The 144,179-nt window shown below is 46.5% G+C and overlaps 5 protein-coding genes across 6 annotated transcripts; 3 read left to right on the top strand and 2 right to left on the bottom strand.

Annotated features, from left to right (window-relative positions):
- Positions 1 to 87: 87 nt before the first annotated feature.
- LOC142656133 (X-ray repair cross-complementing protein 5-like) lies at positions 88 to 3,753 on the bottom strand. The gene is made up of 5 exons (XM_075831025.1): positions 3,693 to 3,753; positions 2,298 to 2,411; positions 1,115 to 1,298; positions 586 to 634; positions 88 to 295 (listed from the first exon to the last, which is right to left on the bottom strand). Exons 1-5 carry the CDS (start codon positions 3,708 to 3,710, stop codon positions 88 to 90), a joined length of 573 nt encoding a protein of 190 aa, XP_075687140.1. The 5' UTR covers positions 3,711 to 3,753.
- A 19,833-nt stretch (positions 3,754 to 23,586) lies between these two features.
- TMEM169 (transmembrane protein 169) lies at positions 23,587 to 37,468 on the bottom strand. The gene is made up of 3 exons (XM_075829080.1): positions 37,274 to 37,468; positions 26,275 to 26,649; positions 23,587 to 26,173 (listed from the first exon to the last, which is right to left on the bottom strand). Exons 2-3 carry the CDS (start codon positions 26,582 to 26,584, stop codon positions 25,551 to 25,553), a joined length of 933 nt encoding a protein of 310 aa, XP_075685195.1. The 5' UTR covers positions 26,585 to 26,649; positions 37,274 to 37,468; the 3' UTR covers positions 23,587 to 25,550.
- Positions 37,469 to 51,974: 14,506 nt separating this feature from the next.
- PECR (peroxisomal trans-2-enoyl-CoA reductase) lies at positions 51,975 to 66,860 on the top strand. Of its 2 annotated transcripts, none has more exons than XM_075829078.1 (8): positions 51,975 to 52,113; positions 54,556 to 54,689; positions 55,698 to 55,863; positions 57,846 to 57,927; positions 59,653 to 59,749; positions 60,881 to 60,991; positions 62,793 to 62,904; positions 65,219 to 66,860. In XM_075829078.1, the coding sequence occupies exons 1-8, from the start codon at positions 52,002 to 52,004 to the stop codon at positions 65,305 to 65,307; spliced, it is 903 nt and encodes a 300-aa protein (XP_075685193.1). In that variant the 5' UTR covers positions 51,975 to 52,001; the 3' UTR covers positions 65,308 to 66,860. The 2 variants fall into 2 exon arrangements, with proteins under 2 accessions (XP_075685193.1, XP_075685194.1); XM_075829079.1 differs by lacking the exon at positions 51,975 to 52,113 and adding an exon at positions 52,376 to 53,040.
- A 4,620-nt stretch (positions 66,861 to 71,480) lies between these two features.
- On the top strand, positions 71,481 to 101,428 carry MAP3K2 (mitogen-activated protein kinase kinase kinase 2). The gene is made up of 17 exons (XM_075829077.1): positions 71,481 to 71,891; positions 76,441 to 76,512; positions 77,364 to 77,482; positions 78,003 to 78,043; positions 81,701 to 81,800; positions 84,278 to 84,391; positions 84,780 to 84,879; positions 84,973 to 85,103; positions 87,252 to 87,331; positions 87,611 to 87,678; positions 89,330 to 89,422; positions 90,212 to 90,418; positions 90,694 to 90,842; positions 92,670 to 92,801; positions 92,873 to 93,002; positions 93,373 to 93,550; positions 94,599 to 101,428. Exons 2-17 carry the CDS (start codon positions 76,509 to 76,511, stop codon positions 94,822 to 94,824), a joined length of 1,872 nt encoding a protein of 623 aa, XP_075685192.1. The 5' UTR covers positions 71,481 to 71,891; positions 76,441 to 76,508; the 3' UTR covers positions 94,825 to 101,428.
- Positions 101,429 to 118,353: 16,925 nt separating this feature from the next.
- ERCC3 (ERCC excision repair 3, TFIIH core complex helicase subunit) lies at positions 118,354 to 143,410 on the top strand. The gene is made up of 15 exons (XM_075829076.1): positions 118,354 to 118,495; positions 120,031 to 120,233; positions 120,699 to 120,935; positions 121,696 to 121,745; positions 125,985 to 126,120; positions 126,757 to 126,921; positions 127,055 to 127,259; positions 128,368 to 128,682; positions 129,502 to 129,686; positions 133,706 to 133,908; positions 136,483 to 136,579; positions 137,512 to 137,629; positions 141,366 to 141,484; positions 141,856 to 142,011; positions 142,885 to 143,410. Exons 1-15 carry the CDS (start codon positions 118,468 to 118,470, stop codon positions 143,017 to 143,019), a joined length of 2,352 nt encoding a protein of 783 aa, XP_075685191.1. The 5' UTR covers positions 118,354 to 118,467; the 3' UTR covers positions 143,020 to 143,410.
- The last annotated feature ends 769 nt before the right edge of the window (positions 143,411 to 144,179 follow it).

Below are 144,179 nucleotides of genomic sequence, written 5' to 3'. Positions count from 1 at the left end.
AGCAAGCAAGGAAATATAAACAACACGTATTACAAAGTTGTAGAACTTTTTATTATACGTTTATTTACATAAAACCTGGAAACTCCTTTAACCACTTATGTGTGGAATGCCTTGCTGGGAGTTGTAGTTCCCCCAGCGTATGGCAGGTTCCCCCGCTCTTTGGGTTACGTACAAGAACTGCAGGGTGATGCCGGCTTTCCTGAGGTTGGCGACGATGATCTCCAGCTGGTCCTCGGTGAAGGAGCTGCTCAGGTCTGATAACACCGCGATGTGCAGCTTCTCATATTTCTTCCCTCTGAGATAAAGGAGACGGACGACAGGCGGTGAGCGCTCTCATAAGGGTCACCCCTCCCCCGACGTTACATTTCTATTCAGTTATAACTGGGAAAGACTGATGACCGGCACGGCCGCCACTACAGCTCCTGCAGGACTGGTCACTCAGCTTTCCCAGGCTCCTGATGGGAACGTTCACATGATTGTGGTGACGGGATGTTATACATACAGGACATGATTATAAAGCCGTGTACAGTCTGTGTCACTATTATATGACGGCTCAGGAAGAACAATCATCTACCGGGCACTTACAGGGTCTCCTTCTGGAGAACATCCATGCAGACGATCAAAGCGTCCAGGACTGCGGCAGTTAAGGAGAAGAGGGCGGCATGATGGAAACCAGGGGGGAGACCCAGAGGGAGGGGGGAAAGACCATACAAAGGACCACAGGGGAGGGGGGACCCGCATTGGAGAAGACCCACAGGGGGAGACCAGCAAAGAACCAGGGGAGGGGAGACCTGCATTGGAGAAGACCCACAGAGGGAGACCTGCAGAAGACCCGGGGTGGGGGAGACCATACAAAGGACCACAGGGAAGGGGGAACCCGCATTGGACAAGACCCACAGGGGGAGACCAGAAAAGGACCCGCAGAGGACCCTGAGGGACGGAGGGGGGGTAGCCCACTTTGGACCCCGGTGGGGGAGAACCCGCAGAGGACCACGGGGAGGGAGGATCCCGCTGGGGAGACCCGCACAGGCCCAGGAGATTAGTTTCATGTTGTCAGTCACAGTGAGGGGGCGTCCATGGCTTGTTTACCCCCCCCGGGCAGTGGGAAGGATACAGTCGGCCTGCTCGGCACCGGGCTGGATAACGTCCTGAATCTCCTCCAGCAGCTGGAAGTCCGGGAGCATGAGATGCCGCTGCACGGTGATGTTCTGGTACTGGTCCCGGGCAGCCAGGGCGTTGTCTGTGCCATCAGTGCCAAACAGAACCACCGCAATCTCATCCTTGGTTTCTGCAAACACCTGAAACATCAGAACGTCGTGTTACAGATTCACACAGACCCTCCGCCACCTCACAGCTGCATAGAAAGAATCCGTCATCATCGAATAAGGTCAAGTTCTAAAACTTCCTAATGTATATGTTTTGTCTCGCTTTCCCACCATTTTCGAGATTTCTGCTTGCTGTAAGGGAATGGAAACATTATTATTTACATCCGGAGGCTGAATACCTGAAAAGACCTAATACTTTTCTCAGCTGAGGGTTTGTTACAATACATCTAGTCTAGACAATCCTCTGTGAGGTAAACACATCAACAGCTCTCTCCTGTCCTGATCGTTTGTTACAATGTAAATTTATATCACAGCAGGGGTCAGCAACCTTCGGCACTCCAGCTGCTGTAAAACTACAACTCCCAGCATGCAAAGTCTTTATTTTTGCAGCAAAAAGGCTGTCAGGGCATGCTGGGTGTTGTAGTTTTAGATCAGCTGGAGTGCCGAAGGTTGCTGACCTGTCGCAAATCCTAATGAAAATATCAAAAGGCAGAAGACTGATACAGGCCTAATACTTCTCACAGCTGAGGGTTTGTTACAACTGTATCCAGTCTAGACAAGACTGGATACAATTGTAACAAACTCTCAGCTGTGAGAAGTATTAGGCCTGTATCAGTCTTCTGCCTCTGGATGTTTTTATTAAAAATTGCGAAGAACAGAGAAATAATATTAGAAAGTTGCAGAACATTTTATTAGAACAAACTAAAGACTCCTGTGCAGTCACTACTTCTTCTCCTTCTTGTGCTCCGGATCTCCTAGCCTCAGTTTCTAGGACAGGAAGTAGCTGTATTTTTCTTTTATAGACTTCCTGTCAGCCATATTAGCTACCTTCACTGTCACCCAGTCAACCAATGGCTGCTCTCTCTTAGCTCTGCCTGGCAGTCAGGGACGGCTCCCCTTCCTCTCACTAAGCAGTGACGTGTGATCGAGTCTCTGTCTATAGAGCGTGAGACATTAGACAAACTACAAGACCTGTCGCTGCACAAACAACGTCATGACTTTCTTGGCCTGTTCGAATGGCGTCTCCTCCCCCTGATTGGAGTGACTCATGGCCAGTCCCACGTCCATACACAGCACGATGGCGGTCTGCAGAGACAACAAGAGGACACGTTACAACAATATCATTATATCAATGTACGTAATTCCGAGCCTGGATCATTATATACTCTGATCTGACCGAAAGCTCTTAAAGGAGCCATCACAGTGATCAGCAGCGGAAACGTAGTATTACATAGCGTCCATTCAAATGAATATCCATCCAGTAATACATAAGGCTGCTGCCACTAGGGTCATCATCCAGCTTTCTATAGTCTTGAGTGGTAAAGTCACCTAGTAAGGATCTGTTAGGCCTCATGCACACGACCGTGTTTTTGCGTCCGCAATTCCCCCGCAAATCCACGGGAGAATTGCGGACCCATTCTTTTCTATGGGGCCGTGCACACGACCGTAGTTTTTGCGGTCCGTGCACGGCCCGGGAACCCGGACCGCAGAAAGTACGGACATGTCCTATTATGGTCCGGAGTTGCGGTCCGGGCTCATTGAAAACAATGGCCCGGCCATGTGCATGTGCGGGCGGCTTGCGGCTGACAGTCCGCTGACAGTCCGCAGCCGGCCGACACGAAAATCACGGGCGTGCACACGGCTACGGTCGGGCTACGGTCGTGTGCATGAGGCCTTAATACTTGTTAATTTTTATAATTGATGCCGAAAGCAGATTGGAAACAATTGGCAACGTGGATTCCGTTGATTTCCACATAAAAAACTATGGAACAAGTACAAATTATTTGTGAACAACGCCATTCAGTGACGAGAGCAGAGGGCGTTACTGCATGACTAGGTTCATTTACTGCTTTGGAATAGTTAGGTGACAAACCCTATGGCAGCGGTAATGTCGGTCGTGTTAGCTACCACCCAGCTTTCCCAGGTAAAGACAACTAAGAAATGTATAGAAATGTCGGCTCCATCTAGTGGACAGAAGCAGGAGCTGCATGGACACCCCTTCTAGTGGAAATCAGCAGAACAGTGCAGACACTCCATCTAGTGGAGAAAAGCAGGAACTGCACACACTGGGAGCTGCCTGGACTTGTACATGTCATTCATTCTGACACAGAAGTGTTATTTACCCAAAATGCCTCTGTCAACTATAGAGCATAATAAGAATTGTAACAAATGTACAAGGACATTATATATGTGGGCGAGTCCATTTATAAACCCGAACGTATTAACCGTATAGTAATAACACATGATACATTGAGCTTTATTATTGTATTGCGGGCAGTTATCAGTAGATCCGGGCTGTGTATAGGAAGCAGCACCCACAGCTCTGACACCTCTGTAACGACCGGCTAATATTACCGCCTTTCATACCTTTGCTGCCCGCGCCATCTTTCTTCAATTTTATTTTTCCGGTTGTGTCCCGTATTATCCTCTCCCCGTCTACAAAGACGGGAATTTAGGTTCCGAGTCTATGAAATGCGGAGCGACAGCGGCCCCTAGTGGCCAGTCCGGGGATCTGTAGGTTTATAAAATTCAGTATTTTGGATACTCATTTTTTTCTGGATTCAGCAATAAATTTAGTCCCAGCACTAGAAGATCCAGACTGACAGCACTCATCTATGGGACACACGTTTCTGCAGTCATCCTCTCAGACTGGAGAGCTAGGAATACTGACAGTGGTCACCACCACACTGCTGTCATATGTGAATTGCACCTTCCACTACTGTAGGATATTTATTGAGGATACAATGCAGCAAAAGGGATGTATTTGTCTATGTTACAAGTAACCTAACAAGCATTTCCCCCAAAACCTGCAGATAATTTGCTTTGATATCCTGTACTAGTCTAGAATTACAGGTAATATACTCCAATCACATCCAGAGCTGCATTCAGCATTCTACACTCTACCACATTGCCTTCTTGTTAGGTGTCTGCACACAGTAACTCTGCTGATTTGCATTAAAGAAAGTGTTGTCTTTACACAAATAAATGAATATTCCCCTGCGTTATAGGAGCAGAGCATAGCTGTAAAGGGTATGTGCACACACACTAATTACGCCCGTAATTGACGGACGTATTTCGGCCGCAAGTCCCGGACCGAACACAGTGCAGGGAGCCGGGCTCCTAGCATCATACTTATGTACGATGCTAGGAGTCCCTGCCTCGCTGCAGGACAACTGTCCCGTACTGTAATCATGTTTTCAGTACGGGACAGTAGTTCCACGGAGAGGCAGGGACTCTTAGCATCGTACATAAGTATGATGCTAGGAGCCCGGCTCCCTGCAGTGTGTTCGGTCCACTACTTGCGGCCGAAATACGTCCGTCAATTACGGATGTAATTAGTGTGTGTGCACATACCCTTAGAGGGAGTCTGTCAGAAGGCTTGCTGACTGTTTCCAGTAAAAACCAGCAGAATGACGAGTGCAGCTCTGGAGTAAATTACAGGATGTAAATCAATATCAGTACAGGATAAGTAATGTAATGTATGTACTCAGTGCATTCTGGGAGCTGTCACATGTCTGACAGAAAACGTGTAAATAAACTACTGTCTAGAGAAAGCAGCTCTGGATGTGACTGGAGTATGAGACATCACCACAATAAGTAAAGCAAAGAATGTAGTCATGTATCATACTCCAGAGCTCAGTACAGGATAAGTGATGTAATGTATGTACGTACGTACGTACGTACGTACGTACGTACGTACGTATGTACGACGTACGTGGTGACTCCACCAGCAGAATAGTGAATGCAGCTCTGGAGTATAATACAGGATGTAACTCAGGATCAGTACAGGATAAGTAATGTAATGTATGTACACAGTGACTCCACCAGCAGAATAGTGAGTGCAGCTCTGGGGTATAATACAGGATGTAACTCAGGATCAGTACAGGATAAGTAATGTATGTACACAGTGACTCCACCAGTAGAATAGTGAGTGCAGCTCTGGAGTATTATACAGGATGTAACTCAGGATCAGTACAGGATAAGTAATGTAATGTATGTACACAGTGACTCCACCAGCAGAATAGTGAGTGCAGCTCTGGAGTATAATACAGGATGTAACTCAGGATCAGTACAGGATAAGTAATGTAATGTATGTACACAGTGACTCCACCAGCAGAATAGTGAGTGCAGCTCTGGAGTATAATACAGGATGTAACTCAGGATCAGTGCAGGATAAGTAATGTAATGTACACAGTGACTCCACCAGCAGAATAGTGAGTGCAGCTCTGGAGTATAATACAGGATATAACTCAGGATCAGTCCAGGATAAGTAATGTAATGTATGTACACAGTGACTACACCAGCAGAATAGTGAGTGCAGCTCTGGAGTATAATACAGGATGTAACTCAGGATCAGTACAGGATAAGTAATGTAATGTATGTACACAGTGACTCCACCAGCAGAATAGTGAGTGTAGCTCTGGAGTATAATACAGGATTTAACTCAGGCTCAGTACAGGATAAGTAATGTAATGTATGTACACAGTGACTCCACCAGCAGAATAGAGAGTGCAGCTCTGGGGTATAATACAAGATATAACTCAGGATCAGTACAGGATAAGTAATGTAATGTATGTACACAGTGACTCCTCCAGCAGAATAGTGAGTGCAGCTCTGGAGGATAATACAGGATGTAACTCAGGATCAGTACAGGATAAGTAATGTAATGTATGTACACAGAGACTCCACCAGCAGAATAGTGAGTGCAGCTCTGGAGTATAATACAAGATGTAACTCAGGATCAGTCCAGGATAAGTAATGTAATGTATGTACACAGTGACTTTACCAGCAGAATAGTGAGTGCAGCTCTGGAGTATAATACAGGATGTAACTCAGGATCAGTACAGGATAAGTAATGTAATGTATGTACAGAGTGACTCCACCAGCAGAATAGTGAGTGCAGCTCTGGAGTATAATACAGGATGTAACTCCGGATCAGTGTAGGATAAGTAATGTAATGTATGTATACAGTGACTCCACCAGCAGAATAGTGAGTGCAACTCTGGAGTATTATACAGGATGTAACTCCGGATCAGTGTAGGATAAGTAATGTAATGTATGTACACAGTGACTCCACCAGCAGAATAGTGAGTGCAGCTCTGGAGTATAATACAGGATGTAACTCAGGATCAGTACAGGATAAGTTATGTAATGTATGTACACAGTGACTCCACCAGCAGAATAGTGAGTGCAGCTCTGGAGTATAATACAGAATGTAACTCAGGATCAGTACAGGATAAGTAATGTAATGTATGTACACAGTGACTCCACCAGCAGAATAGTGAGTGCAGCTCTGGAGTATAATACTGGATGTAACTCAGGATCAGTACAGGATAAGTAATGTAATGTATGTACACAGTGACTCCACCAGCAGAATAGTGAGTGTAGCTCTGGAGTATAATACAGGATTTAACTCAGGCTCAGTACAGGATAAGTAATGTAATGTATGTACACAGTGACTCCACCAGCAGAATAGAGAGTGCAGCTCTGGGGTATAATACAAGATATAACTCAGGATCAGTACAGGATAAGTAATGTAATGTATGTACACAGTGACTCCTCCAGCAGAATAGTGAGTGCAGCTCTGGAGGATAATACAGGATGTAACTCAGGATCAGTACAGGATAAGTAATGTAATGTATGTACACAGAGACTCCACCAGCAGAATAGTGAGTGCAGCTCTGGAGTATAATACAAGATGTAACTCAGGATCAGTCCAGGATAAGTAATGTAATGTATGTACACAGTGACTTTACCAGCAGAATAGTGAGTGCAGCTCTGGAGTATAATACAGGATGTAACTCAGGATCAGTACAGGATAAGTAATGTAATGTATGTACAGAGTGACTCCACCAGCAGAATAGTGAGTGCAACTCTGGAGTATTATACAGGATGTAACTCCGGATCAGTGTAGGATAAGTAATGTAATGTATGTACACAGTGACTCCACCAGCAGAATAGTGAGTGCAGCTCTGGAGTATAATACAGGATGTAACTCAGGATCAGTACAGGATAAGTTATGTAATGTATGTACACAGTGACTCCACCAGCAGAATAGTGAGTGCAGCTCTGGAGTATAATACAGAATGTAACTCAGGATCAGTACAGGATAAGTAATGTAATGTATGTACACAGTGACTCCACCAGCAGAATAGTGAGTGCAGCTCTGGAGTATAATACTGGATGTAACTCAGGATCAGTACAGGATAAGTAATGTAATGTATGTACACAGTGACTCCACCAGCAGAATAGTGAGTGCAGCTCTGGAGTATAATACAGAATGTAACTCAGGATCAGTACAGGATAAGTAATGTAATGTATGTACACAGTGACTCCACCAGCAGAATAGTGAGTGCAGCTCTGGAGTATAATACAGGATTTAACTCAGGCTCAGTACAGGATAAGTAATGTAATGTATGTACACAGTGACTCCACCAGCAGAATAGAGAGTGCAGCTCTGGGGTATAATACAAGATATAACTCAGGATCAGTACAGGATAAGTAATGTAATGTATGTACACAGTGACTCCTGCAGCAGAATAGTGAGTGCAGCTCTGGAGGATAATACAGGATGTAACTCAGGATCAGTGTAGGATAAGTAATGTAATGTATGTACACAGTGACTCCACCAGCAGAATAGTGAGTGCAGCTCTGGAGTATAATACAGGATAAATAATATAAAGTATGTAACACTAAACTGACTAAACTTTTTCTGTAGATTACATGTATATTTGCAGTTTATATCATCTGTAGTGGACTTACCCTTTCAATCTTTGATATTCTGACTAGTTAAGTTCCTGTGTTATTTTTCAGTCTGATCACGGATGATTTACATTTATTATTACACTTTGACGACCCCCAGATACATCACTGAGCCCATCTGGAACATTCTCTTTCCATCAATCATTTATAAGCTGCAGTTTCCTTGGGTTCTCGACACTCCGCATGAAGCGACTTTTCTACATTGTGTCAGATTTGAAATATTTAAAGTGAAGCTTCGCCTTATTATTAACCCTGTACAGTCTAGTATCTGTGTATCTTATGTATATAACAATATATGAACTTTTTCACAGTTTTCACTTATTCTCAAATTCTTGTTACTCTGTGCAATGTAAAAAAATATTATTTCACTACCTGGTAAGGGCGGATTTACACAAACGTGATTTGCGTCCGTGCAACCCTCGTGAATTTCACACGGGTCGCACGGACCTATGCAAGTCTATGGGGCAGTGCAGACTGTCCGTGATTTTTGCGCAGCGTGAAACTCACGACAGGTAGTATATTTCTGCGTTTTTCACACATCACGCACCCATTGAAGTCAATCGATGCGTGAAAATCACGCGTACCACACGGAAGCACTTCCATGGGACGCGCGTGATTCGTGCAACAGCAGTAAAAGGATGAATGAAAACAGAAAAGCACCACATGCTACAAACATCCAAACAGAGTGTCATAATGATGGCGGCATATCCTATGGTGATGACACACGGAGCTGTTAAGTGCCTTTTGCGCAGGCAAAACGCACACGCTCGTGTAAATCCGCCCTAACAGTCAGTAAGCTGCTGCTAACGGAGGTTTTTTAGTCCCTGTTTATTAGCTTGAGTGTATAATAGCGTTCTGCTGTTGGTCTGGTCACGTGTTACCTCATGTGGGCGGCCGGGTGCGTCACTTACCTGGGGAGGAGATGGCACCAGGATGCATTATGGGAAAAAGAGGAGCCGGCGGGGGCAGGGTGATGATCTGGACAATGTTCTGCTGGGAAACCTTGTGTCCTGACATTCATGTGGATGTGACACGTACCCCCGACCTAAACATTGCTGCAGACAAGTGCCCCCGTCATGGCAGTGGTGTTCACTAATGGCAGTGCCCCCTGTCAGCAGGATAATGCCCCGCCACACTGCAGGATAATGCCCCCTGTCAGCAGGATAATGCCCCGCCACACTGCAGGATAATGCCCCCTGTCAGCAGGATAATGCCCCGCCACACTGCAGGATAATGCCCCCTGTCAGCAGGATAATGCCCCCGCCACACTGCAGGATAATGCCCCCTGTCAGCAGGATAATGCCCCCGCCATACTGCAGGATAATGCCCCCACCACACTGCAGGATAATGCCCCCGCCACACTGCAGGATAATGCCTCCGCCACACTGCAGGATAATGCCCCCGCCACACTGCAGGATAACGCCCCCGCCACACTGCAGGATAATGCCCCCGCCACCCTGCAGGATAATGCCCCCGCCACCCTGCAGGATAATGCCCCCGCCACACTGCAGGATAATGCCCCCGCCACCCTGCAGGATAATGCCCCCGCCACCCTGCAGGATAATGCCCCCGCCACACTGCACTATAATGCCCCCGCCACACTGCAGGATAACGCCCCCGCCAAACTGCAGGATAATGCCCCCGCCAAACTGCAGGATAATGCCCCCGCCACACTGCAGGATAATGCCCCCGCCACACTGCAGGATAATGCTCCCGCCACACTGCAGGATAATGCCCCCCGCCACACTGCAGGATAATGCCCCCGCCACAATGCAGGATAATGCCCCCGCCACACTGCAGGATAATGCCCCCGCCACACTGCAGGATAATGCTCCCGCCACACTGCAGGATAATGCCCCCCGCCACACTGCAGGATAATGCTCCCGCCACACTGCAGGATAATGCCCCCCGCCACACTGCAGGATAATGCCCCCGCCACAATGCAGGATAATGCCCCCGCCACACTGCAGGATAATGCCCCCGCCACACTGCAGGATAATGCTCCCGCCACACTGCAGGATAATGCCCCCGCCACACTGCAGGATAATGCCCCCGCCACAATGCAGGATAATGCCCCCCGCCACACTGCAGGATAATGCCCCCGCCACACTGCAGGATAACGCCCCCGCCACACTGCAGGATAATGCCCCCGCCACACTGCAGGATAATGCCCCCGCCACACTGCAGAATAATGCCCCCGCCACACTGCAGGATAATGCCCCCGCCACACTGCATGATAATGCCCCCACGACACAGCAGGATAATGCCCCCGCCACACTGCAGGATAATGCCACCGCCACACTGCAGGATAATGCCCCCGCCACACTGCAGAATAACGCCCCCGCCACACTGCAGGATAACGCCCCCGCCACACTGCAGGATAACGCCCCCGCCACACTGCAGGATAACGCCCCCGCCACACTGCAGGATAATGCCCCCGCCACACTGCAGAATAATGCCCCCGCCACACTGCAGAATAACGCCCCCGCCACACTGCAGGATAACGCCCCCGCCACACTGCAGGATAATACCCCCGCCACACTGCAGGATAATGCTCCCGCCACACTGCAGGATAATGCCCCCGCCACACTGCAGGATAATGCCCCCCGCCACACTGCAGGATAATGCCCCCCGCCACACTGCAGGATAATGCCCCCCGCCACACTGCAGGATAATGCCCCCCGCCACACTGCAGGATAATGCCCCCCGCCACACTGCAGGATAATGCCCCCGCCACACTGCAGGATAATGCCCCCGCCACACTGCAGGATAACGCCCCCGCCACACTGCAGGATAACGCCTCCGCCACACTGCAGGATAATGCCCCCGCCACACTGCAGGATAATGCCCCCGCCACACTGCAGGATAATGCCACCGCCACACTGCAGGATAATGCCCCCGCCACACTGAAGGATAATACCCCCGCCACACTGCAGGATAACGCCCCCGCCACACTGCAGGATAATGCCCCCGCCACCCTGCAGGATAATGCCCCCGCCACCCTGCAGGATAATGCCCCCGCCACACTGCAGGATAATGCCCCCGCCACCCTGCAGGATAATGCCCCCGCCACCCTGCAGGATAATGCCCCCGCCACACTGCACTATAATGCCCCCGCCACACTGCAGGATAACGCCCCCGCCAAACTGCAGGATAATGCCCCCGCCAAACTGCAGGATAATGCCCCCGCCACACTGCAGGATAATGCCCCCGCCACACTGCAGGATAATGCTCCCGCCACACTGCAGGATAATGCCCCCCGCCACACTGCAGGATAATGCCCCCGCCACAATGCAGGATAATGCCCCCGCCACACTGCAGGATAATGCCCCCGCCACAATGCAGGATAATGCTCCCGCCACACTGCAGGATAATGCTCCCGCCACACTGCAGGATAATGCCCCCCGCCACACTGCAGGATAATGCTCCCGCCACACTGCAGGATAATGCCCCCCGCCACACTGCAGGATAATGCCCCCGCCACAATGCAGGATAATGCCCCCGCCACACTGCAGGATAATGCCCCCGCCACACTGCAGGATAATGCTCCCGCCACACTGCAGGATAATGCCCCCGCCACACTGCAGGATAATGCCCCCGCCACAATGCAGGATAATGCCACCGCCACACTGCAGGATAATGCCCCCCGCCACACTGCAGGATAATGCCCCCGCCACACTGCAGGATAACGCCCCCGCCACACTGCAGGATAATGCCCCCGCCACACTGCAGGATAATGCCCCCGCCACACTGCAGGATAATGCCCCCGCCACACTGCAGGATAATGCCCCCGCCACACTGCATGATAATGCCCCCACGACACAGCAGGATAATGCCCCCGCCACACTGCAGGATAATGCCACCGCCACACTGCAGGATAATGCCCCCGCCACACTGCAGAATAACGCCCCCGCCACACTGCAGGATAACGCCCCCGCCACACTGCAGGATAACGCCCCCGCCACACTGCAGGATAATGCCCCCGCCACACTGCAGAATAATGCCCCCGCCACACTGCAGAATAACGCCCCCGCCACACTGCAGGATAACGCCCCCGCCACACTGCAGGATAACGCCCCCCGCCACACTGCAGGATAACGCGCCCGCCACACTGCAGGATAATACCCCCGCCACACTGCAGGATAATGCTCCCGCCACACTGCAGGATAATGCCCCCGCCACACTGCAGGATAATGCCCCCCGCCACACTGCAGGATAATGCCCCCCGCCACACTGCAGGATAATGCCCCCCGCCACACTGCAGGATAATGCCCCCCGCCACACTGCAGGATAATGCCCCCCGCCACACTGCAGGATAATGCCCCCCGCCACACTGCAGGATAATGCCCCCCGCCACACTGCAGGATAATGCCCCCCGCCACACTGCAGGATAATGCCCCCGCCACACTGCAGGATAATGCCCCCGCCACACTGCAGGATAACGCCCCCGCCACACTGCAGGATAACGCCTCCGCCACACTGCAGGATAATGCCCCCGCCACACTGCAGGATAATGCCCCCGCCACACTGCAGGATAATGCCACCGCCACACTGCAGGATAATGCCCCCGCCACACTGAAGGATAATACCCCCGCCACACTGCAGGATAACGCCCCCGCCACACTGTAGGATAATGCCCCCGCCACACTGCAGGATAATGCCCCCGCCACACTGCAGGATAATGCCCCCGCCACACTGCAGGATAATGCCCCCGCCACACTGCAGGATAATGCCCCCGCCACACTGCAGGATAATGCCCCCGCCACACTGCAGGATAATGCCCCCGCCACACTGCAGGATAATGCCCCCGCCACACTGCAGGATAACGCCCCTGCCACACTGTAGGATAACGCCCCCGCCACCCTGCAGGATAATGCCCCCGCCACACTGCAGGATAATGCCCCCGCCACACTGCAGGATAATGCCCCCGCCACACTGCAGGATAATGCCCCCGCCACACTGCAGGATAACGCCCCCGCCACACTGTAGGATAACGCCCCCGCCACCCTGCAGGATAACGCCCCCGCCACCCTGCAGGATAACGCTCCCGCCACCCTGCAGGATAATGCTCCCGCCACACTGTAGGATAACGCCCCCGCCACACTGCATGATAATGCCCCCGCCACACTGCAGGATAACGCCCCCGCCACACTGCAGGATAACGCCCCCGCCACACTGCAGGATAACGCCTCCGCCACACTGCAGGATAATGCCCCCGCCACACTGCAGGATAATGCCCCCGCCACACTGCAGGATAATGCCACCGCCACACTGCAGGATAATGCCCCCGCCACACTGCAGGATAATACCCCCGCCACACTGCAGGATAACGCCCCCGCCACACTGTAGGATAATGCCCCCGCCACACTGCAGGATAACGCCCCCGCCACACTGCAGGATAACGCCTCCGCCACACTGCAGGATAATGCCCCCGCCACACTGCAGGATAATGCCCCCGCCACACTGCAGGATAATGCCACCGCCACACTGCAGGATAATGCCACCGCCACACTGCAGGATAATGCCCCCGCCACACTGCAGGATAATACCCCCGCCACACTGCAGGATAACGCCCCCGCCACACTGTAGGATAATGCCCCCGCCACACTGCAGGATAACGCCCCCGCCACACTGCAGGATAACGCCTCCGCCACACTGCAGGATAATGCCCCCGCCACACTGCAGGATAATGCCCCCGCCACACTGCAGGATAATGCCACCGCCACACTGCAGGATAATGCCCCCGCCACACTGCAGGATAATACCCCCGCCACACTGCAGGATAACGCCCCCGCCACACTGTAGGATAATGCCCCCGCCACACTGCAGGATAATGCCCAGTGGCGGATTAAGAAGACCATGGGCCCTGGGCTGTTACCCAAACTTGGGCCCCCCTTCTCCACCACCACCCTGCCGCGCCGTAACTATTGCTAACACTACCTAAACACTAGTACACAAAGTAGGCACATTATGCACAAAGTAGGCACATTATGCACAAAGTACGCACATTATGCACAAAGTACGCACATTATGCACAAAGTACACACAGTACACAAAGTAGGCACATTATGCACAAAGTACGCACATTATGCACAAAGTACGCACAGTACACAAAGTACCACATTATGCACAAAGTACACAAAGTAGGCACATTATGCACAAAGTACGCAAATTATGCACAAAGTACGCACATTATGCACAAAGTACACAAAGTACGCACATTATGCACAAAGTACGCACATTATGCACAAAGTACGCACATTATGCACAAAGTACGCACATTATGCACAAAGTACACAAAGTACCACATTATGCACAAAGTACACAAAGTAGGCACATTATGCACAAAGTACACAAAGTACCACATTATGCACAAAGTACACAAAGTAGGCACATTATGCACAAAGTACGCACAGTACACAAAGTACCATATTATGCACAAAGTACGCACATTATGCACAAAGTAAGGACATTATGCACAAAGTACGCACATTATGCACAAAGTACACAAAGTATGCACATTATGCACAAAGTACGCACATTATGCACAAAGTATGCACAGTACACAAAGTACCACATTATGCACAAAGTACGCACATTATGCACAAAGTAGGCACATTATGCACAAAGTACGCACATTATGCACAAAGTAGGCACATTATGCACAAAGTACGCACATTATGCACAAAGTACGCACATTATGCACAAAGTACGCACATTATGCACAAAGTACGCACATTATGCACAAAGTAGGCACATTATGCACAAAGTACGCACATTATGCACAAAGTACGCACATTATGCACAAAGTAGGCACATTATGCACAAAGTATGCACAGTACACAAAGTACCACATTATGCACAAAGTACGCACATTATGCACAAAGTACGCACATTATGCACAAAGTACACAAAGTACGCACATTATGCACAAAGTAGGCACATTATGCACAAAGTACGCACATTATGCACAAAGTACACAAAGTACGCACATTATGCACAAAGTATGCACAGTACACAAAGTACCACATTATGCACAAAGTACGCACATTATGCACAAAGTAGGCACATTATGCACAAAGTACGCACATTATGCACAAAGTACGCACATTATGCACAAAGTACGCACATTATGCACAAAGTAGGCACATTATGCACAAAGTACGCACAAAGTACGCACATTATGCACAAAGTAGGCACATTATGCACAAAGTACGCACAAAGTACGCACATTATGCACAAAGTACGCACAAAGTACGCACATTATGCACAAAGTACGCACAGTACAAAGTACGCACATTATGCACAAAGTACGCACAGTACACAAAGTACACACATTATGCACAAAGTACACAAAGTAGGCACATTATACACAAAGTATGCATAGTACACAAAGTACACACGAGTATGCACATTATACACTAAGTAGGCACATTATACACGAGTATGCACATTATACACAAAGTACACCTTGTAAACACATGAATATGGACATTAAACACACATGAATATGGACATTAAACACACATGAATATGGATATTAAACACACATGCACTTACCTTTTATGTCTTCACTGCAGCTCTTCTCCTGCTCACAGCACAGAGCCCGCCGACAGTCTCCCCTCCCCCATGTCCCGACAGCTAGCAGCAGAGATGTTTAGAGCAGGGAAGGGGGGCTGGAGGGGGAGCTTCTAAAGCAGCACAGACCACGGCTGCTAAGTAGAAGCAAAGCTCCCCTCGCCTGACAGGTGCGGTCCTGGCACCGGGGCTCCCTCCGGTGCTAGCGACGCCACTGGGCATGAGGGGGTTCGGGCGGTCATAGGCTCGCTGGGCCCCCTGGCAGTCTTGGGCCCCGGGCGACCGCCCGAAACGCCCTAATGATAATCCGCCACTGATAATGCCCCCGCCACACTGCAGGATAATGCCCCCGCCACACTGCAGGATAATGCCCCCGCCACACTGCAGGATAATGCCCCCGCCACACTGCAGGATAATGCCCCCGCCACACTGCAGGATAACGCCCCCGCCACACTGTAGGATAACGCCCCCGCCACCCTGCAGGATAACGCCCCCGCCACACTGCAGGATAACGCCCCCGCCACACTGCAGGATAACGCCCCCGCCACACTGCAGGATAACGCCCCCGCCACACTGTAGGATAACGCCCCCGCCACCCTGCAGGATAACGCCCCCGCCACCCTGCAGGATAACGCTCCCGCCACCCTGCAGGATAACGCTCCCGCCACCCTGCAGGATAATGCTCCCGCCACACTGTAGGATAACGCCCCCGCCACACTGCATGATAATGCCCCCGCCACACTGCAGGATAAATCCCCCGCCACAGTGCAGGATAAAGCCCCCGCCACAGTGCAGGATAACGCCCCCGCCACACTGCAGGATAACGCCCCCACCACACTGCAGGATAATGCCCCCGCCACACTGCAGGATAATGCCCCCGCCACACTGCAGGATAATGCCCCCGCCACACTGCAGGATAATGCCCCCGCCACACTGCAGGGTATTGCCCCAGCCACACTGCAGGATAATGCCTCCACCACACTGCAGGATAATGCCCCCGCCACACTGCAGGATAATGCCCCCGCCACACTGCAGGGTATTGCCCCAGCCGCAGTGCAGGATAATGCCCCCGCCACACTGCAGGATAACGCCCCCGCCACACTGCAGGATAACGCCCCCGCCACACTGCAGGATAATGCCCCCGCCACACTGCAGGATAATGCCCCCGCCACACTGCAGGATAATGCCCCCGCCACACTGCAGGGTATTGCCCCAGCCACACTGCAGGATAATGCCCCCGCCACACTGCAGGGTATTGCCCCAGCCACACTGCAGGATAATGCCCCCGCCACACTGCAGGATAACGCCCCCGCCACACTGCAGGATAATGCCCCCGCCACACTGCAGGATAATGCCCCCACCACACTGCAGGATAATGCACCCCGCCACACTGCAGGATAATGCCCCCGCCACACTGCAGGATAATGCCCCCGCCACACTGCAGGATAATGCCCCCGCCACACTGCAGGATAATGCCCCCGCCACACTGCAGGATAATGCCCCCGCCACACTGTAGGATAATGCACCCCGCCACACTGCAGGATAATGCCCCCGCCACACTGCAGGATAATGCCCCCACCACACTGCAGGATAATGCCCCCGCCACACTGCAGGATAATGCCCCCGCCACACTGCAGGATAATGCCCCCGCCACACTGCAAGATAAAGGATATTATGGGGAGGGTGACGTTTTTTTCTGGATCAGGAATCAGGATACTCTATAGGGCTTACTCCGCAGCAGAACATTCTCAGTACTGACCAGCAGAGGGCAGCAGGGAGATTAGAGGTCCTGCACCTGGAGAGCTACCAGAAAACCAATACAAATCAATGCAGCTTTGGATGTGAGTGGAGTATGAAGAAATGCCACTCAGTATAAAAAAAAGTATCTGCACACGTGCTCATCATTTTATACAGATGTCGATTGCATTTATGTTGGAAATCAGAGCTATCATTTAGAGACTGTTTTGGAGTGGCGGCCGAGTCGGGGTAATATCTTTTGTGAGATTATTATAAGGTTTCCCTGGATTAGTAATAGGATCCTCAGCCCCGGACTCTTTCCCCCATTCTTCTGTATTTTCCTCTCTGAGACACAGGGGACGACTATGTGCAGAACAAGGAGACATTCACGAGGAGCCAGACAGCTCTGCATCAGTGCGGACGTGGTGTCATCAGTCTGCAGCGCTCACAGCAGGATATGTGGTTTGCATTGCTGTGTGCTGAATACAACCTATTGTTCCCTGTTATCAGCCATTTGCACACAAACAAGGCAACAATTGCATGGTTATAAGCAGGGGATCAGTTGGGGCCCCATAGCAAAAGCCGGATTGTGTCCCCGCTGGCGTTAGTTCATCGTACCCCACCATCCTGGGTTAGGAGGACCCAGAACATCTTATGTCACATCCCTTGTAAGAAATTAGGCCTCATGCACACGACCGCAGAGGAGTGCACGGTGATTACGGCACAGACGGGCCGCGGAGCGTCATCCGCAGTCACAGACCGCGCACACACAAGATGTGCATTGACTTCATGGAGCCCAGACCGCAATTGCGGACCGTATAATGACATGTCCTATTTTTTTGTGCTCCGGGCAATGCACGGACCAAGGAAACCACAGTCATGTGCACCGACCCATAGGATAACATGCATTTTATAATATCCGCAATTGCAGATAGTTGGCGGCCACAAATGCACGGTCGTGTACATGACGCCTTAGGGTGTCATGACTCTGACTGCTCTGGGGCCCTTGTAGAGAGGGGGCCCCAGCCTTGGTTGGTCCCATTTTATGGCGAGAACCTGTGCAGGACTCCAGAGGAACCGACTGTTGGAAAGCAAGGAGGGTGAGAAATTGGCACAAGGGTCATGGAAATGGGAAAATAAAATTCTGGACCCTTCTGGCAGCATAAAGGGGCGCTCAATGTAATCTTTATGACGCCCCCTCTTCTATGAGCGCCACTGTTGCTGCAGTTGTGGAGGGAGGGGGGTGTCCTGTGCAGCCCATAGGAATGAGCCGGGCCCCTCCTCTCAGGAGCCCCATAGCTGCTGCCTGGGCGACCTTTAGGCCCTTGTTATTTTTTATTGCTCTCACCATTTTCATGTCTGTGAATGGAAGGCTTAGACTGTGAGCCCCATATGGGATATTAGAGGGGTGACCCGTGCATTATTAGGGTCCCCTATAATTAAATATGGTCTCAGAATTTACCGCCAGTCTTCGATGTCTGCAGGGGGAATTCTTTATCTTCGGACAATGTGCGGCGGCTGAGGGAAGGTTTATGTTTAATTCATGTCCAGAAAGCTCATCAGTTCAGTGAACAGAAAATAAAGAAGAACCCCAACTCACTGGACGCAAGGAAAGGTCGGTCCTCACAGAGAAGAGCACGAGGCCGCCCAACCCCCGTCCTACATTAACATGGGGCATCTTATATGATCTAGATGTATTCTGCAGACTATCGCTCCCTGTAGTAAAGAGCTCTGCAGAGCATTCCCCTGTGCTATACATGCGGTTATGAATGCTTTGTCCATTTGCACAGTGATTTTGGCGGTCAGGATGCGCTCGATGATTTCCCCTGGATCCTGCACCTCCCAGATTAGTGATTACAGTAATCTCCAGCGCTGTGACAGGGAATGGCGCTCAGTCTGACCTACTTCCATGGAAAGTGATTTAACCCCTGGATATAAGCAGTGCCCTTACTAACATGATCAAATAATCCACAGGGAGAATGTATCTAAGCTTGTGTGCAATACTGTAGGCTAGCTGGTGTATCTAATCCTATCATGCGTGATACCGTCTGCTGAGCTGTGTATCTCAGCCTATCCTGCGTGATACAATCTTCTGAGCCGCTGTATCTAATCCTATCATGTGTGATACTGTCTGCTGAGCTGGTGTATCTAATCCTATCATGTGTGATACGGTCTGCTAAGCTGGTGTATCTAAGCCTATCCTGCACGATACTATCTATTGAGCCACTGTATCTAGTCCTATCATTTGTGATACTGTCTGCTGAGGTGTGTATCTAAGCCTATCCTGTGTGATACTGTCTGATGAGCTGGTGTATCTAAGCAGATCATGTGTGATACGGTCTGCTGTGCTGATGTATCGAAGTCTATCATGTGTGATAGTCTGCTGAGCAGTGTATCTAATCTTATCATTTGTGATTCTGTCTGCTGAGCTGTGTATCTGAGCAGATCATGTGTGATACTGTCTCTTGAGTCACTGTATCTAAGCTTATTTGTGATACTGTCTGCTGAGCTTCTGTTTCTAAGACTCATGTGTGATACTATCTTCAGTGTTGGTGTACCTAAGCTTATCAAGTGTGATACTGTCTGCTGCACCAGTGTATCTAAGCCTCTCACGCATTCTGTTGGGTTGTTATGACATGCACCAGTAGGGGGCACCCTCTGCTCTATAGGCACCACAAGGGGTAAATGAACGACTTCCATCACGTCCAGGTTATCACCTTCCTAGGACATGAATATAAATCAATTTGTAGCAATTCATAACTTATAAATTGTATTTTAGGTGACAAATATATAAAGAAATAAAAACTGGATTAATATTTAAATAGACTTGGAATTTAATTTCCCTCGTACAGAATGAGAGGCCCCTGATATGTGCCGACCCCCCGCAGGAATACCTGGACGGAGCTTCATCCTCGGGGTAATATGTTTATTTGTGGCTGCGCCTGGAATAACTCCGCACCCCCACAAATACCAGAACAGCCGGAGGAGGACGCAGAGACGGCCAGAGTCAGAGAACTTAAAGAAGTCCTCCGGCCGGGTCACAGCGCACTTATTACAAGAGTCACTTTGGTCTATGAAAAACGGCTCCAAAAACGTCCCAAGAAGTGACATGCACTTCTTTATCGCGGGCGTCTTTTTACGTGCCGTTTTTGGAAAACGAGGCGTAAAAAACCGCCTCGTCGGAACAGAAAGCTGTATTTCCCATTGAAATGAATGGGCAGATGTTTAGAGGCGTTCAGCGTCCGATTTTCAGCCGTTTTTCGGGGCGTTTAAGGCCCAAAAAATGGCTGAAAACACTGCGTGTGAACATACCCTTAAAGTAATAATATTTTTTTTCCTGGATCAGCCTGGACCTCTAAATAGCTTCTTTACTTCTAAAAATACATCCTGAATGAGAGACGATCTCCACGCCACGCGGCGCCGACTACTGGGCAGTGACCCAATACCGGGCATGTCCAAAATGGAACAAATTCTGGTACCACCATGCCTATCGGATTATACACCCTGCGGGCAGGCACCCGGGTCCACGGCAGGAATGTCCGCACTTTCCCGGTGATTCACCCAACGCTTTATTAACCCCTACAGAGCCATGGAATAAAAAGCCACACACGGTCTCCTTTATATATAGTCATGTTCTCTTTATTTTTTTACCCTGCAGTCCTATATTGTTCTCGCACCAGAGCAGCGGGTGATAAGAACGTTACGCGTCAGCAGCTTCCGCCGCGCTCGTGATTACTTTGCATTAGAATATTTCAAAAGTGAAAAAAAAAAAGCCTGTCCGGTCTGTGCTCAATAATGTAAAGAAATATACAGCGTCTCCGGCTTCGTCTTGTGAGCGGTGGTCTGGAGGATTTTATAACCGCGCCAGCGACAAAACGATCAGGTGTCAATCACAGAGACGATAAAACCAGCGCCAATAAACCGTCACACGCTGCAGCTTCTGCGAGGGGGAATCCAGTGTACGGGAAAGAGAAAAATAGATAGAGAACCAAGAAAATCCGGGACACCACAGGAACCGGATGGATGAGAAATGTTAAAGGGAGACTTTTTTTTCCAAGTCACATATTAACAACCTACATGTGACCATGAAATGTAATGTGATTGGCTGCAGCGGTCACCTCCGAAGGTCGTCACAGAAGGTTGGGTGCGCAGAGACGAGACGGGGAGCAGGGAAGTTCCGCAACAGGAGCGTCAAGAGGGCGGCAGATCAGCAGCAAAATCTGCAGGAATTGGCATTTGTTGACTTCTCTATTGAACCCAATAAGGAAAATCTGCGGCACAAGGGTTAAACCTTTAGGGCAAGCACACACGTGGCGGATTTCCTCCGCAGCTGTCCGCATCAATGCCGCACAGAATCTGCGTTGCAGATTCTGCGGCGGATCTGCCCAAAATGTGCAGTAAATTGATGCGGACTGGCCGCTGCGGACTGCAGGAAAAGTGCTTCCCTTCTCTCTATCAGTGCAGGATAGAGAGAAGGGACAGCACTTTCCCTAGTGAAAGTAAACGAATTTCATACTTAGCGGCCGTTGTCTTGGTGACGCGTCCCTCTTTCGGCATCCAGCCCGACCTCCCTGGATGACGCGCCAGTCCATGTGACCGCTGCAGCCTGTGCTTGGCCTGTGATTGGCTGCAGCCTGTGATTGGCCTGTGATTGGCTGCAGCCTGTGATTGGCCTGTGATTGGCTGCAGCCTGTGATTGGCCTGTGATTGGCTGCAGCCGTCACTGAGACTGAAACGTCATCCTGGGAGGCCGGACTGGAGACAGAAGCAGGGAGTTCTCGGTAAGTATGAACTTATATTTTTTTACAGGTTGCTGTATATTCTGATCGGTAGTCACTGTCCAGGGGGCAGAAACAGTTACTGCCGATCGCTTAACTCTTTCAGCACCCTGGACAGTGACTATTTACTGACGTCTCCTAGCAACGCTCCAGTAATTCCGGGAGCCCCATTGACTTCCTCAGTCTGGCTGTAGACCTAGAAATACACATAGGTCCAGCCAGAATGAAGAAATGTCATGTTAAAAAAGCAAGACGGATCCGCAGCACACATAACATGTGCATGACAGCTGCGGACTTCATTGCGGAATTTAGAATCTCCATTGAAGTCAATGGAGAAATTCCGCCATGAGTCCGCAACCAGTCCGCCACTGGTCCGCAACATCCATTGTATGCTGCGGACACCAAATTCCGCACCGCAGCCTATGCTCCGCAGCGGAATTTTCAGCCACATCTAAACGAAGCCTACTAAAAAGAAGTGGAAGGCAATGGAGAAACGGCTCCGCTGCGGATTAACGCTGCGGAGTGTCCGCAGCGGAATTCAAGAGCAATTCCGCCACGTGTGGCTTTGCCCTTAGGGTATGTTCACACGCCCTATTTATGGACGTAATTCAGGCGTTTTACGCCTCCAATTACGGCCAAAAAAACGGCTCCAAACATCTGCCCATTGAATTCAATGGGTCTTACGATGTTCTGTGCAGACGGGCTTTTTATATTATGCACCGCTGTCAAAAGACGCCCACCTCAAAGAAGTGCCTGTCACTTCTTGGGACGTAATTTAGCCGTTTTTCATTGACTCCAATGAAAACCAGCTCCAATTACATCCGTAAAAGACGCCGCGAAAAACGCGTGCACTTGTCAAAACGTCTGAAATTCAGGAGCTGTTTTCGCCTGAAAACCGCTCCGTAATTTCAGACGTAATTGGCGTTGCCGTGTGAACATACCCTTAGCAGTCTTCAAGAGAAAAGAGCTCCTGATTTTCAGATGTTTTTTATGCCACTCGCGATTTTCGCTGCGTTTTTTACGGTCGTTTTTGGAGCTTTTTTCAAAATAGTCTATGGAAAACAGCTCCAAAAACGTCCCAAGAAGTGTCCTGCACTTCTATTTTGCGGCCGTTTTTTTCCGTGTAAAAAAACGCAGCGAAAAATGCTCCGTCTAAACAAAACGCCGTTTTCCCATTGAAATCAATGGGCAGATGTTTGGAGGCGTACTGCTTCCGATTCTTCGGCCGTTTTTCAGGCGTTTACGGCCCGAAAAATAGGCCGTGTGAACATACCCTTACAACCGAGCAGTTTTTAACCACATCGTGTGAATAGGACCTCTAAAAATCCAAATCACTACCTTATAAAATCTTTTCACTGCAATTTTTTCTGCAGGTAAAATCATTAAATAACGAAAAGTTCTACAACTTTCTAATAAACTTTGGTGGGAATTTATTAAAACGTTTACGCTATTTTAATAGCGCAGAAAAGTCTCACGTTTCGGCACACATCATATTTGTACTATAATTTGCGACTTTTCACACCTTTCGCCATTTTTCAAAAGGGTTTGGAAAAGTAGGCGGGGTTAAGCGAGAGGGGACGAGCCTCCGCCTACAGACAGATCTACCATAACTTACACCAGAAAATCTAGATGTCAAATTCTGGCAAACAGACAGCCGAAGATGCGCCAAATTTATTAAGAGGGCACTTTAGTTAAAGACTGGCGTATGGAAAGTTAGTCTTAGTAAATTCGCCCTTTGTGTTTCAATGCTTCACGAAAGATTTTCAAAATGTGTTTGCTGTCAGTGAATGGAAATATACTTCTTTACATTCAGTGGCAGAAAAAATGTCCTGACCTAGTCCTGCTGACACAGCAGCAACAGACCTCAGTATGCCTGGTCACCTACAGCACACAGAGCAGTGGAGAGGGCTGTTGCGTAAACTCCCGCCTTACAGCCAGAGGAGGGAGATACCATTTTTCTTTATAAACTTTCACAGTTTTGATTGCAATTTGGGACGCGGTAGAGAAGAATGATATGGAGGAATGACTGGGGATATTGTACATTGCTACAAGCCCATCCGCTGTGTGAGCAGGACTAGATAAGGACAAGTTTTCTGCCTCTAAATGTTAAAGAAAAAAAAATTAATTGTGTATGAGTTGTGCCATTTTTCAATATACTGTATGTATTAATTTCTCATGATTTTCAAGAACTCTGCTTGCCTTCACTTAAAGGGAATCTTCACTATTTACTTCCAAATGATAAAAAATCTGTCCTGGTCATGCGATGCGATGTACACACAAGTCCGTTACAATACAGTTATCAGAGCTCTGTCTCGTAACAAGCCCTGCCTCGTGTGTCTGCCTCATGACCGTTATCCAATAAGTAAACAATGAAGATTTCCATTAAATTAAGCAAGCAGAGGTCTTGATATTAGTAAGGAATTGATACAGAACGTATATTGGAGACATTTTATCAAGAAAAGCACAACTTTTGTTCACTAAAACCGTAATACCCCTTTATCAAGAATGTTTCTATTCACTGATAGCAAGCAATGATCTTGAAAGTGAATTTAAACACAAAATAGATTAGAAAGATGCAGAACTTAATTATACAATTATTTATCTTTATTTACGTAAAACCGCACCATCCAGGGGTTTTATGGCACGGGTTTTCCAGGAATCTAATAAAAACGAATAATAATCGTCTCAACCTTTAGAATTCCTCGCCATTCCTTCACTACCTCTATTCAAGACAAATCAATAATTATCCGTTTACAGTGGCGAAATAAAAAAAACAATTATAAAAACAGGGATAAATGTGAATCTTTCATTAGTTCCAAACAACCCGTTAAGTTACATAGCAGAGCCCGCTGCGTAGTTGGTGCAGTGATAAACTGTGTACAATCAAAATATATTTAAAGGGAACTTGTCACTATATTTTGGACACAATTCTACCCACTAATTAGCCCACAAATGTAGCAGCCAATCAGCAGAGCTAAAATGGATCATGTGACACTTCCCTGCAGAAAGAGGAAGGGTCCTGTGTCTAATGAGTCTAGTGGGTAGAGCTTACTTCTCCTACATGTCTGGCTGACATCTCGAAGGGCTATTTAGTGAGCGCAATTTTGTCCAGTAGACGGACTAGGAGATCGAACAAACGTCCTGATCGAACGGCAGAAAGTCCTGGTAACAAGTCCCAAGTTTAAGATGAACTTGGAAAGGTCTCATGTTGTATTATCTCAGGTCAGTCTTAATTCTGGAGTCTAGACATGCAATAGGCGGTGGCGCAGGTTCCCGAATCCCCAGCATTATCCATATGGCACGGGACGTTCCATAGAGCAGCATTCCAGAGAATGGATAAGAAACTAAGGAAGTCTTCTAGATCACGGCGTCACACCGCCGAGGTCTCCACACCCTGCGCGGAGCCTTTCACCGACAAACTACCAGATATATTGTCCGAGTCCAGTAATTCTACGGTGCTGTAGGGGGAACAGTCTTCTAGACCGAGCTTGCTGCAAAGCCACCCACAGAAACCCTTCTCCATGTCCTTCACTGAATGCCACCACTCACCGAACGACCAGGAGATCTGAGTCACGGCCGTGTACGTGGCCAGAGACAGCGACAACGCCACTATGATGATGGGGTAAAAAATGATTAAAAAGGGGCAGAAGGTGATCTTGTGCCAAAAAGTCCTTTCCTCGTTGTAAACCAAGAAGATGCTGTACCAGGTAATGGTCCCGTAATAGAACGAGAGCACGAACGAGAGAACGAAAACCACCGGCAGGCAAAGAACGCTCCACAGGAGGACGTGCGGACCTCTATCCGGCCCGACAGAACAAGTCTTCCTCCCTTCCAGTGGCTCGTCCTGCAGAGGCTCCTTAGATCGTGTCAGTTCTTGAAGTTCCTTTTCCGTTAACGTGACATGGATGTCCACCATCTGACCCTTTTTCTTTCCGCGGGTGATGGTTCCGGTTAAAGTGACATAGCGGCTATCTGGATTAACGTTCCACCCACCTGTCAGAAACAACAATTGTTTAATGTCCCTCCGAGCACTGGAAGTTCAGTAGGAATACATTTTTTTTTTTTTAATGATACAATGAAGAGAAGTCGCTCACCATCACTCAGCGGAGTCCCCAGAAATCTGGATCCTTCCTCGGCGCCTCTCTCTCTGGCCTCCTGATTGGTCGACTCATCCTCCAGGACCTTCTCATTGTCGGAACGATAGACAATGATGGATTCCGGGCGATGCTCCTTCTTTTTTCTCTTCTTCCGCTCTATAGTCGCCTCTCCTGTTACCCCCTCGAAGGACACAGCAGCCGCGGCTCTCCGCAGGGTGTCCCTTAAAGGGCTATGCGGGGCGCTCTTATTTGGCTTTGGAGGAGTTTCCTCGATCTCGGCGTCACAGAGAATGACCGCGCTCTGCATCTCGTGGAGCTTCCGGAGACTCTCGATAGATCAATCATCCGTGACATCAATCAACGGCGATCACCCTAAGAAAATAGAAAAGATATATAGAAGTTTACAGAAACACGACATGCAGGACAGTATGATCATTGCATATAGCTAGAGTTCCTCCAAAGCATCGACCACCCTAAATACTTGTCCTCAGATGCTGCCGCTATGTAACGCGTCAAATAGAAGCCGCCACTCTGGGAAAAGGTTCCTGTTTACATTCACACATAATTTAATTGACTTACCTTATACTGATCTTGATCTACTCCAGTCACTTCCAGAGCTGCATATACAGTTCTGCCGATTTCTATTTATCAGACTTGAGAGCATTGCAGGAGTATAGATAATGGTTGAAGCGGTTTTCTAACATGATTGATAGTAAGGGAAACTAGCAGAATTCTGGATGCAGATCTTGATATGACCGGAGGATAAACCAAAGTTTTAGGCTTCGTTCACATCTGCGTCAAGGATCTGTTCAGGGGTTCTGTCTGAGCTTTCCGTCAGGGGAACCAATGAACGGAACTCTAAATGAAACAAACGGAAACCATGGGTTTCCATTTGCATGACCATTGATTTCAATGGTGACGGATCCGGTGAAAATTGTTTCCGTTTGTCACCGTTGTGTAAGAGTTCCGTCGTTTTGACGGAATCAATACCACTACACTGCGCTATTCACCGTCAAAACGATGGAACCCTTACACAACGGGGACAGACGGAAAACATTTGCACCGGATCGGTCACCATTGAAATCAATGGTGATGTAAATGGAAACCTATGGATTCCGTTTGTCTCAATCAGGGTTACGTTCATGAGTTCCCCCGGCGGAAAGCTCAGATAGAACCCATGAACGGAGCAATGACGCAGATGTGAACGAAGCCTTAACTCAACATTAGAGGATGATATTTATATTGTACAAATCATTGTATAAAAGGTGGAGTTACACTTTAAAAGTAGTTTTATAGAGCAAAAATACAAGGGGCCGGAATGGAGACGTGCCGCTGTACGGTGTCTCTATATGGCGCTATAAGTCCAAGGTAATCCCCCTAGAAGAAATGTTTCCAATGGTAAAGACATGATTTTGTTAGGCTGCATATGAATCCGAGAGTAAAAACCTCTGTGTGCCTCCGTATTGAATTGGAGGTGCACGGTGGTACAATAGGGGACGTAGACTTCTATAAGCAGCGTAATATGGCTCTGCACAACTCATACGAAGCCTTAAAGAGGCTCTGTCACCACATTATAAGTGTCCTGTCTCCTACATAATGTGATCGGCGCTGGAATGTAAATAACCGTGGTTTTTATTTTGAAAAACGATCATTTTTGAGCAAGTTATGATCTAGTTTAGATTTATGCTAATTAGTTTCTTAATAGACAACTGCACGTGTTTTTACTTTTTACCAACTGGGCGTTGTACAGAGAAGTGTATGATGCTGACCAATCAGTGACCAATCAGCGTCATACTCTTCTCTCCATTCATGTCCATTTGTACTCAGCACAGCGTGATCTCGCGAGATCACGCTGCGCTGTCACATACACCCACATTAACTTTACTGAAGTGCCTTGAGAATTGACTTCACCTCCAGCCAGGAAGCGATGTCTATTCACACTCCCGACACTTCTGTAAAGTTTGTGTGGGACTTAATCGCTGCACAGCGTGATATCGCGAAGAATGACAGAAGTAGCGTGATCTCGCGAGATCACGCTGTGCTGTGATTAAGTCCCACACAAACTTTACCGAAGTGTTGGGAGTGTGAATAGACATAGCTTCCTGGCTGGAGGTGATGTCCATTCTCAAGACACTTCAGTAAAGTTAATGTGGGCGTATGTGACAGCGCAGCGTGATCTCGCGAGATCACGCTGTGCGGAGTACAAATGGACATGAATGGAGAGGAGTGCATGATGCTGAATGGTCACTGATTGGTCAGCGTCATACACTCCTCTGTACAACGCCCACTTGGTCAAAAGTTAAAAAACACTGCGCCGATCATATTATGTAGGAGACAGGGCACTTATAATGTGGTGACAGAGCCTCTTTAATATGGCCGTGTGCATGAGATCTTCATCTGACACTGTAACCTTGTTAAAAACTTTTCGTGTTGTTGCTTTGTATCAGCGATGTCATCTAGACACAGACCGTCGCCATTACACTATAAGGCGGGCACTCAGAGACGTTCATGCCCAAACCCCAATCCCTCATGAACTGATAGGAGGTGAAGGGCAGCGCGGCTAGACTAAAATGCCCTGATAAACCGGCCTTATCCACACGGATCTCACACGGCCGGCGCATCCATTTCCTGCCGGCAAACACTAAATGAATTAAAATCCTTGTAAATGGACTTGGGTCGGATGATACACTGGACGCATTAGGGGATTCGGTTCCATCACTTCACACAGCGCTTCATAAAATGCAATGTTAGGAACCACACAGCCCATTAGTATATCAACTAGTTAACCCTTTATATACTCCTTCAATGGAACAGGAAAGGCAGTCCAGACCAAAAGCCGCGATGGGACAAACCAAAAACAATACTTATCTGCTGGAACCGGAATATTCCTTTAAGCCGGCCATAGATATGGGGTAAATGTCAGACAAAATGGCAATTACGACCTGTTTTCCCCGATTGTTGGCCATTCACGGGACACTTTCCAGCGTGCAGACGACCAATAACCAACAATCTGTTATTTTGTCGACAGCAACGCAATAGGACCGCCGTATAATGCCTCCATATTGCCCCGTATTAGGGAGAAGAAATTCTATGAATACTTCCGTAATACGGCGTCCGATGGACCATGTCGCAATTTAAAGGAATCCGGAGATACAGAAGGGCGCCATGCATGTAGCCTAAGGGTACGTTCACACGCTTAATAAAAAAACGTCTGAAAATACGGAGCTTCCAGGGAAAACAGCTCCTGATTTTCAGCCGCTTTTTTTAGCAACTCGTGTTTTTCACGCCGTTTTCGGAGCTGTTTTTCTATGGAGTCAATGAAAAAACGCTCATGAAATGACCTGCACTTAAAAAAAAACAAAAACGTCTCGTTGGAACAGAACGCAGTTTTTCCCATTGAAATGAATGGGCAGATGTTTGGAGGCGTTCTGCTCCAAATGTTTCGGCCGTTTACGGCCCGAAAATAAGCCGTATGAACATACCCTGAATCTTTGGCCGTATTAGTGGGGGAGGGAGCCCTTCATTATAATACAATCGCAGCGGATTTCCTGCCTTTCATCACGCAGCGAGCTCACGGGGAACAATACACAGCTGCAGGGGAAGATGTGGTGGTTTTGTCCGTCCTCTTCATCGGCACCGGTTTCCTGAGGACAGTTAAAAAGTTTATAGAAGTGACCGTAGTAGTCGCCCAGATTTACACAGACCCTATTATAAATTTTTTCTTACTACGCAGAGACCAAACCCCCCCCCCCCCCCCCGCTCTGCCTGGGGAAGCACCAGTCCGATCATGAACCAGGAATCGCAGGATGAACAGTGATAGGTCCCCACCCAGACAGGGGAAATCTGCATTGCAGTAAATTCTGGGAGGACAAGGTAGTGAATATATTCTGTGAGTTGTCATCACAGCGCACATTGGTGCAGATATTTACATCCTATGCCATATTTAGCGCCGACCAGACACGACGATGGTGCTGGGAATAAGATGATGGAATACGATCATTATTACTAGTTCCAACAGAAGACCAGGACTAGAGATTACGGGCACGTTCACACGTGGCAGAATATTTCAGCTGCAAATGTTGGTGCAGATTTGGGGCAATTACGCAACGAATCTGCAGCAACATTTGCATATTTGACAGGTAATTCAGACGCTGCAGATATCACAGCGGACTTGCCACAGATTTCAGTTTTTGCATTGCAAAGGCTGAAATCCGCAGTGAAATTCCGCTTCTTCTCCGCAACAGACAGTGCATGCTGGGAGGGAAAATTCTGCACTGCAGCCTGATTTCCACACAGTTATTTTCCGCAACGTCTGAGCTAAGTTTCCTAAAAATGTATAGAAACAAGTGTAAAAAACAGCCGCTGCAGAATTCCACTGCGGACTGTCCGCCATGTCTGAACGTGGCCGAAGTGTCAGCTGCTTTGGTCCTGACTGGAGCAGTTTATCCTCAGCCCCTTGTTGTATGGAATCAAAACGACGGACATTACGCCGGAAGAATCATAATGGGGATTTCTCAGACAGGCGATGACATTGATGTGGCAGGAGGAAGAGGCGCGGGGTAAGTAGTCACGATCGACCTAGATATCAGACGATGATGAGCGGTCACTGTTTAGGGGCACAGGAAGGATTTTGTTTTTTTGGGTGGGGGAATAAATTGCAGCCATATCAAGAGCTCCCAGCTTATCATGGAATAAGTCTCTACTGCTTGCATAAGTCAGTACACCCTGCATCTTTCTGATAGGTAGGTATAGAGTGCCAGAGTAATCCAATAACCTTTTAACATGCACGATGCCCCCATGACAGTGCCAACCAAGGCAAGCTGCTGATATCAGTCACACATATAATGTAATGTCTCTGGAGGATATAATAGTGCTGGAGTGATATAAGAGGAGCGGCTGATATCAGTCACATATGATGTAATGTCTCTGGAGGATATAATAGTGCTGGAGTGATATAAGAGGAGCGGCTGATATCAGTCACATATGATGTAATGCCTCTGGAGGATATAATAGTACTGGAGTGTTATAAGAGGAGCGGCTGATATCAGTCACATATGATGTAATGTCTCTGGAGGATATAATAGTGCTGGTGTGTTATAAGAGGAGCGGCTGATATCAGTCACATATGATGTAATGTCTCTGGAGGATATAATAGTACTGGAGTGATATAAGAGGAGCTGCTGATATCAGTCACACATATGATGTAATGTCTCTGGAGGATATAATAGTGCTGGAGTGATATAAGAGGAGCGGCTGATATCAGTCACATATGATGTAATGTCTCTGGAGGATATAATAGTGCTGGAGTGATATAAGAGGAGCGGCTGATATCAGTCACACATGATGTAATGTCTCTGGAGGATATAATAGTACTGGAGTGATATAAGAGGAGCGGCTGATATCAGTCACATATATGATGTAATGTCTCTGGAGGATATAATAGTACTGGAGTGATATAAGAGGAGCGGCTGATATCAGTCACACATATGATGTAATGTCTCTGGAGGATATAATAGTACTGGAGTGATATAAGAGGAGTGGCTGATATCAGTCACATATATGATGTAATGTCCCTGGAGGATATAATAGTGCTGGAGTGATATAAGAGGAGCGGCTGATATCAGTCACACATGATGTAATGTCTCTGGAGGATATAATAGTACTGGAGTGATATAAGAGGAGCGGCTGATATCAGTCACATATATGATGTAATGTCTCTGGAGGATATAATAGTGCTGGTGTGTTATAAGAGGAGCGGCTGATATCAGTCACATATGATGTAATGTCTCTGGAGGATATAATAGTACTGGAGTGATATAAGAGGAGCGGCTGATATCAGTCACATATGATGTAATGTCTCTGGAGGATATAATAGTACTGGAGTGTTATAAGAGGAGCGGCTGATATCAGTCACATATGATGTAATGTCTCTGGAGGATATAATAGTACTGGAGTTATATAAGAGGAGCGGCTGATATCAGTCACATATGATGTAATGTCTCTGGAGGATATAATAGTGCTGGAGTGATACAAGAGGAGCGGCTGATATCAGTCACATATGATGTAATGTCTCTGGAGGATATAATAGTACTGGAGTGATATAAGAGGAGCGGCTGATATCAGTCACACATATGATGTAATGTCTCTGGAGGATATAATAGTACTGGAGCATTATAAGAGGAGCGGCTGATATCAGTCACACATATGATGTAATGTCTCTGGAGGATATAATAGTACTGGAGTGATACAAGAGGAGCGGCTGATATCAGTCACACATATGATGTAATGTCTGGAGGATATAATAGTGCTGGAGTGTTATAAGAGGGGCGGCTGATATCAGTCACATATGATGTAATGTCTCTGGAGGATATAATAGTGCTGGAGTGTTATAAGAGGAGCGGCTGATATCAGTCACATATGATGTAATGTCTCTGGAGGATATAATAGTACTGGAGTGTTATAAGAGGAGCGGCTGATATCAGTCACATATATGATGTAATGTCTCTGGAGGATATAATAGTACTGGAGTGATACAAGAGGAGCGGCTGATATCAGTCACACATATGATGTAATGTCTGGAGGATATAATAGTGCTGGAGTGTTATAAGAGGGGCGGCTGATATCAGTCACATATGATGTAATGTCTCTGGAGGATATAATAGTGCTGGAGTGTTATAAGAGGAGCGGCTGATATCAGTCACATATGATGTAATGTCTCTGGAGGATATAATAGTACTGGAGTGTTATAAGAGGAGCGGCTGATATCAGTCACATATATGATGTAATGTCTCTGGAGGATATAATAGTGCTGGAGTGATATAAGAGGAGCAGCTGATATCAGTCACATATGATGTAATGTCTCTGGAGGATATAATAGTGCTGGAGTGTTATAAGAGGAGCGGCTGATATCAGTCACATATGATGTAATGTCTCTGGAGGATATAATAGTACTGGAGTTATATAAGAGGAGCGGCTGATATCAGTCACATATGATGTAATGTCTCTGGAGGATATAATAGTACTGGAGTTATATAAGAGGAGCGGCTGATATCAGTCACATATGATGTAATGTCTCTGGAGGATATAATAGTGCTGGAGTGATACAAGAGGAGCGGCTGATATCAGTCACATATGATGTAATGTCTCTGGAGGATATAATAGTACTGGAGCATTATAAGAGGAGCGGCTGATATCAGTCACACATATGATGTAATGTCTCTGGAGGATATAATAGTACTGGAGCATTATAAGAGGGGTGGCTGATATCAGTCACATATGATGTAATGTCTCTGGAGGATATAATAGTGCTGGAGTGTTATAAGAGGAGCGGCTGATATCAGTCACATATGATGTAATGTCTCTGGAGGATATAATAGTGCTGGAGTGATATAAGAGGAGCGGCTGATATCAGTCACACATATGATGTAATGTCTCTGGAGGATATAATAGTACTGGAGTGATATAAGAGGAGCGGCTGATATCAGTCACACATGATGTAATGTCTCTGGGGATATAATAGTGCTGGAGTGTTATAAGAGGAGCGGCTGATATCAGTCACACATATGATGTAATGTCTCTGGAGGATATAATAGTACTGGAGTGATATAAGAGGAGCGGCTGATATCAGTCACATATAATGTAATGTCTCTGGAGGATATAATAGTACTGGAGTGATATAAGAGGAGCGGCTGATATCGGTCACATATGATGTAATGTCTCTGGAGGATATAATAGTACTGGAGTGATATAAGAGGAGCGGCTGAGATCAGTCACACATATGATGTAATGTTTCTGGAGGATATAATAGTACTGGAGTGATATAAGAGGAGCGGCTGATATCAGTGACACATAATATTTAAATGTTTTGTGTATTTTGCTTGTGCATGTAAACAAAAATCGAACTATCCTCATAGAAGGACCAACACTAGAAACATTATAAGTGATTCCTATCCATTATAAGTGACATCCCTTGTATCTTGGATGTGACTGCTTTACTATCTATGGACAATGATGAATGTAACTCCCGGGAATTTGCATTAATTTCCACAACAGAAGATGTGACCATCACAGACCCAGCTGAGACCCCCGGGGCCACTTCTTCAGTCCTTGAATCTCAGGGCAGCCGGCTGATTTTCACTGGAGTAGGGGGGGAGGGGAGGGGGTATTAATGAATGGGACAGTTCTGGTCATGGAGATGATAAGGGAGCACAGTATGAGACCGGTCCACACCTTCTATTTAGATTCAATGAGAAGGAAGTTCTTTTCAAGACTCATGCAAAAGAGACATTTAAAGGGCATTTCCAGAAAAGGATGGACTTGATTGAATGAAGGAAAAGTAAAGCCGTCTGTAAATAGAAGTCCAAGTATCGTCCTCTACTGTCAAGATTTTTAAAATTCTACTAATGCGTTTCTTAGATTTTTTTCTGTTTTAGGGAAAGTGGAGTGAAAACCAATATGGCTGCAATTACAGTTCACACATGGGTTGTCACTCAGTTTTTCCAGACTTTTAAAGTCACAGCTGCCTAGTAATGCAGTGGTACAAATCCTGCACCTGTTTGGCTGTATAACTATTAGGTTGGGTTCACACGTAGCGGTCACAGCGCAGACGAGGTGCGGGAGCGATGCCTCAGAAGATGCGTAAACTGTTTACCGCTTATTGGCCTGGTCTTCAAACTGTTTGAGGGTAAAGCTGCTGTGCACCTGCAAAACCTCAGACAGGAAGAAGGAGACAAAGGACTTGACGAAATTATTTGCATATACGGACGTGTGTGATCCGTTCAATGTACAGAAAGGGAAAAATGCGGCAAAAGATGGAAAGATTTACATAAACGATCAGTCCCTGACGGCTCCTTCCTTCCCACACAAGAAATTAGCTCAGCGCTTTCCCAAAGACAGGATATCCAGAGAGTGAGAGGAATCTGCAGAGGCGGGGAGACGCAGGGAGCTTCTATATGGCCACGTTCACACGTGGACTCCAATACCACAGGCTTTTAGTGTCCAAAGCCAGGACCTCCCACTGTACCACAGGGTTCCATCGTGTTGTATATTCGGTTCATTCGGCTGCGTTCACACTGGTGCTTTCCTCTACGTTACGTGAAACGCTTACGTTGATGACCTCATTGAGTTGACTAATACCATCAGTTGGCATAATTTCGCCTCCGTTCCATAAGAATTTTTTTTTTTTTAACTTGAATAAACGCTGATTTACAATGTTTGGCTATAGGACGGCCACACAAGGAAGAAGTCCCTGGTAAAGTCCTTGAGTCCGTCCTCTTCTGTGACATTGAAAAATTATATTCAGCCGCTATTACTGCTCCCAAAGGAGTTGTCACCAAACTTTATATCACCGCACAGGTAAACTTGTCATTCAAGTGCCCGGGAAAGCTGGGTGACGACCCTTTGGAGCTGTAATAGCGATAACTAAGGCACAAGTACAATAAATGAGTTAGTAACAAGGTGAAGCTGCTGAAGATTCCAGAGAACAGATCTATAAATCTGGCAATAAGTGCAGCAGTAATTTGACAGATAGAAATGATTATTAGTGCTCCGATCGATAACCGCGGTGTCCACGGTGACGAGATGAGCAACTTCCACCAATGGAAACCTGGTCTACTGGTCAGATCCTTCTCTGGGGAGGATTTCATTTTTGGGCTCCTACTCTTTATCAATATAGTATTTAGGGAAATGCACATTTTTATTGTACAGATTTTTGCAAAAATATCCCCTGTCCAGTCCAAGCAAGATATCGGTGCCCCTTCAAAAGGACCAATCAAAATATAAAACAAAATATTGGAACAGTGATTTTAATGGGGGGATGAGTCTGCAGCCTGGAGTTGGGGGGAGGGGTGAGAGCTACTGTAGGGCTATATATAACACTAGATAGGAAGTTCCCTCACTGGGAGCCAGAACAGAGACCTCAGATGGGTGCTCTGGCAGAAGACAGTCAACTCCCTATTCTGGTCAATAAAATAATATTTATTTTTGGGGTAGAATGATTTCAAGTAAATTGGGATAATAGAAAAATCAGCGGAAATATAAATAATCAACCCTGATACATTGTATCATACACATTCTATACCTACACTGATACATTGTATCATTCACATTCTATATCTACACTGATACATTGTATCATTCACATTCTATATCTACACTGATACATTGTATCATTCACATTCTATATCTACACTGATACATTGTACCAGTCACATGCTATACCTACACTGATACATTGTATCATTCACATGCTATATCTACACTGATACATTGTACCAGTCACATGCTATATCTACACTGATACATTGTATCATTCACATTCTATATCTACACTGATACATTGTATCATTCACATTCTATATCTACACTGATACATTGTACCAGTCACATGCTCCATCTACACTGATACATTGTACCAGTCACATGCTACATCTACACTGATACATTGTACCAGTCACATGCTATATCTACACTGATACATTGTACCAGTCACATGCTATATCTACACTGATACATTGTACCAGTCACATTCTATTTCTACACTGATACATTGTATTATTTACAAGATTTATGAAATAACCCCATTACCTAATATGATTCACATTCTACACTGATACATTGTATCATTCATGTCATATCAACATTTATTGTGCTGTGATATATAAATATATTACCCGACACATCATAACTAAGAAACCTTATATATTGTGAATATCTCAACATAATGACAATACTGGATCATCTGTTGTATCACAGCCTTTAATGATTACAGGGTAATGTATAAACATATTAACCTCTTCCTCCCAGCATTATACACTCCTGCCAGTTAATACTAATATCCTCAGCAATTAATGAGGCAGATATTTAATTAGCTCATTATAAAAGCCTCCTATCCCTCATGCTGCTGATATATAGTCAGTGCAGATCCAGTGGGTGCAGTGATCTGCGGCAGGGCTTCTATATAGGAGACATATAGTAAATGCTCAGATTTGCTGCTCACCTGAGATCATGTGCAGGTGGAGGGGTCTTTGCTGCTCTTCACTAGGTGATGGTGGGGAGGGGGCCCTCCAGATATGAGGTAGATCAGGTTGTTACTATGTCCATCCCGGGACTGCTGCTCCCTGCACAAAGACCAGAGTGTAGACCCTCTTCAGTCATAGCCACGCCCATCTGGCACATCCCTGGGCGGGGCCTGAGCTCTTACAGATGACGTCATTCAGGCACAGATGAAAGCTACTTGTCTCTCTGTGTCATTAACTGTTTAGGTGAAGTAAAGATGGAGGGAGACCCGCAGAATGTAATATACAAAGTGTAATGGTCCGAGTGTAAGATACAGAATATAATATCCAGAGTGTTATATCCACTGCGGCCATCTGCAGCTGACACTGTTATGGGGACATCTGCAGCTGACACTGTTATGGGGACATCTGCAGCTGACACTGTTATGGGGACATCTGCAGCTGACACACTGTTATGGGGACATCTGCAGCTGACACACTGTTATGGGGACATCTGCAGCTGACACACTGTTATGGGGACATCTGCAGCTGACACTGTTATGGGGACATCTGCAGCTGACACTGTTATGGGGACATCTGCAGCTGACACACTGTTATGGGGACATCTGCAGCTGACACACTGTTATGGGGACATCTGCAGCTGACACACTGTTATGAGAACATCTGTGGATGATACACTGTTATGGGGACATCTGTGGATGATACACTGTTATGGGGACGTCTGTGGATGATACACTGTTATGGGGACGTCTGTGGATGATACACTGTTATGGGGACATCTGCAGCTGACACATTGTTATGGGGACATCTGCAGCTGACACACTGTTATGGGGACATCTGCAGCTGACACACTGTTATGGGGACATCTGTGGGTGATGCACTGTTATGGGGACATCTGTGGGTGATGCACTGTTATGGGGACATCTGCAGCTGACACTGTTATGGGGACATCTGTGGGTGATGCACTGTTATGGGGACATCTGTGGATGATACACTGTTATGGGGACATCTGTGGGTGATGCACTGTTATGGGGACATCTGTGGATGATACACTGTTATGGGGACATCTGTAAATGACACACCGTTATGGGGGAATCTGTGGATGACACACTGTTATGGGGGAATCTGTGGATGATACACTGTTATGGGGACATCTGTGGATGATACACTGTTATGAGGACATCTGTGGATGATACACTGTTATGGAGACATTTGTGGATGGTACACTGTTATGGGGAAATCTGTAGCTGACACACTGTTATGGGGACATCTGTGGATGATACATTGTTATGGGGACATCTATGGGTGATACACTGTTATGGGGACATCTGTGGGTGATACGCTGTTATGGGGACATCTGTGGAGGATACACTGTTATGGGGGAATCTGTGGATGACACTGTTAGGGCTTATTCAGACAAACGTATACTACATCCGTGCTACGCGCATGATTTTCACGCGCGTTGCACGGAGCTATGTTAGTCAATGGGGCCGTTCAGACTGTCAGTGATTTTCACGCAGCGTATGTCCGCTGCGTAAAACTCACGACATGTCCGATATTTGCCCGTTTTTCGCGCATCACGCACCCATTGAAGTCAATGGGTGTGTGAAAACCGTGCACGGCACACGGACGCACTTCTGTGTGCCGCGCATGATGCGTGCTACAGTAGTCAAAACTATGAATGAAAACAGAAAAGCACCACGTACTTTTCTGTTTACAAACATAAAAACAGAGTGTCATAATGATGGCGGCTGCGCGAAAATAACTCAGCCACGCATCATACGCTGCTGACACACGGAGCTGTTATGGACCTTTTGAGCAAAACGCACACGCTCGTGTGAATCCGGCCTTATGGGGACATCTGTGGATGATACACTGTTATGGGGACATCTGTGGATGATACACTGTTATGGGGACATCTGTGGGTGATACACTGTTATGGGGACATCTGTGGGTGATACACTGTTATGGGGACATCTGTGGATGATACACTGTTATGGGGACATCTGTGGAGGATACACTGTTATGGGGACATCTGTGGGTGATACACTGTTATGGGGACATCTGTGGGTGATACACTGTTATGGGGACATCTGTGGGTGATACACTGTTATGGGGACATCTGTGGATGATACACTGTTATGGGGACATCTGTGGGTGATACACTGTTATGGGGACATCTGTGGATGACACACTGTTATGGGGACATCTGTGGGTGATACACTGTTATGGGGACATCTGTGGGTGATACACTGTTATGGGGACATCTGTGGGTGATACACTGTTATGGGGACATCTGTGGGTGATACACTGTTATGGAGACATCTGTGGATGATACACTGTTATGGGGACATCTGTGGGTGATACACTGTTATGGGGACATCTGTGGGTGATACACTGTTATGGGGACATCTTTGGAGGATACACTGTTATGGGGACATCTGTGGATGATACACTGTTATGGGGACATCTGTGGGTGATACACTGTTATGGGGACATCTGTGGGTGATACACTGTTATGGGGACATCTGTGGGTGATACACTGTTATGGGGACATCTGTGGGTGATACACTGTTATGGGGACATCTGTGGAGGATACACTGTTATGGGGACATCTGTGGATGATACACTGTTATGGGGACATCTGTGGATGATACGCTGTTATGGGGACATCTGCAGCTGACACATTGTTATGGGGACATCTGCATCTGACACACTGTTATGGGGACATCTGCAGCTGACACACTGTTATGGGGACATCTGCAGCTGACACACTGTTATGGGGACATCTGTGGGTGATGCACTGTTATGGGGACATCTGTGGGTGATGCACTGTTATGGGGACATCTGCAGCTGACACTGTTATGGGGACATCTGTAAATGACACACCGTTATGGGGACATCTGCAGCTGACACACTGTTATGGGGGAATCTGTGGATGATACACTGTTATGGGGACATCTGTGGATGATGCACTGTTATGGGGACATCTGTGGATGATACACTGTTATGGGGACATCTGCGGGTGATACACTGTTATGGGGACATCTGTGGGTGATACACTGTTATGGGGACATCTGTGGGTGATACACTGTTATGGGGACATCTGTGGGTGATACACTGTTATGGAGACATCTGTGGATGATACACTGTTATGGGGACATCTGTGGGTGATACACTGTTATGGGGACATCTGTGGGTGATACACTGTTATGGGGACATCTGTGGAGGATACACTGTTATGGGGACATCTGTGGGTGATACACTGTTATGGGGACATCTGTGGATGACACACTGTTATGGGGACATCTGTGGGTGATACACTGTTATGGGGACATCTGTGGGTGATACACTGTTATGGGGACATCTGTGGGTGATACACTGTTATGGAGACATCTGTGGATGATACACTGTTATGGGGACATCTGTGGGTGATACACTGTTATGGGGACATCTGTGGGTGATACACTGTTATGGGGACATCTGTGGGTGATACACTGTTATGGGGACATCTGTGGAGGATACAATGTTATGGGGACATCTGTGGATGATACACTGTTATGGGGACATCTGTGGGTGATACACTGTTATTGGGACATCTGTGGGTGATACACTGTTATGGGGACATCTGTGGGTGATACACTGTTATGGGGACATCTGTGGAGGATACACTGTTATGGGGACATCTGTGGATGATACACTGTTATGGGGACATCTGTGGATGATACGCTGTTATGGGGACATCTGCAGCTGACACATTGTTATGGGGACATCTGCAGCTGACACACTGTTATGGGGACATCTGCAGCTGACACACTGTTATGGGGACATCTGTGGGTGATGCACTGTTATGGGGACATCTGTGGGTGATGCACTGTTATGGGGACATCTGCAGCTGACACTGTTATGGGGACATCTGTAAATGACACACCGTTATGGGGACATCTGCAGCTGACACACTGTTATGGGGGAATCTGTGGATGATACACTGTTATGGGGACATCTGTGGATGATGCACTGTTATGGGGACATCTGTGGGTGATGCACTGTTATGGGGACATCTGCAGCTGACACTGTTATGGGGACATCTGTAAATGACACACCGTTATGGGGGAATCTGTGGATGATACACTGTTATGGGGACATCTGTGGATGATGCACTGTTATGGGGACATCTGTGGATGATACACTGTTATGGGGACATCTGCGGGTGATACACTGTTATGGGGACATCTGTGGGTGATACACTGTTATGGGGACATCTGTGGGTGATACACTGTTATGGGGACATCTGTGGGTGATACACTGTTATGGGGACATCTGTGGATGATACACTGTTATGGGGACATCTGTGGGTGATACACTGTTATGGGGACATCTGTGGGTGATACACTGTTATGGGGACATCTGTGGGTGATACACTGTTATGGGGACATCTGTGGGTGATACACTGTTATGGGGACATCTGTGGAGGATACACTGTTATGGGGACATCTGTGGGTGATACACTGTTATGGGGACATCTGTGGATGACACACTGTTATGGGGACATCTGTGGGTGATACACTGTTATGGGGACATCTGTGGGTGATACACTGTTATGGGGACATCTGTGGGTGATACACTGTTATGGGGACATCTGTGGGTGATACACTGTTATGGAGACATCTGTGGATGATACACTGTTATGGGGACATCTGTGGGTGATACACTGTTATGGGGACATCTGTGGGTGATACACTGTTATGGGGACATCTTTGGAGGATACACTGTTATGGGGACATCTGTGGATGATACACTGTTATGGGGACATCTGTGGGTGATACACTGTTATGGGGACATCTGTGGGTGATACACTGTTATGGGGACATCTGTGGGTGATACACTGTTATGGGGACATCTGTGGGTGATACACTGTTATGGGGACATCTGTGGAGGATACACTGTTATGGGGACATCTGTGGATGATACACTGTTATGGGGACATCTGTGGATGATACGCTGTTATGGGGACATCTGCAGCTGACACATTGTTATGGGGACATCTGCATCTGACACACTGTTATGGGGACATCTGCAGCTGACACACTGTTATGGGGACATCTGCAGCTGACACACTGTTATGGGGACATCTGTGGGTGATGCACTGTTATGGGGACATCTGTGGGTGATGCACTGTTATGGGGACATCTGCAGCTGACACTGTTATGGGGACATCTGTAAATGACACACCGTTATGGGGACATCTGCAGCTGACACACTGTTATGGGGGAATCTGTGGATGATACACTGTTATGGGGACATCTGTGGATGATGCACTGTTATGGGGACATCTGTGGATGATACACTGTTATGGGGACATCTGCGGGTGATACACTGTTATGGGGACATCTGTGGGTGATACACTGTTATGGGGACATCTGTGGGTGATACACTGTTATGGGGACATCTGTGGGTGATACACTGTTATGGAGACATCTGTGGATGATACACTGTTATGGGGACATCTGTGGGTGATACACTGTTATGGGGACATCTGTGGGTGATACACTGTTATGGGGACATCTGTGGAGGATACACTGTTATGGGGACATCTGTGGGTGATACACTGTTATGGGGACATCTGTGGATGACACACTGTTATGGGGACATCTGTGGGTGATACACTGTTATGGGGACATCTGTGGGTGATACACTGTTATGGGGACATCTGTGGGTGATACACTGTTATGGAGACATCTGTGGATGATACACTGTTATGGGGACATCTGTGGGTGATACACTGTTATGGGGACATCTGTGGGTGATACACTGTTATGGGGACATCTGTGGGTGATACACTGTTATGGGGACATCTGTGGAGGATACAATGTTATGGGGACATCTGTGGATGATACACTGTTATGGGGACATCTGTGGGTGATACACTGTTATTGGGACATCTGTGGGTGATACACTGTTATGGGGACATCTGTGGGTGATACACTGTTATGGGGACATCTGTGGAGGATACACTGTTATGGGGACATCTGTGGATGATACACTGTTATGGGGACATCTGTGGATGATACGCTGTTATGGGGACATCTGCAGCTGACACATTGTTATGGGGACATCTGCAGCTGACACACTGTTATGGGGACATCTGCAGCTGACACACTGTTATGGGGACATCTGTGGGTGATGCACTGTTATGGGGACATCTGTGGGTGATGCACTGTTATGGGGACATCTGCAGCTGACACTGTTATGGGGACATCTGTAAATGACACACCGTTATGGGGACATCTGCAGCTGACACACTGTTATGGGGGAATCTGTGGATGATACACTGTTATGGGGACATCTGTGGATGATGCACTGTTATGGGGACATCTGTGGGTGATGCACTGTTATGGGGACATCTGCAGCTGACACTGTTATGGGGACATCTGTAAATGACACACCGTTATGGGGGAATCTGTGGATGATACACTGTTATGGGGACATCTGTGGATGATGCACTGTTATGGGGACATCTGTGGATGATACACTGTTATGGGGACATCTGCGGGTGATACACTGTTATGGGGACATCTGTGGGTGATACACTGTTATGGGGACATCTGTGGGTGATACACTGTTATGGGGACATCTGTGGGTGATACACTGTTATGGGGACATCTGTGGATGATACACTGTTATGGGGACATCTGTGGGTGATACACTGTTATGGGGACATCTGTGGGTGATACACTGTTATGGGGACATCTGTGGGTGATACACTGTTATGGGGACATCTGTGGGTGATACACTGTTATGGGGACATCTGTGGAGGATACACTGTTATGGGGACATCTGTGGGTGATACACTGTTATGGGGACATCTGTGGATGACACACTGTTATGGGGACATCTGTGGGTGATACACTGTTATGGGGACATCTGTGGGTGATACACTGTTATGGGGACATCTGTGGGTGATACACTGTTATGGGGACATCTGTGGGTGATACACTGTTATGGAGACATCTGTGGATGATACACTGTTATGGGGACATCTGTGGGTGATACACTGTTATGGGGACATCTGTGGGTGATACACTGTTATGGGGACATCTTTGGAGGATACACTGTTATGGGGACATCTGTGGATGATACACTGTTATGGGGACATCTGTGGGTGATACACTGTTATGGGGACATCTGTGGGTGATACACTGTTATGGGGACATCTGTGGGTGATACACTGTTATGGGGACATCTGTGGGTGATACACTGTTATGGGGACATCTGTGGAGGATACACTGTTATGGGGACATCTGTGGATGATACACTGTTATGGGGACATCTGTGGATGATACGCTGTTATGGGGACATCTGCAGCTGACACATTGTTATGGGGACATCTGCATCTGACACACTGTTATGGGGACATCTGCAGCTGACACACTGTTATGGGGACATCTGCAGCTGACACACTGTTATGGGGACATCTGTGGGTGATGCACTGTTATGGGGACATCTGTGGGTGATGCACTGTTATGGGGACATCTGCAGCTGACACTGTTATGGGGACATCTGTAAATGACACACCGTTATGGGGACATCTGCAGCTGACACACTGTTATGGGGGAATCTGTGGATGATACACTGTTATGGGGACATCTGTGGATGATGCACTGTTATGGGGACATCTGTGGATGATACACTGTTATGGGGACATCTGCGGGTGATACACTGTTATGGGGACATCTGTGGGTGATACACTGTTATGGGGACATCTGTGGGTGATACACTGTTATGGGGACATCTGTGGGTGATACACTGTTATGGAGACATCTGTGGATGATACACTGTTATGGGGACATCTGTGGGTGATACACTGTTATGGGGACATCTGTGGGTGATACACTGTTATGGGGACATCTGTGGAGGATACACTGTTATGGGGACATCTGTGGGTGATACACTGTTATGGGGACATCTGTGGATGACACACTGTTATGGGGACATCTGTGGGTGATACACTGTTATGGGGACATCTGTGGGTGATACACTGTTATGGGGACATCTGTGGGTGATACACTGTTATGGAGACATCTGTGGATGATACACTGTTATGGGGACATCTGTGGGTGATACACTGTTATGGGGACATCTGTGGGTGATACACTGTTATGGGGACATCTGTGGGTGATACACTGTTATGGGGACATCTGTGGAGGATACAATGTTATGGGGACATCTGTGGATGATACACTGTTATGGGGACATCTGTGGGTGATACACTGTTATTGGGACATCTGTGGGTGATACACTGTTATGGGGACATCTGTGGGTGATACACTGTTATGGGGACATCTGTGGAGGATACACTGTTATGGGGACATCTGTGGATGATACACTGTTATGGGGACATCTGTGGATGATACGCTGTTATGGGGACATCTGCAGCTGACACATTGTTATGGGGACATCTGCAGCTGACACACTGTTATGGGGACATCTGCAGCTGACACACTGTTATGGGGACATCTGTGGGTGATGCACTGTTATGGGGACATCTGTGGGTGATGCACTGTTATGGGGACATCTGCAGCTGACACTGTTATGGGGACATCTGTAAATGACACACCGTTATGGGGACATCTGCAGCTGACACACTGTTATGGGGGAATCTGTGGATGATACACTGTTATGGGGACATCTGTGGATGATGCACTGTTATGGGGACATCTGTGGGTGATGCACTGTTATGGGGACATCTGCAGCTGACACTGTTATGGGGACATCTGTAAATGACACACCGTTATGGGGGAATCTGTGGATGATACACTGTTATGGGGACATCTGTGGATGATGCACTGTTATGGGGACATCTGTGGATGATACACTGTTATGGGGACATCTGCGGGTGATACACTGTTATGGGGACATCTGTGGGTGATACACTGTTATGGGGACATCTGTGGGTGATACACTGTTATGGGGACATCTGTGGGTGATACACTGTTATGGGGACATCTGTGGGTGATACACTGTTATGGGGACATCTGTGGGTGATACACTGTTATGGGGACATCTGTGGAGGATACACTGTTATGGGGACATCTGTGGGTGATACACTGTTATGGGGACATCTGTGGATGACACACTGTTATGGGGACATCTGTGGGTGATACACTGTTATGGGGACATCTGTGGGTGATACACTGTTATGGGGACATCTGTGGGTGATACACTGTTATGGGGACATCTGTGGGTGATACACTGTTATGGAGACATCTGTGGATGATACACTGTTATGGGGACATCTGTGGGTGATACACTGTTATGGGGACATCTGTGGGTGATACACTGTTATGGGGACATCTGTGGGTGATACACTGTTATGGGGACATCTGTGGGTGATACACTGTTATGGAGACATCTGTGGATGATACACTGTTATGGGGACATCTGTGGGTGATACACTGTTATGGGGACATCTGTGGGTGATACACTGTTATGGGGACATCTGTGGGTGATACACTGTTATGGGGACATCTGTTGAGGATACACTGTTATGGGGACATCTGTGGATGATACACTGTTATGGGGACATCTGTGGGTGATACACTGTTATTGGGACATCTGTGGGTGATACACTGTTATGGGGACATCTGTGGGTGATACACTGTTATGGGGACATCTGTGGGTGATACACTGTTATGGGGACATCTGTGGAGGATACACTGTTATGGGGACATCTGTGGATGATGCACTGTTATGGGGACATCTGTGGATGATACGCTGTTATGGGGACATCTGCAGCTGACACATTGTTATGGGGACATCTGCAGCTGACACACTGTTATGGGGACATCTGCAGCTGACACACTGTTATGGGGACATCTGCAGCTGACACACTGTTATGGGGACATCTGCAGCTGACACACTGTTATGGGGACATCTGTGGGTGATGCACTGTTATGGGGACATCTGTGGGTGATGCACTGTTATGGGGACATCTGCAGCTGACACTGTTATGGGGACATCTGTAAATGACACACCGTTATGGGGACATCTGCAGCTGACACACTGTTATGGGGGAATCTGTGGATGATACACTGTTATGGGGACATCTGTGGATGATGCACTGTTATGGGGACATCTGCGGGTGATGCACTGTTATGGGGACATCTGCAGCTGACACTGTTATGGGGACATCTGTAAATGACACACCGTTATGGGGGAATCTGTGGATGATACACTGTTATGGGGGAATCTGTGTATGATACACTGTTATGGGGACATCTGTGGATGATACACTGTTATGGGGACATCTGTGGATGATACACTGTTATGGAGACATTTGTGGATGGTGCACTGTTGTGGGGAAATCTGTAGCTGACACACTGTTATGGGGACATCTGTGGATGATACACTGTTATGGGGACATCTATGGGTGATACACTGTTATGGGGACATCTGTGGGTGATACGCTGTTATGGGGACATCTGTGGAGGATACACTGTTATGGGGGAATCTGTGGATGACACTGTTAGGGCTTATTCAGACAAACGTATACTACATCCGTGCTACGCGCATGATTTTCACGCGCGTTGCACGGAGCTATGTTAGTCAATTGGGCCGTTCAGACTGTCAGTGATTTTCACGCAGCGTATGTCCGCTGCGTAAAACTCACGACATGTCCGATATTTGCCCGTTTTTCGCGCATCACGCACCCATTGAAGTTAATGGGTGTGTGAAAACCGTGCACGGCACACGGACGCACTTCTGTGTGCCGCGCATGATGCGTGCTACAGTAGTCAAAACTATGAATGAAAACAGAAAAGCACCACGTACTTTTCTGTTTACAAACATAAAAACAGAGTGTCATAATGATGGCGGCTGCGCGAAAATAACTCAGCCACGCATCATACGCTGCTGACACACGGAGCTGTTATGGACCTTTTGAGCAAAACGCACACGCTCGTGTGAATCCGGCCTTATGGGGACATCTGTGGATGATACACTGTTATGGGGACATCTGTGGGTGACACACTGTTATGGGGACATCTGTGGGTGATACACTGTTATGGGGACATCTGTGGAGGATACGCTGTTATGGGGACATCTGTGGGTGATACACTGTTATGGGGACATCTGTGGATGATACACTGTTATGGGGACATCTGTGGGTGATACACTGTTATGCGGACATCTGTGGGTGATACACTGTTATGGAGACATCTGTGGGTGATACACTGTTATGGGGACATCTGTGGGTGATACACTGTTATGGGGACATCTGTGGATGATACACTGTTATGGGGACATCTGTGGGTGATACACTGTTATGGGGACATCTGTGGAGGATACACTGTTATGCGGACATCTGTGGGTGATACACTGTTATGGGGACATCTGTGGGTGATACACTGTTATGGGGACATCTGTGGGTGATACACTGTTATGGGGACATCTGTGGATGATACACTGTTATGGGGACATCTGTGGATGATACACTGTTATGGGGACATCTGTGGATGATACAATGTTATGGGGACATCTGTGGATGATACACTGTTATGGGGACATCTGTGGGTGATACACTGTTATGGGGACATCTGTGGGTGATACACTGTTATGGGGACATCTGTGGATGAGACACTGTTATGGGGACATCTGTAGGTGATACATTGTTATGGGGACATCTGTGGATGATACACTGTTATGGGGACATCTGTGGGTGATACACTGTTATGGGGACATCTGTGGATTATACACTGTTATGGGGACATCTGTGGATTATACACTGTTATGGGGACATCTGTGGATGACACACTGTTATGGGGACATCTGGGGATGATACACTGTTATGGGGACATCTGTGGATGATACACTGTTATGGGGACATCTGTGGGTGATACACTGTTATGGGGACATCTGTGGGTGATACACTGTTATGGGGACATCTGTGGGTGATACACTGTTATGGGGACATCTGTGGGTGATACACTGTTATGGGGACATCTGTGGATGATACACTGTTATGGGGACATCTGTGGGTGATACACTGTTATGGGGACATCTGTGGGTGATACACTGTTATGGGGACATCTGTGGGTGATACACTGTTATGGGGACATCTGTGGATGATACACTGTTATGGGGACATCTGTGGATGATACACTGTTATGGGGACATCTGTGGGTGATACACTGTTATGGGGACATCTGTGGGTGATACAGTGTTATGGGGACATCTGTGGGTGATACACTGTTATGGGGACATCTGTGGGTGATACACTGTTATGGAGACATCTGTGGATGATACACTGTTATGGGGACATCTGTGGGTGATACACTGTTATGGGGACATCTGTGGGTGATACACTGTTATGGGGACATCTGTGGGTGATACACTGTTATGGTGACATCTGTGGAGGATACACTGTTATGGGGACATCTGTGGATGATACACTGTTATGGGGACATCTGTGGATGATACACTGTTATGGGGACATCTGTGGATGATACGCTGTTATGGGGACATCTGTGGGTGATACACTGTTATGGGGACATCTGTGGGTGATACACTGTTATGGGGACATCTGTGGGTGATACACTGTTATGGGGACATCTGTGGGTGATACACTGTTATGGGGACATCTGTGGATGATACACTGTTATGGGGACATCTGTGGATGATACGCTGTTATGGGGACATCTGCAGCTGACACATTGTTATGGGGACATCTGCAGCTGACACACTGTTATGGGGACATCTGCAGCTGACACACTGTTATGGGGACATCTGCAGCTGACACACTGTTATGGGGACATCTGTGGGTGATGCACTGTTATGGGGACATCTGTGGGTGATACACTGTTATGGGGACATCTGTGGATGATACACTGTTATGGGGACATCTGTGGATGATACACTGTTATGGGGACATCTGTGGATGATACGCTGTTATGGGGACATCTGTGGGTGATACACTGTTATGGGGACATCTGTGGGTGATACACTGTTATGGGGACATCTATGGGTGATACACTGTTATGGGGACATCTGTGGATGATACACTGTTATGGGGACATCTGTGGATGATACGCTGTTATGGGGACATCTGCAGCTGACACATTGTTATGGGGACATCTGCAGCTGACACACTGTTATGGGGACATCTGCAGCTGACACACTGTTATGGGGACATCTGCAGCTGACACACTGTTATGGGGACATCTGTGGGTGATGCACTGTTATGGGGACATCTGCAGCTGACACTGTTATGGGGACATCTGTAAATGACACACCGTTATGGGGACATCTGCAGCTGACACACTGTTATGGGGGAATCTGTGGGTGATACACTGTTATGGGGACATCTGTGGGTGATACACTGTTATGGGGACATCTGTGGATGATACACTGTTATGGGGACATCTGTGGATGATACACTGTTATGGGGACATCTGTGGGTGATACACTGTTATGGGGACATCTGCGGGTGATACACTGTTATGGGGACATCTGCGGGTGATACACTGTTATGGGGACATCTGCGGATGATACACTGTTATGGGGACATCTGCGGGTGATACACTGTTATGGGGACATCTGTGGATGATACACTGTTATGGGGACATCTGTGGATGATACACTGTTATGGGGACATCTGTGGATGATACACTGTTATGGGGACATCTGTGGGTGATACACTGTTATGGGGACATCTGTGGATGATACACTGTTATGGGGACATCTGTGGATGATACACTGTTATGGGGACATCTGTGGATGATATACTGTTAGGGTATGTCCACACGGCAGCCTCCGTTACGTCTGAAATTACGGAGCTGTTTTCAGGAGAAAATTACGGCTCAAATTACGTCCCAAGAAGTGTCCTGCACTTCTTTGACGAGGCTGTTATTTTATGCACCGTCTTTTGACAGCGACGCGTAAATTACTGGTCGTCTGCACAATACGTCGGCAAACCCATTGAAATGAATGGGCAGATGTTTGCCGACGTATTGTAGCCCTATTTTCAGGCGTAAATCGAGGCATAATACGCCTCGTTTACGCCTGAAAATAGGTCGTGTGAACCCAGCCTTATAGGGAAATCTGTGAATGATACACTGTTATGGGGACATCTGTGGGTGATACACTGTTATGGAGACATCTGTGGATGATACACTGTTATGGGGTGTATATATAGGTCTGCCATTGTTATGGGGGTATATATAGGGCTGCCATTGTTATGAGGGTATATATAGGGCTGCCATTGTTACAGGGGTATATATAGGGCTGCCATTGTTATGGGGGTGTATATATAGGGCTGCCATTGTTATGAGGGTATATATAGGGCTGCCATTGTTACGGGGGTATATATAGGGCTGCCATTGTTATGGGGGTATATATAGGGCGGCCATTGTTATGGGGGAATATATAGGGCGGCCATTGTTATGAGGGTATATATAGGGCTGCCATTGTTATGGGGGAATATATATGGCTGCCATTGTTATGGGGGTATATATAGGGCGGCCATTGTTATGAGGGTATATATAGGGCTGCCATTGTTATGGGGGAATATATATGGCTGCCATTGTTATGGGGGTATATATAGGGCTGCCATTGTTACAAGGGTATATAGTTACAAGGCCTGCCCTGGTAACCATGGTAACATAGACGCGCCTCCTGATCCCGGAAGTGTCACGTGTTCTCTCTACAGTAATCATGGCGGCGTGCAGTGTGTTCGTTCCCGGACTGTTCAGGAACAAAGTCGCCATTGTGACCGGAGGGGGCACCGGTATCGGGAAAGCCATAGCGGCCGAGCTGCTGGGACTAGGTCAGAGGTCAGGTGTCGGGGCGGGTGTGCTCCCCGGGACCTCTTAACGCTTTCATTGCCGCCCTCTCTGTGACTCCTGTGCTGCTCGGTCCGCTGTAGAACTGCTTACATAAGACTAGAGCCACCTCCCAAGAGAACTATAAGTCCCAGCATGCAGTGCAGGCCACAGGATGGGAATAGTGTATATAGATGTTGGCGCGGCATGCTGGGACTTGTAGTTCTTTATCTACTGGCCAGGTATAGGAGCTTCCTTCCATCCTGCAGCATAAATAGTTTTACAGACTAGACTAGGGGTGACATTGAATCCACCACAAGGTCATTCTGTGATCTTAAAGGACATGTCCACTTCATGGCTCTCCTGCTGTGTGACAATACCAGACACCCCCGGTTTATGTATTTGATACGCAGACTCCTCTTATAAAAATGTTATTTTAAATCAAACCGGATTTCACTTCATTCTATTGCAGCCGTCTGTGCTGCTTGTTTTATTTGCAATGAGTCCTGTCTTATGTAAGCTCGGTATTCTGACCAGATATTTATACTATAAAATACGCCATAAATGTCTCATAGGACCCCCATCTTATCAGAGGATAGGGTACCGTTACCCCTGTTAGGGCAGTAGGGCCGTTCCCCTGGAGGTCTCAGTACTCGAATTTCCGACATGTCATTCGTTTTTTCTTAAATTCTAGTTACTCTTTAATGTTCACGTGTTCAGGAATTGATGAGGATTTATGTGCAGATTCCATCTTTAAATTCTGATGAAATGCGCGAACGTTTCGCATCCATTGCAAGTGAACAGAGTGTGTTCAGCTCAATCGTTGGCAGCAGGGAAATGAATAATGAGCCGCAGAAATCTCACATAAGCCCCTTCAGGCGACATGCACACGTTGCAGAATTCGGTGCAGAAAAATTGCATTAAAACCGCAGGTAATTCCGCATATAAAGTCTGCGTTTTTCGGTGCGTTTTTTACATCTTGATGTGGAAAACGGTTTGTTTTTTATGTTGCAGATTTTAGTGCGTTTTTGTTTTTTAAAATAAAACTAATCAGATGTCATTTGTAAGCGGAAACGCAAGATAAATTGACGCACCGCAGGTCAATTTACGTGCAGAAAAAAATCAGCATTTACTTTGCTGGTACTGTATTACGCTGTGGATTTACTGCACGAAAATACATGCGGCAAATCCGCACGTAACGCGCATCGTGTGCATTTGGCCTAAGGGCTAATCTTCGTACGGATTCGCCAGCACATCCATGGTGGAAATTCGAGTGTCCACCTTCGATTTCTTCTACGGATTCCTTGTATCATACACGCCAGGATTTGCCATAGGCGGATCCTGAATGTGTGTACACAAAGGGTTACATTCAGATGACTGGAAGGCTGGGTTCACACACCCTATTTACGGACGTAATTTGGGCATTTTAGCCCCGAATTACGTCCGAAAATATGGCACCAATGCGCCGGCAAACGTCTGCCCATTCATTTGAATGGGTCTTACGATGTTCTGTGCCGACGGTCATTTTTTTTACGCGCCGCTGTCAAAAGACGGCGCGTAAAAAAGACCCCGCGTCAAAGAAGTGCATGTCACTTCTTCGGACGTAAATGGAGCCGTTTTCCATGGAAAAACGGCTCCAATTACGTCCGTAATGGACGCAGCGAAAAACGCCTGCACATGCCGTTACGGCTGAAATTCAGGAGCTGTTTTCTACTGAAAACCGCTCCGTAATTTCAGCCGTAACGGAGGCTGCCGTGTGAACATACCCTAAGATGTATCGGTCTGGAGTTCAGAATCTGTAGCTCACAGAGAATTGTCTAGAATGGATACAATTGTAACAAACTCATCTGAATGTTTTCATTTTCCGACAGCAAGCAGAGATCTGGTAAGGAATTAAAAATAAATTGCACAAACATGAAGCAGTTGCCCTTACTTACCATCCGGTCGCTGCTTACGTTTTTTTAAAGGGCGGCTGACTATTTACTGACATTAGTGTTAAAAAATCTTCCCCAAAGTATCTAGAAAATTGCATAACTTTTTTTTCATCACACAATAATAAAGGGGCCGTCTTATCCGAACAATCCCCTTCTATGTGTCCTATTGGGGTATGTGGATGTCATAGAAGAGAGGTCCACTGCTTGGGGTGCCCCCTCTATTAGCTTGTTGGGTGGGGGGCTGTTTTTTATGATCGGGACAGGCTGCAGTGCCAGACCCTGCTGCTTCTATGGATGATCCGCTCTGCCTGTTTAAACAATGAGGGGAAGCGACGCTCATTGTGGTCCCTTCATTGCGCTGATCGGCAGGGGTTCCAGAGGTCGGACCCTCCACTAAGGCTAGGCCATCAATGTTATAGTGTCGGAGAGCCCCTTTTAGGAAGAATGAGACCTCATGGTCTTCGCTTCTACTATCCATACTTACCCTCTACTTGTTCTGTTTGGTGGTCACAGGTTGCAGTGTGGTTATTGCATCACGGAAACTTGACCGGTTGAAAGAAGCCGCCAAGGAGCTCGTGTCCCAGATCTCTCCCGCGAACCCCTCCATGGTGACAGCGCTCCAGTGTAACATACGTAAGGAGGAGGAGGTGAGCGGGCGCAGAACGGATTATTGTGGATCGAGCTGTTTAACGATTGACCTCACTTTCCTTTGTGTCCTGAAACAACAATCCTGTATACCGTCCTATATCGTAACTACTTATATGTGGTGGGAGAGAAGCTCAGGCCGACCCCTGCGGATTACTACTTTATCAGGGCTGAATTATGGAGTGGAATTGTGCAACTGATGATGTCAGTAAGGGCAGGACTGTATGTGAGACGGATGGAGTGATGGCCTCAGCAGCACAGAGTATATCAGGAGAGGAGGGTGCTGATCGTGTGGAAGGTCACAGATTGAGAGTTACATTGTGGAAGGAGCAAAATCCCCAGCAGCACAGGGTATTTCAGGACTTTTGGGGGGGCAGTGACATGTCCACTCATGTGATGTCAGTGAGGACAAGACTGTATGTGACAACTACAGACTACATTCTGCTGCCCTGTAACACTGTGACTTATCGGTGAATGTTTTTTGTTTCCTTTCTTGATTTAGTTTAATACGTTAATCTCTGCTCACATCTACGTCATGGTTTTAGTTTATAACAGAAACCACGACCGTGCCGAGTCTGTCATACCACGGATAACACCGGCACCTCTTGGACCCCATTGACTTCTAATTGGGTTTCTTAGATTCTGTTGCAGCCCGGTGGTTGGCGGCCCGGTAGTTGGCGGCTCGGTGGTTAGCACTGTTTAGGAGCGCTGGAGTCCTGGGTCTGAATCAGACAAAGGACGACACCTGAATGGAGTTTTTATGTTCTCCCCGTGTTTGCGTTGGTTTCCTCCGAGGTTCTGCGGTCTCCTCCCACACTTTGATATAACATACTGATAGGTTAATTGGCTACCCATTAAATTTGGAATTATGAAGTTAGATTGGGAATGATGACAATATCTGTACAGCGCTCTGGAATATGTTGGTTCTTTGCTGTGATTTATTGAGCAGATATCCGGATAGACCCCCCCACATTCCTGGCCCTATGACCGCTTCTTGTCTCTGATCACAGGTTGAATCGCTGGTTAAATCCACCCTGAACCAGTACGGTCGTATTGACTTCTTAGTCAACAATGGAGGAGGTCAGTTCCCGAGTGTGAGCGAAGCAATTACCTCCAAGGGATGGAACGCGGTGGTGGAGACCAACCTCACCGGCACCTTCTACTGCTGCAAAGCAGGTACGTCCCTAATACTGGAGATCTATGTGTTCCCAACAACCCCATAGACTTTAAATGGAATGGAACTGCGCGTGCCCGACTGCTGCTCCATTAAACTCCTCCTAGCCACCATCTTGGGGGAAGTGGAGACCCCCACTGATCTAGCATTTATTACCTATCCAGTGAAAAATGCTTTGGACTTGAATACCCCCTTAATAACTGAGCAGATTTATTATGTAAGGTTGTGTAAGCGGTCGTGCAGGATTTATCAGATAATGGAAAGTTCTATAAATTTCAAATTTCCTTTTTCATACATTCCACATCCTTATAAACCGGACTAATAAGAGGCTAGGAAATCTGAGTAACTATTTTGTAGAAGCCACAATAATAATTCGGTGAGAAAGCACCCCCAGTGTGCCTACGTGTGAAAATCGCATAGACTAAGACGGGGGGGGGGGGTGAAGATGAGCAGATCCTGGATGTACACAGAATAGAGAAGCCGAGCCCCCAACTAATATCTTCACCTATAAGCTCAATTTTACAGATTTCACATAGAAAATAATTTATGTAAACATTCACATTGTAAATCCATCACTTATTCTGAATTACATCCTGTAGTATCCTCCAGAGCTGCACTCACTATTCTGCTGGTGGAGTCACTGTGTACATACATTACTTATCCTGTACTGATCCTGTATTATTCTCCGGAGCTGCACTCACTATTCTATAGGCTTCAGAGCTGAAATCTCTCAACATTCCCTTCTTATTCAGTGTCTGCACAGAGTTTTCTCTAGGGATATGCATTCTAGGAAGTTTCATCTTTATACCAGACAGTCACTGTGCAGAAACTGCCCTCACTGCATTAAAGGAGCTAAACAGTACAGCTCTATAGTATAATACATGATGTAACTCAGAATCAGTACAGGATAAGTAATGTATGTACACAGTGACTCCACCAGCAGAATAGTGAGTGCAGCTCTGGAGTATAATACAGGATGTAACTCAGGATCAGTACAGGATAAGTAATGTAATGTATGTACACAGTGACTCCACCAGCAGAATAGTGATTGCAGCTCTATAGTATAATACATGATGTAACTCAGGATCAGTACAGGATAAGTAATGTATGTATACAGTGACTCCACCAGCAGAATAGTGAGTGCAGCTCTGGAGTATAATACAGGATGTAACTCAGGATCAGTACAGGATAAGTAATGTAATGTATGTACACAGTGACTCCACCAGCAGAATAGTGAGTGCAGCTCTGAAGTATAATACAGGATGTAACTCAGGATCAGTGCAGGATAAGTAATATATGTACACAGTGACTACCAGCAGAATAGTGAGTGCAGCTCTGGTATATAATACAGGATGTAACTCAGGATCAGTACAGGATAAGTAATGTAATGTATGTACACAGTGACTCCACCAGCAGAATAGTAAGTGCAGCTCTGGAGTATAATACAGGATGTATCTCAGGATCAGTACAGGATAAGTAATGTAATGTATGTGCACAGTGACTCCACCAGCAGAATAGTCAGTGCAGCTCTGGAGTATAACACAGGATGTAACTCAGGATCAGTGCAGGATAAGTAATGTAATGTATGTACACAGTGACTCCACCAGCAGAATAGTGAGTGCAGCTCTGGAGTATAATACAGGATGTAACTCAGGATCAGTACAGGATAAGTAATGTATGTACACAGTGACTCCACCAGTAGAATAGTGAGTGCAGCTCTGGAGTATAATACAGGATGTAACTCAGGATCAGTGCAGGATAAGTAATATATGTACACAGTGACTACCAGCAGAATAGTGAGTGCAGCTCTGGTATATAATACAGGATGTAACTCAGGATCAGTACAGGATAAGTAATGTAATGTATGTACACAGTGACAAAAATATCTTTAAATAAGAAGCCACCATATAGTTGCCCTTTGTTCAACCCGTTGGGGGTAGATTTGTCTGATCATTGACCATGACATTTGTCCTTCTCTATTAAGTGTACAATGCCTGGATGAAAGAGCACGGCGGCGCCATAGTGAATATCGTGGCATCCGTGTGTAAAGGATTTCCCGGCATGGCGTAAGTTTTGATTTGTAGATTCCTTTCTACTGTAATCTGATTTCGGAAGAACTAGCTGCCCCACCTGCATTATATGAGCTCCACTACGCTGTTTGAGTGGTGTCTGATGACAAGCTTGTTGACTGTGTCCAATAACAACCAGCAAAATAGTGAGTGCAGCTCTGGAGTATAATACAGGATGTAACTCAGGATCAGTACAGGATAAGTAATGTAATGTATGTACACAGTGACTCCACCAGCAGAATAGTGAGTGCAGCTCTGGAGTATAATACAGGATGTAACTCAGGATCAGTACAGAATAAGTAATGTATGTACACAGTGACTCCACCAGCAGAATAGTGAGTGCAGCTCTGGAGTATAATACAGGATGTAACTCAGGATCAGTACAGGATAAGTAATGTAATGTATACACACAGTGACTCCAGCAGCAGAATAGTGAGTGCAGCTCTGGAGTATAATACCGGATGTAACTCAGGATCAGTACAGGATAAGTAATGTAATGTATGTACACAGTGACTCCACCAGCAGAATAGTGAGTGCAGCTCTGGAGTATAATACAGGATATAACTCAGGATCAGTACAGGATAAGTAATGTAATATATTTACACAGTGACTCCACCAGCAGAATAGTGAGTGCAGCTCTGGAGTATAATACAGGATGTAACTCAGGATCAGTACAGGATAAGTAATGTATGTACACAGTGACTCCACCAGCAGAATAGTGAGTGCAGCTCTGGAGTATAATACAGGATGTAACTCAGGATCAGTACAGGATAAGTAATGTAATGTATTTACACAGTGACTCCACCAGTAGAATAGTGAGTGCAGCTCTGGAGTATAATACAGGATGTAACTCAGGATCAGTACAGGATAAGTAATGTAATGTATGTACACAGTGACTCCACCAGCAGAATAGTGAGTGCAGCTCTGGAGTATAATACAGGATATAACTCAGTATCAGTACAGGATAAGTAATGTAATGTATTTACACAGTGACTCCACCAGTAGAATAGTGAGTGCAGCTCTGGAGTATAATACAGGATGTAACTCAGGATCAGTACAGGATAAGTAATGTAATGTATGTACACAGTGACTCCACCAGCAGAATAGTGAGTGCAGCTCTGGAGTATAATACAGGATATAACTCAGTATCAGTACAGGATAAGTAATGTAATGTATGTACACAGTGACTCCACCTGCAGAATAGTGAGTGCAGCTCTGGAGTATAATACAGGATGTAACTCAGGATCAGTACAGGACAAGTAATGTATGTACACAGTGACTCCACCAGCAGAATAGTGAGTGCAGCTCTGGAGTATAATACAGGATATAACTCAGGATCAGTACAGGATAAGTAATGTAATGTATGTACACAGTGACTCCACCAGCAGAATAGTGAGTGCAGCTCTGGAGTATAATACAGGATATAACTCAGGATCAGTACAGGATAAGTAATGTAATGTATTTACACAGTGACTCCACCAGTAGAATAGTGAGTGCAGCTCTGGAGTATAATACAGGATGTAACTCAGGATCAGTACAGGATAAGTAATGTAATGTATGTACACAGTGACTCCACCAGCAGAATAGTGAGTGCAGCTCTGGAGTATAATACAGGATGTAACTCAGGATCAGTACAGGATAAGTAATGTAAAGCTGGACAGGAGCAGGTATGGGATCTCTATGTTCTGCGCTTCCATTCACAGCTGTGTTTTCTGTTGATAGGCACACAGCAGCAGCACGAGCGGGGGTGGACAACCTGACAAAAAGCCTCGCTATTGAATGGGCGCACACTGGTGTCCGGATCAATTCTGTCGCTCCTGTAAGTTTTAAGACGTTTGCTATCTTCTTTATAATAAGGTCTCATTAACTTAGTGCAGTGAGTTATGGTTGCTGAGCTGAAAGGGGGTTTGTCTGTCAGCACACTGCTGACAGATTCCAAGTGGCAGCCAGAAGACTTATTAAAGCAGATCTGGATGTTACTAGAGTATAAAATATAATGTAGCACAAGATAATTTTGAGATCAGTAAGAATCCTTTAATTTGACATTTTATGGCTCAGAAATGCTGCTAATCTGGAAAGCAACAAAAATAGTCCCAAACCAGATCCACAGGAATTTATCTGATTTTCCTGCACTTGAAGAGTCATCAGGGGCCCATTTTGGTCTCGACGACTGTACTGCAGCTCCTGAAGATCGCGGTGAAGTCCCTGAGGCGCGCGCTGGCTTTTATGGGCACGCTGCTCTGCCATAGTGTGATGCCAGGGATTCACTACTTCTGCATATAAAGTATTAGCACCCTACCAGATGTGTTTTTAACGCCGCGTATTGCCAACCAAAGTCAACGTGGAATGAAAGTTTTTTTTAATCTGACAAACTTTACCTGATAGGTGCCTGATTATCAGATATTCTGGATTATCAAATATTCTGTATTATCAGATTGTCTTAAAAAAAACAAACAGTCTTATTCTGATTTCATGAAATTGCGCAATATATTTGGGTTACGTTCTGGATTATTAAATGCTGAATGAAAGGAATTTCACGTTAATTTTGCAAACCAAGGGAATCTGCTAAATAAGGGCGTCCCAAACCCCCCTCTGGTTCTCCTTACTGCACCCCCTGAAGTAGGACATTGAATAGAGCGGCGGTCGAGCATGCGCGCTGCCGCTCTAATCACGGTCTATGGGACTGATGGAAAAATACGAATGCTGTATTCTGCGGTTTCCGTCGTTCCCACAGACTGTGAATGGAGCGGTAGCGCGCTCGACCGCCCTGCCATTTAATGTTGCGCTCGCTGCGGTCAAGCATTGAGAAGGAACAGGGGTTCGGGACCGCTGTTTTTGCGATGAGTGGGGGTCCCAGCGATCAGATGATTTTGTCTTTTTTTTCCCTGTGGATCGGTGATGATTCTTTGGCAGCGCCTTTATCTGTATTTCTACCTCCCATATTTTGCAGGGAACCATCTTTTCTAAGACCGCTGTTGAGAATTATAAGGACATAGGGCCTGCAATGTTTCATAACTTCATCCCCATGATTCCTGCCAAGAGACTCGGACTCCCTGAGGAGGTAAGATGTTCCCCTGGAGGTCTGCTGACCCCACGTCACCCGTACAATGGCCGCTAGGCTGGAGGGGGCTGTTATGCGGCTTCTGTACAGCAAAAATGAATGGGGATTGATGAATTCCTCTTCATACAGGGCAATGTTTAACCCTTGCTGCTGCTCGTTTTTCACCCACAGCCGGCTGTTTTTTGGGGCATTTTCCCCAATAAAGGAGTGTTCTGGGTTTATGTAAATAAAACGTTGTATAATGAAGAGTTCTGCAACTTTGTAATCTACTTTTTGTTTCAATTGCTCTTCTTTTTTTTTTTAACGACCTCTGCTTGCTGTCAGTGAATGACAACATATCCAGAGGCTTAAAATCTGTACAGTCCTAATTAGGGTTGTCCCGATACCACAATTTGGACCTCGATACCTATACTTTGTGTAGTATTGCGATTCTCGATACCAAAATGATACTTTGCCAATAATAATAAAAAAAGTTCTTCCGTTTCCTGATATGAGACGCGAGGTGTGATGAATTCTTAACCTCCATGTACCTCTTTCTCACTTTCATAATGGACAACATTGGGTTAATGTGTGCGGTACATGATGGGGTTAAATATTATTAATGTGAGGCACATGGCAGTTCAAAATTCATTACACCTCGTGCCTCACATTAATAAGGCCCCATGCACACGACCGTAAAAATCGTCCGTAATTGCGGAACGCAATTACAGACATATTAACTTCTATTGCCCGCGGACACCTTCCCGTTCATTCACAGGAAGTTGTCCGGGCCGTAGAAGTACATGTCCTATCTTTTGCTTTTTACTGTTCGTGCTCCCACACGAGCACAGCCCGAAAATGCGGACGGCTGTCAGCGGCCGTCCGTGCCTGCAATCGCGGCCCGTGACTGTGGGTACGGCCATGTGCATGAGGCCTAAGTGAAAGAAAGCCGTTTCTATTATTTTTTTTTTTCCCGCGTACACATCATAAATGACGCTATAAATTGGTAGTGCAGGTTATTACGGCTGCGAAGATACCGAATATGTATATTTTATGTATTAAGACTTTTTATTGGCGTTGTACAGAGGAGTGTATGACGCTGACCAATCAGTGACCAATCGGTGACCAATCAGCGTCATACACTTCTCATTGTTCCAGTGTGATTGTGCAGTGAAAGAAGCTGGGCTGGAACAATAAGAAGTGTATGACGCTGATTGGTCCCTGATTGGTCCCTGATTAGTCAGCCTCATACACTGCTCTGTACAATGCCCGCTTAGTAAAAAGTAAAAACACGCCCAGTTGTCCATTAAGAAACGAATTAGCATAAATCTAAAATTGCTCATAACTTGCTAAATGATCGTTTTTCAAAATAAAAACCACTGTTCTCTACATTATAGCGCAGATCACATTATGTAGGAGACAGGGCACTTATAATCTGGTGACAGAGCCTCCTTTTAAATTTTGCTACAATGCATCAGTGCAGGTAAAATGTATCTGCCTGGAGGATTGTCTAGACAGAATGTAATTGTAGCAAACTCACAGCTGAGAAGTTTTAGGTCTGTTCAGTTTTTCAGCCTCTGACTTAAAGAAGAATGTTCATATTTACTGACAGAAAGCAGAGATCTTGAATATAATGAGCTATTTAAACCGAGGCGTAAGTTTACTAGGGCTGGCGTATGTAAAGATATTTGGACTGATTTTGTACCAGATTTATAAAAGGCTCAGCACCCCTAATAGATTTGGCGCATTTTGTTTACTCTGACGAAAATCAAATCAAGTGTCCGCCTGCTCAGACCGCTGTGACGTCCTCTCTCCCGCACAGATCTCACCTATGGTTTGTTTCCTGCTGTCTCCTGCCGCCTCCTTCATCACTGGAGAGACTATGAAGGTCGACGCCGGGCAAGGCCTGTACCACAGTCATTGGGTCGTGCCAGGTAGGTGATAGGAGTTTTGTAAACTGCATGTTCACCCTATAAAGGACACCCCCCCCCCTCCCGCAGGAAATGCTGCTAGATCTGCGGCTACAGGGAACCGCATTACTCTCCACATGTAAAGAACATGATTTATTTTTTTTCTGTAGCTTTGACTTCTACAAATGTCATTTATAAAGGGGTTATCTGGACTATCAGACCATAGGGACATCCTGAAGAGGGGTCCCAGCTCAGGACCCCCCCCTCCCTCTATTAGCCAGAGCACTTTTCACTCCATAGGGCTCTGCGCTGCCCTGGTTACCCATTCATTGAAAGGATGCCTTGTAATATTACATTCCGAAATGCATGGCTGCCCGCATCCTCCACCAGTTATATCAGCTGATCTCCGGGGAAGGGGCGGCGCAGGAGGTTGCCCGGTTGGAAAAACCCTTTAACATAACATCCGGTTGCTGTCGTTTTTTTTCTTTTATAAAGGGGATTGTCAAGGATTAGAAAAACTTGTCCACTTTCTTCCAGAAATGCCACCACACCTGTCCGCAGGTAGTGTCTGGTACTGCAGCTCAGGTCTATTGAGGTGAATAGGAATGAGCTGCAATACCACCCACAACCCATGGACCGGTGTGGCGCTATAAATAACGATACAGGAAAAAGAGTAGCAGTTTACTGTGTGACCAGATCCTAAGGCTCCTTGCACATGGCCGGGTTTCGTATCTTTACGTTAGCCATAAGTTAAGTGCCAATAAGGGCATTAAAGCCTTTGGGAAAGAATTTGCGTTAGATTACGTTATGAAATTGTTTTCGGCTGCGGTTTAGCGTCCGAATCACATCCGCAAGTCCTGGCCCTTCTGCGGGTCTATTGACCCCAATTAACGGCCTCATAGTCACCTGTAATGCTGTTAGTTAGGGTCATTAGACCGGCGGTTGTGGCGGGACTTGTGGACGTAATATGTACGCTATTGTGGCAATACGGGTGTCCCTAGAGGAGGTCGGTGGTATTGAACGCGCTTTGTAGAGAATCTCAGATCAGGCTTGGCTTTAGCGATCATTATAAGGGTGGGGACACATGTAGTGTCCATTGGATGGCTGAAAACGCCCTGAGCCGACATGCGCATTTACCTTAAATCAGCAGAGTTTTAACCCCTTGGCGACATGAGACATATAGTTACATGAGACATATAGTTACATGAGACATATAGTTACATGAGACATATAGTTACATGAGACATATAGTTACATGAGACATATAGTTACATGAGACATATAGTTACATGAGACATATAGTTACATGAGACATATAGTTACATGAGACATATAGTTACATGAGACATATAGTTACATGAGACATATAGTTACATGAGACATATAGTTACATGAGACATATAGTTACATGAGACATATAGTTACATGAGACATATAGTTACATGGCACAGACATATAGTTACATGAGACATATAGTTACATGGCACAGACATATAGTTACATGAGACATATAGTTACATCAGATGTGCACCATTACAATATGGCAGGGGCGGAGTTCGCACCATACGCGGCGGATGCCGTCTGCGTCAAACCGCAGACACCCGCCTGCAACAGCTGGGATCGTAGATAACTCCAATTCCAGCTGTTTAACTCCTCAGATGACGCCACCAATAGCGACCGCAGCGGTTAGACACAGGGAAGGGTCTCCCGCAGCATCGCTATTTTTTTATTTTTTTTATTCGCGCTGCTTCCCCAAAAAATGTAATAAAAAGTGGCAAAAAATTTGTATGTTCCCCAAAACTGTACCAATAAAAAGTACAGCTCACGCCTCAGAAAACAACCCCCCACAGCGAGCGATCAATGGAAAAACAAAACATATGGCGACACATTTTTCTTTTAACAAATTTATTCTTTCTTCGTAAAAGTGGTTCATCGTAAGAAGATATAAATTAGCGCTGTAAAAATTAAACAAAAAAAACAATCGCGTTTTTTTTTTTTTGTTGTTTGTTCTTCCAATTCTGCCCCAATTTCGGTTTCCCAGTACATTATATAAAACATTAAATGGTGGCATTAAAAACGACAACTCTTCCCGCAAAAAACAAGCGCTCGTACGGCTGCGCTGATGAGAAAATAAAAAATGGTTATGGCTCTTGGAAGGTGACAATGAAAAAACGACATGCGTATCATTTCAAATCTACGCCGATTTGCGGTAAAACCACGCGATGGCTCGCTGTGCGGCCGCTGCGATCTGGTCACCTGTGTTTTATTGACCTATTAGATGGGTATCCCGGGGCATTTCCCGGCCGCATTACTCAACCTCTTTGTCCCTTCTATTCAGATCACGACAGGTGGCCGGAGGCTCCGGATGGGGAGAACGCCAAAGCTTTGAAGAAAATGTTTGCAGACCTCCCCCCTCCGAAGCTGTGATGACCGCGGGTGGGCGCCGGGAGGTCGCGATGCACAGAGGCGTCTGCCGTAATCGCCGAGCCGACTGAATGAGCTGATGAGCGCTAATTAAAGTGATGCTGATTTTTACGCCGTACGAGGCTGTGATTACAAGTCGAATTCAAAACACATTTTTTTGCTGAGATTTTCGTAAAATACCAAGAAAACCGCCGATTGACCGCGATGTGTGAACACAGCCTTATTATTAGGTGAAAAGGTAAAGGGTTTTTACTGCTCAGTCGTTTCAGGGAAGGATCCTAGAGATCATGTTTATGTGTAAAGATAAAACTGGATAGAACAAGATGTAGCTGAGCAGAGCGTGCGCCATTCTGATAAGTTTGGTGCAATTCTCGCCGTCTCATAAAATTGTTGTTTATTATATTGCTAAACCCCAATGGATTTTTTTCTGTGCTCCGCGTTCTTCTGTTCTCATGATAGGTGCCGGATTAAGGAATTTTACAGTGTAAGGGAACCTCTAAATATTCTGCCACCCTGCACATCGCCTTCATAGCAACTGCCAAGCACTATATGGACAAAAGTATTGGGACACACCTCTTCGCTGCACGCATAATATATTTAGTAGTGTGACTGCGCCTAATTGGTCATTTGTCTGGGAGCGCCCTTACACGGATAAGCCGTGTGCAGATAGTGCACGTAGTTTGACCGCAAAATGCTGCAGTTTTTGGCAGAGCCGTTTGAATAGCTAAAAAAAATGGTTCAAACGTGTACAAGCCGCACAGCCAAAAAACGCATCGCAAAACACGTAGTTCTTGGTCGCGCAGCACACGGCGGCTTTGTGTATGGAAGATTATTGAATAATCAAACTACCTACTGCCTATGATCAACTTAAAGGGCCGGTGTCCAGTCTTCTGTAATTGGAGCTTAATCCTTGTATGCTGAACAGTTCTGCAACTTTCTAATATACTTTGTGTTCCAAATCGTCACCATTTATAAGATCTTTGCTTGCTGTTCGTGAATAGAAATATTCTTGTTTACGTTTTGAAAACATACCCTGACCTAATACTTCTCACAGCTGAAGGTTCGTTACAGTTGTATGCAGTCTATATGACCCTCTGTGAACAAAATACGTGTATAAAAGGTATCAACCTGGAGTCCAGACTGTTGAGCTCACAGAGGATTGTCTACACTGGATACATTTGTTACAAACTCTCCGTTGGGATGAAACGGGAATATTCCCATGCACTGACTGCAAGCAGAGATCTTTAAATGGAGAGGAACTGAAACACAAAGCATATTAGAAAGTTGCAGAACTTTTAAAGAAGTTGCGTCATGAAGACCTCCCCTATTATTAGGGCGTACGGACATCATAGGGTGGGGGGTTGTCACCCTTCTTGGGAGTCCCCTCTATGAGCCAGAACGGAGAGCATCTTTGTAAGATCACCGCGCCGGCTCCAAACTAAAAGATAGAGCCCCCCATCCCCCAGATTTACACTACCTGATCTGTAACTTACTCTGAATAATTGTAAATTGTGCCAAATATGTAATAATAATAAAATAAACTTTATTTTAATGCATTTACTATATTTATATATATTTTGCCTTTTTTTTCCTAAATCTGCTTTACACTCATGTTTTGGAGGGGCACTATTTTTTTTTCCATTGTATAATGAAAAGTTCTGCAACTTTCTTGTACTTTCTTATATACTTTGTATTTCAATTGCTTATACTTTTTAAGATCTCTGCTTGCTGACAGGCCATAGAAACATTCTTATTTCTATCCAGAGGCTGATCATCTCTCATGACTTTGTTCTGCTCACACAGCTGCAGATCCAGCGGTGTTGTTACCAGGGCAACTGTGTGACACCCGAGGCCTCTCCTGCAGAGAGAAGGGATTGCTGCGATTTTTTGTTAATAAATGTATATGGTTTTTTTTCTATGTAAAGTACAAGACCAAGTCCGCTTCATTTACATCTCTTTGGGAATGTTCCCACAGGCTCGATGCGCTGAAGATTTTCCACAGCGGAATTTCATAAATCCGCAGGTATCGCAGTCAGAGAAATCTGCAGCAAATTGTGCATTTTTTTTGCGGCGGATGTTGCAGAAATGCAATGTAGCTGCGGATGTCATTGCGGGTTTTCCTCAGCGGCTGCACCTGCATATTTTGTGTGAAGCATTGATCGTAGAAAACTTTGTATCCAGTTGCGGATTTACTGCGGAATAGCTGTAGAAAAACAAAAAAAAAATACGTAACAATATACAGCTGGCAGTTTTGACAATGGATTTTATGCAAGTCTATAGGGAAAAAATGCCGCATCTCCACTCAGAATCTGCAGCGTAAATTGACATGCTGCAGATTCTAAGGTTGCATTGAATTTCCTCACAAATTATGCGCGGGTTTTAGCTGCAGCGAATGGATAAGATTTGTCCAAATCTTATCCACTTTGCTGCTACGGTAAACACTGCAGATTTTCCGCGCATTATTCTGTTGCGGAAAATCCGGAGCGTACCCAGCCTTTGGAGACACACCCTAATGGTCAATACACACGTAGAATGGTTGTGGATTTTTGGTGTGGATTCTGCGCTTAAATGTAAATTCTGCTGCTGATTTGGTGTGGATTTTCGCTGCAGATTTCACAGTTTGCAATGAAAAGGGTCAAATCTGCTGCAAATCTGCAGGGAAATCCACATGTAACATACGCAGATATTGCTTCTGATTTGCTACAAAATCTGCAGCAGATTGTTTCCGCCATGCCTGGCCTTACTCTGACAGCCTGCAGCCCGCCCTGAATCTGCAGCGATACTTTCCTCTGCATGTTAATTCCATACCCATATCTTATACTGAATCCAAGTCCGCCACGTCTGCACCGCCTTATGTTGCAAAACCGTAAAAAAATAAAAATACACAAATCTCTCCAGATCCTGTCCCAGCACTGAAGAGAATTCAGTTTCTTGCCCATGTGGCCTGGAAGAAGTAACGCACCTGAATTACTGCAGGCCCGTGACTGGACGGAACTGGGCCTGGGGCTTATTCACACAAACGGATGGAAACTCGGACATAAAAAACGGCAGGTTTTCACGTCCGAGTGTCACCCGCGCGGCACCCGGTTTCACAAATCCATCGTAGATTTGAGTCTAGGGAGGGATCCGTGAAAAGTGAAGAAAATAGGACATGTTCTGCTTCTCAACTGACCCTTCACAACGGCTCCATTGTTTTAACGGCCGTCACACAGACATAAGCAATGTTCGTGTGAATAAGCCCTAAGGCTGTATTTATTTTTTTTGTATCCTATCTGTTTTTAATAAATATTTTACAACACAAAAAACTAAATAAAGTGAGTAAATTATACAATAGTGGAAACTACGCAGGGTACCAATCTTGTGAAAACAAAAACATAACACCACATAAGTAGAATATAGGAGAGCGTGCTGCCAGAATAGTACGTCAAATGATAGAAAATACACGAGTAAATCGAAGAAAAGATCCAAATAAACTACGCCAGGCTGTAGAGCGTAAAAATACAATAGGGGGGATAGGTCTGGAAGAGGGAGGGACTGGGCAGAGTAAAAAAAATATACGTTTGCTGCGTTTTTTATGAAAATTGTAGCAAAGAAGCACTTTTTTTTAATGGAACCTGTCACCAGTATTTCACTTATTGAACTCTATATCCCTCGCCGGCCGCTGCTCTCAAAAGGTCATTGCTGTTATCCCCTCTCCTAAACTCTGTAAATAACGGTCTGCAAATATTTTGCGTCTTTTATGGTAATAATCCTGCAGCCTCGTTCGTTCCCCTTATGGTCGCCCACTGCTGAAAACTGGCCTGCCCTAAATGCCGAAATCTCGTCTGAAATGGCGCTCATGTGCCTGTCGTGTATGGTCCGACAACCTGCCCTGCTTTGTCCGGGCTTCAAATCTAGTACCTGCGCATGCGCCGCTATGGTGTCCCTTTGTGCGTAAGGGTGGGATTTTGTGTCTGCTGGGGGGAGAAGAGGAGCTGTCAATCAAAAGTAACGTGTCGGGGTTAGGGAGAACGGTGGATCAGGGAGCTGATGGCTTACTGCTCCACCATTGTATTCAAGTATATCTGCATCCTGAGGACACAGATACAGTTGGTCCCCATGGACAGTGGGACATCACTCAGAATCCAGGACTGTCCTGCTGGATTCAGGACAGTTGTCAGACATGGTGAGTGCAGTGGCATCCTGGACACCGGAAGGAATGAAGATCGCAGCTGGAAACTTAGTGCAACTTATTTAACTCCAGGTAACCAACATAAGTAACAATCTTATTTTCCATGTCAATGGCGTCCATGGGTTCTAAATTGACAGAAGATGTTTGGATTTTAGGGAAAATGTGCGGAAAACAGCTTTTATAACTGTTAATAAATACACAAACATAGGAAAATTCCTATCAGTGGAATCTGATAGATGCTGGATTATCAAATAGTTATAGAACATGTCAGAAGTTTTGGTTGGTGGGGGTCCAAGCACAGAGACCCCCACCAATCGCTAAAACGAAGAGCTCAGCCGCTTCGTTTCTGGTCGGCTTTTTCCGGAAATAAATGTATCGTGTACGGACTCAATAGAAAGTCTATGAGCCCGCACTCCGATACATCGGCTTTCCCGAAAAAGCCGAACAGAAACTAAGCGAGTGCTTCTGCCGCTTCAATTTAGCGATTGGTGGGGGTTTCAGTGCTCGGACCCCCACCAACCAAAACTTCTGACGTGTTACTATGATGTGTCAGAAGTTTGTCAAATGTTTATTTACCCTTTAAGGCCCTGTTCACACTGAGGTTTTTGGAGCTGATTTTGACGAAACTGCGTTGGAATCATCACCAAAAAACGACCGAATTACCGCCTATTGATTTCAATGAGAGGCGGAGGCGTTTTTCTTTCCTGCTAGCGATTTTAGTCGCTCGCGGGAAAAAAAAAGCGACATGCTCATTTTACCTGAAGGAATTTTGAGGCCGATTGTTCTACCTGCAAAAAAAACCCTTAGAATGGATTATTTATGGAATGCTGGATTAACAGAATTAAATTCTTTGTATTAAAGCTGGGTTTTCATGTTGTGTACGCCCGAAGCGGCGCCGGCGTTCATATCGACACGGTTCACACATCGGTCGATCTATGATAACCCTTCATAGTAAAGCTTGGAACATGAGGGATGCAGGACATAAACTGATAGGGCGGATAATTCCCATAAACGTTAAGTTTCTGTCGTTAGTGGAATGCGTCGCTGTTGATAAGAATTTTGTACTCCCCCTTCACATAAACTTCGGACAATGAGGTGATGGTAGATCTGGCGGCCGGCACCAGGTGAATGACCCGTGTCCTAGGAAAGTGTTTGCACAGTTCGGATGTGTTCACACGTTGCGGCGGGGCGCCACGCGGTCAAAAACCCTGCAGCAAAATTGCACACGTGTTTGGCAGAGAACTGCCGCGGTTCGGCAATGCGGTTATTGGCTATGCGATTTTTATTAATTAAACACATTAAAAGCAGGTGTTTCACCAGTAAAAGCTGCGCGGCCCATATCCGTATTGCATAACCGCAGCATTTTGCGGTAAATTGGGTATGGTTTTACCCTTCTGGTACACGACTGCAATGTGTGAACACAGTCGTAGCGTCTGCTTACACGGTCAGGATTTGCCCTTAGACCAATTTGGCGTGAATTTTAAAGATAACTCGTATTTTGGCCGGGGACTCATGTAAAATACCCCATTCACATTCACTAGCGGCGAAATGCTAGCAGATTCCGGGAGGATTTAGGTTGGCATTCACACCAAAATCGTGACAGAATCTGCAAAGTGTGAACATGGCCTTAAAGTTTCATTTCAAACATGGAGGTGTAAAGCTAAACTGCAAAAGAAATGTAGGTGTCCAAATGTTTGCACGAGAAAACTGTTCTCCACGCAAAAAAAATATTTGCTGCGCTGCCTAGACCGTGGAAAACCTTGTTACTAAGAAAAACAGTGCTGTTGCCCATAGCAACCAATCAGATTCCAGCTCTCAAGGCAGGTTGGAAAATGAAAGCAGCAGCGTGATTGGCGGCTATAGGCAGCAAATCAATTTTTTGTTCTGTCTTTATGTCGCTGCGTCAGTAAATTCTCAATGACATGTCAATCAAACGCGTGAGAGCCCGCCCCTGTTTGAATGACATAACCCCGCCCTTTAATATTAGCATAATCACGCCCCTTGTTGAGATGTCAGGCAGACCCCGTCCCCCACTCGTCGTCAACGCCACGAAAGAGGCTAATCCCGCCCCGGCGTGACGTCACCTGCGCTTTCTGGACGCTCGCGGTTTTGGTTGCTTGTTCCGCTCCCCCCTCGTTGCCCGGACCTCTTCGGGATCCACATTTTACCCACCGTGTGCAGCCCTAACACCGGCTCCGGAGTGCGTGTGCAGCTCACAGGATTGTAGTCGCCGCCGTCCTAATGGCCGCCATTTTGTGACAGGGCCGCTGGAGAGCTACGGAGCCGCGGACACATGTGACTGTTCTCCGGTCGGAGAGAAGAGCTGCCCCCGGGCCTGTGTCCCCCCGGCACTCGGGTGGAGCGGGCTGGGGGGCGGGAGAGTTGTGACAGGAGAAGCACAGCCTGTAGCCTAAAAGTGAGTGCCCCCCCCCCCCCCTGTAATAATGTCCTGTCCCCCCACATTATGTCTTGTATTTCTGCTCCTTGTTCATAACTGATAAATGTAAAATAACTGTCAGGTAGAAAATGTTATGGATTTAGTGACACTGCCCCCCCCCCCTGCACTGGAGACACTGCCCCCCCCCCTGCACTGGAGACACTGCCCCCCCCCCCCTGCACTGGAGACACTGCTCCCCCCCCCTGCACTGGAGACACTGCTCCCCCCCCCCTGCACTGGAGACACTGCTCCCCCCCCCCTGCACTGGAGACACTGCTCCCCCCCCCCTGCACTGGAGACACTGCTCCCCCCCCCCTGCACTGGAGACACTGCTCCCCCCCCCCTGCACTGGAGACACTGCTCCCCCCCCCCTGCACTGGAGACACTGCCCCCCCCTGCACTGGAGACACTGCCCCCCCCTGCACTGGAGACACTGCTCCCCCCCTGCACTGGAGACACTGCTCCCCCCCCCCTGCACTGGAGACACTGCCCCCCCCTGCACTGGAGACACTGCCCCCCCCCTGCACTGGAGACACTGCCCCCCCCTGCACTGGAGACACTGCCCCCCCCCCCCTGCACTGGAGACACTGCCCCCCCCCCTGCACTGGAGACACTGCCCCCCCCCCCTGCACTGGAGACACTGCCCCCCCCTGCACTGGAGACACTGCCCCCCCCCCTGCACTGGAGACACTGCCCCCCCCCTGCACTGGAGACACTGCCCCCCCCTGCACTGGAGACACTGCCCCCCCCTGCACTGGAGACACTGCCCCCCCCCCTGCACTGGAGACACTGCCCCCCCCTGCACTGGAGACACTGCCCCCCCCCCCTGCACTGGAGACACTGCCCCCCCCCCCTGCACTGGAGACACTGCTCCCCCCCCCTGCACTGGAGACACTGCTCCCCCCCCCCCCCTCCTCCCTGCACTGGAGACACTGCTCCCCCCCCCCTCCTCCCTGCACTGGAGACACTGCTCCCCCCCCCCTCCTCCCTGCACTGGAGACACTGCTCCCCCCCCCCTCCTCCCTGCACTGGAGACACTGCTCCCCCCCCCCCTCCTCCCTGCTCTGGAGACACTGCTCCCCCCCCCCTCCTCCCTGCACTGGAGACACTGCTCCCCCCCCCCCTCCTCCCTGCACTGGAGACACTGCTCCCCCCTCCCCTCCCTGCACTGGAGACACTGCTCCCCCCCCCCCTCTCATGTTACTAATTCTATTAAACAATTTTAGTTTTCTGTGTCTGGGAAAGCTGGGTGACGCTCAGTATTACCTACAGTGATAATCAGCAATTATGCAGAGGAATGTATCGCTGCAGGAGTAGGCGGAAGTCTTTCAGTAGTCCGGGAATGCTGGGTGACAACCTTTATCGGAGCTGTGGTTAATAGGACAAGAGATTGGGGGGCCCCAGTATTACCTCAAAATATGTAGCGCAAGCTGCACCCCTGTGCAAAATCTGTAACCGGGACCCCCACCTACCGGGTGCCGTTTATACCCCCCACCTACCGGGTGCCGTTTATAGAGTTGTTCACCTGTATGTTGTGGCACAGGGACCTTTTGGGCCCCTCAGACGCCGGATTCTGCCACTACAATCTCTGCCTGAGCTCAAAATGTAAATCCATCTCCTTCCCTGCAGTTCCAGTGTGGGATTTACCGCTGCAAATCAAGGATAATTTTCTTGCCCTGCAGGACTGTAGGAAAGCTGGGTGGTAGTTGAGTTAAGCGTTCTTTTCTTCCATATGTTAGAAATCTAGGTTACGGCCAATCGTGCCACCATTACTAGTCTCCCTGTCACTCGGCTTTCCCAGACTCCTGAATGGCAGATCTATACATCCATTGCTCCTCAACAGTAATAGCAGTCCTATTGTTGTCACCCAGCTTTCCCAGGTACAGATATAACCATGAAATCGGACAACCCAAAGGCTTTTATTTAGTAGGGTGGTAAAAACTGAAGGGGCGCGTTCTGCTTTTTGTATTTTATTTTTTTTCCTGTTTTACTTGAAAACAATAAATCGGAGGAGTAGCGGCGGTGGCGTGCGATCGCTGCGCGGTGTAAACAATCACATCTTTATTGCTTCTTGTTACATTTATGGGGCGGGCGTCATTATTGCAGCGGTGGAGCGGCCGCATCTGCTTATCGGACTCTCCGGACCATCGGTTGCCGCATTACAGGACTTTGCTCATCGTACAGCAGATCCTCTCATGTCCCCTGTTGTGAAGCTGCAGCGTCCTGACTGGTTTGTGGTCGACTCTATGATGACATTTCCCATGTGAACGCTCCACTTCCCTTTTCTCGGAGCCTCGTACGGATCCTGATACATAGTGACGGGAGGGGGCACATCGTGTGTGCAGCGCTGCGCCATTTGTTGGTGCTTCATGAAAGAACAGGAAGTCGCACCCGGTATTTTGATTTTGGCTTTTTAGGTCTTTTTCCACTAAAGTAAGTATTGATATATCGCTGGGATGTGCCATCACTTCCTGATCAGTGGGGGTCCGACTGCCGGCACCCTCCACTAACCCTCAAAATGTAGGGGCCGCAACGTTGTCGACACTGCAGGTTAAAATCCAAAGAGACCAGAGATTGGACCGCCACGATTATGACATTGGCGTATTTTGGCAATATAACATTCTCTTCTGAGTTGTTGATGATTTAAGTTGTTACAATGTGTCAGTGCAGGTAAAATCATTCTGGAGTCCACAATGTTAGGCCCTGTTCACACAGGGTTTTTTTGCAGGTGGAAAAATCTGGCTCAAAATTCCTAAAAGAATTTTGAGGCAGATTTTGACCTGCCTGCACTCTTTGCCACATTTTTTGCTCATGGCCATTAAACGGCACGGGCAGAAAGCGCTGCAAAAACTATCTCTGTATCCCATTCCTGTCAATGGGAGGTCAGACAGAAGCGCCTGAAGAAAGGTCAAGACGCTGCTTTCTCAGAGTAGGGAAAAAACGCCTTCGCATCCTATTGAAATAAAGGGGAGGCAATTTTGGCGAGGTTTCCGCGCCAAAAAACTCTGAACAGAGCCTTAGAGGATTGTTTAGACTAGATACAATTGTAGCAAACTTTCAGAAGAATCAGCTCAGGACAGGTTTTCAGCCTCTGGGCGTAAACAAAATTGTTCCCGTTCATTAACCGCAAGCAGAGATCTTGTAAAATAGTCCTAATGCTAGAGTATGGGAAATGTACCTAATAGTCTGGCGCTGGCAGGCAGTGGGTCCTCGGTGGGTAACCGTTGATAATGTGGTTATAACTTCACGGTGCACAGTATTTTTGTGTGTTTCAGGACTTAGACCCACAAAGTATAAGTACACGCAGGTCCCAAGCCAGCGCTGCATTATTTGTGCCGCGGACTTCGCACTATAGAGGCATTTGCACCGGCGGGCACAAAAAGACCCTTCGAGGACTCCACTGATGCTGGCCACTACTGAGATACAATGTATGTACTTTTACATTGTGTGTTTGGGTTCTTGGCACCATAAAAGTCATGACCCTCCTTATCTCCGCCTGCCACGGAGGACCCCCCAGTGAGTAGTCGTGTATGTACTTTCATGTGCGAACCTCCTATAGTTTGGAATTTCCTATAATCCGGAGCCTCAATGCTTTGCAGTGTTCTGGATTTTACTAAATGTTAGAAAGTTGTTCATCTTTTTATTTTACATTTATTCGCTCGTATTTTTATATAAAACTGAACGACTCCTTTAAGCGTGATCGGGTCTCGGCCATTGTCCGGCTCCGGTTCTTCGGAGGCACTCCTGATCATAGATAACGACACCATCTCTTGCTCGGTTGACGTTTGCAGGTCCATTGACTCCAGGAGACGTAACATCACCAGGTAATAAAGGCTCGGTCACAGTTGCGTCTTGCATGTTACACGTATCAGAGGGGTCTCCCACCTGTCCCATGTTTTGTGGGGTTACCCTGCTGCATTATTACATAGGGTGCCCACGTCACAGCATCAGCAGCAGACGCCTGTGTTCTGTTCTCAGTGTTTTACTCCCAGACAGTAACATTTCTGGAGACACTGGTCCCAGGGGGTAACGTTACTTTCAATGTTTAGTCTGCGGAGCGCTCCGCCGTCTGCACGTAATGTTCTGCAGCATCTTATTTTTATACTTTAGGAGCCACGCACGGCCATAAAAGAGCTAGAAACACGACCCGTCTGCCGGGAAATAAACCGGATGATTTTTGGGTAGAATCCTCAGTCCTTCTGCTGGTCTTGAATTTCCAGCCGGACTGGTTTGCAGGTTTTTACACTTCTACTTCTGTTCCGATTCGTTTGCCTCAACCACTGCACCCCCCCCCCCCCCTAGTGGTCTCTGGAGGGGGGATATCGCCCAGGAATGTGTGGGAAGACTTGGGTGAGTCTGTCCTACATATGGCCATACAGCTTTACTAAACTATGCGAGACGTCTGCCGGCGCTGGCAGCGGAGAGGGAGAGTTCACCTCGTCAACTAGAAGTCTGACGCTGTGATGTGTGATCTGTGTTTTTGATATATTTTGCACAATACATATAAGGGGTTCCCTTCTTGTTGCAGGAGAAAGACTGGATCTGCACATGGGACGTCCATCTCCCTGAAGTTATTGATAGTGCCCGATTGCCATCATGGGTAAGTTTCATCAATGCCTCTGCGTACATTGGGTTCTACTGGATCATGTGAATAAGGGCGCAAGAGGAGAGCGACTGGAGAGAGATTTGTGCTGCTGATGTGTTCACCTCAGAGGATTGTCTATACTGGAAGCAACTGCAGCAAACTCTCAGCTGTCCGAAGTATTCGGTCAGGAATTAACAGTTTACGTATAGAATTATACTCCACCAGCAGAATAGTGAATATACTCCACAAGACCCATGTATCACCTATCCGAAGTTAGCGGATACCTGTGATCGCTGGGGATCCGGCGATGAGGAGAACGGGGGACCGGAACTCCCCCGACGCGCTTCATGAGAAGTGCATGCTCGCTTGGGTCTCCATTCATTTCTATGGGACTGTCCTCTGATAGCTCCGTTCTCCTCATCGCTGGGGGTCCCAGCGGTCAAACTCCCAGCAATCACACATGTATCCCCTATCCTGTGTTTGTGGGAAAACCCCTTTTAAATAAGTCAGAAACTGCGCCCATAGAATATTCTAACTAATCCTCAGCCGTTTATATAATCACATCAGCGTTATACGAGCAGTGGCTGATATTGGTCACATGTAGCATTCACATATAAATGGGGCTATATAAAGTCTCTTAATTGCTGCTGCTTGAGATGTGTTTGTAGAAACGGCGGTGGCCTCCAAATGTCAGAGTACGTTGTGTATTTGTTTCTAGATGCTGCGATGTTTCCAGGCCTGATATTCATTGCTTCTAAATGTTCATTATACCCGATCCTAACGTGGCTGCGGAATGATTCTGTCATTTAGCATAAAGTTTCTCTGTGGCTGCAGCGTCCTAACCAGACCTCATTGTCTCCCCACAGATGAGCAGCGGGCTCTAGACTCCATCATGCAGGATTTGGTCGTCCTTCACAAGGCCAGCAGACCGTCCCTGTCTCTGCATGAATCCAGCAGCACCAAATCCACCTCTCCTAAGAAGCAGGTATGTGTCTGTGTGCAGTATTAGACGCTCCCTGCGTCCAGCAATTAGAATTAAGGGGATTCGATAATCACTGATCCACAGGAAAGGTCATCAGTATTTGATGGGTGGGGGTCCAACACTCGGACCCCGCACCAATCCGCTGTTCCGGCTGCCTACGGGCACCGGAATTTATGCAGCGGTCGTCGCCGGAAGCATGTAGCTCCGTACACTGTATAGCGGCCATGCTGCAGCTCTGCTCCTTGGCATCTTGAACAGCTGATAGGCGAGGGGTCCGTGTGTCGGACCCCCACCAATCATCTACGGAGACCTATCCTGTGGTAAGTAATCCGTATGAAAAACTGCCCCGTGCCCAGACAACCCCTTTAAGCTTCACTCTTTTTTTTTTTTGTAAAACCCCAGGGTAAATTTGAAATCTGCATATAAAGTTGCGTTTCTTATAGATTGTGCTTTGCTTTTTGCTCATTTTAAATTCTTATTTATTCAGATGCCGTGTGTTTCATTTTTTATTCTTGTTTTGCAGAATGATGTACGTGTTAAATTTGAACATCGTGGAGAGAAGAGGTGAGAATAAAATGTTTCCAGTTAGTGTCATCAGAACTCGCAGCTATCTTTTCGGATAACTACGAGTGCGGCTTTGTACGGCTCGGCTGTTAGACATTGGATATTGTATTGCTGTGATGGCAGCGTGAGAAAGGAATCTTGTCAGACAAATTGACTTGCAATTTCTCGAAGGGCTAGATAACAAATTACAGATGCATCATTTTAAAGGCACATATAAAAGAAAATTGCAGCAGCCGACAAAATTGTGCAATTTTCTTGGACTTTTCTTTTCTTCTCTTGCGTGGTTTTGCAGGAGACACTTTACACCACACACATACGGCTGCTCAAACAGGGAAAAAGTTTGAGACCGACAGACATTTTCGTATGCGCCACATTAATAGGCGGGGGTATTTTAATAAATTAGGTGCAATTCTCACCTTCTCTGGCGTAACAAAAACCCCATAATATAAATGTGGGCCGATGCTTTAATAAACCTAAATTCGTACCAAATGGTTTCACGAAATGCAAGTCAGTGAGGCAGGAAAAGTGATTGCCTGCCCCGCGCTATAACCGCACCTGCCATTACCTCTTGCTTGTCGATCATGGTACGTACGCTGCGTGGCCAAAAGTGTGTGCACCTGACGTCCCCTGCTCTGATTAGTGGGTTTGGGCATTTTCACATCAGGCAATCTATATAGAGCAGCATTACTAGCGGAATGAATCGTCTTGAGTCTTATAGTGTGGAGCGGTCATAAGGTTTCCACTTTTTAAAGAAGTCATTGCTGCTGGTGATGCCCAGGTCACCTGTATTTGCTGTCACTGTGAAGTGGTAATGTTTAGGATTAACAGCAGCTTAACTGTGAAGTGATGACGACACACGAGGTCAGAACGGGACCTGTAACTGCAGAATAGCTCAGTTCTAAAAAAAAAACCACCTCTTTGGAAGCCGCGTTGGTGCAAGAACTGTTTATTAGGAGTTTCATAGACTGGGGCAAAGCAGCCACACTCAAGCCTGAGGTCACTGATGCCAAGCAGCTGGTGTAAAGCCACACCAATGACTCTGGAGCAGTGGAAATCAGTTCTCTGGAGGGATGAATCACCCTTCACATCTGGAAGTAATGGAGGATTGAGATTGTCCGATGCCAGGAGAACATTTCCTGAAACGTCTGTGGGATCAACTGTAAAGTGTGATGGAGGAGAAATATTGGTCAGGTGCCATTCGTTCCAAAAAAATAAGTATTTTACAGTCCTGTGCCCTCCAGAGAAAGTGATGGTGCGTTGGTCTATGCCATCGCATTCTAATCCATGGGGGTCTGACTGCCGGGGACCCCACCTATTCTGAGATTAAAGGGCCGAAGTACTGCATCCCCTTCAATGTTTCTCACTACACAGTCGCGTTACTGGATGTGCAGAAAACTGTAGCGCGGCCGTATTCACTTAAATTCAGCTATGCTGCAGTTTCCCAAACAGCGGGTGGCCGGGAGCCCAGATGTGCAAACAGTGAAGGGGCCGCAGTGCTAAAACAGCTTTGCAGCCCCTTAAATCTCAGAATCAGTGAGGGTCCCAGAGATGAGACCCCCACTGATAAGAAAGTGATGGTATTTCCTAGCAATATGCCATGTCTTTCTCTGAAGTCCGTGACCCTTTAATTCTCCAGCTACAATGACATCTAGAGGATTGTGGCTGCAGTTTGGAGAATCTCCTTTCCTGTTTCGTCATAACGATGTCCCTGAACACAAAGTGCGGGATCCCTGGTGTGGGAAAACTTCAGTCCTGACTCATCCAACACATCTAGGATAAATTAGAACACCGACTGTGATCACAGACCACATCACCCGTCTCCAGTGCCCGGCTTCACTATTGCTCTGGGGGCAGAATGGTCAGAAATCCTGGCAGCCTTGTAGCGGGTCTTCCCAAAATGCTGTAGGATGGTATAGAAGCACATAGGCTCCATATTGACATGCATTTGGGATGAGATTATCAGGAGGCCCGTGTGAGTGATGTTCGTGGGTTCACATACTATTGGCCATGTTTCTACGTTGGTACCAACAATGTAAAAAAAGAATATAAAAAATCCTAAATGTTTTAAAGGAGATGGATACTCGTCATACATTAGACACATTCTGTTATTCCACTACATGGATACTAGAATAGTGAACGTTTGGCACCCAAAGCTTCGTGATGCGCAGGAGAAGGTTTTTCCCCGTGCCTCTCGCTCATTGAGGACATTGGATCGTAGGGCAAATGACGGTCATGATTTTACTGGAGCTGATCCTTCACATTCCACAGCAGGAAAACAAGTTGTTGGTATTTGCTGCAGGTGTTACTACATGACAGCGAGCAAAGGTTACCTGACGTGGGCCGCACACCGTGCACTGCCAAGTGCCCTTTAGGGCTATTTATCCAAGACCCATAGGAACGATGGAAACCTTGGATTATGTGAAACTTTTTAATTCAAGTAATAATTTGCAGTCAGATGTGACATGTAGCTGTACTTCTGCCTGAGGATCCATTCACAAGCGGCGGTAACAGTGCAGCAGAAAGTGTGTGCGGGTTTTGGAGAAAAAAATATCATTCTAGGGGGGGGGGGGGGAGCAAACAAAACAAAAACTCAGTAAAGAAAACAAACAAACCACTAAGTAGGTAGTACTTGTGGATTCCATTGCGGTTTAAGTTTTCCGTTCAAGAGTAACTAAACGTTCAACAAACGTCTGACATGTCAGAAGTTTTGAATGGTGGGGGTCCGAGCACGGAGACCCCCACCAATCGCTGAAACTAAGTGTTATCGCTGAGCTGCTTCGTTTCTGTTCGGCTTTTTCCGTAAATCGATGTAGCGGTGTACGCACTCCATAGAAAGTGTATGAGCCCGTACACCACTACTTCAGCTTTCTGGAAAAAGCCGAACAGAAACGAAGCGGCTGAGCGCTCACACGATTTCTTATGTCGCTTCGTTTTAGCGATTGGTGGGGGTCTCCGTGCTCGGACCCCCACCATTCAAAACTTCTGACCTGTCAGACGTTTGTTGAACGTTTAGTTACCATTGAAGGTCGTGATAGAAAAATGTAGTCATTTTTATGGTGTTCTATAAAATTACATCCGCAGTAAAAATGTGGCGGAACAGCCATATGTGAATGCACACTATAACCAGGTTTGCCCCAATGTAGGTAATTCAAGCCAACCCCCCCCCCCCCCCCCCCACCCTACCACATCACAGCAGGAGTTGTTCATCTTTCAGCAGCTGCTCCGTCTCTCAGCGGAGTCTGTACTGGCTGTGAAGGCTCAAGAGTTACATGATCAAATTCTGTCTAGCTACCATCCACCACTAGGGGGAGCTCACTGCATACATATTTATACAGCTCTAATTGAACTCTGATAAAGTGGTTTATAGTGAGCTCCACCTAGTGGTGGATATAGGATTTGGATCTCTGTCAGAGGAATAGATCTTTTATTAAATTAACTGGCACAGAAGTTTAAACCCAAACACATTTTGGGGTAAAAAATTGGTACATAAATGCTGCTGTTTTTTGGTTTTTTTTTCCTAGGTGACCTCACTTTTCTACTCTGTTTAAGTCTAGCGGCTCATTTTGGGAATTTTTTCTTTTGATTTGTTGCTAGAGAAAGTAAATCCATGTGAATCCAGAAATAAGTCCGGCTAATGCAATAATCTCTCGCTTACAGGATCCTGCAGTTCCCCCGGCCGGTCCTGCTGGAAGATTTGTTCGCTAAGGCTAAAGTAGCCTTCGGGCAGTGCATGGATCTGCACTACAGCAATAATGAGGTAGGAGTCTACGAACTGCTGATATACAAGAAGGCATTGTAAGCCCCTGACCGGCCGCTCCTGTCCCTGCCGGCAGCCTCTGTCCTAGTCAGCTACTCACCGGTCAGAACTGCTGCTGTTCAGATCTGGGTTATAATCTTACCTAGGACACGTCTCCTCTTTTGGGAATTGTGATTGTCATCATGATATTACTTTCCCCTCTAAAGGCCATTTTACGCTATCAATGAAGGTGCAAACGCCCGTCAATCGGCTAATGTGATGTTTTACGTGGCCAAAAAGATCGCTAATCGGCAGCACACTTCACTGTATAAACGGGACGTGCTGCTGACATGATGAAAATGTATGGGGACGAATGATCATAGTAACTATATGTCCCCATAGGTTAACGATTGTTGTTCATTGTGAATGGAACTAATGAGTGCTGATGGACGCGCTGTATCATTGATCAGCGCTCGTTCTTTCAGCCACTATCCGGCCATGTAAAAGCACCTTAAAGGGGTTTTCCCATGAATGATATTTATGACTTATCCACCGGATATGTCATAAATGTCAGCTGCGGGTCCCACCTCTGCGACCTGCGCCTATCTCTAGAATGGGGCCCTCTAAACCCCGTTCTAGCTTTTTGTACTCACGTGGACTCCCGGCCACTTACTGATTACATGGTCGGGAGTTACGGAAACAACGTAACTCGCTAAGCTACGCTGTTTCCATAACTCCCATAGTAGTGAACGGCCGTTACGGAAGAAGCGTAGCTCAGTGCATTACGCTGTTTCCGTAACTCCCGACCATGTAATCCGTAAGTGGCCGGGAGGCAGCGTGAGCATAAAAAGCTAGTACTGGGTTTAGGGAGCCCTGTTCTGGAGATAGGTGCCGATCCTGGAGGTGGGACCCGCATCTATCTGACATTGTCATAAATGTCCCTCATGGGGAAAACCCCTTTAAGGCGAGGATCACACGCCGTTTTTGGCTAAGTAGTGCTACAGAAAGTCTAGGTGTAGCCCTGGCCTTAAAGGGCTTGTCCAGTCTTATGTAGATCAAGCAAAGTTCTGCAACTTTCTAATATAAAGTGTTTTCACTTCCGCTCTATTTTCACAATGGTTTTGCTTTCTGTGAACTGAAACCTTTCTGTTTATATTCAGAGGCTGTTAACATGTCCTGATCAGACAAAGCCTTCCTACATTGTAAGATCTATCAGCCTGGAGGCAGGACAGGAGAGATACACGGGATACAATTGTAACGAACCCTCAGCTGTGAGATGAGTACTTCTCACAGAGGAGTACTTCTCGCCAAGAATGTTTCTATTCCCCAACAACAACCACCATATTTTGGGTTTCATATTCCTCATCAAGATCTATTATAAAGTTTCAGAACTCTTCCCAAAAAAAGTGACTCACTGTTTTTTCTTTGAGGAGGTGGTGAGGGTCCCTGGCACCTCTAGCGCTATAAGTGTAAGGGGCCATAAGTATCATAAACACCTTGTAGATGAGTCCAGACCACCTCATGACATGTTACCCGCCAGCCATCGCTGCCCATACATTACACAGATATTTTCCTGTCCGCACCTATTAACACTGTAATATCCACCCTGCGTTTTGGAGCGTGAGGCTCTGCGCTGACGGGCATAGTATCTGTAGAATCCAGCGGCTGCCAAATGACTCATGTGAAAGACGGATTTCTGTAAAAGAAAGAAGCGGGAAGCCCAGACGCTGGCTGCTGCCCAGACCCTTCCTGTGGCTTTACTCCAGGGCTGCGCTTGAGTCACAAGTTAAGCAACTACTGGGTAAATCTTTCCCCTCTGCTTGTCTGGACGCACAGATTTCTCAGCGGCTGCGGGTCCCTAGTCATTTTCTTAAGACCCCTGAATATTCGTTTATTCCAAAGCCGATTTGTCTGAGCGATTTTTGTGTGATTAAAACTGAATCCTTGTGTGATAAAGTTCTGCAACTTTCTAATAAACTTTGTTTTCAATTCCTGATTACTTTTAAGATCTCTGCTTGCTCTCAGTAAATGGGAACTTTCTTATTTAAAACCCATCATGACCTAATAATCCGTTTTGATTAGAATTTGTTACAATTGTATTCAGTGTAGACGATTCTCTGTGAGATCAATACATCCGCACAAATCCCTCTCCTGTCCCGATAGTTTGCTACAATGTATAGGTGCAGGTAAAATATTAGTCTGGAGTCCCAGTTGGTTTAGCTCACAGAAGATTGTGGCAGGAGGGTCCACTTTTTGAAATGAAATATTACATGGCGTCTATTAACCTCAATGTACAGCTCACATACGCTCAAAGTTCACTAGAGAGAGAGAAAATCTTTAGCTAATAGAGGGGGGCTATGAGCGAAAATACCCATCTATAGCACCCATATACCCGAATTGGACACTTGGAGAGGGGTTTCCTGTAGCAGCGCTGATGTGGATGTTCCCATGTACATGAATATTTATCGGGTTTAACCAGGTGTTGTCCTGCTCTGCAGCTGGTGATCCCATTGAAAACCCAGGATGATTTGGACAAAGCGGTGGAACTGCTGGACAGGAGCACTCACATGAAGAGCCTGAAGATCCTGCTGGTCCTTCACGTTCACAGTCAGGTGAGAGGCTGCACGGGCACATCCTAAATGTATATAATCCTACCATCTCCCTATGATGGACCATCTCAGAAAGAAAGCTGGTCCTACATGCAAAAGTTACAGTCGGTCTCCAAGCTTGTGTTTATTATCCTTGCATGTTTTTATCATTTTATTTATGTTCTATATCTAAACCCTTCTGTATTTCATATGTACATATTTGCATATCCGGAAAAGGGTTTCAATTGCAGTGTAACCTCCACCAACTCTTTTGTGGAGACCATCCCTAATATAGACTAGATACAATGCAATTTTGGGTGGCCGGCTCTGAGCCTTCACTGTATTACATAAGCTTTATATCAGTGTTTCAGCAGTATTATATTGGTTATTGAGGTCGTTTCTCATTTTATAGGCTCCCCGTCTATGTGATATGGAGCACATGCCTTCCCTGGAAGATCTGGATAACACTGTGTTTGGAGGGACGGAAACTAAAGACCGGTTGCCCGTCCTTGGTAGGTCGAGCAGAGCGTTGCTGCTTGTCCTGGCAGCCGCTTGTCACAAGATCACCGCTACTTACTTTTTATTACTCTTATCATGATTTCTAGGAAATCGCACCAGGGATAGGAGTTCTCCTCCTCCAGGTTACATTCCGGATGAGCTCCACCAAGTTGTTCGAAACGGTTCCTTCACGAGCATCAACAGCGAAGGGGAGTTCATTCCTGAGAGCATGGACCAGGTACAACATATCCTAATCTTCCTGCATTGTTACACTGGCCACAGATGAAGGGCTTTTATCAGGGGATCCAGACCAACTGGAATTGGATGGGTTGAATTTTCACCCCTCTGATCCATTGTCGTGAGATGAACAGGAGTCTTGTGTGTGTGGCCGGAATATTTCTACTGTGATGTTGAAAAATCTGTCTTCTCTACTTTTGTACTATTGTTAGATGTTTCCTTGTTCGCGGGTATTTGTCATGTTGTATGTTTATTGCTTCCCCTGACTGTATAGGGCTGAGACACTGTATGAATAAGACTTATCATTAGTGAGTGCAGATTACACAATTTAGAGGTTATGTCCCTCCACCATCCCCCAATGTTTTTTTTTTGCACATGGTTTTGATTAAAAATTTTCTGTGTTTTGTGTATACAGCTTCTACGCAGACCTATGTGTCTCCATGGTAACTGGCTACAAACCCACCTGTGTAGTCTTATCCTGCAGTCATATTCCTCTTCTGCCTGTTTCCTTTTTCTTACTAATTTAGCAAATTAATGTCGGCAAAATGTAGGGGACAAAGGGGAGCAGGAGTGTGACTACACAGGGTGTGTTTGTAGTCTGTTACCATGGGGACACATAGGAGCCATAGTAACAAAATGATAGGAATATTTGAAATTATGACTTTTTGTAAAGTAGCTTAATTATTTTTTTTGCTTCGGAGCAATAAAATTATCTTTTGGTTGCGATGGTAGAAGTATCCTTAAAGGGAATGTGTTGCCAGCAAAACATGTTTTTTTTTTTTTTTTTTAGTTAAACAATTAGTGTATAAGTGATTAAACATTGTTCTAAATTTTTTTTTTTTTTCACGAGTCAGGAAATATTATAAATTGGATTCTAATTTATAATATTTCCCATTGCTGGTCACTAGATGGAGCCATTCCCAAAATTGCAGCATTGCATGTGGTAAAGCAACCACATTGCTTTATGCTGCAAAATTTGGTAAAAAGCCCTCGCTCTAGTGAGCTCTCAGAATCCCCCCCTCCTTTATCCTGGCTAGTGCCGGGAGAAACGAGGGGTTTGAACGGTCTAACCTCCTACACTGTGTGTCGCCATTTTTTGAGCTAACACACAGTGTAGAAGGTTTACATACAGTAGTAAACACACACTGAACACAAACAGACATAGAAATCTCTTACCTGCTCCAGTCGCCGCCGCTCCCTCCGGTCCATCCGCTCCGTCGGCTGCCGCTGCTCCATGTGCACAAGTCCGGAAGCCGCGACCGGAAGTAGTAATCTTACTGTCCGGCCGCGACTTCCGGTCCACAGGAAAATGGCGCCGGACGGCGCGCATTTCAAATTGAACTGTGTGGGAGCGGCGCATGCGCCGTTCCCACACAGCTGCGTACATGTTAGTGGATGGAACGGGCCCCGTTCGCAGTCCCTATGGGACTGTGGCTGCCGTATTCCATGTCTGTATGTGTCGTTAACCGACACATACAGAAATGGAAAAAAAAATGGCAGCCCCCATAGGGAAGAAAAAGTGTAAAAATAAAACAAAGTAACACACAAATAAATACAAACGTTTTTAATAAAGCACTAATATCTTTAACATATTAAAAAAAAAAAATTGTGGTAACACTGTTCCTTTAAGTTTTAGGCAGAATTTCTACTACAGGGGTTTCCTGGTTTATATGATTGTTTGCCTAATTAGATCTAAAAGGGCTTGTCAAATTTGAACAACCTCTTATCAATGAACTGGTACCATGAGAAGGAGCTGATCACGGAGTGGGGTGCTGCAGGGGAAATGAGACATTACACTGAATCAAAGCACTCGGCCACCATTGTAATTCATAGATGAGCCGTGTCCTCCAGAAGGAGAGCCTGTTGTGGCCGCAGCTTTCTTCACAGCCTCTGATGACCATATACCCTAATAGGACATATGGGAAGGGGTTGTGCGGATCCGAAAACCATTTAAGCTTTATGTACTTATAACTAAAACCCCCTTTAACTATTTATGGATATTTTACACTCGCATTTGACATGCTGGATCCTTCTAGAGTTTTGTAGGTGATAATTCTTTGTATGTCTATAGTGTCACTTAGTATTTGTGATGTAAACTTTATACTGATACATTTCTAATTGACCTTTTGTGTTTGCTCTCACTATGTAGATGCTGGACCCTCTGTCTCTCAGCAGTCCTGAAAACTCTGGATCTGGCAGCTGTCCATCTCTTGATAGCCCTTTAGATGGGTAAGTTTCATCTGTTAAAGGGGAATCTTGGGGTATGTTCAGGCAAGGGAGAAATCCACAGCAAAATTCTGGTCGAAATCGACAACATTTAGGGCATGCCGGGGGTTTTCAAATCTGTTGCATGCCCTAAAATCTGCACAGAACTTTTCTGCCGGTGCTAATGAAGTTTTGTAAAACCCCATTCACTTGCATTGTACTGCCCTCTGCGTATGAACATACCTTTTTGTCGCTCCCTGGGTTTTACTTGATGCTGAATCGTGTTTCTCTTGTGTCCCTTAGGGAAAGTTATCACAAGTCCAGAATGCCAAGAGCTCAGAGCTACCCTGATAATTACCAGGAGTTTTCAGGTGAGGTTCTCCCATTACCCGCCCCGTTACCTGTGCTCTCCAGATAAGCGGCACTTTGCACTGAATGACCGGAATAGTTTTCACTTGAGAGGATCATAAATAACAGGTCTGGTTAACGTTTATCTGATTAGACAGCAGCAGATTTTGTACGTGTAGAAATTGTTGGCACCGTCATTTTATGGTGGTTTAAGTGGGATGCAAAATAGAAAAAAAGCAATTCTGGCATTTGCGAATTAAAACTTTGTTACAAGCGTTCTCCTAGGACAGCCCTGGGGCCCTTTTTGGACTCCGGGCTGTTCATATAAAATCATAATCCTGGGTGATTACAATGCCGGGGTTGGTGTATTTCTCCCAGCTTTGAATTGCTGCACGTGCACAGGAGTTTGTGGGTTAAAGGGGTGTTCCAAGAGTCAAAAAAAACCTGTCCGCAGAAAATATAATAAACATAACTCACATGATAAATGCCTTGCCGCTCCAGCGGTCTCCTGATAATCTTTACACTCCAGCATCGATGGACGGTCAATGATTGGCTCCACCACTCGTGCCAATTCTGCATGTTATCGCTGCTGGAATGTACTTGGAGATTGGCGGGTGACCGCTGGAGGGGCAAGGCATTTACCATGTGAGTTGTATATCTATTTGTTAAAGTTTTTTCATTACTGGTTCTGCTGCCAGAAGGGGGTGCAAATTTTAGGAAAACATATGTTTAACACTTAAAGAGGCTCTGTCATCCCATTATAAGTGTCCTGTCTCCTACATAAGGAGATCGGCGCTGTAATGTAGGTGACAGTAATGCTTTTTATTTAGAAAAACGATCTATTTTAAACCACTTTATGAGCGGTTTTTAGCTTTATGCTAATGAGTTTCTTAATGCCCAAGTGGGCGTGTTTTACTTTAGACCAAGTGGGCGTTGTACAGAGGAGCGTATGACGCTGACCAATCAGTGACCAATCAGCGTCATACACTTCTCTCCATTCATTTAGACTGCACTAGCGATATAGCTATAATCTTTTCCGTGAGATTCCAGCAAGGCAAGCGTAATCTCGTTTGGAATGACGGGTTACATCGTAATCTCGCGAGATTACGCTTGCCTTGCTGTAAATCTCTCACAGACGCTACAGACATGTCAGGATTCTGAATAAACATCCCGTCCTGGCTGGTAGTGATGTATATTCATTGTCAGGACACTGCAGTAATGTTAGAGTTTGTCTATGTAGCTGCACATAATGATATAACTATATCGCTAGTGCAGTGTAAATGAATGGAGAGAAGTGTATGACGCTGATTGGTCACTGATTGGTCAGCGTCACACACGCCTCTGTACAACGCCCACTTGGTCTAAAGTAAAACACGCCCACTTGGGCATTAAGAAACTCATTAGCATAAAGCTAAAAATCGCTCATAAAGTGGTTTAAAATAGATTGTTTTTCTAAATAAAAAGCATTACTGTCGCCTACATTACAGCGCCGATCTCCTTATATATGAGACAGGGCACTTATAATGTGGTGACCGCCTCTTTAAGATAAATATTTGATAATTACAACGATCTGTAGCTCATTGTGAAGTGACTGACGCTGTCAGATTCTTCTCTCATAAGACTCCCCAGCCAATGTTCTGCTTGTATGGTTTATCTTTTGTTTTTTTGTCTCAGAATACGACATTCCAGTGTTTGAGAAATTCGGAAAGGGTGGCACTTACCCACGGAGATACCACATCTCATACCTTCATCAGGATTACAGCGATGGTGAGAGGAAATAAATTATCCGCTCTTTAAACTGAAGATAACTGAGGTGCTCCTACCTTAAAGAGGACGTGTCACTAGGTCATATAAGTTGAGCTGGTTAACTGACCTGAATAGCGATGTCTCCCTGATTCCAGCGCAGTTTTTCTCCTTTTTTTTTCCTGGACTCTCTCGTTCTAAAGATATAACCCACTATTGTGTTGGCTTCCTATATGCTAATTTGCTATAGTTAGCCAACAGGCCGTGAACTACCCTCATTCTGCCTCTCGCTGATTGGTCAGCATCAGAGGCAGGGAAGCTAACTCCACCCCCTAGGCTAACTTCAGCAAATTAGCCTATAGGGAACCAAAACCACAGTGGGCCATATCTCTGGAACAGGAGGGTCCAGGAAAAAAAGAACCCGTTAACCAGTTCGACTTATATGACCTAGTGACCGGTAGTATTGCCTGGTGGGGTCCATGAGCTGGGACCACCACTAATTCCTAAAGCATCGGGACTGCATGAGCTTTCTATCAGTAGAAGGCCGTAATGCAGCATTTGTGGTTAAGCTGCGCTTAAATCAATGGCCCTCAATCACTAGCCATGTGTTAGAGACTTCTAGTGAAGGAAATTTCTGACCAGCTAAGGAGACAGATTCCCCCCTTAGATTTTTAAATGGCTGCTTAGGTAAACCAAAAAATGCATAGGCGAGCAATTTATGATTTGTATCTTTTGGATGGAGTTAGCTTTTTGAACTTGTATATTTATTTTTATACTTTTTTATTTTTTTATTTTATTTTTTTATTCTTTTAGGCCGAAAAACTTTCCCAAGAGCCAGAAGGACCCAGGGAAACAGCTTCCGGTCTCCAGTCAGTTTCAGCCCCACAGATCACTCTCTGAGCACCAGCAGCGGCAGCAGCATTTTCACCCCAGAGTACGAGGACAACCGGCTGCGGAGAAGAGGGAGCGACATAGACAACCCCACCCTGACCGTGATGGATATAAGTCCCCCCAGCCGATGTAAGTACTACACTATAAGAGGGCAGTCTGCGACCCGTGGCACTTCAGCATTGTCAAATTACAACTTTCAGCATCCCCCTAAAGTAGAATTGTAGTTATTCTACAGCAGGAGAGTCATGGGTTGCATGTCTACGCTGTATAAGGTAGCATGATATAGTAAACATAGCATGTACTTGGATGTAACTACATGACCTTATAATGGGGTCACAAGAAAGACACCAAGTAACCGCACTACATTTATTGATTTAAGACGTGCATGTCATGTTTGTTTTCAGCACCACGCGCCCCGTCAAACTGGAGACTTGGGAAACTCCTAGGGCAGGGGGCCTTCGGCAGGGTGTACCTGTGCTATGATGCCGATACTGGGAGAGAACTGGCTGTGAAACAAGTCCAGTTTGATCCAGACAGTCCGGAGACCAGTAAGGTAACCAGTAAATCTCCCATCCATGCATTTCAGGCTGACGCTCCGTTTTTCTAATAGGACTTCAAATGACTTGTACCTTTTACTTTTACCACCATTTTCCTATTGCTCCAATTTGTCTAAAGTAAAAAAAACTAAGCAGCTTTGCAAATAGTATAAGTTTAACAAATCCTCCTAGGGTTTAGTGGCTACAGCTCCTATGTGTCTCCTGGGTCATAGACTACAAACAAACCCTGTGCGGTCTGACCCTGCAGTTTCTCTACGTCCCCCGCTCCCACTTTTTGCAAACCAACGAGACTGTACAAGTAAAGGAAGATGGATTTCTTCATTTTAAATACATTGGAGCAATATGTTTGTTTTGTATTTGCAACATATACTTCTCCTTACGTATATACATTATCCTTTTCACCAACCCCGTTCCCATATGACAGACACTGGTTGTGACGGTCGCTGATGACCATTCTATACTGACGGCAGCTTTTCTCTTTCACGGTCAGTGAAAACACTTTATCCGAAGTAGAAGTGGTAGAAACGGATGGGTACAAGGAATTGGGAAATTAAAAGTGCACTGTTCAGCAGGAAAGAGAAGAGCATTTCTTTTGGGGGTGGGGGAGACAAAACTCAAAAGATCCGGGTGCGGTATCGGTCGGTAAAGTTTTGGGTGTTTCTTTTCCATTTTAGTGGCTGTGGTAATTTATCATAGGGAGGTATCAGGTATTGCATTAAATAGGATTTTTACAAATCCTATTCACACAATGTGGTAATCCATAACATGGCTTTGGTCAACATGCAGCATGCCTGATTCGTGACAGGTTTGTCTCAGATTTGCCATATTTGATATCTATTGACCCAGAAACGTCTGTTTGTGAGACTTAAAGGGAATGTGTTGTTAGCAAAAAATGTGTTGTTTTTTTTAGTTAAACAATTAGTGTGTAAGTGATTAAACATTGTTCTAATTTTTTTTATTTTTTTCACGAGTCAGGAAATATTATAAATTGGATTCTAATTTATAACATTTCCCAGCGCTGGTCACTAGATGGAGCAGTTCCCAAAATTGCAGCATTGCATGTGGTAAAGCAAAAACAATTGCTTTATGCTGCAAAATTTGGAAAAAATCCCTCGCTCTAGTGAGCTCTCAGCATCCCCCCCCCCCCCCTCCTTTATCCTGGCTAGTGCCGGGAGAAACTAGGGGATTGAACGGTCTAACCTCCTACACTGTGTGTCGCCATTTTTTGAGCTAACACACAGTGTAGAAGGTTTACATACAGTAGTAAACACACACTGAAACACGAACATACATAGAAATAACTTACCTGCTCCTGCCGCCGCGGCTCCCTCCGGCCCGTCCGCTCCGTCTGCTGCCGCTGCTCCATGTGCACAAGTCCGGAAGCCGCGACCGGAAGTAGTAATCTTACGGTCCACAGGAAAATGGCGCCAGACGGCGCGCATTTCAAATTGGACTGTGTGGAAGCGGCGCATGCGCCGTTCCCACACAGACGGCGCACACCATAGTGGATGGAACGGGCCCCGTTCGCATTCCCTATGGGACTGGAGCTGCCGTATTCCATGTCTGTATGTGTCGTTAATCGACACATACAGAAATGGAAAAAAAAATGGCAGCCCCCATAAGGAAGAAAAAGTATAAAAAAATGTAACACACAAATAAATACAAACGTTTTTAATAAAACACGAACATCAAACTGATATAAAAAATTTTTTTTGGGTGACACTGTTCCTTTAAGGCAACGGAGTCAAGCACCAAAGCTGTATCTGACTGCGACTGTGGTGTTACTTTATATCCTTTATAGTTGACTTGTGTGTTTCTTCCAGGAAGTGAACGCGCTGGAGTGTGAAATTCAGTTGCTGAAAAACCTACTTCACGAGCGCATTGTTCAGTATTATGGCTGTTTGAGAGATCCACAGGAGAAGACGCTCTCCATATTCATGGAATACATGCCAGGGGTGAGTGCCGCCGTGTGCATGAGACTGAAAGACTGAAGATCAGAAAATGTAACCAGATTTCTTGTCCTTAGGGATCAATAAAGGACCAACTTAAGGCATATGGAGCACTTACAGAATTTGTGACCCGGAAATACACCCGTCAGATCCTGGAGGGCGTCCACTATTTGCACAGTAACATGATTGTACATAGAGATATTAAAGGTGGGTTCTGTGCGCTGGAGTCAGTGAAAGGGGTTGTCTCATGACAAGAACCCACCCTCCGTATTCCCTATTAGGGCATATGGATATCATAGAGGGGGTGTCCCTTGCTTGGGACCCTTCTCTAAGTGCCATAACAGAGACTGCTGTATTTACAGCTCCTTTTATTCCTAGAAAGCAGTAGAGGTCTCGTTTGTCAGAACCCACTGATCAGACATTAATAGGATAAAAGGCGTTTTCCCATCAAACACGTGGCATTTATGGCTTTATTAGCAGTTGTCTATTGGATTTTCCTTTTCTTGCTTAAGGCTCAGTAAGGTTGAGCGGTCCTGAGGAGCTCCTCTTATAACACGGCCTTGTGTTTACCTCTCAGGAGCTAATATTCTGAGGGACTCTTCAGGCAACGTCAAGCTGGGAGACTTTGGAGCCAGCAAACGCCTCCAGACAATCTGCCTCTCTGGTACCGGTATGAAGTCTGTCACCGGCACTCCTTACTGGATGAGCCCCGAGGTCATCAGTGGGGAAGGTTATGGCAGAAAAGCAGATATTTGGTGAGTGAAAAATGAACAATTCAGAGTCTGATGTTAACTGCTTGTGCGACAATGCTAAACATATATATGTATGTTTTCTATATATACAATGAGAATTATTTGTGAATACATTACTTATCCTGTACTGATCCTGAGTTATATCCTGTATTATACTCCAGAGCTGCACTCACTATTCTGCTGGTGGAGTCACTGTGTACATACATTACATTACTTATCCTGTACTGATCTGGAGTTACATCCTGTATTATACTCCAGAGCTGCACTCACTATTCTGCTGGTGGAGTCACTGTGTACATACATTACATTACTTATCCTGTACTGATCCTGAGTTACATCCTGTATTATACTCCAGAGCTGCACTCACTATTCTGCTGGTGGAGTCACTGTGTACATACATTACATTACTTATCCTGTACTGATCCGGAGTTACATCCTGTATTATACTCCAGAGCTGCACTCACTATTCTACTGGTGGAGTCACTGTATACATACATTACATTACTTATCCTGTACTGATCATGAGTTACATCCTGTATTATACTCCAGAGCTGCACTCTCTATTCTGCTGGTGGAGTCACTGTGTACATACATTACATTACTTATCCTGTACTGATCCTGAGTTACATCCTGTATTATACTCCAGAGCTGCACTCACTATTCTGCTGGTGGAGTCGCTGTGTACATACATTACATTACTTATCCTGTACTGATCCTGAGTTACATCCTGTATTATACTCCAGAGCTGCACTCACTATTCTGCTGGTGGAGTCACTGTGTACATACATTACATTACTTATCCTGTACTGATCCTGAGTTACATCCTGTATTATACTCCAAAGCTGCACTCACTATTCTGCTGGTGGAGTCGCTGTGTACATACATTACTTATCCTGTACTGATCCTGAGATACAGCTTGGATTATATTCTATATAAATATTAATATTTACAAGACCTATACAGACCCTGAACCAGCAGGGATTTGCTGGAGATTTCGAAGCCTGTTTTTCAATCCCATATTTCCTAGAGTTAAATATTTTTTCTTTGTCAGGAGTGTTGGATGTACGGTTGTGGAAATGCTGACCGAGAAACCCCCGTGGGCGGAGTTTGAGGCCATGGCGGCCATCTTTAAAATTGCCACTCAAACCACCAACCCACAGTTGCCAGCAAATGTATCGGACCACACTCGGGACTTCCTGAAAAGGATTTTTGTAGAGGCTAAAATGAGACCGTCGGCTGAAGAACTGCTCAGGCACACGTTTGCCCAGTGTCACTAGTGACTTCCCTCCGTTCAGCTCTTCCTTATTGCTGCGTTTCTTCCTTCCAAAGCTGATGGCACTTTAAAAGCCAACTGAAGCCTCCGCAGAACGACAAGAGAGAATGTGCGATTCCTCTGGATGATTCCTTTGATCTTCTTGGAAGGCTGGAGGTCTATGGTCTAGTGACGGATGTGGTGAACACTTAGGATTTCTAAGCTCGGAACTTGTTTTTTTTTTCCACAAGGTACAGCGACGTTACTCCAAGTCAAAGCACTTTAGAACATTTTCATTCCCAGTCAGGTAGAAATGGGAACCTTCTGGTACAAAAGAGGAGTAAAATGTCTGCGAAGGACGTGTATGAGCCATCGGGCACGCGGCAGCTTTACAATGTGCTCCGGGTGTCGGCACTGCTGGGGATCACAGCTGCTTTTCATTTTTCGTTATGTTTTTTTGTTTTTTTTACTGTCGGTCTGACTTTAAGTCCTCAACACATGCTAAAGGGAACCTGTCACCAAGACAGACTCCTTTTAGGTTGGTCACATGTCCTTGGTCCCTCTAACACTAAACTAGTGTTTGCCATAAAGCGAGGCAAGCATGGCACGTGTTGTGCTTAATTCCAGTCTCTGGGTGGCATTTTGGGGCAGCTTTATATTGAGCGGAATGACACCCGCTTGTTTAGTGTTAGAAGGGCCTCTTACAGATGCTTTAATTCAAAGGCCGTTCTTGTTGACAGTTTCCCTTTAAGCTAGAGCTTTCGACTTCCTATGGCGCTTTTTTTTTTTTTTGCCCATTGATTTCAAGCCTATTTGTGATTCGTTTGCTTTAAAGGGTTAATGCCATCTTAGAGATGTATGGCATATCTCTGGGATATGCCATAAATGTTCGATAGGTATGGATCCCAGAGTTGGGACCTATAACTATCTCCAGAATGTGGGTCCCCCGACCCCCTGTCCTGACTGGTGAGGTGGCTGCCATGCGCTGCACCCAGGCGGAGAATGAATGAAGAGGCGGCTGCGCATGTTTGGCTGTTTCTACAACTGCTATAAAGTCTAAGAGGGGAATAACGCATCAATCGTAGAATACCGAGGCCAGATTAGCGACCATGGTTTGCAGATGGTCACCAAAGGTTTGGTGCTAGATTTACAGATCGATCAGCTGGATCTGCTTTTTTGCAGCCAGGATGATCAAGAGGTTTAAGGATCAATGGGCACAGGTCTGAATGAAACTTGAATAACTGGTGTTAATAACTGTAGGATTGTGGGTTCGTTTTCTGTTCCACGGACGCCATAATCGTCACAGCTGCCTACTGTCTCTCGTTACGCGTGTGTTATGAATTTTTGGATGAGCTTTTGAGCAACCCGAAGCGCCGCAAATCAATCATCGACGTCTCCCGAGGTCGTCGTGAAGGTTTAATTAGTCTGTAAATGACAGCGCTGCCGATTACCGAGTAAATACTCCACGGTCGTTTTAGTTTTATCCTCTGTGGTACAGGGTTCAGAATTTTTCTCAGGCAGATAAATGGCCCTTGTGGCTACACATTGCGGTAATCCCACTATTTTTTTTTTTTTTTTTACTTTTTAGAGTTTTTTAAAAAAAATATATTTTTACCCTAATCAAGGATGTGAAATGGTGAATAATTCACGTGCGCTCATTGCTTGTCCAGTGTAGCGGCTATTTGTATTTGGCTACAGTCTCTTACGGTAGTAGTGATGCAGAGATTTGCGCCGCTACTGCGTCCGTTCACAATAACGTAATATCTGGCTAGTGTCGTCTATCACTGCTGCTTAATTTTAGAACAAAAAGCTCTGCAACTTTCTAAGATTTTGTTTCAACTCCTCACTTTTTAAGATCTCCGCTTGCAGTCAATGAACTTACATGGTTTTCATCAAGATGCTTAAAACCTAACCTAGTCCTGCTCACATAGCTGAAGAGCTGTTAGAAGAGAGGGCTCTGGTACTCTTTGATTTTCCATATACCTGGGTAAGCAGCACAGTTTAGGCTCTAGATGTAAACCGTGAAATGTATTCAGTGTCAGCAAGCAATGATCTTGAAAATTGAGAATTAAACTGAACCGTGTTAAAAAAAGGTGCAGAACTTTTAGAAGGATTCCAGGTGCAATGATTATGCAGAGTTCTTTCTGAGGCTTTTTTAAATCTTTTTGTGCTGGAAGCTGCTTATCTCTTTCTGTGGGAGGGTCAGCTGCTTGTCTGTCTGTGTCTAACCCTGTACAAGCTGTAATGTAACAAGAACAGGAGCTTTTAACTATTGGTCCGGCGGCTCCCTCTATCAGATGAGGTTCAGGAAGGAATTATTATTATCCCTCTAATGGGTATTGGTGCTTGGCCTCATGTCAGGAGACACAAGCTGCAGGTCCTGTAACAGGCACTTCTCATGGTGCACCAGGCTCGGCTGATACAAAATGAGTGATATGGGAGCAGAAAGGGGAAAAGTAAAGAACTTTCGAGTGTTCAGAATGGCTAGTAAAGCAGAAGAGCTCTAGGAATGTGGTCATGGACGTGGTACATTATATTTTTGCAGCGTCTATAAAAAGTTTACGTAACTTCTCAAAACATTTTGTATATGAAATGCAGCCGGGTTGTACTATAGCAGTGTTACATTGTTTGGTGACCTTACTATACAGAGTTCTTTGAGGTGATCGGTGGTCGAGAGGTGCCTTTATATAGCCATCCATATACCCGTGCTCTGCAACCTCTCCAGATGATGGGGAGAACGCCGCTCCCAGTATGCCATGACTGCCCCCCCAGCCTTAGTTTGGTATATCCGTGACCTGCATAGGAAATCGAGCTATGATGCTGAAGTGCTGATCTGTGCCCATCCGCACATGCATTGGCCGTATCCATGAGAATCTGACTTCTCAATTTTTTTGCCGAATCCCAACCTCAAACCTGGTGAAACAATTTGCCCAATACATCCTAATGGCTGGTAAAACTAGTATCACATGCCTATTGAAATCATGAAGCTGTTGGTGTAATGCACAGACAGTGCACCAAATCCTGCTCTGTGCAGCAGCTAATAGAGGGAAGCCCACTCCCACATTACATTACCTGCATAGCGGACAAGGCACCCTATAAGCAGTACTGATGTAAAGTCTTTGCCAGTTTGGCAATCTGATTTACTTGATTCCCATTGAGATTTTTAGAGGCCGTATTCCGGAACCCAGACTGTTTTACGGTGGATTTTTTGCAGCCCTCCCTTATTTATTTGTCTCTTCGTCCATAGCTGCATTGATCATGTTGTCCCGGTCCAGGTCTGTGTAGATGGTGGCGCATGCAGATACAGCCGCCAGTCTAGTCACCTCGATCACTTCATTACTGTGACTGCTTCGTGTGGCGAGCCGGCTACTGATGGTTAATGTGTTGTCGTGTGGGTTACGGGTTTGTCTCAAAAGCCATTATGGGTCATCTTGAGCGGTTAATAACAGTGCCTTTAACTCCTGTCCACGTGATTGTTTTGTATCCGTGTCCTGTATGTGGTTGTCTTTATGTGCACTTGTATGAATAGTTGTTACGTGTGTGTGTGTGTGTGTGTGTGTGTCCTGCGGTACATAGATGAGATTATCTTTGGCTGAGTGTACACAGAAAGTGCCAAATGTATATAAATGGCTGTACATTCCTACAGTTCAAATGTCCCACTCTCGGATTGTATGTAACCTGGATGGTTGAGCGGTTCAATCTATTTCCGGTGTTGGATCAGTTCTTTAGTAAATGAAAGGGCTTCTTCAGGTTTATGTAGGTAAAGCTTAATCATTGCATGCTAAAAAGTTCTGCAGTTTCTTAATATACTTTGTGTTTCAAATTTTCACCATTTTCTGCTTGCTGTCAGGGAATAAAAACATTGTTTACATACAGAGATCCAAACAAACTTGATCTATCTTACAGCTGAGCGTTTCTTACAATTGTTACAATCTAGACACCCCTTTTTAAAGGAGTTCTACGCTTTTGGACTTATTAGAAAGATCCCTTGACAATTAGTTGATCACAAAGTGTTCCCTTGCTGGGACCCCCAGTGATCAGCTGCAATCTGTGGGGAAACCTGGCAGTAAGTGTTGAATCTCCCTGCAGCGCCACCACAGGAGAAATGAAGCATTACACAGTGTCCATTAATATCAATGTGTTGTCTGTGTAATACAGGTCAGGACGGGTCCTCCAGAGACGCTCAGTCCATGCTAAGAGATGAGGATCCTGAACAGAGGACCCCGTGCTATTAATTTAGAATTCCCTAATAGGATGTATGGAAATGGGTTTTCTAACCTGGACACCCCCTTTTAAGATAGTCTGTACTTCAGGCTCCTACTTTTCCTCTACACTGATACATTGAAGCAAGAGACAGGTGATAGATTTATGGTATTTAGCTTAGGAAGGAATGTCCAAACTGGAAACAATTGTAGCAAACCAACTGTGGGAAGTATTAGGTCTGTAAAGGTTTTCTTTCTGTGGATGTTAAGGGTATGTTCACACGCAGTAGCAAAATACGCCTGAAATTACGGAGCTGTTTTCGCCTGATAACAGCTCCTGATTTTCTGACGTTTTTGTAACTACTCGCGTTTTTCACGAATGTTATTGGAGCGGTTTTTCAATGGAGTCCATGAAAAACTGCTCCAAAAACATCCCAAGAAGTGTCTTTTGACAGCGACGCGTAAAATGACACCTCGTGGGAACAGAACATCGTAAAAGCAATGGGCAGATGTTTGCAGGTGTAATGGAGCTGTTTTTTCAGGCGTAATTCGAGGCGTAAAACGCCCGAATTACGTCTGAAAATAGGCCGTGTGAACATACCCTCAGTGTTCCCGTTTCATTTGCTGACAGCAAGCAGAGATCTCTAAAATGAAGATAAATCAAAACACAAAGTATACTAGAAAGTTGTTTTAACTTTTCAATTTAGAATGATTAACGTAAAGCAAAAAATCCATTGACTGCTCTGCTACAGTGCGGCGGCCATTACTATAGGATGGGGATGTCCTCACCAACGATCCATTTGTAAGCAGATACAGAATACGGTGCCGGTCTGACCAAGCTTTAGGGTTTTGCTATTTATGGCACATTGTTTTAACCCTTTTATGCCAAAGACGTGTTGTGTGTGTAACAGGGATATTTACTCCCTTTGTATAGTTCAGCTGTTCTCAAAGTCTTGATCCCCCCCCCCCCCTCCCCTCCAGTGGAAATATTACAGGAACTGATTGCAACCAATTATTATCAAACACCACCGGACCCTCAATTATAAAGTATTGTGTTCTATAGGGAACTTGTCACCAGGCCAGGCGCTCCTTAGTATAGGGCAGCTGTAAGCTGAATAATGAAAGGGAATTGCACCCACTAAATGCTCCCTCTGCTTTGGCGAGGTTCATGCCATTAAAAGAGACTCGCCTCTCAGACTCTTTAAGATTATGACTCTTCCTGTTTCTAAGGAGTCTGAGCTGCAGGGGGAGTGTCGTGTGACCCGTCGTGACTCTGCTATATGGTGCTCACAAGTGGAGGGGCATAGAGTTACACCAGTGGATGTGGTTTCACCCTGTAGTTCAGTTATTAGGGCACCTGTGTGACACCCTATTGTGAAGGGTCCTCTTGGGTCATCAGGGTTTTTATCCCAGTGCCTGCCCAGCCAGCATTATGGTATGAACAGATCTTGCATGTTTTGAATCCCCTAGAATAATAACCATATTATATTCTCATTTATTTCCTCTTCCGTGTTCAGATCCCGTGATCCGTGCTGCAGAATGCACGCTGTTTCTTATAATCCGTACAGGAGCTTTTGCTACAATCGATAGAAGCATTACAGCCGAGTACGCCTTACTGAAAGCGGGCACGCTGGCATGGGAGGTGGTGCACATAGGATAGGAAACGACTCACATTCTGATTGTAACCGATGTTAACATCTGCGCCCTAAAAATTGATAAAGGAAACTGCGGGTCATATTAATTACAAATCATCGGCTGCATCCAGAACGGAGCTGTTCACACCATTAACGCCTGACCGGAGGAACGGGTCAGGTATCTAAAGTAGAAAAAGTTTACATAGTTCAGACGTCAGAACCTTTGGGTGATACCGTTGTAGGAGCAACTGATCTTAAAGAGGACCCGTCACTAGGTTATATAAGTCTACTGACCTGAGTAGCGCTGATTCCTGGAGTTTTTCATTTTTTTTCCCCCTGGACACCCCCCCCTCCGTGGAGATGGCCCACTGTTGTATTGGCCCTTTCCATGTTAATTTGCTATAGTAAGCCAATAGGGTGTGAACTACCAATAGCTGCTTTGTGCTGATTGGTCAGAGGCAGGGAAGCTAGCTCCACCCCATTGGCTACATTGTATAGGGAGGCAACACAACAGGGTCATATCTCTGGATTTGGGGGGGCTCCAGGAAAAAAATAAAAACAGTGCTGGAATCAGGGAGACAGCGCTATTCAGCTCGGTAAACCAGTTCATCTTATACGACCTAGTGACAGGTTCTCTTTAAGATTCCAGCAACTCTAGTCGTCATAGATCTGGAGCCGTGAATTTGGCTATTCATAGAATATAAAAATGGAGCAAAGATTTCATCCGGTGTATCCTGGGAGCGCCCCTCTCCTGTGCTCCGGGTCGCCCCCTCTCTCCTGTGCTCCGGGTCGCCCCCTCTCTCCCGTGCTCCGGGTCGCCCCCTCTCTCCCGTGCTCCGGGTCGCCCCCTCTCTCCCGTGCTCCGGGTCGCCCCCTCTCCTGTGCTCCGGGTCGCCCCCTGCTAGGTAATACATTTTAGACCTCTGTGAACTAATTGTTACCCTTTAAAATGTATTCTTATAAACCAAGTAACTTATATTTATCCACCAGCACTATTATAATACAACATATACAAGACTGAGCAAGAATACGGATCAGAATGTTAATATCCGGCTGCGGCTGCCACCACTAAAGGCTTCCTCATGTTTTGTCATCGTCCTCCTGTATTTCATCCATTTCCACGTAGTCTACAGGTCTCCGATCCTACAGTCCCCATATCTTGTTTCTCTATAGTGAAGGTGGACTTGCAATATGTAGATATTGGGACCCCCCCCCCCTCATGAAACCGGTAAGTCTGGACCAATGAGATAGTACTAAATATTATTATTGTTTATTTTTTTGTAAAGATGGCGGCTTCCGCATTTCACAGATCACCGGTGTTATATATCATAGACATGAGAGAATTCTGAAGATCTTGCGGCAGATTCGACATGTATGTCCTGCTTTAAAGGGGTTGCCCAGTCTCGTGTAAATCATTGTAAAATGAAAAAATGTTTGCAACTTTGTCTTTTACTTTTGTGGCTCAATGCCTCACCATTTTCACAATCTCTGCTTGCCAGCATTGAATTGGAGCACTTTATTATTGTATTATATTTAATGATCAGAGTCTTAAAATGGTCCTGACCCAGTCACCCTGCTGCTGGTGTGTTTGGGCTCATAGTACAAATTCGTGAGGGCCTATGGGTCAATAATCTAGACCTGTGGGGACTCCATGTGCATCTGGACCAGCACGGTGCAGGCAGCTTTGCCTTTACCTCTACATTGTAACTAACCTTCAGCTGTGTGGGCAGCACTGGATCAGCATATGTTTTCAGCCTTTAAAAGTAAATTATGTTTCCATTCATTGACAGCAATCCGAGATCAGATTGAAAATGGTGATGAATTCTATTAGAAAGCTGTATAAGTTTCCATTATACAATGATTAAGCTTTATCGACGGAAGACTGGGACAGCTCGTCCGTAAATCTGCGGGCGATGGCTTATTCCGACTGTCAGACATTCGTTCCACGTCCAGTTTGTGTCCTCCGTTATGAAGCAGCTCCACGTGATTGTACGCCAGTTGCTGGGCACTATATATAGTATATATAAATATATCTTACTGTACAGCATTTTTTTTATTAGTCTGTAAATGTTTTGCACATTTTTTTAAGATTTTATTTGAATTGATGATTGTAAAATTCCGAGCAGCTGCAGGTGTGTGCGTGAAAGCGTCTGTGCGATGTACTACTGTCTGTGCTTGTCAAACATGGAGATTTTAATATACTGAGCTACTTATTGCTTCTGGGTGTTCTTATACTGTACCTTCTTATTATGTACTGAAACTTATTCTACATTTGCTGGCACATGGCAGGGCTGTGTTTTTATATGTAATAGGGATTACGGGGGTTGTACAGGATTAGAAAAACATAGTTGCTTCGTTCCAGAAACAGCGCCACCCCTGTCCGCAGGTTATGTGTTGTATTGCAGCTCCGCTTTATTCACACCAATGGAACTGAGCTGCAATACCTGACCCAACCCATGGGCAGGTGTGGCGCTGTTTCTGGAAGAAAGCAGAAATGTTCTTATTGTGAACAACCTCTTTAATGAGACTCTGTCCTGGGGAGAATACGCTCCTGATTTCCTCCTGTTTGCTGCCAGTTCTGGCGCCAGATATGCAAACAAGCAACTTTTATGTTCTCCGGTATGAACTTGTCAGCGTCGCCCGTGATCCGTGACCTTGTGTGGCAGGATGACGACGTTCTCACGAGACAGATTCTCTGTGCGCCACCGTGCCAGCAACACGTAAGTGACCTGTCATAGTAAAGAAACATAATGGACTTGAATACATAGGATATAACGTGTCTGAGGCTGGATCCAACACTGTTTTGTTATGTTTTATGATGACTTTTTTTTTCTCTCCTGTTTCTTACTCCTGATGGAATGGTTGCACTTGAAGTGGCTTGTCTGAATTGATATCTTAAGAATGAGAAATCTGACATGCGAGCACCTCCTGTCCCTTTGTGTTTATTAGCATTAAATAAATTCGGTTTTCTCCTCCTAATGTGTGTACAGCAGTGGTAATCTGTAGTTCTATAGCAGAGGAATTCTGATAATCCAGACCTGCTGAGGTGCCAGATTATTGGATATTCTGAACCTGATAATATCGTCCCTCTTAAAGATGAGGGTGGGAATATAATTGTAGAGGACAAAGGGAGGGCTGAGATATTAAACACTTACTTTTCCTCTGTGTTCACTGATGAGCTGCCAGTACCAGATATTCAGGGGGACAGTGATAAGGGTCCCCCCACCCAATATTACTCACTAACCACAGGAGGTACATATTGTATCTCCTCCTCTTAGACTCCTGTAACAGGATCAGGGCCACAGGATTGGAGGACGGCTGATGTGGTACCAATATTTATGAAAGGAAAAAAGGTGGAACCGAGTAACTACCGTCCAGTAAGTCTGACATCTGTGGTACGTCAAGTATTTGAGGATATTCTAAGAGATGAACTATAAAAGTATAAAGCAGAGAAATGTCTAATAACTGATAACCAGCCTGGATTCATGAAAAACAGGTAGTGCCTAACCAACATGCTCGGCTTCTATGAGGAGGTAAGTGCAAATCTGGATGTTGGTCACGCGGCTGATGTGATTTATTTGGATTTTGCAAAAGCATTTGATGCTCAACCACACGACAGTCTTGTTCTGAAGCTACAGATGCAGGGACTGGGGGACATATTCAAGTGGGTAAAGAATTGGTTAAAGAGGCTCTGTCACCAGATTTTGCAACCCCTATCTCCTATTGCAGCAGATCGGTGCTGCAATGGAGATAAGAGTAACGTTTTTTGTTTTTTTCGTTTCAATAGTTTTTTATTGATTTTTACATGAAAACAGAACAACATTTCGCAATTAAACTTTGCGATATTATTGGTACAATCAATCATCTCTTCATACAAAGCAAGAATTGAAGCAATCGCGATTGGAGAGATGACATTGTGTCATAACATAAAAAAAAGAACAGAAAAAGAATAAACCGGCAAAGGAGAACATGTAAGCCACATACATCATCCTGATAAATCTTAATACACAATGACCTTAAGGCCAATTGCACCTTCATGTTATGTATTGTAATACACACTAGTTGACCATGGATTCCATGTTGCTGTGAATTTGTGGAACGAGGAGTTACCCAAGGAGATGATTTTTTCATATGCATATGTCGTGTTAATAAGTATGATCACTTCTCTTAACAGAGGAGCAGCAGTTTCCTTCCAATGGCGGGTTACCACCAATTTGGCCATGATTAGGATTTTGCAAATCAGGCATCTTAATGCTACAGGTATTGCATCCATTTCTATAAACAACAGGGCCATCTGGGGGGATTGTGCAATTCTACATCTGGAGACTATGGACACAAGATCAAAAACCTGAGACCAGAACGGAAGAAGTGTGGGGCATGCCCACAGCGTATGGTAAAGAGTGCCGATATGGCCACATCCTCTCCAACATAATGGAGATGACTCAGGGAACATCTTGTGAAGTCTATCCGGGGTGTAGTACCACCTTAGTGAGGTCTTTATAGCAGCCTCTACGTGTTGGATACAGGGTAATGCTTTGTAAATTAATTTAAATGCAGATATCCATTTCTCTTCTGAAAAAGAGCAGTTCAACTCTCTTTCCCAGAGCCGCATATGGTGTGTTTTGGAAAAGAGTGAGTGTGAATGTAGTAAATTATACACAAATCTCAGGCCCTTACTGCGTTTAGAGAGATACCCAAACATTTTAAAAAGACATACAGCATCAAAATTGTTATACTTCGCTGCACAGTCTCTAATCTGGAGGTATTTAAAGACGTTTTTTGTTTTTTTTAACCGAGCATTTTTGGCCAAGTTATGACCATTTTTATATTTATGTAAATGAGGCTTTCTAAAGTACAACTGGGCGTGTATTATGTGTGTTACATCGGGCGTTTTTACTTCTTTTACTAGCTGGGCGTTCTGACGAGAAGTATCATCCACTTCTCTCCGTTACCACCCAGCTTCTGGCAGTGCAGACACAGCGTGTTCTCGAGAGATCACGCTGTGACGTCACTCACAGGTCCTGCATCGTGTCGGACGAGCGAGGACACATCGGCACCAGAGGCTACAGATGATTCTGCAGCAGCATCAGCATTTGCAGGTAAGTAGTTACATCGACTTACCTGCTAACGCCGATGCTGCTGCAGAATCAACTAGCCTCTGGTGCCGATGTGTCCTCGCTCGTCCGACACGATGCAGGACCTGTGAGTGACGTCACAGCGTGATCTCTGGAGAACACGCTGTGTCTGCACTGCCAGAAGCTGGGCGTTGTGAAGAGAAGTGGATGATACTTCTCGTCAGAACGCCCAGCTAGTAAAAGTAGTAAAAACGCCCCGATGTAACTAACACAATACACGCCCAGTTGTACTTTTACTTTTAAACACGCCCAGTTGTACTTTTGCAAGCCTCATTTACATAAATATAAAAATGGTCATAACTTGGCCAAAAATGCTGGTTTTTAAAAAAAAAAAAACGTTACTGTAATCTACATTGCAGCGCCGATCTGCTGCAATAGCAGATAGGGGCTGCAAAATCTGGTGACAGAGCCTCTTTATGTGACAGAAAACAAAAAGTCGTCATAACTGGAACCTACTCAAAATGGGCTGAAGTCAGGAGCGGGGACCACAAGGATCGGTACTGGGAGCAGTGGGGACCACAAGGATCGGTACTGGGAGCAGTGGGGACCACAAGGATCGGTACTGGGAGCAGTGGGGACCACAAGGATCGGTACTGGGAGCAGTGGGGACCACAAGGATCGGTACTGGGAGGAGTGGGGACCACAAGGATCGGTGTTAGGCCTAATTCTTTTTAATCTCTTTATTAATGACCTTGTGGGTGGGATTGATAGCAAGGTGTCTGTTTTTTCTGACGATATAAAACTTTGTAGGATACATAAAACTCAACTTGACTATAAAATATTACAGAAAGACCGAGATAAGCCGGCAGTGTGGGCAGAAACATGGCAGGTGAAATTTAATATTGATCAATGTAAAGTAATGCACTTAGGATGCAATAATAGCATTAATAAATGTATACATTAAATGGAATAAAACGGGATAACTGAACAAGAGCAGGACCTGGGTATTCTGGTAACAAATAAGCAGCAGCACTCAATGTCAGGCAGCAGATGCAAAAGCAAATAGGATTTTAGGGTGTATAAAACGAGAGAACTTGTTATTCAAATGTAATATTACCCCTCTACAAATCCTTTGTAAGGCCACATCTAGAATATGGAATTCAGGTTTCGGCTCCACGTTGTAAAAATGACATAGGAGAACTGGAGAGGGTTCAAAGGTGGGCAACGAGATTATTAAATGGGATGGGAGGTGTCCCTTACAATGAAAGGCTAGAAAAATTAGGCTTGCTCTGTTTTGAAAAAAGACGTCTCAGAGGGGATCTTATCAATATGTAGAATTATATGTGTGGTCAATACAGAGAACTAGCACCTGATCTGTTCCTTCCAAGGACTCGACAAGGACAAGGGGACACCCATTGCGTGTGGAAGGAAGATGTTTCAGACATCAATATAGAAAAGGGTTCTTTACAGTTAGAGCGGTCAAGCTATGGAATTCTATGTCTGTATTTAAAAAAAGGTGAGATGATGATTTACTGATAAATGGCATTGAGGGTTATAAATGATCAAGCAATGGATGACGGGTAATTTAGTGAGAAAGGTTGAACCTGATGGACCAATGTCTTTTTTCCAACCTATGTAACCATTGGGCTCTTAACAGACCCGAGATCCACACCCCATTAATATATATCATACACAATCTAACTGAGATGGCAGCTGCAGTTTTTTGGGCAGGTGACCGGTCCTCTTCAATCCAGCCTAAAAGGAGTTATCAGATGTTCATAGTAAAGTATATAAAACCCATGAGGATAGAAACATCCTTCAGGAAGACCCCAGAGCCCCAAATATTTCTGCTATTGAGCAATATCATATTGTTAATGTGTTTACATATAGTCTACACAAAATGATTTACTCTGCAAATACTATGCATTTCGTCTTGAAGTTGAGATTTTTTTGTATTGTGTTGCCCCCAATGTTTTAACTGCTGAGCAGCTCAGAGTGGGTGGAACTGCGGTGTGACAGCTGGGAGATCCCATGACATGGCCTTATTAACATTGTAACCATAATCGGTGTGTGTCCCTGAAAATGATGTTGCAATGCTGATAGCAGGTTTAGGTCATGTTCACACCTAGCGTAAACGCTGCAGAATTTCTGACCACATTATCTGTGGAAATTCCGCAGGGTATTACAGTAGTCAAAGTGGATGAGATTTCAACAGAAAAAAAACCTACACAATTTGACTTGCTCTGTGAATTTTTAATTCACAGTATGTCAATGTCTCTTGTGAAAACGCTACCGTTTCTGCACCGAAAAAAACGGCTAGAAATTCAGCGAAGTTGAACATGACCCTTTGCTTCGTTCAGACGGCTGTAATGTGGCTGTGATCATATTATGGCCACGAGTCCCCGCCCAAACTAACCGCATTACAGGGGTCTTGTCTTTGTATTACAGAGAGAATGACTAGAAGACCCTAGTAGTTGGCAGGGATATACTTATATCGAGAAAAAACTGATGTGCCGAGGCACAATGAACCCAATTTCCCAACTACTAATAGAAATATTTGAATTGAAAATAAAATATAACCTTTAATAATAAAGTTAAGACCAAACAGGAGACGTACAACATATAAAGGGTTAAAAGTTAGTCGGCTAGCACACCATTAGGATGAGGTATGTACGCTTGTAACATGGGTACGTGTCTCATAGATACAATGTGACTAACCGTGATCATTAAAATTGCGATAGCCCCCCCCCCCCAACATGTTTCGCTGCAACAACAGCGTCCTCGGGATAAATTGGGGCTAATAAGCGTGCGTTCGATTTCCGCTTCCTTTTGTAATCTCGGACATGCTTCGCCGAGAACGTGTCCCCTTATGTGACAGCCAATCAGGACTCCTAGTAAGGGGCGAGCCTCCATACAGATAGATTGGCATACTGAGCGACCAATAGAACAGGTCAGCCGGCAATCCAATCAGTGTTCCTGCTATGCGCATCGCGGCAAAACCAGGCAATAGTCGTTCTTGTAGCAGTCTCCAATACGCTATATGTATAAGGAAAGGGATGCGTGCTGTGCGCATGCGCATCGCCTCAAGTCCTGGTGATACCATCTTAGAGACACCTGCAAGATTGCTTAAGTATACATCTGTTTGTAGGTAGATGGTTTATGTGTAAGAAAGGGGATTAGTTCCCAATTAAAGGACACGTACTAGAACCATTTAACATAATAAATGGAGACATTAGTCCAAAAACTAGTGACAGTGATCGGACAAATGTACGTGTATATATTTTTATAGGAGCAGCTGAACAATACACTGTAGGGTAACACTACAGGATCTCAAAATAGAAAGCCACATCTGTAGTTAGAATTAGTAGTGATTGAATACTATTAAGAGAAAGGAAGAAGAAACTTTATTCATGTTGTACGTTGATGTCGAATCATATAGACAAATAATTATACCATGTACAGTGAAGGAAATAAGTATTTGATCCCTTGCTGATTTTGTAAGTTTGCCCACTGTCAAAGACATGAACAGTCTAGAATTTTTAGGCTAGGTTAATTTTACCAGTGAGAGATAGATTATATAAAAAAAAATCACTGTCAAAATTATATATATTTATTTGCATTGTGCACAGAGAAATAAGTATTTGATCCCTTTGGCAAACAAGACTTAATACTTGGTGGCAAAACCCTTGTTGGCAAGCACAGCAGTCAGACGTTTTTAGTAGTTGATGATGAGGTTTGCACACATGTTAGATGGAATTTTGGCCCATTCCTCTTTGCAGATCATCTGTAAATCATTAAGATTTCGAGGCTGTCGCTTGGCAACTCGGATCTTTAGCTCCCTCCATACGTTTTCGATGGGATTAAGGTCTGGAGACTGGCTAGGCCACTCCATGACCTTAATGTGCTTCTTTTTGAGCCACTCCTTTGTTGCCTTGGCTGTATGTTTTGGGTCGTTGTCGTGCTGGAAGACCCAGCCACGAGCCATTTTTAATGTCCTGGTGGAGGGAAGGAGGTTGTCACTCAGGATTTGACGGTACATGGCTCCATCCATTCTCCCATTGATGCGGTGAAGTAGTCCTGTGCCCTTAGCAGAGAAACACCCCCAAAACATAATGTTTCCACCTCCATGCTTGACAGTGGGGACGGTGTTCTTTGAGTCATAGGCAGAATTTCTCTTCCTCCAAACACGGCGAGTTGAGTTAATGCCAAAGAGCTCAATTTTAGTCTCATCTGACCACAGCACCTTCTCCCAATCACTCTCAGAATCATCCAGATGTTCATTTGCAAACTTCAGACGGGCCTGTACATGTGCCTTCTTGAGCAGGGGGGCCTTGCGGGCACTGCAGGATTTTAATCCATTACGGCGTAATGTGTTACCAATGGTTTTCTTGGTGACTGTGGTCCCAGCTGCCTTGAGATCATTAACAAGTTCCCCCCGTGTAGTTTTGGGCTGAGCGCTCACCTTCCTCAGGATCAAGGATACCCCACGAGGTGAGATTTTGCATGGAGCCCCAGATCGATGTCGATTGACAGTCATTTTGTATGTCTTCCATTTTCTTACTATTGCACCAACAGTTGTCTCCTTCTCACCCAGCGTCTTACTTATGGTTTTGTAGCCCATTCCAGCCTTGTGCAGGTCTATGATCTTGTCCCTGACATCCTTAGAAAGCTCTTTGGTCTTGCCCATGTTGTAGAGGTTAGAGTCAGACTGATCATTGAGTCTGTGGACAGGAGTCTGTTATACAGGTGACCATGTAAGAGCTGTCTATAATGCAGGCACCAAGTTGATTTGGAGCAGTAACTGGTCTGGAGGAGGCTGAACTCTTAATGGTTGGTCGGGGATCAAATACTTATTTCTCTGTGCACAATGCAAATAAATATATATAATTGTGACAATGTGATTTTCTTTTTTTTTTTTTATATAATCTATCTCTCACTGGTAAAATTAACCTAGCCTAAAAATTCTAGACTGTTCATGTCTTTGACAGTGGGCAAACTTACAAAATCAGCAAGGGATCAAATACTTATTTCCTCCACTGTATATAAATATGTAAATAGTGACAAAATAATTGCGTCATTTTAAATAATGTTAAAGAAATGGTTGACAATAATGTCAGTGCTTATATAATTTAAGAATAAAGCTAATAAAGAGTTTTAGCTCAGAGATGGAATCTATAAGAAGGCTATAAAAGTAAAGCCTTCATTCAGTCCGTTGGGACTAAGAGAACTTAGTCTATGAATCCAATGGGCTTCTTCTTGTAGCACTTTCTAGTCTAGGTTGCCAGCCTTGGGGTCTAGTTTGACCTGAGTAATGCCCCAGAATTGGAGAGTATTGGCATTCCCCTGGTGGAGGGATCTAACATGTCTCGAGAGGGGTGTATACTCTTTTGTATTAATGGTACTAATATGCTTAGAGATCCTTCTAAGTTGTTGGATGGTCTTGCCAACATATAGCTTGGGGCAAGGGCATTTCGCGGCATATATAATGCCACTACTCTGACAATTGATAAATTGTCTAATGGTGTCATTTTTTCCATCAAAGGGATTACAGAAGATCTTAGTCGTGGGTATATACAAACAAAATGAACATCTGCTGCATGGAAAGGCTCCATAAGTGGGTGGTGGAAGCCAAGTATTCCGAGGGATAAGGGGTTTGGAATAGTGACTACGCGTGAGAAATTCCCGGAGATTCTTACCTCGTCGATAGGTGATGTTTGGGGTATCAGGGATTACATTGCATAGATCTGGATCTGCCTGTAGGATAGGCCAGTGTTTCTGTAGAATATTAAAGATCTGAGAGGAACAAGTATCGAAGTTCCCTATCCATCTAATAATGGAAGATTGTCATTGTTTATTGCCAACTTCTTATTGCCATACAGTAATTCTTCTCTTGGAGTGGTCCTAGCTCTGGCATATGCTCTATGTAGAGTCTTCTTAGGGTATCCACGTGCCAATTTTTTTTAAAATAGGGTATCACATTCTACTTGGAAGGTATGTTCCTCAGAGCAGTTTCTCCTAGCTCTGAGGTATTGTCCTATGGGTATTCCCTTCTTGAGTGTCAATGGGTGAAAGCTCCCCCAATGTAGGAAGCTATTCGTGGCGGTTGCCTTTCGAAAAATGTTAGTATGGACACCGCCACCAGGATCCAAGGAGATTTGAAGATCAAGGAAGTTAATCTCCTTGGTGCGTATTTAATGGGTGAATTTCATCCCAATATTGTTGTGGTTTAAGATGTCCATGAAATCAAGAAAAAGTGCCTTGTCACCATCCTAAAAAATGGGTATATCATTGATATACCTTCCCCAAAATAAAATGTGACAGGTGAAAAAAAGTAAAGCCTCATTGAAAATCAAAGTGTCTTCCCCGCACGGCACCCACACTGATTGGATTGCCGGCTGACCTGTTCTATTGGTCACTCAGTATGCCAATCTATCTGTTTGGAGGCTCGCCCCTTACTATAAGTCCTGATTGGCTGTCACATAAGGGGACGCGTTCTCGGGAAGCATGTCCGAGATTACAAAAGGAAGCAGAAATCGAACGCGCGCGCATTAGCCCCAATTTATCCCCTGAGGACGCTGCTGTTGCAGCGAAACATCTGGGGGGGAGGTGGCTATCGCACTTTTAATGATCACGGTCGGCTTAGCTGCTACACTTTAACTCGAGTGTGACACAGTGGACAATACAGCAGTCTGCAGCTGCTGACCGTGTTAGTCACATTGTATCTATGAGACACAATCGTACATACCTCATCCTAATGATGTGCTAGTCGACTCTGTAACTTTTAACCCTTTCTATGTTGTACGTCTCCTGTTTGGTCTTAACGTTATTTATTTTTTATTTTTTTATAAATTCTTTTATTTGTCATTTTGTTATTTTATATCACAAATCGTACAAATAATATACACAACATAGTGTGAAAAAGGCAGTGAAAAACATGCAACAGATCACAGGTCAGTTATCAGCCTCACATCAACACATGGGGTCACCTGAGAGTACCATGTCGCTGAAAACACTTATTTAGGGAATCTCCGATATGCACCCTGAACCCGCAGCCGTGCATGGTATGTCCTAGGTGTGCATAAGAGCATTAAAGAGAGAAACAGACCGAGAGAAGGAGAGGCAAATTAGTAAGGAAGGAAAGAAGAGAAAAAGGGGGAGGGAGGAAACCTGAAGGGAGGTGGGGGGGATCTGACCTGACATTCCGGATCTAGACAGGAATTCACGAGGCCATGATGATTTTATATTCCTCGGTCGTTTGGAAACGAATCCATTCATGCCATGTTTTTAGGAAGGAGGCATGAGACCCCTTCATTGATGCCATGAGGTCCTCCATTCTCATGATTTCCTGGATCTTGCCGAACCACATGCCCACCGTCGGAGGACAGGACTGTCTCCACATTGCAGGAACACATGCCCTAGCCGCGTTTACCAAGTGTCGAACTACCGAACGTCTATACGAGGGTAGTGGGACCTCACACAGATGAAGCAGGAAGAGGCCCGGGGATCTCGGGAGAAGGTAATCCATAAACTTTGAGGAAATGCGCCACACCTCGGACCAGAACCCAGTCAGGAGTGGGCAGTCCCAGAAAATATGCAGGATTGTACCCACATGGTCCCCACATCTCCAGCATAATGGCGAGGCCGCCGGGATCATTGCATGCAATCTGGAAGGCACCCTGTACCAACGGGACAATATCTTAAACGCTGCCTCTTGGAATCTACTCGCCATGGAGGACTTATGCGTCATGGTGAACAGGCGGTCTTGTTGTTCAGGTGTAAATGTTTCGCCCAAATCCCTCTCCGAGCTGAGCAAGTACGGAGGTGGTGGCAAATTGGAGGGCGAGATCAAAAAACGCTTAGATTCTGGATAAAGCATGTCGGATCGTGCCTGTGCCTGTCCACAGGAGTTCAAACGCGGAGCAGTCTCGTAGTTGCTCTCCAGGATGTTCTAGGGACGCCAGGAAATGTCGCAACTGGGTAACCTGCCATGTCGAGAAAGGGACAGGGTCCGACAGAGCTTGTATTTGATCGCTTGTCATCCACCTCCCCTCCTGCTGAAATTGTAGGACCTGCCTCTTACCCGCCCGCAACCATACTTGAAATGGACCACTATCCAGTCCCGGTGGAAAGGCAGGGTTGCCCAAGATTAGAAATAGCGGGGAGGGGGACGGCGATGGTCTTAACTTTATTATTAAAGGTTATATTTTATTTTCAAATCAATTATTTCTATTAGTAGTTGGGAAACTGGATTCATTGTGCCTCGGCACATCAGTTTTTTCTTGTCTTGTATTACGGCCGTAATACAACCACTAAAATGCTGCTGCATTACGCTGACTAAATGAGGCCTAAGCTCAACAGAAAATGCTTACATAATTATATACACAGTGGAGTTCCATTATTGTGAGCAGCGGCTAATATCCAGAGTAACCACCGTGTGCAGCACGGACAGCAGCTGGACGGCGGGGAGTTATCAATAAGGTGCTGGTCGGTGGTCTCCGGTATCTGGGGCTGTGCTGACTGCAGAACATCCCCCATTTGCTGGAGGGTGCGTAGGGGAGGATCCATAGAGCCAACAAGACGATCAAGGTCCCACAGATGCTCAGTTGGGTTCCAGTCTGGTGAATTAGGGGGCCAGAGAAGTACTTGGAAGTCTTGGTCGTGCTGTTCCCACCACTGTCGGACATTTCTAGCCATGTCGCATTGTCTTGCTGGAAGATTCCATCTGCCCCAGGTAAGACAGTCAGCATGTAGGGGGGGACGTGATCTGCAACGATGGATTCATACCCAAATCTCTTCAGAGCCGTCCACATGGATGAGTGGCCCAGAGAATGCCATGAAATAATCCCCCGACCATAACGCTGCCGCCACCGGCTTGTGTTCTCCAGCAATGGCTGCCGGGTACTTGTTCTCTGATGTTTCTCGTCTGGCACGACAACGTCCATCCGTTCCATGAAGCAGAAAACGTGACTCATCGGAGAAGACAATCCTGTGCCAATCATCGGGGGTCCAATTCCGATACTGCCACGCAAATTGAAGCTTTTTTTTCCGCGGCACCGTTATTACATAGGAGCAGTGACCATCTGTCTGCTCCGGAGCCCCATACACAGTCGGGTTCCCTGAACTGTTGTATTAGACACACGTCTGGTCGCCCCCTGGTTTATTTTCACTGTGATCTGCTCCACTGTAGTATGTCGTTCGGCCCTCACGCACCTTCTTGCCGACGTTCACCTCTCACTTCAATGGCGCGTGGTGCGCTGCAGATTCCACGTCGGTTATTCCCAATGGCGCCATTTGTCCACTCACGATACACTTTGACCACAGCAGCACGCAAAGTTCACATACTGTGCTGTGTGAGCCCGTGGCCCGAAAGCCGATAATCATCCCTATGCAACTCTGATAAAGCGTCCCTTTTACTCATGACAACGAGTGATATGTGATCAGACTATCGCACCCCTTATATGCCCACCCCACATCACTGCCTTCATGGGCTACGCGCTGCCGATGTCAAAAGTAGGAGGTGGTCATAATAATGGGACTCCACTGTGTATTACTGCTGTGTGTGTAAAGATGATGTACTCTGGTAAAACAGAAACACGCCACCAGCGCAGGGAGACGTCTATAGGAGGAGGCGATCTACAACCCGTGGACCTGCACAGACGTCACCTGGGCTACAAGACTGAAGAATTCATTGTTTACATCGTTACAAGAATCCCTAGAAAGGAAACGGTGGATCACGATGTACATTAGCGTGAATATGATGTTGCCCTTTAAACTTTAGGCTGGGGTCACACGAGCCTGTTACGTCCGTAATGGTCGGAACGTATTTCGGCCGCAAGTCCCGGACCGAACACTGCAGGGAGCCGGGCTCCTAGCATCATAGTTATGTACGACGCTAGGAGTCCCTGCCTCTCCGTGCAACTACTGTCCCGTACTGAAAACATGATTACAGTACGGGACAGTTGTCCTGCAGCGAGGCAGGGACTCCTAGCGTCGTACTTAACTATAATGCTAGGAGCCCGGCTCCCTGCAGTGTGTTCGGTCCGGGACTTGCGGCCGAAATACGTTCCGTCCTTTACGGACGTAAACATGCTCGTGTGAACCCAGCCTTATTCATGACAACCCCTTTAAACCCGTGTCCACCTTCTGAATGCCTTGTTATAACCTACTGGGAAAATACAAGTACAGGCACGGAACGATTGCCATGCTGAAACGGAGGCTGTTATGCTAAATAATTTGTGTTGCGAGTTCTATGGCGGGCACAACATCGCAATCTGTTTCCCCTCTCCTTTGTGTTGGGACCCGATCTTTTATTGATAGAAAAAATAAAAATCATGGCATGTTTTATCCTCCGTCACTGCGGCACCATGGGTCTATAATACAGACTTGTACGGACTCCGTGTGCCGCCATATGTGGCCGTGCTGTGTGTATGCCTGAGTATTAATAGGCTGGGCTGACTTTGGCTGTGGCACAGATCGCACGGCCAAAGATCGTTTTTGCGCTGCCTGCATCTCTGGTAATTAAAGTGAATGTGGCCGCAGGGCCACCCGCAGGTTGCTGCACTAAATCTAGCGGGTTTTGATTTCTTGCAACTGCAACTTGCATGTTGCCATTCGACCACATTGACTTTCATTACTTGCGACGCAGCCAGCGTGACACAGCGATCTTTGGCCGTGCGACCTGCGTTCAGCCCAAAGTCGACGTGTAGCCCTATATTTATACCCGGCAGAAATTTCTGCCACTGACAATTTTGTACATGTGAATTATTTCTACAGCGGGTGCGTTGATTTTTACAGGCTCTATTCAAATTAGTGCAACAAATCAGCTGAGTGTGAACAGATCCTTAGGCCTCACTCAGACGACCATAATGTAGCAACAATATGGCATCCGTATTATGGCTGCATGACCCGCGGTTCAAGTAAACCTGACTTACATCACTTTGGGGCTCTATGGTCACTTGAACTGCTGGGGGTCTTGCGGTCACAATGTGGTCTAAGAGTACGTTCCCACGTTGCGAGAGAGAGAGAAAAGACCACGGCGCCACATAGTGCAGTTCAGTAAGGTAGGCTGATGAAGGAATGAAAAAACCATGCTCACCATATAGCCATAGGTATTGCGCAAAATAAATCCACGGGTGCTGCTGCCAGATCCAGACCGGTTTCCAAGGGTAACCTCTAGTGTATGATAGGTAGATGTGGAAAAAGGGATCTATAGCGGCGCTGCTGCGTGGTCCAAGTCAATGGAGAAACGAGTAGTCTCTTCTATATTAATTGAGTATTTTATTGAGATAGCAACGCGTTTCGACGCCGAACTGGCGTCTTCATCAGGCATCTGATGCCTGATGAAGACGCCAGTTCGGCGTCGAAACGCGTTGCTATCGCAATAAAATGTTCCCACGTTGCGGCAGTTGCATGCTTACAAAACCACAACCACGTGCTGTGGCCAATGGCCGCAAGTCTTTTACCGGTAACCGGTTATTAACCATACTTCCCGTCCGTCCCGGATTCAGCGGGACAGTCCCAGAATTTCAGGCAGTGTCCTGCTGTCAACTGTATCTACATCCTCAGGACACAGATACAGTTAACCCCAATACTGAAGCAGGGAACCATTAGCTCCCTGCTTCAGAATTAGTTCAGAGCGGAGGAGCAGAGGGAGCTCTTCCGCTCGCCGAGGACTCCCCGGGCACTGTGCTACTTTAAGTGCTGTGCTCGGGGAAGGCCTTGACGTCACTGTCCATATATGGACAGTCACGTCAGTGGCTACTGATTGAGCGGAATCCCCGTTGCCAATCTGGCCGGGGATTCCATTCCTAGAGGAAACCCCTGAGGTCACTGTCCATATATGGACAGTGACATCAGGGCTTCCCCCTAGGAGCAGAATCCCCGGCCTATGCTCTGGCTGTGGATTCTGCTCACAGAGGGAGTCCCAATGGTGCTATCTACAGGGCAGCGCTATATAGGGGGGGGGGGGCACTATCAACATGGACACTGTGGCACTATCTACAAGGGCACTGGCACTAGGGGCAACTATGGGGGCATCTGTGTTGGCATTATACTGTATGGGGGCATTATGCTGTATGGGGGCAGCTAGAGGGCATTCTACTGGGTGGGAGCAGCTATTTGGCATCATACAGTGCGGGCTGAACCGGGTGTGTATGGGCGGGGATTGGGTGGGATTAGAGGCGTGGCTTAAAAGAAAAAGAAATTGCCTCGTCGCGCTACGCATTGGTTGCCTCTGTTTGTGATACTTGAAAGTTGGGAGGTTTGCATTAACATACACAATCATGTTTTTGGGGAAATAAGGCTCTGACACTTGGAGGGTCTGCATGGTCTCCTCTAGTTTATGCCCCCCTTGTGTCCTGATTATAGAATTTCGTAACTCATCGTAGTCGGGGACATTTTTTACGTCTGTGGTCATTATAACATAATCCTATAGACACATGCAGGACAACATTCCTTTCTCACATGTTACTTTTTATACTGCGCATGCGCCGCTGCAACATTCTCTCCAAATGACAACATTGTAACAAAACAAACACCGTCCAATTCCTACGAGCGGAGCGAACATCAAGCCACGCCCCGTATGCCGATTGGTCAGTGTTCCGGAAGTTTGAGACACTTCCGCTTTTCGACTTCCGCTGTGAGAGCTTACTGGTTGATCCTCTGCAGTGGGCGGGGTTTTGCTCTTCCGTTGGTTAACGCTGCCTGTCAGACGGTGGGTCGTTTCCCGGCAGCTGCTGGAGGTCCGGAGCGGAGCATCATGGGCAAAAAGGATAAATGGGAGCGAGGTACGAGATTGTGAACTTCGGGGTTACTCACCTGACGAGAAATGTAAAGAGCCTTTATGGAAGTACAACTCCTATGGTGCTCATTATTCTGAGGTTCCCGGCACAACAGAAACAGTGGCGCCTGCCTGGTGTTGCCTGAGTCAGAATGGGGCTTGTAGTCCTACACCACTAACAGATGGGGGATGCTGGGAGTTGTAGTTTTCCTATCAGGGTCTGTAGTTCTTTATGTTGTGCAATGCTGAGACGTCACTTCTGTGTTATCCATTTGTTATGCAGCAATTCCCCTCATAGAGAACGCAGCTGTGTATAAACCTAGTGCGACCGCGGGCAAATCACGTAAATGTAACGCAGCGGCTTCTATAAATCAGCAGTGATCGATCCTGTATAAAGGGGGACTCCGCTTCGGACAGTCCCTACTTGTTGGAAGGGTCGCTTGACAATGAGCCTATAGTCTGTGGGAAGCGTGGCAGTAAGACTACGTTCACACTGAAAGTCTGCAGCGTGTCCGACCTACGGGGAATTTCCGACAAAGTCTGCACTAAATCGCGTTGACCTTGGTGCGGATATTTGTCTAGAATGGCCGCTGTGGAAAAAAAATAAAATCGTCCATACTCCGCCCCTGGCGTTGCCATAGAGTCACGTCGCTGCTACTCACGCCTGGTCTCCGTGCAGCCGGCCTCCTACGATGACGCGGCACCCTGCGATTCGCTTCATTAGTCACGCGGGACTCGTCACAGGGGGCTGACAGTGCGGAGAATAGCTGGGGGGGGGGCGACGGCAAGGAGATTTCGCTATGGCAACTCCAGGGGAGGGGGGCATGGGCTTTTTTTCTATTTTAAACTGTAATTGTCTTTTTTTTTTTTCCTTGTGGCTTTCGCTGTGGATTCGCAGCTTTTGCGCAGCAGAAATCGCAACGTTTGCAATTTGTTGCAGGTTTCCACTTCTCTATTGAACTCAATGAGTAAAATCCGCAACAAAACAATTAACATCCCGCCTGCAGGTCAATTTATGAATGTTTTCTACGCAGTTTTTGTTTTTTTCTGCAGCGTGAGATTTGTTAAAACTTCATCCACTTTGCTGCTACTTTAACACGTATTTTCTGTTCGCAAATCCCGATGGAAAATCCGCAGCAAATTCGCTACGTGTGAACATGGCCTAAGTGTTCAATTTACCTTCAGCGCCTCCACATGAGAAATGAAGTATTACACAGTGTCCAGTAGTATCAATGTGTTGTCTGTGTAATACAGGGCAGGTCCTCCAGAGTGAGCATTACGTTTTAAAGAAATGACTGTCCGGTCAGAAAACTAGACCCCCGCTGTGATAGAGTTCTGCCTGCCGCCACCACCAGAGGGAGCCACTGCATACATAGTTGTACAGCTTCCTTTGAAGTCAATAGGAGCTTTATAAATGGATAAGCCGCGGGCTGTGCGCTCCTGTCAGCACTTTGTTGTCGGCGCGATCGGTCATATATGCCGCCTAGTCCTGTTCGGAGGGAATCGGCTGATTTTAACCCTTGATGATAATCCTCATTACAGACAAGAAAAAATCCAAGAAGCGTCACTACGATGAAGAGGAGGAGGAGGAGGATGAAACGCCCGCTAATGACCACGACGCCGTGCCCTCTGCAGCCGGAAAGCAAGTTGACGAGGCCGGCACTAAATTGGATGAGTACAATGCCAAGGATTATAGATTACAAATGCCCATGAAGGGCGACCACACATCCCGTCCACTCTGGGTGGTGAGTGTCTTGTAAACCTTGCTTGTTGGAGGATCCTAGGGATTTCTACTCACACGATAAAGCAGCTGATCGGTGTGGGGTCCAGGTGTCGGACCCCCACCGATCATATACTGATGACTTATTCTGTGTATAGGTCATCAGTATGAAAAACCGCCCCATGTACGGACAACCCCTTTAAAGGTTCTCCCCATCTTAGTCATTTAAGCCACAGGATATAGCATAAATATCTGGTAGGAGCAGGTCCTTTCTCTGGGACCCCCACCTATCGGGGCAACCTACTGAATCCCATTTGCCAATTTCCAGCCACTGTATTTTCCATACACTTCAATGGAGAGGGTGGTGTCTTGTGTGCGGGTCTCTTCATTGACGTCTTCTGAATTTGGGAGTTTTTGAAGGACAGACATTATAAACCATTAGATGGGACCCTATCGACGATGATTTGTATGTTATCTTCTTTTCCGCCAGGCCCCGGATGGTCACATCTTCTTAGAAGCTTTTTCCCCTGTCTATAAATACGCCCAGGATTTTCTTGTTGCGATCTCCGAGCCTGTCTGCCGACCGGTGCACGTTCACGAGTATAAGCTCACGGCCTACTCGCTGTACGCTGCGGTCAGCGTTGGGCTGCAAACGTCTGACATCATTGAGTATTTACAGAAGCTGAGCAAAACCGGTGTCCCAGAAGGCATCGCGCAGTTCATCAAGGTGAGCGGTCCGAACGCAGGTCTCGTTCACAGATGCAAATTCCTTAAAGGGACAGTTTTAATTTTTTAAAAACCCTTATGAGTTCCATGGGCGACTTGTCACGCATTATTAGGGCAGTGCTGTCTTTAGTTATGGGAAAACGACTCCATAGGGGATGACTCCTCAGTCTCAAACAGCTGAATGCCGCGGCCGCTACATGGGGAATGTAGGATTACATGAATGGCTGTCCATGTAACATGCGGACGACTCTCAACGCTTTCCGTTCTGGCTCATACAGGGTGTTCCTGAGTGAGGGTCTCCCTCTATGAGGTCCGTTGACAGGGGTGGTCTTCATCAACCGATTTAATCCTAAGTGTTTTTATCCCATTAAAGGGGTTTTTAATGGTGTTCTGCAAATTTCTAATATACTTTATACCATTTTTAATGCAATTTTCATGATCTTTGCTTGCTGTCAGTGAATGGAAATTGTCTTGTTTACATCTAGATTATGAAAAACCAATCCTGACCATGTCCAATTTAGACAGCTGCATAGGTCGTTACAGTATCAGAGTTCCCTGTTACAATCCATGCACCTGCGTGAGGAGGACTTGATCAGGAGGGGGTTTTTTCAGCCTCCCCATTCATTGTCAGGCCTCTTGTTCTAGCGCTTGATGAGGTCCTATAAGACATGTCAGGAAAAAGCATTGACCCTTTAACTGCCGGGTAAGTTTGGTGATTCTTCATGGTCTCTCACATAGATATTTCTTGTTCTCACCCTCAGCTCTGCACTGTCAGCTATGGGAAAGTCAAGTTGGTTCTGAAGCATAACAGGTAAGGAGGGGTCGCTGCGGACGGTCTGTATGACACCCTGTATAATGCTGTACTGGTCCGTGCACTGTTGGTAGTTACAGGCTCCCCGGCACTGTCTGATCTAGATCGGAGTCCTTCCGGGTATCGCAGTCCTGCAGCATCAGCAGATAAGCGGCTGCCAGTCACCTCCAGTGCAGCTTATCTCCCATTCCTCTTTGTTATAACATGAATTCTATTGGGGCGGTCGGGGCTGGTAACGGCTGATGGACTGATGGTATTCTAGGTCTATTGCCACCATTAGTCTTGGCCCGAACCATTTATTCTCTCCCAAACCACAGCTCTTACCCCAAAGATATATAATTCCAGACTTCATGCCGACTTCGTAGGAAAACCATTACACAACAATTTTTCGGACTATAAGGCGGGATTCACACGACAGGGATTCCCGGCCGGGTTCCGGCCGTTCATAAATCGGCCGGCACCCGGCTGCATTAGGAATAATAGACCCCTAATGGGGCTATTCACACGACCGATTTTTTGACGGCCGGGAAAACCGCCCGTCAAAAAATAGGACATGCTCTATTTTCAGCCGGGTGCCCGGCCGCCCGGCTCCCATAGAAGTCTATGGGGCCGGGTAATACACGGCCATCACCGGAATGTGTCCCGAGTGATGGCCGGGTCTACCGTCGCTCGCGCACTCTCTCTCCTCTTCCTCACAGTGCAGAGTGCATGTGAGGAGGAGGATCTTTTATTGCTCGCTGTAGGAGTCGGAATCCCCAATCCCCGGCCGGGGATTGGGGATTCCGCTACAGGAGAAGTGCGTGACTACACTGTCCATATATGGACACAGCGAAGTCACTCACTTCTGCAGCGGAATCCCCGACTCTATGGCCGGGGATTCCGCTACAGGAGAAGTGAGTGACTACACTGTCCATATATGGACACAGCGAAGTCACTCACTTCTGCAGCGGAATCCCCGACTCTATGGCCGGGGATGCCGCTACAGGAGAAGTGAGTGACTACACTGTCCATATGTGGACACAGCGAAGTCACTCACTTCTGCAGCGGAATCCCCGACTCTATGGCCGGGGATGCCGCTACAGGAGAAGTGAGTGACTACACTGTCCATATGTGGACACAGCGAAGTCACTCACTTCTGCAGCGGAATCCCCGACTCTATGGCCGGGGATTCCACTACAGGAGAAGTGAGTGACTACACTGTCCATATATGGACACAGCGAAGTCACGCACTTCTGCAGCGGAATCCCCGACTCTATGGCCGGGGATGCCGCTACAGGAGAAGTGAGTGACTACACTGTCCATATATGGACACAGCGAAGTCACTCACTTCTGCAGCGGAATCCCCGACTCTATGGCCGGGGATGCCGCTACAGGAGAAGTGAGTGACTACACTGTCCATATATGGACACAGCGAAGTCACTCACTTCTGCAGCGGAATCCCCGACTCTATGGCCGGGGATTCCACTACAGGAGAAGTGAGTGACTACACTGTCCATATATGGACACAGCGAAGTCACGCACTTCTGCAGCGGAATCCCCGACTCTATGGCCGGGGATGCCGCTACAGGAGAAGTGAGTGACTACACTGTCCATATATGGACACAGCGTAGTGACTCACTTCTGCAGCGAAATCCCCGACTCTATGGCCGGGGATTCCACTACAGGAGAAGTGAGTGACTACACTGTCCATATATGGACACAGTGACGTCACTCACTTCTGAAGCGGAATTCCCGACCTGTGGCAGGGAATTCCTCTTCAGGAGAAGTGAGTGACTACACTGTCCATATATGGACATTGAAGTCAGTGACTTCTCCTGGAAGGGGGGAGGATGGGTGGAACCTACAGGGGGCAGGGTGGCATCACCTACAGGGGGCAGGGTGGCATCACCTACAGGGGGCAGGGTGGCATCACCTACAGGGGGCAGGGTGGCATCACCTACAGGGGGCAGGGTGGGTGGCATCACCTACAGGGGGCAGGGTGGGTGGCATCACCTACAGGGGGCAGGGTGGCATCACCTACAGGGGGCAGGGTGGCATCACCTACAGGGGGCAGGGTGGGTGGCATCACCTACAGGGGGCAGGGTGGGTGGCATCACCTACAGGGGGCAGGGTGGCATCACCTACAGGGGGCAGTGTGGGTGGCATCACCTACAGGGGGCAGTGTGGGTGGCATCACCTACAGGGGGCAGGGTGGGTGGCATCACCTACAGGGGGCAGGGTGAGTGGCATCACCTACAGGGGGCTGGGTGGCATCGCCTACAGGGCATGGTGGCATTGCCTACAGGGGGCAGGGTGGCATTACCTACAGGGGGCAGGGTGGGTGGCATCGCCTACAGGGGGCAGGGTGGGTAGCATCGCCTACAGGGGGCAGGGTGGGTGGCATCGCCTACAGGGGGCTGTGTGGCATCGCCTACAGGGGGCTGTGTGGCATCGCCTACAGGGGGCTGTGTGGCATCGCCTACAGGGGGCTGTGTGGCATCGCCTACAGGGGGCTGTGTGGCATCGCCTACAGGGGGCTGTGTGGCATCGCCTACAGGGGGCTGTGTGGCATCGCCTACAGGGGGCTGTGTGGCATCGCCTACAGGGGGCTGTGTGGCATCGCCTACAGGGGGCTGTGTGGCATCGCCTACAGGGGGCTGTGTGGCATCGCCTACAGGGGGCTGTGTGGCATTGCCTACAGGTGGCTGTGTGGCATCGCCTACAGGTGGCTGTGTGGCATCGCCTACAGGTGGCTTGGTGGCATCACGTACAGGGGGCTTGGTGGCATTACCTACAGGGGACTTGGTGACATTACCTACAGGGGGCTGGGTGGCATTACCTGCAGGGGACAGGGTGGCATCACCTACAGGGGGCTGGGTGGCATTACCTACCAGGGGGGCTGTGGCATTATCTACAAAGGGCTGTGTGTGGCAACAAATTTAAATGAAATTCATCCGATTTTAAAACGGACAGGGAAAAAAACGGATGCAAATCGGGTCCAAATCGGCCGGTAAAAACGGCAACTCGGCCCGGAACGGAATCGGAACGGATGCAAAACGGCCGATTTTCCCGGCCGACACTCGGACCCTGTCGTGTGAATGAGGCCTAAGACGTACGCAGGTTTTAGACAACAGAAAATAGGAAAAAATGATTTCGTATTTTGCTACTTTTACAAAGAAAAAACTTTGTTAAAAAAAAATTGTTTTATTTCACCACATTCTGAGAGCCGTAACTTTTTTATAATATTTCATCGATTGAGCGGTGTGAGGGATTATTTTTTGTGGGACGAGCTGTAGTTTTTATTGCCACCATTTTTTTGGTACATACGATTTTTTTGAGCGCATTTTTTTTAGCGCTAAGGTGACCAAAACAACGATTTTGGTGTATTACATTTTATTTTTTTACGCGGTTCACCGTGCGACTTAAATAATGGCATATTGTTAATAGTTCTGACTTTTACAGACGCAGCGATACCAATTTTTTACATTGTGCTTGGGGAAAAATGGGAAAAGTTTTTTTTTTTTTTTCTTTTTTTTTTTTTTTACACTCCAAATTTATCTAACTTTTTTTTTTTTTTTTTTAACCACACATTTTATTAGTTCCCCTGGGGTACAATACACTGCAATACATGGATGAGTTACATAAACAGCGGTGGGACCCGCATCTATCTGACATTTATGAGGGATCCTGTGGATATGTCATAAATGTCCTAAATGGAAAACCCCTATAAATGCTGTGGTCGCTGTTGACCGCGGCATCTCAATAATTAAACAGGCAAGAACGACATGATCGCTGTTCCTGGCTGTTAGAGCAGTGTGTCAGCTGTAAAACACAGCTGACACCTGCAGTGTATCGAGCGGGCTGAGCACGTGAGCCCGCTCCACACATCGTCCCGTCCCCCCCTCCGGCTCCATGAAGTGCCGGCACGTCATAGGTCGGAAGGGGTTATGTAAGGAAGCGGTCAGGGGGGGGTCCCTTGACTGCCGACTATAAGACGCAGGGACTTTTTAGCAAGATTTATTCTAGCTAAAAACGGCGTCTTATAGTCCGAAAAATACAGTAATTAAAGCACTGACTACTGGGGTCTGGTGCTGGGACCCCTACCAATCTAGAAAGCGGTCCTGGGAACATGCAATTTGGACTTAGAACCACCCGATTCTCTGGATTGGTGCTGGTTTCAGGGTCCAGGCCCTCACTGAGCCTGGACCCTCAATATGTGGTGGGAAAACCTCCTTTAATTATGTCACATGACCTTTGCAGGTACTTTGTAGAGAGCGGCCACCCAGAGGTCATCCAGGACCTCCTTAAAGACAGCTTGATCCGCGGCTGCAGACTAAGAAATGAGATGGGAGAGGAAACGGAGCTGATCACCGAGACCTTTACTAGCAAATCCGCTGTAAGTCTATTCACTGACTGGAGTCACATTTATATCGTGTAAACCAGGGGCGATGTTCACAGGCTAAAAGCTGACCAGCAGCTAAAGGGTCACAGCGGTCCTGAAAGTTCTGTGGACAACTCCATTCAAGGAAATACGGACTCCAGCTTCGCTGCATTGTTAGTTGGAGTCTGAGGTTGTCTGATCTCCATCCCGTGTATCATCAGAGACTGAAGCCGCTATTCTGTCTTTTTCCCATATTTGACACTGCTGCTCTGCTCTAATAGACCCACTATGATCAGTGACTCCAGCTTAGCTGCATTGTGTGTTGAAGTCTGAGGTAAACTAAGCTGTACCTCCTGCCTCATGAGCGGTTCGAGCTGCTGCTCTTTCCTATGCTTTACACTGCAGCTCTGCTTATTGAGGTAGACTGCTGTGTAGAAGTGCAAGCTGTGCAGTAAGCTGGTGAGATGAAGAGGTGGGCTGTAAACCGTAATGAAGTACCAGAATGTATTACATTTTTGGGCTAATCTATAGGGGACGTATAGGGGCCGCATGATCACGTCTGAGACGTCCGGGTATAAATCCATTTTATAGTGAATGACATCATGTGACTCACAGCTGCTCAATCAGTTTTGGCGTTTCCATTTTTCTCAGATTTCTAAGACGACCGATCCGGCCAGCGGCCCCTCCACCTCCCAGGTCCCAGAGACGCAGAATAAGACGGACGTCCCGGCCGACTTGTTTGAATTCTACGAACAGATGGACAAAGAGGAAGAGGAGGAAGAAGAGACGCAGACTGTATCATTCGAGGTTAAACAGGTAAAACCATCCACATAGGATCTGTTAGTCATGTTGGATTCACAATGTCTCGGACTGTGCAACCTATAAATATGTCCCCGGTGTCTCTGTTTCTTCCAGTAATGGCTGCCATGTTTTCCATCGTCTTATTTAGGACATGATTGAGGTTCTCCAGAAGCAGTGCATCCACCTGGAGTACCCGCTGCTGGCAGAGTACGACTTCAGGAACGACACCATGAACCCAGACATCAACATCGACCTGAAGCCCACCGCCGTCCTGCGCCCGTACCAAGAAAAGAGTCTGCGCAAGATGTTCGGCAACGGCCGCGCTCGCTCCGGGGTGATTGTTCTGCCTTGCGGTGAGATCTTCATTGTCATCTTTATCTTTTCAGCTTATTTCAGGTTTTTTTGTGATGCTGCCCAAACATGTTCATAACCGGTCCATGTACGGGGAGGCGACAAGCGAAATATAACCAGAGAAGGCGACATTTGTTCATGGCCGGCAAGAACGAAGATGAGGCCGGCAACGCAGGAGGACGACAGGGGTGCGGCAAATGTCTCGCTGATGATTGCTGCAATATCTGCCGGTTTGAGTCTTTTCTCTCCTCTGCCAAATTACTCCACAAAATTCTGTTTGCTACAATGTTGCAAATCCGAGAAAACCTGATACGTGTGAACTTATCCCAATACTTATCACAGGTGAGGGTTTGTTACAATTGCATTGTCTAGACAATCCTAGACCGCGGCAGCACAAATCTCTCTGCTGTCCTGATAGTTTGTTAGTGTGTCAGTGCAGGTAAGATGGATGAGGATTGTCTCGACTGTATACAATTGTAACACAGAGACCCCAGCGCTCTAGAGTGAATGTGAATAAAGGTCGGATATGCGTTCTTATATTCATACATTAATTCATGTTCTCCAACATATGTGGAACTCTTTTATGCCTCAATCAGGAGCGTCGGGTAGACGCCGAGCCCCCTCCTCAGGATTTCATATCTCGCGTCCATACAGCGATTGTGACAAAGACCGAAACGTCTATAAAAGTCGCCAAAAACATAAAAGAATTCCACATATTTTGGAGAACATGAATTAATGTATAAATATAAGAACGCGTATCCGAAGTTTATTCACATTCACTCTAGTGTTCTGGGGCGTTTTCGTTCTTAATATTGGGGGATTCGAACCCGAATAGCACCAGCACCCATCTCAGGACTGCAGCCCGTCTTATTACTACAAGTCAAACACCGTCAGCTCTCGGCCTCTGGATGTAAACAATATGTTCTCATTCACTGACAGCAAGCAGAAGTCTTGAGAACGGTGATGCACTAAAACACAAAGTTGCAGAACGTTTCATCTGGCACGTTGCTTAGTGATTGACCTCAGACTAGACGAGCGCTGTGAGTTCTGTGCAGCTTTCTCTGCTGCAGCCGGGCCGGATGTTCATGAATCCTCTATTTCTATCTGCAGGGGCGGGGAAGTCTCTGGTTGGTGTCACCGCTGCCTGCACAGTGCGGAAGAGGTGCCTGGTGCTGGGTAATTCTGCTGTGTCGGTGGAGCAGTGGAAGGCGCAGTTTAAGATGTGGTCGACCATTGATGACAGCCAGATCTGTCGCTTCACATCCGACGCCAAAGACAAGCCCATCGGATGCTCCATTGCCATAAGCACGTATTCCATGCTGGGGCACACAACCAAGAGGTCGTGGGAGGCGGAGCGGGTGATGGAGTGGCTGAAGAGTCAGGAGTGGGGGCTGATGATACTGGATGAAGTGCACACCATTCCCGGTACGGACAGCCGGTGTGTTACATCTATATTCATGTAGATTTGTGTGGTGGGAGGGTGACATTACTGGGCAGGGATGATGTATATTATGTTGGGGGACTTGGGGTCACTTTTCTAATCTCATGCTGGTCGGGTTACATCCTGACTTTTACTCCAGACACATCCAAAGCTGCATTAAAAATGGATGTCACTTGGAATCTTGCTAACAATCGCTCTCCCCACAACTAGGGTGAGCTCCCATAATGCGTTGCAGGAGATGGTAGACTGTACATAGCCTGGCGGAAATACTACATTTCCCACAATGCATCCCGGCAGATCATATTCTATACAGACATTCTTTCAGCAGATAGCAGCAGGGGATTTGAGGACATGAAATTGGCAAAACTATTAATGCAGCTCTGGATGTGACTAGGGTATAATACTCATACCCTAGTCACCCTTAGTATGTCATTGGTGCGGATTTGACATCCGGACCCCCGCAACGATCAGCTGCTCCGGTGGCCTGCGGGCGCCGGATGTCATTGCAGATTATTCAATGTACGGAGCCGGAAGCAGTTGGCTCTGACTACAGCATGGCGGCCGTGCTGCAGAACCGCAACTCTGCTCCTGTTCACTTGAATACTGCAGCTTGGCCGCTATTCAAGGACCAAGGCGGCTGCTCGGTGCGGAGTCCGGCTGTCTGACCCCCACAGATCATGTCCGGTCGTGGGAAACCCCTTTAAGTAAATGAAGTGTTTGCCAATTTGCTCAGTTTTTTATTTTGACCATATAACAATGTGCTACGCTTTGTTACTATACACTTGTTTATTTCGCTCTTTCAGCGAAGATGTTCCGTCGCGTCCTGACCATCGTTCAGGCTCACTGTAAGGTCGGCCTCACGGCTACTCTGGTCCGAGAGGATGACAAAATAGTCGACCTGAATTTTCTGATCGGTCCAAAGTTGTACGAAGCAAACTGGATGGAGCTGCAAAACAACGGCTACATCGCAAAAGTGCAGTGTGCAGAGGTAGGGTCTCTGCTGATCAGGGGGATGTATATGGGGTCTCTGCTGATCAGGGGGTGTATATGGGGTCTCTGCTGATCAGGGGGATGTATATGGGGTCTCTGCTGATCAGGGGGATGTATATGGGGTCTCTGCTGATCAGGGGGTGTATATGGGGTCTCTGCTGATCAGGGGGTGTATATGGGGTCTCTGCTGATCAGGGGGTGTATATGGGGTCTCTGCTGATCAGGGGGTGTATATGGGGTCTCTGCTGATCAGGGGGTGTATATGGGGTCTCTGCTGATCAGGGGGTGTATATTATGGGGTCTCTGCTGATCAGGGGGGTGTATAGGGGGTCTCTGCTGATCGGGGGGTGTATAGGGGGTCTCTGCTGATCGGGGGGTGTATATGGGGTCTCTGCTGATCAGGGGGTGTATATGGGGTCTCTGCTGATCAGGGGGGAGTATATGGGGTCTCTTCTGATCAGGGGGGAGTATATGGGGTCTCTTCTGATCAGGGGGGAGTATATGGGGTCTCTGCTGATCAGGGGGGTGTATAGGGGGGTCTCTGCTGATCAGGTGGGTGTATATGGGGTCTCTGCTGATCAGGGGGGTGTATAGGGGGGTCTCTGCTGATCAGGGGGGTGTATAGGGGGGTCTCTGCTGATCAGGGGGGTGTATATGGGGTCTCTGCTGATCAGGGGGGTGTATATGGGGTCTCTGCTGATCAGGGGGTGTATATGGGGTCTCTGCTGATCAGGGGGGTGTATATGGGGTCTCTGCTGATCGGGGGGTGTATATGGGGTCTCTGCTGATCGGGGGATGTATATGGGGTCTCTGCTGATTGGGGGGTGTATATGGGGTCTCTGCTGATCAGGGGGATGTATATGGGGTCTCTGCTGATCAGGGGGATGTATATGGGGTCTCTGCTGATCAGGGGGTGTATATGGGGTCTCTGCTGATCAGGGGGTGTATATGGGGTCTCTGCTGATCAGGGGGTGTATATGGGGTCTCTGCTGATCAGGGGGTGTATATGGGGTCTCTGCTGATCAGGGGGTGTATATGGGGTCTCTGCTGATCAGGGGGTGTATATGGGGTCTCTGCTGATCAGGGGGATGTATATGGGGTCTCTGCTGATCAGGGGGATGTATATGGGGTCTCTGCTGATCAGGGGGTGTATATGGGGTCTCTGCTGATCAGGGGGTGTATATGGGGTCTCTGCTGATCAGGGGGTGTATATGGGGTCTCTGCTGATCAGGGGGTGTATATGGGGTCTCTGCTGATCAGGGGGTGTATATGGGGTCTCTGCTGATCAGGGGGTGTATATTATGGGGTCTCTGCTGATCAGGGGGGTGTATAGGGGGTCTCTGCTGATCGGGGGGTGTATAGGGGGTCTCTGCTGATCGGGGGGTGTATATGGGGTCTCTGCTGATCAGGGGGGTGTATATGGGGTCCCTGCTGATCAGGGCGGTGTATATGGGGTCCCTGCTGATCAGGGCGGTGTATATGGGGTCTCTGCTGATCAGGGGTGTGTATATGGGGTCTCTGCTGATCGGGGGGTGTATATGGGGTCTCTGCTGATCAGGGCGGTGTATATGGGGTCTCTGCTGATCAGGGGGGTGTATATGGGGTCTCTGCTGATCAGGGGGTGTATATGGGGTCTCTGCTGATCAGGGGGGTGTATATGGGGTCTCTGCTGATCAGGGGGGTGTATATGGGGTCTCTGCTGATCAGGGGGGTGTATATGGGGTCTCTGCTGATCGGGGGGTGTATATGGGGTCTCTGCTGATCGGGGGATGTATATGGGGTCTCTGCTGATCGGGGGGTGTATATGGGGTCTCTGCTGATCAGGGGGGTGTATATGGGGTCCCTGCTGATCAGGGCGGTGTATATGGGGTCTCTGCTGATCAGGGCGGTGTATATGGGGTCTCTGCTGATCAGGGGTGTGTATATGGGGTCTCTGCTGATCGGGGGGTGTATATGGGGTCTCTGCTGATCAGGGCGGTGTATATGGGGTCTCTGCTGATCGGGGGGTGTATATGGGGTCTCTGCTGATCGGGGGGTGTATATGGGGTCTCTGCTGATCAGGGGGGTGTATATGGGGTCCCTGCTGATCAGTGCGGTGTATATGGGGTCTCTGCTGATCAGGGGGGTGTATATGGGGTCTCTGCTGATCAGGGGGGTGTATATGGGGTCTCTGCTGATCAGGGGGGTGTATAGGGGGGTCTCTGCTGATCAGGGGGGTGTATAGGGGGGTCTCTGCTGATCAGGTGGGTGTATATGGGGTCTCTGCTGATCAGGGGTGTGTATATGGGGTCTCTGCTGATCAGGGGGGTGTATATGGGGTCTCTGCTGATCAGGGGGGTGTATATGGGGTCTCTGCTGATCAAGGGGGTGTATATGGGGTCTCCGCTCGTTAGTGACAGCCGCACATGCTTATAAAGAAATACACTGTGCGTTCTACATTTGTGCCGGTGAAAGGGGATAAAAAATGTCTGCCTGTGTTTTTAACTCTTTATAAGAAGTCTTCGAGTCCCAGCAACAAGACCATTCTGGGATCCTTACTGGCCATGATGGTACTTGGGGCTCTGATGTATTTTTATTACCATTTTGGCCCTGATCTTTTTCAGGTTTTTCTGCCAACCAGCAGAAAGAACATCAGAGACATTGCAGTGACCGTACACCCCTAAATGTTCTCTGGGGACACGTGGCTGCCCAGTGCAATTATCCTTTCTGCTAAAAGGGACAGTTAGAGAGAGTCGAAAAAAGGGCAGGATGAGGGCATTTCTGGGTGGTGTGCCTGCAGGTTGGTGTTGGGGCAGAAGTTACCGGGTTTTAAGGCTGCAAAGCGCAGAAAGAATCTCGTGTCTGGAAGTTACAGCATTTTACCACAAGAGGGCGCTGTCTGCTACTGTACATGAGTCACTAGTTCTTATGTGGTTTTTTGTGTTTTTGAGACCGCCTGTATGAAAATGAGGGGTTGTCACGATCTACTTGCTCTGGTGATCATTACTGGCAATCCGCTTTTAAAAAATAGATGCAGACTGATCAATGGAGCATTACAAAGTGCACATAAAAATCAATGGGCCGTCCATGTATAGCGCTGGATGCATGCCGTCCGCTCTATGGAGCAGCCCCCGACCCCGGCTGATAGGGGGGAGGGTTCTGATAAGGAGACCTTCCTTTATCGTTTCCATATGTGCTAATGAGGACATATAGGAAAAGAGTAGTCCGGTTTTATTTAAATAATGCTTAATCACTGTATAAATGAAAGTTCTACAACTTTGTAATATACTTTGTGTTTCAATTTCTTGCCATTTTCAAGATATTTGTTTGCTGTCAGTGAATGAGAACACTCCTGTTTATATTCTGAGGCTGCAAACCTAACACCCCTAGCCCTGCTCTCAGCTGATAAGTGGACACAATTGTATCCAGTCTAGACAAGGCTCTGTGGCTCCAGACTGATACATTGTAGCAAACTAGCAGAGAGGTTCATGTAGCTGCTTCCGTATTCAGCTGGCAGGGCATTGCCTGGTGCTATGTACAGGGTTCGCATCCTGTAATTGAGCATTCTCATTCACTGACAGCTAGCAAATATATTGAAAATGGTGAGAAATTGAAACGGAAAGTCTATTACAGAGTTGTAGAAGTTTTATACAGAGATTGAGACTCATTTGCATAAAACTGAAAAAGTCCTTATAAGATTTTCATTCTCATAACTACCATAATTTTTTTATTTGTAAACCCCCCCCCCCCCCCCCCCCGCAGACTATTTGCTGTTTGCATTCGTGCAGCTTTACTCCCCGTCCTGAGTTGTTGCCCGTTCATTCCCGGCCCAATTGGCAACTAAATAAAAATGTCTGAGCCTGATTGAGACGTCGTCTTTTCTTCCTGGCGGCCGGAGGAGGCTGTTGCCGTGGCGAGACTCTTTTATGTCCCCGCAGCTATTGCCTCCTCCTCTCACCACACAAGCTGCGTGATCAGAATATGGCCCGGGCCTCCGTACCAGCCGCTGCTTCCTCCTCTCTGTCCTTTCTCCCTCAGGTCTGGTGCCCCATGTCTCCCGAGTTTTACAGAGAATACGTTGCCATCAAGACAAAGAAGAGGATCCTGATGTACACCATGAACCCAAATAAATTCCGAGCCTGCCAGTTCCTGATTAAGTTCCATGAGCGGAGAAACGACAAGATCATTGTGTTTGCAGACAATGTGTTTGCGCTGAAGGAGTACGCCATCAAGCTCAACAAGTAAGTGGGCGGCATGACAATGAGGCGCAGGCTCCGCTGCCAGATCCCGTCTTTTAAAGGTTTTTTTTTTATTTTAATTTTTTTTTGTGTGGAGGTTCAGGGTTATTTGGGGCTCTTGAATTCACTTGTGTTCAGGCCTCAATAACGAGTATAAACGCAGCATGACTGCAACTCACCCGCGTCTTCAGTGTCGTTCTGACCATGATGGGACTTTTGCATGGCGGCTTGCCACTTTTTTTTTTCTTAGGGCTTGTTCACATGAACGTATTTCTCATCCGTGCGCTGTCCATTTTAACATGGGACAACACACTGACCATATAAGTCAATGGGGCTGTTCACACATCCAGGTTTTTTTCATCAGAACCTTTGTTCGTTGTGATAAATTTACAGCCTGCCCTTTTCTTCTCTGTTTTGTTGGCCACTCTCGCCCAATGAAGTCTATGGGTGCATGAAACGTACAATCACACGGACGCTACTCGGAAACTCATACGGATGAAAAGCGTTTCTTTGGACGCAAATCGGACGCGCTCCTGTGAATAAGACCTTAGGTTTGCTAACAGTGCACGCTGGTTGCGGTAGTGCTGTAATTTTCCTCTTGGTTTCAGGCGTTGTCATGGAGCCCTACCCTAGTGTTACTGTGTGCGTCCTGCGCAGGAAAGGATCGCTCAGCTAGAGGAACGAATCGTCACCCGGTGCTCAGATTCTTCAGTCCATCAAAGACAATCCATTGACTTTTATTATTCCCATAAATTAACCAACGGCAAATCTCCGACCCGCAGAATCGTTTTATCCAAAGCATCCTGATGGCCGGCGAATTGTGAAGCGACTGGCGACGCCGGAATCTAAGGAAACTGTTCACTAACGTTCATGAGAACACTGAATGTTGCTGCAGAACACGGCAGATTCATTGAATCACCCAAATGGTGCAAATAGTAACCATATCCCATACCTGGCGGTTAGATACACCCCACTTGAGGGCGTAGCTAACTATTACACGGGATTTAGTTCTCACTAGTGTGCTGCCATCCCAGACTGCATTGGAGCCTCCAAGATACATTGTTTTACGTTTATCCGGCTATAAATGTATCAATTTAAAGGCTACGTGAACTTTTTTAAATATTTTTTTTTTTAAATAAAATTTGTGTAACTTTCTAAATGCTTTGTATGAAAAATTATGTTTACTTTCTGAGATACAGCTGCTTTGTATCCTGTATATAGAGCAGCTGTATCTAGCGCTGAGACCTGAATCCGTCAGTTCAGCGGCACCCTTCAGGTTCAGTGTCAGCGGGTGAGATTCTCCCATTATCGGTCACATCTAAGTTACGAACGTAGATGTGATAGGTAACCGCTCGATCCTGCGTGTCAGAGACCCGCTGACCTGACCCTTTCAGCGCTAGATACAGCTGCTCCATATACAGAATACAAAGCAGCTGTATCTCAAAAAGTAATTCGTAATAAAAAGTTTTTAGAAAGTTTCACAAAACACACTGATAGTTTTTATTTAAAAATAAATAAAAAAATTCAAAGATGTACATTGAGTCCCACAACGGATGCGGCTGCAGGGAACTTAGGTGCGGCATCCTGACTGCCGCAGCAATAGTGACGCAAGCTTTTCACTGATTCTGGGTTGCAAGCTTCTGATTGGTTGCAGCGGATCAGGGTTAGAGAAGTAATACAAATATTCCAATTGCATTTTGTCGTTAAAAAATACGGCAAAACTTCTTATAGTTTTAAAAAAAATAAATAATTAGCATGTCCGTGGTTGAACGTACTTTAGGTGTTAAATGAGCGTTGATTATGCGGCACTTCCTGCACGCAGCGCTCCAGTCCAGACGGATCTTTTCTGGAAGGATCCTTTAATCTAAGTCTTAAATCGGCCTGAAAGGAGATTAGCCGAAGCGATGCTTATTAGACGTGTTCACTGTTCCGTGTGAGAGGCCAAGGAATGAACCCAGGGCGACCGTTATACGATGTCACATTTCCCTCGGTCCCGGGGTGCGACCCCATAAAAAAAAAACAATGCCTCTTCCTGTCAATCATAAACGAAATTTCTAAAGTTTCCAAAACTTCAAGACCGAAATCCTAATATTGTACCCGGGGAGCAATTAGTGGCATCTACAAACGTCACCACGAACGCTGCGCACAGAATGCACAATGTCTTCTCCTCTAGTCACATGCAGAGCTGCATTCACAATTTTGCTTTTCTTCTGCTAGTTTAGAGGCAGCTGGACGTCACATGTCTCTGCAGCCCCATTTCTGTGCATAATCGGCTGCTTTGCATTGTGTGAGATGTAGTGTTTACACCAGGTTGTGCACGATAGTCTGAACAAGAATTAACTGCGTAACCCATAATGCAAAGAAGCGGATTGCACTGCATTATGGAACCTAAGCTGTTAAGGGTGGGTCTGTCAGAAAATGCTATAATTTCCAGGTGGCATGTAGTAAAATAGTGAATGCAGCTTTGGGTGTGAATAGAGTATACGACATGATGTAACACACTCCGCATCATGTGTTGCGTTTGATGGTGGAGCTTTGATTTGAAGGTCATGGTAATCTTTTTTTGGTTATTTTCAGACCGTACATCTACGGCCCGACCTCCCAAGGAGAAAGGATGCAAATTCTACAAAACTTCAAGCACAATCCAAAAATCAACACCATCTTTATATCAAAGGTAAGACACGGAAATCTGTCTCAGGTCAATAAAGCTTCAAAATTGTATAATGAAAAGTTCTACAACTTTCGTTCCATTTACAAGATCTCTGCTTGCTGTGAGTGAAAGGTAACATACTTGTTCATATCCAGAAACCGAAAAACCTTCCTTAGCGTGTCCACATGACACCTCTTCAGAGCTCCTGACCGAGTCCTGCTCACACATGTGCATGGCTTGTAACAAGAGAGAGCACTATGAGTATATTCACACAGAGCGGTTGTGTGCAGTTTTTACAGGTAAAAAGCGCATTGCAAAACATTCGTGATTCGTTGTTAAAACGCGTGCGGACGCTACTGCCCCACTGCTGGCATGATATACTCTGTAACAAGTACTGCACCTGTGTTACTGGGAAATGGGGACAGCTTTTAAATCTCCGGATTTATACAATTGTTTTATTAACTGACAGCAAGCAGAGTTCTTTAAGACCAAAAGGAATTGATAAACAATGTTAAGAAGCTCGGAGTCATCAAACACTCGTTGCTAGGGCCAAGCTGTCTGACAACCCCCTTTGCAGAGAATGTGGTTATCCGGCAATGTCCATGAAACCAGATTGTCAGACATAACTCTGCTTGCTTCAGCAGCTACATTGTAATCATGTGAATGAGATTTTTCTAAATTTTCATTCACTCTTTGCGTCTTGGAAATGGGCTGTTAGGGCGTATTCACACGGTGCAGCCTTCCCGCATTTTTTGCCGCACTGAAAAACGCATGCGTTTTTACCACGATTTGTAAAACCGCGGTAAATCGCAAGCGTTTTTTTCGGTGCAATATTGATCTGCACGGCAAAACCGCACTATATTTTGCTGCTGCGATGTTTTTGGTCGCTGATTTTGCGGCATTTCTTTCTTTGCGGTTTTGGTCTCTTCATACAAGGTAACGTTTGTATTGCACAGGTCGGTGACACTTCCTTTGATTTACCTGAAGCCAATGTTCTGATCCAGATCTCCTCACACGGGGGGTCCCGCAGGCAGGAGGCGCAGCGTCTGGGCCGTGTCCTGAGAGCAAAAAAAGGTAAAAACTTCTGTTTTGTCTTTTTATCAGATTTCTACATTGCATTGAATATCAGTGATTGTGACATCACACGGTTAAAATGTTCAGATCTTCCAAATGTAGACGGAACATGTACAGCAAATAATAACCGTAGCCCATCCCTGGAGGTTAGATACACACCACTAGAGAGCGTAGCTAACTCCTACCAGGGATCAGATTGTCTTCTGTATTCCCACGCTGGAGCCTCAAACATACATTGTATCAAGGCAAACCAACTATAAAATGTATCAACCTGCCCCTGATCCGACCAAAGTTCTGATATTTTCACACTGGTCGTTAAATAGGGACGAGATTTCTGAGCAATCAAGAGGATTTCATGTTGGAAATTGTTCTACATGTTATAAATATTCATTGCTGCAAGTGTTTATTCTTATCTGATCTCTGATGAAAACTTTTGTCCACCTTTGGACAACATAGTTTACATAAAAAGTCAAATCCTGTATTCTACTCCAGAGCTGCACTCACTATTCTGCTGGTGATCACTGTGTACATACATTACTTATCCTGTACTGATCCTGAGTTACATCCTGTATTATACACCAGAGCTGCACTCACTATTCTGCTGGTGCAGTCACTGTGTACATACATGACATTACTTATCCTGTACTGATCCTGAGTTACATCCTGTATTATACACCAGAGCTGCACTCACTATTCTGCTGGTGCAGTCACTGTGTACATACATTACATTACTTATCCTGTACTGATCCTGAGTTACATCCTGTATTATACTCCAGAGCTGCACTCACTATTCTGCTGGTGGAGTCACTGTGTACATACATTATATTACTTATCCTGTACTGATCCTGAGTTACATCCTGTATTATACTCCAGAGCTGCACTCACTATTCTGCTGGTGGAGTCACTATGTAATGTATGTGCACAGTGACTCCACCAGCAGAATAGTGAGTGCAGCTCTGGAGTATAATACAGGATATAACTCAGGATCAGTACAGGATAAGTAATGTAATGTATGTACACAGTGACTCCACCAGCAGACTAGTGAGTGCAGCTCTGGAGTATAATACAGGATAAGTAATGTGTGTACTCAGTGACTCCACCAGCATGATAGTGCGTCTTAGCTAGTTGTGTTCTTGCTTGTGGCCTCTCAGCGATCAGTGATTTGATGTGACCGGGGTGTTATATGGAGTTTGTTTTTCCTCACTTGCTCCGCATCTTCCTCTTCCTCCTATCATATTGCTGTGAGCCCAGTACAATTAGTATTCTAGCACTTGACGGCGTCGGTCGCTGACCTGGAAGCCTCGTGTGGATGTTTCCTTTGATGTTTTGGTCTCTGCACATTTTCCTCCCCGTCAGGCGTGAATAATCTGTTGCCAAAACACGTCGCCTTTCTTACCCCTCGTTTGGCAATTGATTCTCGTGTTTTGATTTCCTCTTTATTGGTTATTAGCGATTCTGTGCTCTCCTCGTACTATTGGTAATAATCGAGGTGTCACCCTGCTTTCCTAGTGCTCGGACAAGATACACCCCCCAGTCCTGTACCCCCGTTCAGGAGTCTAGAGAAGCTGAGTGCCCCCCCCCCCCCGTCAGAGCTGTGAGGTGCAGCCCTCTGGGTCATCACCCGGCTTTATCCTAAATGTACAAATTTCTACAACCTGAAAGATCCGACTTTGGATTGATATTTTTACCGCTGTCCGGCCAGAATTCCCACGTAACGGCCGCGATCTCACAGCTCGGAGCTGACGCGTTGTGACGAGGTGAGACGGTCGCTCCACCGAGCCCCTGCATCTCCTTCACTTATTAAGTGCAACTAATAGGCTTGAACATTTCTCACGGCCTTGAACGCCTCTACTTTGTTACCTTGTGGGGGCAGTAGAATGGGGGGGGGCTGAACTTCTATTCACTGCAGCCCCCCCCCCGGGCCTCCTGCATAATTCACTCTCTCCATTATCTCCCTCCTTTCTGCTGCCGCATCCGCTCTGATTTATGTTTCTTCATAAAATTCCCAGCGGGGACGGGTCTGGTTGCGGCTCATTTGCCAGATGTTTGTCTCGTACCTGTTACTGACTGCGCTACGATGTTTATTCCCGCCTTATTTAAATAAAACGTATTCGAGTTTTGTACTTTTTAAAAATCTATATATTTTGTTTAAGTTCCGCACGAATTTTAAGATCTCTGCTTGCTGTCAGTGAATTAGAACATTCTTGTTTACATCCTGAGGCTGAAAACCTACAGACCCCATACTTCTCACAGTTTAGAGTTTGTTCCATTTGTATTGTGTTTAGACCATTCTCTGTGAGATAAACCGCACTGATACATTGTAGCAAAGTATCACAACAGGAGAGAGACCAGCTCTACTGACACAACAGGGTCCGAGTGTCGGCCGATAAAAACAGCCATTGTGCATCCGTTCCGGGTCGTGTTCCCGGTTTCAACGGCAGTTTTGCATCCGTTTTTTTCCCTGTCCGTTTCAAAATCGGATGAATTTCATTTGTACATTTTTTGCCACCCAGGCCCCCCCTTGTCGGTAGTGCTACACAGGCCCCCCCTTGTCGGTAGTGCCACACAGGCCCCCCCTTGTCGGTAGTGCCACACAGGCCCCCCCTTGTCGGTAGTGCCACACAGGCCCCCCCTTGTCGGTAGTGCCACACAGGCCCCCCCTTGTCGGTAGTGCCACACAGGCCCCCCCTTGTCGGTAGTGCCACACAGGCCCCCCCTTGTCGGTAGTGCCACACAGGGCCCCCTGTACAAAGTCACCCCCCTTCCTGTAGGGGACGGCTCCAGGAGAAGTCCCTGACTTCACTGTCCATATATGGATAGTGAAGTCAGGGACTTCTCCTGGAGTGGAATCCCCAGCCACAGCGGTGCAAAAGATGTGGCCGGGGATTGGGGATTCTGCTCCTACAGGGAGCAAAAAAATACCTTCCTCCTCCTCCTCCTCCTCACATGCACTTCACACTTGGAGGAGGAGGAGAGAGAGTGACGGAAGACACGGCCGTCACTTGGAACACATCCAAGTGATGGCCGTTTATTACCCGTCCCTATAGACTTCTATAGGGGCCGGTAGAATGAAGGAAAATAGGGCATGTCCCATTTTTTGACGTCCCGGTTTCCCAGGCCGTTAAAAAAATCAGTCGTGTACATAGACCCGTTTAGGGTCTATTGATCCTACTGCGGCTGTGTGAATGGGGCCTTATATAATAGAAGATTGGCCAGACATGATACATTGTAACTGACCCTCAGCTGTGAGCAATGTTAGCTCTGTAGGAGTTTTTAGCCTTTGCTTTATTCTGCTTGTGCTGATTTTAAATGTGTTTTGTTCTCCATTCAGACAGAAAGCAAAATTGACGATTCTTCTGTTTTTCCTGGCAGCAGTGCATTGTGGGGCTCAGATAAGTTAATTTCTTTGCCACTATTTTCGTTATTGCTGTAAAACCCGCACTTTTTTTCCCCTGTAAATCGCTGTGGTTTTGGCTGCAATTACAAGTATTGCGTAGAAAAAAATTGTCCAAAAGGACTCCTGTAAATCTACCCCCAGCGCTGAGCTCTTAAGTCGCATCACTGTCTGTGGAGACCAGAGAACGAGACCGGCAGAATTGTCGCTTTTGCTTTGGATGTGAATGGAGAAGAAAATGCCGTAATGCTTAAAATCAGGAGAAGATCGCGCGAGTCGAGGATCGTAGATTCGGTGTGAATGTTGTGATTCTTATTTATGTATCGTGCGTTTTTCTTCAAGGAATGGTCGCTGAGGAGTACAACGCCTTCTTCTATTCTCTGGTGTCCCAGGACACCCAGGAAATGGCTTATTCCACCAAGAGGCAGCGATTCCTGGTGGATCAGGGCTACAGCTTCAAGGTAAGGACGGTACATAGAACTTCAGTGACCACTTTTGTATAAATTGCTTCAGGTACTCGTATGGTGGTCACCCGGACAGGAAGATAAGTCGTTGCTAGGCAACACGGCCTGTAGTACTAGTTACACCGAGTGTGCGCAGTCACGTGCCGCCCTCTATTACCGCCACAAAAGTCTCACGCTTAGGACGTGTCTTGACCTCAAATGACCGAACTCAATATTCACGGCCTTTCTATAAATGGGGCGGAGTCATCCTCATGGAGGAGGGGCCACCACGGCTAATATATTCAGAAAGTGTTGCTGCTCATTAACATAAAATGCAGTCATTGGTCCACGAACGAGATGATTGATTTTTCCGGTCACATTTTGATCAGGTGATCACGAAGCTGGCCGGCATGGATGAAGAAGACTTGTCCTTCTCCACCAAAGAGGAGCAGCAGCAGCTTCTCCAGAAAGTGTTGGCCGCCTCCGACCTCGACGCCGAAGAAGAAATGGTGGCCGGAGAGTTCGGCTCCAAGTCCTCCACCCATGTAAGTAGAATCCCGTGTGTTACATTGTTACTCCCGGCGCTTCCGGAGCGGTGATCCGTGTCTTGTGTGTAGCCCTGCATATGAGGACAGGTAAATTAACCCCTTTGCTGCCAGGAAAATTAACACTTCTGACACAAATCCAACCCAAATCATAAAACAGTCATCTAATACCCCCATAACCATAGGTTTTCCGAAAAAAACAAACTGCCACATTGTAAAAACGCCAGTCAGCATTTATACTCCTAGGCGCCTTCATTCAATTTGGCGTAAAAGTGAAACATTTTGTAAAAAATTTTTATGTTTATGGGTGAAAGTCTGACCTCCCCGAAGCCTGGGACGCACAACACCTCCTAATAATAAAATCTCGCCTGCCGCTCCCCCTCCCTCTCCCCTACACTGACGCAGTAAAACTTTTCATCCTTCTCCCCGACTTCAGACAAGCACCCATAATATTGCACCTAGAGCTTTGATCCAGGTTTCCTATAAACGCTACGTCCTGGGTTTAGTGCAATCCTAAAATCTACTTCTTACATTCCATTTACGTTTAAAGTCCTGATGATACGTCCTTGGCAGTGGAAAGGTTAAAGGGGAACTCTGACAACAAGTCTCCTTCCTAGCCCTGGCTGAGATTTAAAAAAAAAATCATAGTAATAAATACCAAGATCTCCTCAATCCAGCACTGGGCACCTAGGACCAGTTTAAAAGTCCTTTATCTGGCGGCATCTGATAATCCAGAAAGTCTCATCATCCGGAACTGTAATATATTCTAATCAGAGAAAACCAATTAGGAGATTCCTCTGATTAAATGGTCCAGCACCATCAGGATCAAATCTAACACCACTCCTTTACTTCATTCTTTGCTTCCCTCCACAGCTCGCCCGGCGTGTTGGCACCATGAGCTCCATGTCTGGGGCGGACGATACCGTGTATATGGAGTATCAGGCGCCAAGGAACAAAGGCGCCAAAGGGCAGCACGTGCACCCGCTCTTCAAGCGCTTCCGCAAATGAAATCCCGGGTTCTGTTCCCATGATCCGGTAGATCTGACGCATTCCGCCATATGGAACAGGAAAAATCCTTGAAACGCGTCAGTCCGAGTTTTCCTAAAAATTTTTTCTTTTATTTATTGCCGCATTCTCGTGATGTGATCACAGGGATGAATATTCCTTCCAGGAATAGTAACTGAGCGTCGTCTTTCTTACCTATAACTTATGTTTCTGTCCCGGATGTCTTTTTATAATGTAATGATACATTGGCACGGATTAGCTCCTGTGTCTGACATTGGCGCAGTTGGTGCCGGGGACACGTCTTTTATACGATTTGTTTCAATGCACATTAATGGCTGTGTATAAAATATTACTGTATGGAACGTATGTCCTTGAAATAAAACGTTTCACTTCATGTGACTTTAGTCCGCCTTCTGCTTCTCTCTGGTATCCGTTTTTTTGTTTTAATAGATTGCGTTTCGCTCGTCTGGTAGGTGACCGTTGGATTTAGCACCTTAAAAAACTATTCCAAAGACTCCTTGTGATTGCAGCATTACTTACTGTCAAGAACTTTATACATTGTACCACATAGTTATAACGATGCTCATCCTCCGCTTCCTGGTATATGAATATAATGCCGGGACTACAGTAAGGACTGACACACAACGGTAGGAAGGTGTAGCTCTGCTTAGCAAGGTACGTTCATATACCGTTCAAGCTGTGTGCCTCTGGTATCCGGAAACTAGAACAATTTTGAATGTAGCTTTGGATGTGACTGGAGCAGGCAGGATATAAAGCAAAGAATTATTTAACATTAGCTGGCGATTCTTACTGTTAAAACGTTTATATGTAAAGAGTCTGAGAATGGGACAGAGAAGGCGGCAGCCCGTCCCCTGAGATCTAATGAGGTCATTTACATATTCGTGATGCAGAAAGGGCAAGTCTAGTGTTCCCTATACAGAGCGCGGGCGCACCTTCCACGGTCCCCCCGCTCACTAAGCCCACGTACTGTCGCGGGCGGATGCAGTGGTGACTCATCATAAAGGCGTCCCAGTGGCGTCGCTAGCAGCGGAGGGCGGCCCAGAACTAGCGACAGCCACATTCGCTTATATCTGCGTCCTCAGGACAAATTAATGTATCTGCCAATACATGAATGTATTGCCACACAGCAATCCCCTGGCACT

This window comes from Rhinoderma darwinii, chromosome 6 (genome assembly GCF_050947455.1).
Source record: "Rhinoderma darwinii isolate aRhiDar2 chromosome 6, aRhiDar2.hap1, whole genome shotgun sequence".
NCBI classification, from domain to species: domain Eukaryota; kingdom Metazoa; phylum Chordata; class Amphibia; order Anura; family Rhinodermatidae; genus Rhinoderma; species Rhinoderma darwinii.
Note: the sequence above shows the minus strand (reverse complement) of the source record. Positions and strands in the feature narration are given on the sequence as shown.

Coding starts and splice junctions, on each gene's coding strand:
- TMEM169 (XM_075829080.1), bottom strand. CDS start 26,584: ATGCAGAGCGCGGTCATTCTCTGTGACGCCGAGATCGAGGAAACTCCT. Junction 26,174..26,274: donor GGGGACTCCGCTGAGTGATG/GTGAGCGACTTC, acceptor TGTTTCTGACAG/GTGGGTGGAACGTTAATCCA.
- LOC142656133 (XM_075831025.1), bottom strand. Junction 1,299..2,297: donor CGTTGTTTGTGCAGCGACAG/GTCTTGTAGTTT, acceptor CTGATGTTTCAG/GTGTTTGCAGAAACCAAGGA. Junction 635..1,114: donor CGGTGCCGAGCAGGCCGACT/GTATCCTTCCCA, acceptor TAACTGCCGCAG/TCCTGGACGCTTTGATCGTC.
- ERCC3 (XM_075829076.1), top strand. CDS start 118,468: ATGGGCAAAAAGGATAAATGGGAGCGAG. Junction 137,630..141,365: donor TGTCCTGAGAGCAAAAAAAG/GTAAAAACTTCT, acceptor TTTTTCTTCAAG/GAATGGTCGCTGAGGAGTAC. Junction 141,485..141,855: donor ATCAGGGCTACAGCTTCAAG/GTAAGGACGGTA, acceptor CATTTTGATCAG/GTGATCACGAAGCTGGCCGG.
- PECR (XM_075829078.1), top strand. CDS start 52,002: ATGGCGGCGTGCAGTGTGTTCGTTCCCGGACTGTTCAGGAACAAAGTC. Junction 52,114..54,555: donor GGCCGAGCTGCTGGGACTAG/GTCAGAGGTCAG, acceptor TGGTGGTCACAG/GTTGCAGTGTGGTTATTGCA. Junction 60,992..62,792: donor GACTCGGACTCCCTGAGGAG/GTAAGATGTTCC, acceptor TCTCCCGCACAG/ATCTCACCTATGGTTTGTTT.
- MAP3K2 (XM_075829077.1), top strand. Junction 77,483..78,002: donor CCACCTCTCCTAAGAAGCAG/GTATGTGTCTGT, acceptor CTTGTTTTGCAG/AATGATGTACGTGTTAAATT. Junction 93,003..93,372: donor TGTACATAGAGATATTAAAG/GTGGGTTCTGTG, acceptor TTTACCTCTCAG/GAGCTAATATTCTGAGGGAC.